Below are 121,896 nucleotides of genomic sequence, written 5' to 3'. Positions count from 1 at the left end.
AGCCTAACAATCAGTGGGCTTCTATTCTGTACCATTCAACAGCATCATCCGGCACATTCATTTGCCACGGATCTTCCCACTCCGCTTCCCCAGAGGACCGCACTGCTGGCATTGGGCAGGCAGAGCGCATTGAGTGACAATCAGCGGTGCGGCGGTGGGCTTGCCCGGTCTACCCTATATGGCTGTGGATGAGCTCTATGCTAATATCGGCAAGAGAGGCACAGCATCGCGTTTCTGCCCACAGTCAGTGGTGGCTTTCAGAGTCTAAGCAGGCTCCTTCACAGCCATGGCTGAGGGCGGAGAAGGGGAAGATGAGATTCAGTTCCTAAGAACTGTAAGTAATGACAATTTTTGTTTTCGTAAGGAAAGCGTGATTCTTTCGTTTGCTGTAGTAGCCTAATGGATGTGGTATAAACACCAGCGTCTGCCGGGACACATCGAGTAGGCTACTTGAATTAGGATAGCCATGCAAAGTTGGGAATTGTAACTTCAGGGTAGGCTAATAACAAATTCGGATTTCGGCAGTATTTTTGGTTAGTTTTTCTCGAATGCTCTCCATGGAAACTTGTCGCAAGTGTAGGGTGCAGTGCACGCTATGTGCATCATGATTGAGCGAGCGGCGCACCTGTCCACCGGGCTCGAGCTATGGAATTTTAAAGAAAGTCCTATCTGCAGGTGCTGGAACAAATTGCATAGCAACAACAATCCGACTAAACAAAACAAAATGTAGGAGAATAGTGCTGTTTTACTGTATTTCGGTTTAGGCTACGCTAAAAGAAAGAAAAAAAAATAGGCTACTAGTTCAGGAATTACAATATGAATCCTACATTCCATATTTATTTTTCCAGTCAGAATATCTCTTTCTTCTAGATACTTATCAATCAAGGGTATTTTTTTTCATATGCCGATTCACAAGGAGAGGCGTTTTTAAGTTAAGTTGTTCACACGCTTTGCAAGACACATTTTAGCTGTTTGACGCAGATGTTGAAATCTGCACAGCACTTACCTTTGTAACGGATATGTATGGGTTGATGTCGGTCTAATGTGAGTATCCATAACAGTAGTTTGAACATACACGTATTGGCTGGAGTAGGCTAGGCCTACTTGACAAAGGTGACCTTTGTGTATTACCAAACAAGTCATAACTCAATTGACTGTATACTGTAGTAACTTGAAAATAAGTTATTATAGGAAAGCTTTGATTGGCACGTTGCATGTTATTATGTTTGACTAGTTTTAGGTTAGGGGTTATATAAAGCATTTGTTGTGGAAAAAATAAATACCATGAAGAACAACACTATGTGTTGGGGTTGTAGATCAATCTGGAACACTAAGACTAGAAAATATAAAGTTGGCTGGTTGTCAGTGACATGCCACAGTATTTAACGAGTCCTAGTATTTAACATGGCAGAGATATGCTGACCCACACTTTTCAGATTCCACTGTCACAATGGCATCCTGATTATCTGATGAGAACAGCAATAATGGTACTGCAGGCTTCCCAAGACAAACCCAACGTGGTCATCAAACCTCATCATAGACGACAAAAAATAACTTTGGGAGAGTTGATTGAAATACATTAGGGAGCTCATGTTACTAGCAGTTCGTTGCTTTGCTTATTTGCACTTTGTGAACTTTCGAGAGAGAATTACCGTACAACATGCTCGTTGGTTTATTTTCCTGTGTTCACAGGGTTTTTTGTCAACAAATGTTGCCCCTGTATGGTTAAGAATGATGGGTGTGAATATTAGATATTTTTGTTGTACACTATCAAAAAATGCAGTATTTCTATTTTGCTATTTAAAAGAAGTGCGGAACTGTTTAGGGGGGGGGGGGGCAGGCAAGGGAGTCTCACGGTGCTGTTAAAGTGTAAATGTGGGAAACCTGGCAGAGAGCAATGGTAGTTTCTCTCACAGGAAATGAGAAAATGGAATTCGGCGGGGTTAAAATATGGCGCTGCGTCAAGGTGAACCATACCCCTGCTGACAGTTTAGTCACTTTAACACTCAGGTGGCTGGAGCTTCAGATGAGGTCATGGTTCCTCAAGGAGGTCTGATCCAATCAGGTGTTCAGTGATAGGCTGTCCTTGATCATGTTGTTATTTGCAGATGGGACAGTGATGACTCTCGTGCTTTTTTTGGGGAATTCCAGTTCTTGTTATTATGTTGAATGTTGGACTTGCCCAGCCACTGATTTGGATTCTCAACAGACCAGTGGCAGAATTGAGGTGAAAATGGAAAATTAGTGGGAAGAAAGTGTATTTGTGTCACACGTTATTTGCCTTGTTGTTTTAGAGGTTTTATCACAACCCCATGTACTTTGAAGGACGCCTTCACTTAGTCAGCCACTATCACATTATAAAACATCAAGTTTAATTTGTGTAGTTTTACATAATGTCTTTTGAATAATTGTTTGTCGTACCTGCAAGTGCCATTGGCTTATATACAGCATATTCAGCTTTCCACAAGCCAACAGTAACCACATGATAAGTTTGATAACACTCAAAGCCCTGCTAAAAGCTAGCAAGTGTGAATGTCCATCATCAGTGAGGTGGGATGAGGTAAACACCACAGAAGATACACTTTAAAAACCAGGTAGGTATCCACTCCAGGGCTACCGTTCTCCCAGTAGCTCCACAGGGCTTATTTGGAGTTTATGTTGTTCTGGAACCCTCCTGCATTCCAGAAGAGGATCCTGGGGGTTTAAATTTAGCCTCCTAAAAGCTGATGCTTCCACAGTGCAAACGCACGCTTCTCTGGCACCAGGCCGCTCAGGGGTCATTGCATCAGCCGGGGAAAGCAGAAGACCAGTGGCATTCTGGCACCCTTTTTTATAGGGATTAGCCAGCATTTTGAAATTAACAGCTCAGAGTCTGATAAGACATCAGGGTTTGATTAAGTTGTTTTAACAGATCTCAACGGAGGAGCTGGTCTTTGTGCATTTGCTTTCAGCGATAGACGAAAACGTCTGTTTCTTCATGTTGGAGATACGTTTGTAATGATTAGAGGCTGAATTGAATGATTTCAAGTACACTTTAGTACTCTTGTGACTGTAAAACCCTCATACTGCAAATATGTCTTCTTGGTACCATGGTAGATGTTGCTAGAAAATGGCAGTTGACCTATAACCGTGTTGAATTGCCGTTGGGTACATGTACCACACTTCCTCTGTAAGGATTTAGCCGATATCTGCAGCCTAAGGAGAACTCCAAAACTTGATCCAAATTGGATGAGAAGTACTTCCTCTCTATTGATTGATCCCTGTCTGATGTCAGAGCGACAGTGTGTTCCCTGGCACCAGCAGACTCCCCAAGGCCTCAGAGTCATCAGGGAGGAAGGAAAAGATGTCTGCTTGCATCTCTCACAGCTACAGGGCCTTGATGTCGGGCTTACCTCACATTCACCCGAGGCACGAACCATGGGGCCGTACTGCACACTGGTGTACAGTAATCTCCGCCAAAAGAGACTGTGCTTTTCAGTTTTTTTTTTAAATCTGAAAATGTAGATTTATGCCCGCAATCCTGGCTGCTGTTTCTGGAGGCGTAGGGGAAGCAGCTCTGTAACGTAAATGAGTTGTTTTCGCCTGACACAATGTAGTAATGGAAATAAATGTAAATACATATTTTTTTCCCCATTAAAAAGGCCGTGGGTGAAGTTATAAAGCTGTGTCTGGAAGTACTGCAGATAAATAAACATTTCAAGGACCTGTTGGTGATTTGCTTGCCAACGCTGTCATATTTGCTCTGCCTTGATTCAATATCGACAAGCTCACGAAACACTATGAATAATGAAGGTTGTGATGGGAGAACACAACTGTCCTCATTGTAGTTATGGCCAGCATGTTCCTGCCACGGCACTGTTACTTCCATTGCCTGATTAACCTGGGTCTGGAGTGATTGCTTGATTCATTGATTTCAATCATGCCAGCCACGGCATCAGAGCACAATTACTGTTCATTGGCATGAAGCTTGAGAATCAGGGACGTTCATTTGGTACAGGAGGCTCAGGAGTACACTGTTGTCGGCTTGTGGAGGTCCTCACTGAATTATCAACGGCGACACACTTCAAGAGCCAGTGTGACGTGACCCAAATAATTACTGTAATTAATCAATGAAGGCCTGAAATGGGTGCCGAGCAGCTGCGCTTGCTTTGTTTGTGCCTGAGGATCTGAAGTTCATGTCCACATCCCCATAACAACACACTGAATTTAGAATTCGCTGAATTGACATGAAATCGTAACTTCTTAGTTATTATCAGTCGTAATGTGCCTCTCTCTTGAAACATGACTCCTCATATTAATTGCATACTTCTAAGGAAGGAAGCTGTTATACTTGCAACAACACCATATTCATCTAGGGATGAATCCATTAAGGAGAAAGTTGATACGTGGTCTGAGTACTGTTTTGTTTTTATTCATTCTTGAACAGCACATAAACAACCTTTTCGATTTATAGAGTCAACTATGACAGTAGCTGAGCATGGAAGACATCTTATCTGATGTATCTGGAAGTAATTTACATTCCTGGTTGCATGCCTGTATGGTCACAGAGTCATATTTTTCTACTTTAAAAATAATTCAATTTCTTTCTTTTCAAAAGTTCTTTCTAATTGAAATAGACTCTCAGAAATTGAAATATTTCTGTGTAGAATTATTGAATATATTATAAAGAGCTAATTTGCTTCACTTCCTGGCGGCTGTTCCTGTAGTCAGGACGGTCTTCCCTGTCTCATCAGGAGATGAGAGCTCACAGTAAGATGGACGGCTTACGTTTTCCTGAGATGGCTGAACTCTACAAAAGTACTCAATCTCCTCCTTACCTCAAACCATCACATGCCAACCCCCCTCCCTCCCTCCCCTCCCTCCCTCCCTCCCTCCCTCCCTCCCCTCCCTCCCTCCCTCCCTCCCTCCCTCCCTCCCTCCCTCTCTCTCTCTCTCTCTCTCTCTCTCTCTCTCTCTCTCTCTCTCTCTCTCTCTCTCTCTCTCTCTCTCTCTCTCTCTCTCTCTCTCTCTCTCTCTCTCTCTCCATCCCTCTTCCTCCATCCCTCTCTCTCTCTCTGCCTCCTTCCCTCCCTCCCTCTCTCCCTCTCTTTCCCTTCCTCTCTCTGCCTCCACCTCCCTCCCTCCTTCCCTCTCCCTTCCTCTCTCTCTGCCTCCATCCCTCTACCTCCCTTCCTCCATCCCTCTCTACCCTTTTCCTCTCTTTTTGTTCCTTCCCTATCCTCCCACCACTTTTCTCCTTCACTCCATCCCCACCTCGTCCATCCTGCAGAGCCGGTAGATGACATACAGAATCAGGGGACCCTACAGCCAGCTGCAGCAGGACCTCAGGCGGAGGCACAGCACGCATGGCAGGTACTCCTGAGCAACATGCATGCTAACTAAGCCAGGGAAATCCAATTTGTAATCCTGACACCGTATAACGCAGGGAGGCTCTGAACCGTCGCAATGCTGGGGCAGAAGCACTCAGCTAGCCTCTTCTCTACGTGTTTCGTGGAAGAGAGGGTGGGAGGGGAGCGTCTGTCCAGGTTGTCACGGAAAGTGTGGCGACACATTGAGGAGTTCAGCCACAGTCTAGATTAGTGACAGTTCTAGCATAATGTCAAATTTATTTTTTATAGCCTACCTAATGTTCTATTCCAGGATGTCCAACCTATTTGTGGCGCGCTACGTATTTGTGCCTGGGCTGGACTGTTTTTGACTATAATTCCTCTAGTGACTGAAAAATGCATTCAATCATATTAAGAGAGTTCTCACTCATTCAAATTCGGATAAAACCAAAATTAAACCTTTATTCCATGCAACCACATAACATACAATGCACCAATGTACATCCTGTACATCTCATCTTATCCTGATACCCTCTGGAGTTCCTTAATGGGCCAGAAGTAGTTCTCCACTCTCCACACACTCCACACAAATGAACCAGTGTACCCAGCAGCAGAGCCCAATCACTACCCCATCAGATATCCTTCCACTAGGGAGCCCATTAGTTAGTGCTGGGGCCAGGGTGGTGTTGAGAGGTGGATGTGTACCTCGTGCACTCAGGCATCTCATTAAACTGTCAGTACTGTAGCAGCTAGGCTCTCTAGACAAGCTGCTCAAAGGCAGGAGGTCTGGCTCTGCAGAGGGCAGCCCGCCGCCTGCCTGATGAACACTTGTTATTTTAGGGTTCTGAGGATCAGTGGTGGTTTCTGTGACTGGTACTTCTCGGGGGGCTTCTTTGGATTTGCCTTCAAGGGCTTTTGTGCTTTCCCTTTTTCTTCTCTTTCTGTCTGTCTTTCCCTCGTACTCTCTGTCACTCCTTGTCTCTTTCTGTCTGTCTGTCAGTCTGTCTGTCTGTCTCTCTCTCTCTCTCTCTCTCTCTCTCTCCTCTCTCTCTCTCTCTCTCTCTCTCTCTCTCTCTCTCTCTCTACCTCTCTCTACCTATCTCTCTCTCCCTCTGTAAGCTCATAAATACTCAGTTCCAGCCTGGAGACATTTCCAGGGTTTTCTTGAAGTATTTTCTATCCTCCTACTCCTCACATACAGTCTTCTAAGACTGTGTAAGCAAAGGCCATAAAATCAGTTGGATTATGATCGCTTCTCAAAGTATGTTTATCTTTATCCCTTTTTATCTGATGTTCTGATCTTACCAAGACTAAAAACATGTAACTCGAACCCCACTTATCACCTTGTCTGATATCTACGTGAAACACAACTCCATAACGATGGCCTATTATGGGCTGTAGGGCTCAGACAGTGTGAACAAGGAGTCAAACTTGTTAGTATTCTTCCAAATCTGTCTATCCAGCTGCCCCTTTTTCTACCAACCCTCCTCCCCGTTCCCCCTTTCCCTCCCCTTACTGAGCATGTGCAGAGCATGCGTGTCAAAATAGCAGTGCTGAGGGATTGAACAGATTCCCCTTTTCTCAAGTTCACGTCTGTGGCGGTGCTGGGGGACTTGTGAGAGTTTATTTGGCTCATAGGAGCATCAGCAGCTCTCGAGTTACGGCCTGAGGGTCGGACACATCGGCCCGCACATACACACCTGCTCCTGTCCTTTAAGACGCCTGGCCTGCTGCTCAGACAACCGGAGGGAAAGAGAGAGAAGGAGAGAGGGACACAAGGAGGGAGAGAGAGAAGGAGGAAGAGAGAAGGAGAGAGGGACACAAAGAGGGAGAGAGAGAAGGAGGAAGAGAGCGAAGGAGAGAGGGACACAAGGAGGGAGAGAGAGAAGGAGGAAGAGAGCGAAGGAGAGAGGGACACAAGGAGGGAGAGAGAGGAGGGAAAGAGAGAAAAGGAGAGAGGGAAGGAGAGAGGGACACAAGGAGGGAGAGAGAGTAGGAAGAAGAGAGAAGGAGGGACAGAGAGAGAGGGAAGGAGGTTGAGAGAGAGCACGCGAGAGAGAGAGAGAGAGAGGGAGAGAGAGAGAGAGAGAGAGAGAGAGAGAGAGAGAGAGAGAGAGAGAGAGAGAGAGAGAGAGAGAGAGGAGAGAGAGAGAGAGAGAGAGAGGAGAGGGGGGGGGGGGGGTAGGGAACGAAGGAACATCAACACACCTGTGTTTCAACAGCATCCTGTAGGACGGCTGCAGTTGAATCGAGGTGGACCGGAATCCACAATTCAAGTACTGCCATGCTGGTACCACCATGGAAAGGGGTGGCAGAGAGCGAGGTGGGCATGGGGTAATTGGGGCGAGCGAGTAAGGGTTAGAGGGTCAGGTTGCTGCTATGCCACCCCCACCCTCACCCTCACGCACCAGCTCTAAGTCCCTATACATAGTCTGTGATGTTGCTCTTTAGCTGTCTAGCAGATGGTCCATCTGCTCTCCCAAGGATCACTTTGCGATAGATTCACCAGATTCTTTGGCGCAGGATCAAGTTGAGGCAGGAGAGAGCAACACCCCCCCCCCCCCCCCCCCCCCCCCTATTATAAGGGGCTGGTTATGGTTATAGCCACAGGATCTTGACCGCTGTAATCCAATTTTCTTTAGCTACTGTACCGGCGAGCCCTGGTAGATTCTTCACAAAGACTGCAAAGACTGTATATACACTGACATGTATATTTCCACACACACACACACACACACACACACACACACTGATACAGAATACAAAGACACACACAAGCAGGTACACACACAAACACACCAACCACCACACTTCCACCAAACACCACATTCCAGTTATATTGCCAGGAGTTGATTTGTCAAGCTACCAGAATCCAAACCTACTGGTGTAAGAAAGGAAAGAAGTCTGTGTCATGTCACAGTAAACTTCCCTGTCCAAACATGAATGACCACCACCTGTGTCATGGTCTTGACTCCTGGCCAACTGTCATGTGTTCAGCTCCATCTGTAGTAGAGAAAGTTGCAAGTCTCTGTGGGTTAATTAAGACTTTGTTGTTTCCTCACTCGTTCTGGACGCCCTGGGAATCTATTTTAGAGCAGTTTGACATTTTACTCAGACATCAATTCAAAATGCAGGCCTTTTAAGTATAGATGTGCACGCTCGTACACAGTTTGGAACCATTTTGGTGTTCAGAATACTTACGAAGTGTTGAATTACATCAAATCTGTAGAAATATGCTTTGAAAGGGGACCCTATAGAAGTAAGATGAGCTCAGAAGAGGGCTGTTTCAGCCCTGATGAACCTACCTAAGATGAGGTCTGACCAGACGTACTGAACAGCTCACATCTATCTGAACAGGTGTGATTGTGGAGCCAGTGTGAGATCCACACAGCAGTAACACACAGTAGTGTACGTACAGTACAGCAAGTCTAGTCCCACAGTCATACCGGGCTTATCCTGCATACAGTGGGAGCTACTTTTAAAACCTCACGGCTCCAGCTGTGGGCTCTTGTCTAATGGATTGATACTCCTCTGATTGTGGGAGCCGCAACCATGGCAACGGTGGGCTTGGGTAAACATAGGACTTGAGCAGGCAGGACAGGGAGGGAGGGAGGAGTGGGGCCAATCGGGGGGTGATTTAAGACTGAGACACATCAGTACTCGGACCTGGTGGGGAGGTGCCAAGGAGTCCACCAGGAGTTCCTCCAGAACAACAGTTGGATCTGTGTTTCTACTGACCCACATCCCATCACAGCTTCCTCCTTTAATAAAATATCTGTCCTGAACCACAGCCGGCCTCAACCTATGTTTGAAATGAGATTGCTTTAAGTAGTTTGTGCTTCTCTTATTGATTTTGGCAACCATGGGCACAGCTACTTAGAAACGTTTTGCATTTGTTGCCAAGACTAATGGTGGCTGCTTTTCATACTGAAATAACAGCGTGTTCTTTAAAGCAATTCATGTTAAGAAGTTGTGCCAAACGTAATAATTCTACGTAAAAATAAAACTGCTAAACACTGTAATACATTCATCAATTGCTTTTCAGAGAGGAGGTGATTCCACAGTCGAGATAATTCAAACTAATTGTCATCTATTAATTTATGATTCATTTCAGACCTGCTTTTGAGTTAAAAACAATTTTTTCTTTGCTGAATGTTTGGCTGGGTTACTGTACCTGGTCTCCTCAACAGGCTTCCGACTCCTTTTGATGATTGAGATAAACAATGTCCTGTGCTATTAGGATCTAAGTATTGAACCTGTACTGTAGGTATGATCCGCATGGTGAAAGAAAAATAATTATTTCATATTAGTCCATTTTTTAAAGAAACACTACTTTTGGATATATGAGTATGAGCCCAGTCAGTGTTGAATAATGAGCTGTTTCAATACATGTGACAGTGATCCTCAAAACCTCCTCTTCACCCTTCCCTCCCCCCTTCCCTCCCCTCCCCTCCCTCCTCTTCCTCCTCTCCCTCCTCTTCCTCCCCTCCCTCCCCTCCCTCCCCTCCCTCCTCTTCCTCCTCTCCCTCCTCTTCCTCCCCTCCCTCCCCTCCCTCCTCTTCCTCATCTCCCTCCTCTCCCTCCTCTTCCTCCCCTCCCTCCCCTCCCTCCCCTCCCTCCTCTTCCTCCTCTCCCTCCTCTCCCTCCTCTTCCTCCCCTCCCTCCTCTTCCTCCTCTTCCTCCCCTCCCTCCCCTCCCTCCTCTTCCTCCTCTTCCTCCTCTCCCTCCCCTCCCTCCCCTCCCTCCCCTCCCTCCCCTCCCTCCTCTTCCTCCTCTTCCTCCCCTCCCTCCCCTCCCTCCTCTTCCTCCTCTCCCTCCTCTCCCTCCTCTTCCTCCCCTCCCTCCCCTCCCTCCTCTTCCTCCTCTTCCTCCTCTCCCTCCCCTCCCTCCCCTCCCTCCCCTCCCTCCCCTCCCTCCTCTTCCTCCCCTCCCTCCCCTCCCTCCCCTCCCTCCTCTTCCTCCTCTTCCTCCTCTCCCTCCCCTCCCTCCTCTTCCTCCTCTCCCAGGATGACGAGGTGGTTCTCCAGTGTGTTGCCGCCATCCAGAAGGAGAACCGGAAGTTCTGTCTCGCTGCCGAGGGTCTTGGTAACCGACTGTGCTACTTGGAGCCCACTTCTGAGGCTAAGGTGAGTGAGGAGGATCCAGCCTTCACGAGAGAGCTACACGTGTTAGTGTCAGTCACGCTTACATAACACAGCAAGGCAACGGAGAATCCTAATTACATTTACTTTGTCAGATACGTTTGATGAGATAGATAGATGAGAACAGAATTCTTCTGCAGGCTTTAGCGCCATGGCAACAGCTACGGGTTCCAAAACAGCTGACCCTTTGTCCATCATGGGATGGATTGCTCAGAGGCTGGGTCAGAGAGATAAATATTAATGGGGAGGGAAAATGCATTACAATACTAATACAAGTCTAATATTTCTTTATAAGCGAGAGTGACTGCAGAATATGTACTGTTCTATTATGAGTGCAGTGCTTCTGCAGGGTTAGAACAAGGTTAAAATAACTCAATAGAGACCTTCCCATTTGGCAATTAACTTATCGGGAGTTTATCAGTGTCACAGTTTCACAGAAGTATGGACCCTGTAGCCTATGAATGAATTGGATGCATTGTTTCTCTTCGCTATTGTTTTTAAAATGAGCCAGTTAGGCTGCAAATGAGCTACTGAGAAAAACAAGGAATTGTATTGAAAGGCATGAAAATGCTTAAGACTTTAGCAGTCAGCACACAGAATTGCCGTGTGTTCTGCTCTACTTAGTTTGCTTATTCTCTTCCAGAAACACTTTTTAGTACTACCCTACCCTGTAATTGGATTCTTTCCACTATGTGCAATTAAATCTAAATCCACTGCCATTTGGTTTAATAAACTTTCACGCACAAACAAATAACATTTCCAAATGACATCAGTGCTCAGTGGCCCAGAGAGAGGAATCATACTTTCCTCAAGCCCCTCCTCCTTTCACCCATGATACAACTGTAAATCTCTTTAAGGAGAGGCAACCTAAGTGACAGTTGAGATTTATTGTATTATCAGCCATCTGTTTGTCCTCCCGGTCTCTTTGTGGCCCCCCTCCCCATCTCCTCCCTGAATCCATCTCTGGCTGAACGATGGGCTTTCCATCCAAATAACCTGAATGAATTACAGAACAAACTATAGGAGCTGTCCACAGTCTGTCATCAGGGAGCTGCATGCCTTCACTGACCAGGCGGTGTAGAGTATTAAGAAAAGAGATAAGTCTTTGTTGATCCTCTTGTGGGGGGACGGTTCTAGAACCCAGAGTGCTGGGTAAGGAGTCAGCAGTTGGACTGTGTTTGTTGTTGTCGTCATGCGGGCGCTGTGTTGAGGGCCTCTGCAGTGTGACCAGGCAGTCTGCAGCTGAGCCCAGGTGTTGACACCTCGTTTCCCTGCTTGAGGATAAATCTTGGCTCCGGGCCTCATAAAGTAAAAAATTCATGTCTCTGAAGTGGGAAAGAGAGACATGTGGTTCTGTCATGAACAGGGAACTGAGGAACAGCTTAGTCAAGCCTAGTTAGGGATGGTTGAGCGTTACATGTAATATCTGTTTAGATCTAGCAGTAGAATCAGTGTTATGTAGTGTAAAACGGCTAAATATTCTACAGGGCATTTGAACAGTTTAGCTGTCGTTCAATAATTGGTAGCTGAGAATTCAGAATTCATGTAGTGACGGTTGTAGGAAGGACTTCTTGAAAAGGTTATCTGATTTCTGTGGCATAGTGGTGCCATGTGATGTTACTACTAGGATTATGGATATGGTTAAGGTAATTCAACTGAAATATCCCAGTCAGTGTCTGGTTTGGTCTCATGTCCGGAGCTGAGAAAGTACCTCATTAGATGTGCTCTAGCTCAGGGGCTTGTCTTTCCCCGTCTCACTGCTGTTCTCCCTCACTCTCTATGCCGTGTCTTTATTTACATTTAGTCATTTAGCAGACATTCCCCCCGAGGCAAGCAGGGTGAAGTGCCTTGCCCAAAGACACAACGTAATTGGACACTGCCGGGAATCGAACCGGAGACCTTCAGATTACTAGCCCGATTCCCTAACCGCTCAGACACCCTTATTTCCAGTCCTTTATGATAATGAAACAAAAGCAGTGTCCCAACAAGATAAAGCAGTGTAATCCATGCTACCTCTGATCGCACACACATACACACACACACACACACTCATACGTACAGTATACACAATATGTACACGCACACATACACTCACTACCATGTTTTGCGCCGAGTTACAAAGTACATTATCACCTCCAGCACTCTCTCATCCTCACATTTCACACCTCACTGCTGGGGTCAAGGGTCAACTGGGTGTGTTACACCGCTCGACCCTAAATCATCCCCCGTCCCCCTTGCTGCACGTTAGACCAGGACGCGCTATACTGTTAAACGGTACAAGGGGCCGCGCATGGGGGGACACGGCATGCCAGGACATGCAGGCCTGTCCCAGGCCCAGTACGTGGGAGACACGGGAGACGACACAAAGACCGCCAGGAGAGAGCTGTGTGCACTCTCTGACCTCCCCCACGGGCACACTGTTACCAGGGGCCTCTGGAGACTGAGTTTAGGCCACCAACAGAGAGTGTGAGTGAGTGAGTGAGTGAGTGAGTGAGTGTGTGTGTCGGTCGTTATCCATGAGAAAGAGATCGAGAAGAGCCACAAGGGACACAGGAGATGGATAGCTGGATCCAAGGATGCATCATGTTATACAGTGTTCCTATTTTAAACACTGCTGAACAATGTACATGTATGGAACCACATAATAGGTACCCTTCTTTCCTCGGGGTGGGGAAGGTGGGGGTTTCTACTGTGTCTGTCGTTGTTCAGTAAACTGAACATCTTTGAATAAAAAAGACCAGAGGGAGAGACATGGACAGTTAGAGGAGGGCTGGAGCTCTGTCACGGGGAGGGCAGCGAGGAAGGATTAACCAAACCCACCCCGGGTTTCCACCTCTCAGAGGCCAGGCACTCAGAGTTAGCTTCTCCCTGCTCCTCCAGCTGCTCTTCAATTAGGGAGACTGAAGAAAACTGCAGAGTCAGCAGTAGGATTCACCACCGTTCTTCTAAGGGCTTTTTAAACTCGTCGATTTCTCCCTTTCGGTGATTGGCGGGGTTTTGGATGCAAAAGGCATTGGTTTTATGTCTGAGATTTGTATCTGTGGGTGTGTGTTTGTGTGTAGGAATGGGAAGGTCTTTGCATATTTTAATGATTTGAATCACTGCTGTATGAGTCTCTGTCTGCCTCCCTCCCTCCCGCTCACTCTCTCCCCTCTCCCCCTCCCTCTATCCTTCCCCCTCACCTCCCTCCCTCTCACCCTCCTTTCTATCCTTCCCCCTCACCTCCCTCCCTCCCTCTCCCCCTCCCTCTATCCTTCCCCCTCACCTCCCTCCCTCTCCCCCTCCCTCTATCCTTCCCCCTCACCTCCCTCCCTCCCTCTCCCCCTCCCTCTATCCTTCCCCCTCACCTCCCTCCCTCTCCCCCTCTCTCCTGCAGAATGTGCCTCCAGACCTATGCATCTGTAACTTTGTGCTGGAGCAGTCCCTGTCCGTCCGGGCCCTGCAGGAGATGCTGGCCCACACTGGACCGGACAGCGAAGGGGTGAGTACCCCGCAGGAGCCCCTGTGTCCTGGGTCCACTCCCCTCCTGTACCCCCCTGTAGGGCACAGTACTGCTAGACCACACCTGGCTCTGCTGGGTCCTTAGAACCAGGAGAACCATTTGTAGCGGCCCTCTCTGTCAGTCCTTCTACTGACAGTATACTGATGGGGGTATTTTTTTTCAAGCTATTAACATATTTGTATTATTATTATTAGGCTTAGCTATCATCAAATGCAAGCAGACATTTTAAATTGAAGGCTGGACTTGTCAGACCAGCGGGTGAAATATTGCAGGGGTTTTCTGGTCATCTTGTCGTAATACTCTGACCACCCACACACTCCTGAGAGCTCTCTGGTAAATGAAGGCCCTCTTCATGACTGGGACAGAGAGAGAGGGGTGGTCTGGGATTGCTTTCCTGTGAGTTCATCCACAACCTCCCTCCTTTGCCCACTTGTTTTACATTTAGTAATATGCACAGAGAGAATGAGAGAGAGAGAGACATATAGTAAGAGTGCGAGAGCGAGTGAGAGAGTGAAACTTCCTCCTTCAATGCTGTTTATCAGTCCAGGTAAGTCGTCATAACTGAGTAGTTAGATACAATAAACACAGTCAGACCCTACCCCTGGTGGTGACTGATTGCTACCATCCTCTCCACCTAGCTGCATGAATCTCATCACCTGTAAGCTTTTAAACCAACAAATGCAATGTTTATTTTCAGATGAGCACACCTGAATTGCTTGTTTATAGTTGTGTGTAGATGAGGTCATCTCTGGTCCTGTGGTTCCCTGTAGCATGTGATGATTAGTATTTCCTGACCAGTATTTACATGAGACTGTTTTCAGTTGGAGATGTGTGGAGATCTGACAGAAGGTTCTGGAGGGCATCACAGGATCAGAGATGAACGGGCTGGCTAAAGCACACACACCCTCCTCAGATTCATAAATAAAACATTTATAAGAGAGGAGAGTCATTCAAGCATGGTTACCAGACTGTTTCTGTATTCAACAGAGTGGGATTGTTTTCTGGTCTTGTTTGAAAAATGTCAAACTATGTTGACTCAAATCCAGTCTGGATGCCAAACTAGCAACCCAAACCCACTCCACCCCACCTTCCCCGACCCCCCAGAACAAAATGTTCTTTATTCTTTTATTCATCTGTTTATTTCTTTTTCCATCTGTATCTGTGTTTAATGTTGCTAGAGTCCTGACCATGAGCAATGGGTAGGTTAACATGTTCTCCTCGTCTGCATGATGTCTCTACTGACCCGCAACAAAACATCTCACTTTCGACACGTCGCTTCAAAGTGTTGTCTATTTTGGGATTGCCATTGGAATCACATACCTATGCTAAGGTGTAGCTGTGTACATTTTATATAATTTTTTTAATTTTAACTTACATCACTACAGTTTATAGTTTAGAAACCATCATTTCTGGCACACGCCTCCTGTATTAGAAATGCATGTAAAATGCAGTTTGTTTTGGTAGTTTTATTTTAATTACTGACATTTAGGAGAAAAGCCCTTTCCAGTAATTCCACGCCGGTCTGCTTGTGAAGAGCAAACGGGGCTTCCGAGATAGGTCCAGGCAGGATTGATGAAGTTGTCACGGATACAGTGAACTCTGCTCCTGAACTCCTGATTTATGGCGATCTTGAAATAGACATCCATGGGTTCCATCACCCGTTTCTCATGATTTGAACGCTTTTGCCTGGCCTCCCTCTCTCCACACAAGACTCTACGTTGTGCAATCACTGTCACGTCCGCATCAAACTGTTTTCTCCCCTATTTACTGTTGACCAAGCTCCTTGTAGCACACAGTTAGTTAATTGACAATACGTTATTCAGGGAGTGTGCAGAATACTTGTTTGTGCTAATCTTCTACTTTCAGAAAGTAAAACTGTACCTCCCTTCGATCTTTCATCAATGTGAATAAACATTGTACTGTATGCACACCTTGTTGACTGAAAGTGTTGTTGTTGTTTGAGTTTGTGGTGCTTTTTCTCCTCTCCGGGCTTGACTTCTAACTTAGCACGTTTTTCACGTGTGTTTTGTCCGAGGAACCGGCCTTGATTCTGGAATGTTCACCATTCTGTAGAACAAAGCTCACAGAACTGGAGAGGCTGATCCCACTAACAGGATTATCCTCCCCTTTCTGTCATCCTGAAGGAAGATTGGATTCTTGGTTACGTTTTTTTGTCTTTTTCCACTTACCTTTTCCCATCTATTTCCTTGTTTTGAGTTTGTCCATACATCACTATTTTTGGCAGGTGTTACTGAGCATGCAGAAAGCAAATGGGTCACGCTCTCCCTCTTAATGCAGATGATACTGAGGGCAGGTTAGATCTTAAATACACACAGGAGGCCTTACCTCTTACCTTACCTCAGCCAATGCTTAACAAATGAGTCTGGCACAAACATCCCCGTCTTCTTTGTGGCCTTGAAAAATGATTACGTAACAATTCTTCTGTGCTCTGGCCGATCTCTATGAGATTAGGGCCAGATATGAAGTGAACATTAGAAGTGAATTACTTAGTCACAGATTGGCCTACGCTACGCATCTCTGGCAGAGAGAATGTAGGTGGCACTATCTGGCAAGAAAAACAATTCACTCACACACACACACACACACACTGAGATACAGCATGATTAGAGTGGAAGGGGCGTTGCCGTCTAACCAAAGGTCACAGTTCTTGGCGATGATGTGTCAGCATGACAGCAGGCCTGAAATACCGACAGGCCAGCCGCTGAACACTCTCTCCCTCTCTCTCTCTTCCAGTCCCTCCCTCTCTCCCTCCCCCCTCTCTTACTCTCCCTCTCTCTCTACCTCCCCCTCTTACTCTCTCTTTTACCCCCCCCCCCCGTCCCTCTCTATTTTGTTCCCTCTTCTGACCCCTACTCAGCAACAGCTGGGCTGCAAAGAAATCTTTTCATTCCATTTTTTCTTCTCATCAAACTTCTCTTTTTTGTCCAGTGTTATTATTCTCCCCTGGATAGGCAGTCCATGTTTAGAAGAGGTGGAGAGACGTTCCCTCCCGCTTTATATAAGCTTAACAACCCAAATACTGAACCCTGAGGACATGCACGGTTACAGACATAGATTCTTATCCAGAATCATGTATCGCCGTAATTCCCCTGTATCTAGTAATAAATCGCATAGATTCAAGGTTTCCAGCATCCTGTCATGTTATACTATCTCTTCTTTTCATGCATCCAGAAGTTGATGAGAAGGGTAAGTTGACTTGGTGTTTTTAATAATTATTTTTGGAGACTGCAAGCGTGCATTGAGAACATCTTGATATCAAATATATAGGAGTCTCTTTTGATCATTCTTTTCGCTCCCCCCCCTCCCACATTGGTGGTTTTAATTTTTTTTCCCTCACGCTCAACCGCCACACTTGGTGGGTTCCCTTTTCAGGGAACTCTTAGTTTGTTCACTCTTCTGTTTGTCTGTGGCCTTCTGGGTGTGATACAACAACACAAGGAGGTAGTAGGTTGGGAAGGAGGCTGTGTTAAACTATGGAGATGCACCCATAACTCCTTAATCTCCTTGTGTTTTCTGTGCGGGTCCACAGGCTGCTCAGGGGGGTGGGCATCGCACCCTCCTCTACGGTCACGCCATCCTCCTGCGACACTCCTTCAGTGGAATGGTAGGATAAGAGATCGTTCTCAGCCCGCCTTGCTTGTTCAGTTCAGTTCTGTTTGGTCCCACTGTGGGACATTTGGTTTGCAGCAGAGCACAGATAAACAATGACAGTACACACATAACATTACAACTGTGCAACAAACAGCTGGCATGTTGTTTCTATATTTTTACATCTGTTCTGTTAGCATTTAGCAGTTCAATTGGGATATCTGTATGTATTATTATTCAAAAATATTCGACATAAATTCATACCTTGTCCTGTTATCAGTGTAATATCTTAAGAACTGTCTCAGGTGTTTCTGAACAGTATTGTACGGTTATAATGTGTATCCTCTCCTTGATGTTCTCTCACTCTGTCTGCCTAACAGTACCTGACCTGTTTGAAGACATCCAGATCCCTGACAGACAAGCTGTCTTTTGACGTAGGACTACAGGAGAACTCAATAGGTACCTGTAACACTACTTACAACAGGACCTTGGCCTACATTTAGCAGTATTGACTAGCACGCGGTCTTAATGACCCTCCTTTGACCTTGAATTGTTTGACTCGAGGAGTTCTGAGTCTTTATTGTGGAAACCCGGTACGAGGGCTCGCCTGTATTTGACATTTGAACCACCAAAAACACCAGAGCCATTTATCAAGCGGATGCAAAACTTCCAGCCACACTCCAACGCATCCAGATTGACTTCCACAGACGTTGCTATTTTTATGCCTGGTCCTACCTAGAATAGAGGCACTTCATCACACGGACAGATATCAAGACCCTTCTCAATATGAAGACCATACAAAATGGCACCTCCCAGTCTACGCGATGACCTCCTTTCAAACAACTGCTGGCGTTTTGTCTAAATGCTAATGTTGTTATTATTATCAAAACGCAGAATGTTTCCGATATGAACATGCCAATCTTACAACAAAGAATCAACCCGCTATCTGTGGTGGTTGGGACAATTAGGGCAATTGCTTTTCCAAACCAAACATTTACAGAAGTGTGTGTGTGTGCAGGAAGTTCCTGGAGATGTGTCTGTGGATGTCTGTACAGTAACCCCGATGTGTGTGCAGGAGAGGCCTGCTGGTGGACCATCCACCCTGCCTCCAAGCAGAGGTCTGAGGGAGAGAAAGTTCGTATTGGAGATGACCTCATCCTGGTCAGTGTGTCTACTGAGAGATACCTGGTAAGCACTAGTACTGTACCATGTTACTGAAGACCTTGGGGTGGGTATAGGCCAGCGGTTCGAGAATCTGAGTGCAGATCAATAGATTGCAGGGTCAAATACCGCCTGTACGCTGCTTTGGATGAAAATGTCAGCAAAATGAATGATGAGGGTAGAGGGAGAAGGAGAGGACAGAATGGGTTGTGTATTTGTGGCGGTTGAATGCCCTGCTAATCACTTTGCACTGTGTGTAGCACATCCAGAGTCATCATCAAATCACAGTCATCTTCAGATCACAGTCCTCATCACTCGGGTTCACGCTGCACTTCTCATTTTCCCTCTAAACGGTTTCTAGTCTCTGAATACGGCCCATGTCAAGGTCATCTTTGAGTGACAAGGCAGTTAAGTTGAGCTAGTACTCACTGTAATGAGCTGTAGGAGATCCCTTCTTCAACTATTTTCCCATCCTTCGTATAGAGGGCACTTCACTGGCTGATGAGCTAACAGTTAATGTGCTGTCCGCTATGCAGAAGGATGTTGTCATCTTAAATTATCTTGAGAAAGAGAGGGAGAGGGGGAGGGAGATATGCAGAGCATAAAATTGAATGAAAGTGGCGAGTTCACACAAGCCTTGAGGGAAGAAAATACGCAATTAAAGCAAAGCTGGACCTGACTAAGAATCCTCTTCCTCCAGAGGGACATTTTTACCCCATGACAGACAATCCTTCCCTAAAACAATCACAAAGAGTTCCCATTATCGTCCTTGATGTTCTTTTGACAGAGACATTTTTTGAAGATTTTAGAGATAAAATTGTGCCAATATCCCTATTGTTCTAATGTTGTGGATGTTGCTGGTCAAAGCAGTAACCTGGTAGTAACCTTAGTAACCTGGACAGGGCAGACGATGGGGTGCTATATGAGCTCTGTTAAATGGTCCACTCTGCTGTGTCCGATTGTGGACAGCATCCAGCCCTTTCTGTAGGGAGGAATTAAAGTATTAGCTTGAAGGCTGTCTGAATAGAGTTCACCAAATGTTGATTAAAAACTGTAGCCAGCAGACTTCAGTGTGGAAGCTGGTAGCCTGGTGATAGTTATTAAATGCCTGCTTGAATCTTTCAACTCCCTCCATCCCCACCCCATTTTTCTCTTTCTCTCTTCCTTTCTCTGTTCCTGTCTCTCTCTCCCTTTCTATTTATTTATTTCTCTCTCTGTCTCAGTCTTTCTCCTTGTTTCTCTCTCTCTGTCTGTCTGGGACTTTCTCGCGTTCCGACACGTGCATACTAACAGAGCTTGACCTCTGCTCCCGCAGCACCTGTCCATCTCCAGCGGCGGCATCAACGTGGACGCTTCCTTCATGCAGACGCTGTGGAACGTCCAGCCCACCTGCTCCGGCAGCAACGTGGCGGTCGGCTTTCTGATCGGGGGTCACGTGATGCGCCTTTGCCACGGCCACGACGAGAGCCTCACCATCCCCGGAGCTGACCGTAGCGACGAGGAGCAGAGGTGAGCTGACCGTAGCAACGAGGAACAGAGGTGGGCGGAGCTTGTGGAAGGAGCTGTCATCCGTCTCCACTAGAAGGGTGTGACCAGTCCAGGTTCTGCTTCTAAGCAGGGAGTCATGTGGCTGAGTGGTTAGGGAATCGGGCTAGTAATCTGAAGGTTGCCAGTTCGATTCCCGGCCATGCAAAATGACGTTGTGTCCTTGGGCAAGGCACTTCACCCTACTTGCCTCGGGGGAATGTCCCTGTACTTACTGTAAGTCACTCTGGATAAGAGCGTCTGCTAAATGACTAAATGTAAATGTAATTGTTAGACAGCCAGCTGATTAGAGAGAGGGTGAACACACACCTTGATGAGTAAATGACTAGTTCAGACACACAGTGATAGTAGCAAAGTCTCTCTCTGAGGTATGAAAGAGGGTTGGGCTGTAGGGATGCTTCGTCAGTCTATACGTCAACACCACCCTGTCTCTTAGGTCTCATTACTGTTCAAAGGGCCTTTCATCAAATGTCATTTAATACCATTAGTTTCATCTAGAGGGGAAATGGGCTTGAGTCTGGGTCCTGACTTGAATATTAACTCAACAGTGTGCTTTTTGCTGTGTCATTTCATATTGACATATTGTTCACAGTAGTCAGAGTCTTGGCATGGTTGTTTAGGCCTCTGTGTACTCCTGTGTACCCAGGATAGTGAACTACGAGGCGGAGACAGGCGCTTCAAAAGCCCGCTCTCTCTGGAGACTGGAGCCCCTCAGGATCAGGTAGGAGCCTCTGTCAACCACCCCCCCAACACACACACACAGTAGATTAACCTTCCACAGGGCTCTGCTATGTCTTGTTTCTCACTGGTCTCTTACCCCCTCAGCACACCACACACCCTTTTGTGACCCTAGAGGGCAAAAGTACACACATCCTTCACTCAAGTAGAAGTACAGATACTCATGTTTAATAAGAAGTAAAAGTGTACCTGTTGGACCTCACATCATATTAATACGTTAATACAAAAATGACACATCAACCTTTTCCCCCCCCCAAAAAGCATTTTTTTTTTTCAAAACTTTTATTAAAAACTTTTTTTCCAAAATTGTTTTTCAACCTTTTTGGGGAACGTTTTGGTTGAAAATATAGTTTTTTAATATTTTTACACACACAGTGAAAGGAGAGGAGACCAGAAAAGCCTGAAACTGAGTACAGCTGAAACACGCCCACAATATTTCCACAGCCTTCTCTTACCCCTCAGACCATCCTTCCTTGCAGATTAAATGTCACAGATACGGACACATCGCTCCCTGGGAGATAGAGAGATAGTTAGTGAATTTTGTATGACAGTCTTTGACGTCGCTGTGGGGTTATATATAACCTTCTCATCTCCAGCCCAGAGCTGTCACAACCAATCAGGTAGCAGGTCCTCCAAGGCAGGCGGCCAAGTCTGTATTCACATGCTCTCTAAAAGTTTCTCTGCTTGATATCTCTTCTTGATTTATTTTGTCTCTCTTCCTGATCTCTCTACCTGGTCTCTCTCTCTCTTGGTCTCTCTTCCTGGTTTCTCTTGTCTCTTTTCCTGGTCTTTCTGCCTGGTCTCTCTCACCTGACTCCAATATGATAGTAACAATTGCAGTTCGTAGCAGAAAGACCTGTATCGACGTCATGTTATAATCATGCCAAGAAGAATATTGCGCTCACTTGTTATTTGTGTCCTCTGCTGTGATTGGCCAGCTGGAGTGGTAGCCACATGCGCTGGGGCCAGTCTTTCCGCCTGCGTCACCTGTCCACCGGATACTACCTGGCCCTGACGGAGGACGGAAGCCTGGTTCTGCAGGACCGGGAGAAGTCCGACACCAAGGCCACGGCTTTCTGTTTCCGACCCTCCAAGGTTCGTAGTGCCGGGCTGGAGATCTTGACTCTGTGGCGGTCACTCACACACTGCAAGGGTAACATAGTGAGCCGTCCAGCCTGGTCAGAGCACAGGACATCCCCATGACCAGTCATGGAGTCCCCAGTGCTCCTCTGAGATTGAACCCTCCGTGGTTCTGAAGTGGTTAACCCGGTTTAGTGGTTTTTAATCTGCAGGTCACTGGGTCAGAATGTGTGTGACCTGTTAACTCCAGTCTCCCTGCAGTAGTTACTCCGTATGATTAAAAAACTCCCCTGATTCGCATAACCTATAATGGATGAGCTCTGCTCCGAGCCTTATATACTGACCTTCTCCGCAAGCCTGATAACCGGGTAATATTACTGTTAGCCTTTAAATATTTCCTCGGGTCTAATTGCAACCGTGTTACAGCTGTTTTTAATTAGCGCTGACTGAACTTCTATCATGAGTCGTGTCAGTAAAGCTAGGCCCACTGTGCTTCACTGGCCTGTACGGCTCATTCTTGCATCTGCATATTCACTCCTCTACTCCTCCATTTACACATTTTGTCTCTTCCTTTTTCTTTCTTATATGCTCTGTCTGTCATTGTTTCTTTCCCTGCCTCTCTCTCTATTCTTCTGTCTGTCTCTCCTCCTCTTCCGCAAATCCACCCATGACACATTCATCTACCGCCAACCATTGAGGTCCAGGCAGAGTCGTGTTCTACAGCGGCTCTAATCTCCTCCTCGCTACCTGCTGTCTGCAGTAACGAGCCCCCTGTCTGTCTCTGTACAGACCTAACAGCAGTCGGGCCAATGATGAGGCGTTGACAGGGCCCAGCTACAGTTTTTTTTTGTTTTTTTATGAAAACCTTTATTGCCCCGAGGGGAATTTGTTCTGCACCAAGAGCTTGAAAACAGAGATACATTCAACACTGCAGACAGGACAGTACAGTGGACATAACATAATTATTAAAAAGCACAGCGAGACAATAAATGCAAGAATAAAATAATACAAAATAAAACTGAAGGCATCACAGAAATAACTTAGGAAATAACTTAAGAATATCAGCAGGTCCAGTACAATGTAAAGTGCATAGTGCCAGAAAGGATAAAAAAGGGTTAAAACATTGGGTCTGTACAGACGCCTAGCTGTCTCTGTGACATCACAGTGAGATCTTCATCCTGTTTGTCCGTCTGTGTCCTGCAGGAGAAGGTGGAGGCGGGGCCTAAGCGGGACATCGAGGGCATGGGCGTGTCGGAGATCAAGTATGGAGACTCCATGTGTTTCGTCATGCACGTGGCTTCTGGGCTGTGGCTGTCCTACCAGGCGCCTGATGCTAAATCCTCCCGGCTAGGACCCCTCAAACGAAGGGTGAGTCTTCAAGTGTTTTATTGATAGGACAGACGGAGACACAGGAAGCAGGAGGGGTGGGGGGTGCATGCAGGAAATGACCTAATATGGATTCAAAGGCCCAAGCCCCTACGTTTCCTTTAATGGAACACACACTTACCCTGTGGGCTACCAGGGTGCCCCATATCCAACCCAGAAAGCTGTTAGCTGGCTGTCCAGAGAGAGTTGGCTACAGCCATCCCCTCCTCTCCTCTTCTCTCTTATAGTCCTCCACCAGCAGGGACACGCGAGGCACTCATTCAGACGTGATAATGAGAGAGGGATGGCGACAGTTAGTTTTTAGGAGAGGAGGAGGGATTAGGACGGGATCCCCTCTCTCCCTCTCAATCTGTCTGTGGTGTGAGGCACGCTGCTCGTCTCCGGGCACGCCTCCAGCAACAACAAGCGCCACCTCTGCAGTGAAGCCAAGCGAGCACCTTGTCAGCATGCCAGCGTACTCCCACGGGGAAACGATCAAACTACCTTTTAATCCCTGGGGGCCAGCTCCGATTAAGCCATCGTGTCATGGCGGCTCAGTTTTCCCTGAGCAGGCATGTCCTGCCCCCTCCCTCACACCTCCGCTAGGAAGATACCCTGCTGCTCATCATCTAGTACAGTGTTCGAGGAAACATCTTAACACCTTAATGTGAACAGAAATATTCCTAATCCGATGTGAGCTAACATTCTTGTGTTTGGTTTGTGCGTGTGTTTGAGCGTGTGCGCGTGTTGTGTGTGCGTGTTATTGTGTTGGTGTTGTGTGCGCGTGTTATTGTGTTGGTGTTGTGTGTGTGTGTTATTGTGTTGGTGTTGTGTGTGCGCGTGTTGTGTGCGTGTGTTATTGTGTTGGTGTTGTGTGTGTGTTGTGTATGCATGTTGTGTGTCCAGGCCTGCCTGCACTCTGAAGGGCACATGGATGATGGACTCAGCCTGCAGCGCTGTCAGCACGAGGAGTCTCGAGCGGCACGCATCATCCGCAACACCACATTCCTCTTCAGGGATTTCATCAGGTACACCAGAATCACCTGCCCACGCTACACCTGCACACCTCGAGGCCACCACTGAGCGCAACGGGGGTCCACTTCAGGAATAGTCTCACACAACAGGAGAGTTTATTATATTGACTTCAACACGTAAACTTTCGTAATATGAATGAATAACGGCTTGCTAATGGTCAGAGCTTCTCAAGTATGTGTGCCAGTGTAGCACTGATCACATCCAACCTCACAGACAGGCGGAGCCTGAAGGACCCGTTTCAGATCACACAGATTAGGACGGACACGTGAACGTTCCACTTTTCGCTGACTTCCTCTGCTCTTCCTCTCTCTTACAACGGACGTCTTCTGGTTTCCTTCGCCAGGGGTCTGGACAGCCTGGGGGGAGACACGGAGGTGGCTCTGCCGTTTGAGGAGGTGGTGCAGACGCTGAACGACCTGATCGAGTACTTCCAGCAGCCCCACTCTGAGCTGGAGCACGAGGAGAAGCAGATGCAGCTGCGCTCGCTCATCAAGCGCCAGGACCTGTTCAAAGAGGAGGTGAGGTGCCGGAGGGACAGACGGGCACAGCGCTCTGTAGTCACGGGAACAGGGATGTGAGGCGCTTTGTAGAGCAGGACACTTACCTCCGGCGAAGCTCTGTTACTTAAATGAGAGATCGAATAAACGTCTTCTCCCCTGTTGGAACGGTTGCTACTCATTTGTTACAGCAGCGAGCCTGCCAGAGGCTCCTACTGGAAACCATGAATTCATGTTTACTGGCTAATTTTCCTCCACATTCTCTGGCAGGTTGATAGTACAAAATGACTGAATTAATGGAAAAAGTGAGTGTATAGTGTTTATTTTTTATTTTTATGAATATGTTGGTTGTGTGTGTTCCAGGGCATGCTGGCCCTCCTTTTGAAGTGCATCGACCGTCTCAACCTGTACAACAGCGCCGCCGAATTCGGCGAGGTGGCTGGGGAGGAGGGTGGAGCAGTGTGGAAGGAGATTCTCAACCTGCTCTACAAACTACTGGGTAACATCCTTCAAAATGTCATCATTTCATTCATTCATTGATTGATTCATTAATATAGTCTCTCACTGAAATGAAGGCACACACAAACAGCATCTGCCTTTCTCCACAGGGGAGTGGGTGTGAGGGGGGTGGTGTGTGTGTGTGTGTGGGGGGGGGGCGGGGGCTGGAGGTTACCACAGGAACAGGAAGTGACCTCCTGTATGGGTTATGTCTGCGGCCCTTCCTATTCTAAGGAGGTATAAACAGCCAGATTCACGTTCAAACCCATAGAAACGTCACTAGCAGGGAACCAGATGCTTCATCACAAGCAGTGACATTGGCCTGTCTTTTGTGGTCCCTCCAGACTCTCAGCTGGGAAAGACACGACCTCTCAGTGTTTGTCTGTTTAACTTCTCTGGTACTTTGATTTGTTGGCCGGCCCATCATTTTAAGAACTTTGCCTTAGCTGACCTTGACTTCCAACATATTCATCATGGCTCATCACACACACACCCCAGACTCCTGCCCTTCTAACCCAACACAGTAGGTCACCCTGCAGAATGCCAAGGCAGTCTGGCGAGAGAACAGAATGAGTCTGGCAGGTAATTTTCCCTCTGACCTCAAGTCGGTTGGGTAGCAAACCCACTAGCCTGTTAACCACTCTCATTCTCATCCTCCGAGGGATTTCTCTATCCCAGGTCTCCCCTCTCAGGACCCTCCTCTCTCGCCCGGGCAGTTTCACATTCAGACCGCTGAACACTCATGTCTTAGTTTCAAAGAGCACATGCACTCTGTAAGTGTGGCTGTTGATGGATGGATCTCCTGAGAGGTTTGTATTCGCTGAGAGATTAGACGGCATCAGTATTCCTCTGGGCCTGAAGCACTGGTAAACGACTTCAAAAGGGATTAATCAGTCTTGTGGCCCCTGACACTAATGGTGAAGAGTGATTGGCTGAGGTGATGAGAGGGCAACACAATGTCACACCAGTCAGTGACAGACATGACACAGTCTCAGAGAACACACTCCCATCTATCTCTCTGCCTGATACCTCAGCCTTTCATAATGACATGGTGATTTACACTTTCACCCAAAGCGACAAAGTGACCCTTTGATTTGCAGTCAAATGCAGTTGATTGGAATAAAAAATGTAAAAAAGGAAATGAAAAACACCTTCTTCCTGTCTGTTCATTCCCCCTCCAGCTTCTCTGATCTGTGGAAACAGGAACAATTGTACCCAGTTCTCTCGTAATCTGGACTGGCTGGTCAGCAAGCTAGAGAGGCTGGAATCCTCCTCAGGTAAACCCTGCAACTCATATACATCAGTGAACACCAACATATACCAATATACAGCAATATATACCAATCACCAGTATACCAATTCCATTAACTTGATGTGGCGTCATAATGTCTCCAGGTATTTTGGAGGTGCTCCACTGCATCCTGATTGAAAGCCCTGAAGCCCTGAACATCATCCAGAAGGCACACATCAAGTCCATCATCTCCCTGCTGTACAAACACGGACGCAACCACAAGGTAGAGAGGAATCTGATGTTACTGTCACCCTTACTCGATACAAACACAAACTCCATGCAGACCATTCTAAACCCACTCTCCATTCTAAACAACGCATTCTAAACATTCCAAACCCCGTCAGTGACATGACTACTGCAGTACCCAGAAGTGTGTGTCTGAGCCTAGTCTCCCCTCTGGAACATGGAAGCTATTCACACACAGGCCTGGCAGGGGGGTTGCCATTGTTTGCATGACACCAATGCCTAAATCCTCCACCACTGCAACACCAAGGTCAAACTGGCAAGTATTTCCCCCTAGTTAGCTTCATAAACAATTCAACACCAAACAATGAATGTAAATCTGTTGGAGTCTTGCCTGTCAGCACCCTCCAGCAACAACAACAGGCCGCAGGCTGCTCTGAGAACGTGAAGGGTTTGAGGCATCCTGTACGTGTTTTACATGCACTGTTAACGTGTCAGACTCAGACAATATTTGCTTCTGGGGGCTGGTGGGTCATGCAGGGCCACTGTCGTAAACAGCAGGTGTTGAGCCACGCGCGGGGAGGAATCCTTGGGCCTTGTAAACTGTAGGCCCCGCATGCTGCTGTGTAGCTCCCTGTGCGTGTCTCTTCCTGCTGCTGCTAATGATAATCTCTAGCCTCTCGCTCCTCTCTCTCTCTGATTCTCTCTCGCTCCTCTCTCTTTCTCTCTCTGATTCTCTCTTTCTCCCTCCCTCCATCCCCCTCTTTCTCATTTTAATAATAATAATAATACAAATATGAATTATCACTCTCTTGTTTCTCTCTCTTTATCTCTCACACATTCTCTTTGTGTCTGGGGGGTATTTATAACAGAAAATAATAGTGTTTTTAACGTGAGAATGTCTCAATATAGAGCATCAAATGTCTCTCTCCGTCTCCAACAGATCTTGGACGTCCTGTGCTCTCTGTGTGTCTGTAACGGGGTGGCAGTGAGAGCCAATCAGAACCTCATCTGTGACCACCTGCTTCCTAAAAGGGACCTGCTCCTCCAAACACGATTGATCAATGACGTCCAGAGGTAACAGTTTTGCTTGTGCCTTGCGCTTTGATATTTGTAATCATAGGGTTAGATCATAACATCTTAAATGTTACGCCAATTCTTAATTGGGTGTGCTTTGCCTTCGGCAAGGGCACAACCTTTGTTCTCTCACATATATATTATTATTTTTATTATTCTTTTTGCCCCCCTAAAACTCAGTCAATATTTGGCCTACATAGACAACCTAGGTGTCAAAAGTTTCGTCTTGGTACCGATTGAGTTGCTTGTATTGGGATTTACGTTCCGTTGCATGGTTTAGGCTTAGGTTAAGTTTTTGTGGCGAAAAGTGAAGCTAACGGTGGCTAATTTGCTAGCCACAGTCACTGACGTTACTAACGTCACTACGTCACTAACGTCACGAAAACTCGCGTGACTACCTCTAGCAGAACATTAGTTTAGCAGCTCGTTAACTTCTGGGAGATAGCTAAGCTAACTACTTTACTGCAAGGCAGCTGCAGAAACGCCACAAGCAAAGAGGCCAGGGTGATAACTATTTACTCATTTTACTTTGTGATATGACACACAATTGTGATGTGTAATGTACAATATAAGCCGATATTATTAAGGAAGTACATCTACTTTCGGAAACAGTAGTTTACTATTTCACTGAAGTATTAGCATCATGACATTAGCCTCTGTTGCCCGGGCAACACATAACAGTGGTCTATGATGCATCTGTTTTCAATCGTTAAAATAAACATTCCTCACAAATACGTTTTCGTTGTAGGATTTATTATGACATTAGATTACAAGTAAACGATTTGTGGGTGAAATTATCATTACCCGTCGTTTCAAACCAGTGTAGCTCACTGCAACACTGTAGCCTACGCGAGACACTACAAAAACATCTACACAGCTGTTTAGAAAGTCAAACGGCAACAGAACGGCAACAGAACATGTTCGGCACTCCCCTTACTTAAATCAAACTACTAACCTGAACTTCATTGCCACAGCCTAAACGTTCTCCATCTGTTCATGAAAATAATTAATTTCAGCCTAAACCGTACAACGGAACGTTAAATCCAATTCAACCAACCCAATCGCTACCAAGACGAACACAGCAGTAGTCTAGTACTGTACTGTAGTAGTACAATTTACCGGGGCAGCTTCTCCACACAGGGCTATATCGCACTTGGCGTTGTTACTGACAATGATCGCTACCAGTGAGCTTTTTATGAATGAGCGATTTTCCACTAAATAAATGTCAAGCTTATTTACGTTTTGGGGGGCATATTTTCAGTTAGCAGATGGTACTGTTTGAATCGCGATTCCATCTTCTACTGCCGGGTAACGTCGTAGAATAATCTTCAAAGGGGGTTCTTTATTAATGAATGAATGCAATGAGTAGGCTAAATGCCTGAAAATATCATGAGAAGGGAAAACTTAAAAGGACGTTTAAGTCATAGAGATTAGGTCAATTTTTACACCGCTCTGCCAAATTTATTCGTTTTGATTCAGCTATGAGGCTGCCTCTTGCAGGGGAAATAGAAGACATCTATTTCATTCTACACTTCACTCGTATTTTGAGTTGTAAATGAGCAGCAACAAATATATGCTTTTAAATCTATGTAATCTTAATAAATAATAAGTATGCATTTTTATATAAAATATACAGAAATATCAGTTGTAAAAATGACATTCAAAAACGGACCCCTGTGCAACCGATGCAAGCAAGCACACCCTACAATTTCCCCAGAAATTGTACCCTCTCTAGTGTTACGTTCGTTTACGCCCTTTTGATGTTGTTATTGGGGGGGGGGGGCGAAAAAAAAATATGATTGCTTTCATGCATGTATTATGTAACAACCTACATTAGAAAAAAGTGTCTTGTGTTCAGTCTACCTCCAGATTTCACCTGCACATCTGTTCCCTGTCCGCAGTATGAGGCCTAACATCTTCCTTGGGGTGGCGGAGGGCTCGGCCCAGTATAAGAAGTGGTACTACGAGATGATTATCGACCAGGTGGACCACTTTGTGACCAACGAGCCGACCCACCTGCGTGTGGGATGGGCCAGCACCAAGGGCTATGCCCCCTACCCTGGAGGCGGCGAGGGCTGGGGAGGGAACGGGGTCGGGGATGACCTCTACTCCTACAGCTTTGATGGACTCCACCTCTGGTCAGGTACGGTAGGGTTTGCGGTTCAGTCAGATCACCTCACCTGTCTTGTTGAATTTGTCGTGTAAGTGCGTTTGTTTCTGGTTTCTGGGGAGGTTTTGAAAAGATCTGAAGGGCTTTGCCTGGAAACATTTGGGGATGATTGCACACTGAAAGAGAATAGATCATTATAAATACATCACAAATGACTTCCCCAGCAGCCTCACCCTATCAGCCTCCGTTCCCTCACAGCCTTTTCTGTCCTTGTCAGCCCCCCCCCCCCATGCTCCCCCCTCCCTTCCTCACAGTCACATTGCCCTACATTTCTAGACATCCCTTGTGACTTTGAGCAGCCTGCAAAAGCTGTCTATTCTGTCTGCCCTTTCCTCCTTCCTCTCTCCTCTGTTTACCCTCTCTCCTCTCCTCTTTCTCTCCTCGTTTCACCCTCTCTCCTCTCCCCTCCTCTCTCTCTCCTCGTTTCACCCTCTCTACTCTCCTGTCCCCTCCTCTCTCTCTCCTCGTTTCACCCTCTACTCTACTCTCCTCTCCTCTTTCTCTCCTCGTTTCACCCTCTCTCCTCTCCCCTCCTCTCTCTCTCCTCGTTTCACCCTCTACTCTACTCTCCCCTCCTCTCTCTCTCCTCGTTTCTCTCTCCTCTCCTACTCCCCTCCTCCCTCTCCCCTCTGTTCACCCTCTCTCCTCTCCCCTCCTCTCTCTCTCCTCGTTTCACCCTCTTTCCTCTCCTCTCCCCTCCTCCCTTGCCATCTCTCCCCTCCACCCTCTCCCCTTCTCCTCTCTTCCTCTTCTCTCCCCTCCCCCCCTTCCCCTCTCCCCCTTCTCCCCCCTTCCTCCCTCTCCTCCCGTCTCCTCTCCTCCTCCTCTCCTCTCCTCCTTCCCTCTCCTCCTCCCAGGTCGTATCTACAGGGCTGTGGCCTCCATTAACCAGCACCTGCTGAACTCAGACGATGTAGTGAGCTGCTGTCTGGACCTGGGCGCCCCCAGCATGTCCTTCAGGATCAACGGTCAGCCCGTCCAGGGCATGTTTGAGGACTTCAACACGGACGGCTTCTTCTTCCCCGTGGTCAGCTTCTCTGCGGGGGTCAAGTGAGTGACTGTTGTTGATGGTGTAGTGGCCATTACAGCGGTGTTGGATATTATGGAAATTAATTGAGCTGAAATTAGATTTATGTGGGCTCGCTTTTCACTGCTAATATATTCATGGAAAAGCATTTTTAATGTTTTACAAAATAGGATACAGACTATTTGACATGTACGGTAAGTAGTTTTAGATTTTCAGTGTAATGATGTTTCAAAGATTAATAAAGGGACTCTGAGAGTGTCATCAAGTGGGCGTACTGCATTTATAGGAGTCACAAAAAGTCTGTAATCACTAAAAGTACTTTGTACCTGATTCTCTTACTTCCTGGTTCCTCCCAGGGTCCGTTTCCTGTTGGGTGGTCGTCATGGAGATTTCAAGTTCCTGCCTCCTGCGGGCTACTCCCCATGCTACGAGGCTCTGCTGCCCAAGGAGAAGATGCGTGTGGAGCCTGTGAAGGAGTACAAGAGGGACCATGAGGGGGTGCGAGACCTGCTGGGCACCACCATGCTCCTATCCCAGGCCTCCTACATCCCCACGCCTGTGGACACCACGCAGGTGAGGACAGCTGGAGACCCCCCCCCTCTCTCTCTCTCCCTCCCCCCCCTCCCTCACACAATTGGCCGGTTGTCTAAAACGAGAAAACCCAAAAGCTGATTTCCCACCGTTGTTGTGGAGACGGTGTCTGTCCCGACTGATTCTCCTGGCACGTGTTCCTGTGCTGCCTGTCCAGAACCACCTGTCCTGTCTCTCTCCCTGCAGACTGTGCTCCCTCCTCACCTGGACCATGTCCGGGACAAGCTGGCTGAGAACATCCATGAGCTGTGGGGGATGAACAAGATCGAGCTGGGCTGGGCCTATGGCAAGGTGGGCTCAGTTGCTTTACCCAGTAAAGTACACAGTGCTTACGTACCGTACATCATAGAGGTGTTAGTGTACGTTTTTTTTTTGTACTTTATGTTAGGGAGAGATGGTATTTCTGCCTCTTTCTCTGCCCCTCTCTCCACCCCACTCTCTCTCCTTCCCTCCCCCCCCTCTCTCTGGCTCCTCTCTCTCTCCTTCTCTGCCCTTACTCTCTCTCTCTCTCTCTCTCTCTCTCTCTCTCTCTCTCTCTCTTTCTATTGCTCCCCCTCCCCCTCTCTCTCTCCCCCTCTCTCCTTCTCTCCATCGCTCACCACTGCGGCCCAGACCAGGCAGTTAGGATGCAGAGCACACACAGCTCTCTGTACTGTAGCTGTTATCACACAATCATTTTCCAGAGAGCCCGTCGAAACACAAACGTAACGAGCAGCTCGCCTTCCAAGAGCATGACAGACAAATTAATTACGGGTGTGAGAAGCCATATTACTCAGGGGGCTCAGAGCTTATCATTTATTAAGGACAATATTTAGGGCCCTAAGCTGTTGAGCCATTTAATTTTCTTATAACGAGACCTCATTAGCTCAAAGTGACATTGTGCTAACCTGGGATGAGATTTAGTTGGTGCAGGTGCCAGCTGCTTGGCAGGGATGTGCTTACATTTATCATCCCTAAGTTCTTGCTCTATGTGTCTTCTGTGTCTCCATTGTAACCTGTAGGTCTACTACTCTGCTTTGTTAAAAACAAACAACCCCTTCGTTGTTTGTTTTTAACAACCCCTTATCTGCGTTTAGACATTCATACACTTAGCTACCGGCTATGCCAGTAGGACTTAGCACACCCAGTATAACTTGGCTTTGGTTTTTACCCCTTAGACAATTTATTCTGGGAAAGATTATCAGCAAAATTTCTATGGTTCTACATGGTTTGAATAATATTTACATTTAGCAGACACTCTTATCCAGAGCGACTTACAGTAAGTACAGGGACATTCTCCCCAAGGCAAGTAGGGTGAAGTGCCTTGCCCAAGGACACAACGTTCTTTGGCACGGCCAGGAATCGAACCGGCAACCTTATGATTATTAGCCCGACTCCCTAACCGCTCAGCCATCTGACCCCCTCATATACATTTCATTAATGCAGAAAATATTTTTTTCAGCCAATACCTGTCTCATCCTAAGCTTAATCACTTAATTTCCCGCCCTGTTTGTGATGGATGTGTTTTGTGAAGGGGCCGTACGTTTTAAGACAGTGATCTATTTCCTGGTGACAGTCGCTGCATTCTAACACGCCACTCCTCCCAAGTAAGAAAAAGTGACAAAGAAAAAAGATGAAAAAATATTCTCTAATCTAATTTAAACATATTAAATAAGAACTTACTTCATTTTCATTATATTTACCTATCACTACACAATTGGAAGTGTACTTACAGTTTTTCTCGATTGGTTACACACATTTTCTGAATGCATACCTCATACTCTCAGAACTCTACACACAAATCAAAAAAACACACACACAATGGGCAAAACCCCTCACTTCTCCTGCAAAATTAAACTTTACATTCAAAACAATGTTATTTAATCTCAAAATGGTATTTTGTTTTCAAATGACAAACACAAACCATCATATGAATAGACATTTATAAGAACCATTTGAACACTGATGTGCTCAATGTAAAACACTATGATGAATGGAAATCACTTCTTCTTCATTCATCATAGTGAGTTAGGCCTTTTTTTTGTTCAGTGTTTCACTTACTACAGACAGTACATACATAAGTGTGTTGTAAAATATTTGAGAATATTGTTTTTATACTCAGAACACAGAAATACACGGTAACAAATATATTTTACGTATTTTTCCCAGAAAAACAATGTACACAGTGTACATCCCAACCAACACAAAGTTGCACATACAGTGCTCTACATACAAAACAACAGAATCATTTACTGTATAGTGTACACAGTTACATTATTATTATTTTTCTTTGTATTTGCCGTAATGTTATGCCGTTATTTTCTAGGACCATGTTCATGATTTCAGTTTCCTGTTCAGGAGACAGAAGATGTTCCCGACCACCTTGTGTTGGTAATCTTTCAGTTCTGCCAAACAAATAGTAAAATACTGTAAATACTGTGTAGGAATACAAAGTAGGAATACATTTCCCAAATACTTGAAACATACTTTATTTTTACAGTCCTACAGAACAGTCCACAGGCAATACTGTACTACTGTACTCATTGAGTACTGTATTGATATGCAGTAGGCCTACTGCAATTTTGTAGTGAGAGTAGATTTCTTACCTATTCTCATTTCGGAAAGTCCGGATGATGGATGCTACAGTGTACCTGCTCAAATTTGGCTGTACTCTTTGCCCAGCCTCCTTCATTGTTAGACCATGGTTGACTACATGGTCAACCAAAGCGGCTCGGATCTCATCAGAGATTATGGTCCTTGGCCTTCCTCATCCTCGTCCTCCCCGTCCTCCTCCTCTTACTCTCACTCCTCTGACTCTGTTTCCAATGTTGGCATCCATTTCTCAAAAACAGAAGAGGTCACTTGTTGCCCTTTTATGCTAAAGCTCTGATTGCTAATTGTAAAACTGTGTGACAGGTGTTTGTCCATGCGATGAGTCAGAGTGCGTATTTGAATGGCAGTGTGTTCCTTGTGAAAACAAAAGATTTTCTTCATGAAAATTGTGCCAAATGCAGAGAATTGTGTGTAGTGTTTTGAAAAAAGTGTGTTTAGAACTGCAATTTGAGTGTAAAGCAGGAATTGTGCTTGTAGTTTAGCAGAATTGGTTCATGGGGTTGGTGCATGAGTTACATGTTGTGGTCATTGTGTCTCAAGTACCAGTATTTGTGTGTAAACAATTGAGAAAAACTGTAAAATGTGCGGATTTTGTTTATTCACGCACTTACTGACAACATTAATGTAAGCACCTTTTGTATACTCTGGGAAATTAGACTTTAAGGACAATATTTTGCTCTTGGGCTACTCTGACTGCAGGTTCGGGATGACAACAAGAGGCAGCACCCGTGCCTGGTGGACTTCACCAAACTGCCAGAGACCGAGCGCAACTACAACCTGCAGATGTCCAGCGAAACTCTGAAGTGAGCCGGAGGTTACCTCCTCACCAGGCACCCTCATTACTCATTCATTACAAGCAGCAGGATCCCTGTCTGGAGATTACACAAGTCCAGTTCGGGCTGAGACTAAAGCAGCATTTCTAATGAGTTCGATTTCTCGAGAGAATCCCACCGAATATTGATTTACGCCGTGGTGAGCCTGTGAGGCCGTGTCAGACTGCATGTTTCTCTTCCACCTTAGGGCTTCTCACTTTCAAAGCCAATTTCATCCACCCGTCTAAATTAATACTTAAAATCTCTCTATTACTGTAGAGGCTAGACAGCAGGAAGATACACGATGGACACTGGCTGCTGTGTTTTGTGTAATTGTATTGATTTACTGTGATGTGAAGAAGGCTCAGTTCAGAAAGCAGCACTCACATCACATGAACAGTAAAATGACTGGCAGTTTGGTGGAACATGTAGGATTCATGTCATAGTTGAGGCCTGGGCACTGATCCATGACTTAATTTCCCATTCTCCCTCTCCCCCTCTCCTCCTCCCTCCCTTCTCTTTATCTGTCGCTCTCTCTCTCTGTCTCTCTCTCTGTCTCTCTCTCTGTCTCTCTCTCTCTCTCTCTCTCTCTGTCTGTCTCTCTCTCTCTCTCTCTCTCTCTCTCTCTCTCTCTCTCTCTCTCTGTCTCTCTCTCTGTCTCTCTCTGTCTTCCTCTCTCCCCCCTCCTCTCTCAGAACCCTGTTGGCAATAGGGTGCCATGTCGCCCAGGTGAACGTCAACGCAGAGGAGGATTTAAAGAAAATCAAACTTCCCAAAGAGTGAGTCTCTTCAGAGTACCTCCATCACTTTAGCCATACATACAGTACCTGAGACATTTCTCTTTTGGGGCTTTTCCGCTGTATGGGTCCGATTCAAATCGCCTTTTTTTTCTTCTTCCATTGTGCAAATTTGGTTGTCTACCTCGTAGCCTATTGCGTCGAAGAAAAATAACGTCAGTTTCTTGCGGCGTCGCATCATCTGCAATAAAAAGCGAACCTGTCGAGTTGAGCCGGTAACATGCAGTGTGGAAAAGCACAATTAGTAGTCTGCGTGACACTAGCTAGCTGTTCTAACTACGGCGGTCGCTGTCCTGTTTGTTGCAGCTACGTCATGTCAAACGGTTACAAGCCAACGCCTTTGGAGCTTTCTGAGGTGAAGCTGACAGCCGGCCAGGAGGTTCTGGTAGACAAGCTAGCCGAGAACGCCCACAACGTGTGGGCCAAGGACAGAATCAAACAAGGATGGACCTACGGTATCCAGCAGGTAACCAGTCACCTTCTAACACACCCCTGAATGTACAGTTAAAAAAAACAATTCTATAAGAGTGGATGCAACTGCTGTGTTTACAAGAACAATCCCTCTAAATGAAATGGTGGTTATTGAGGTGTGTGAACTGGCCGGTGCTGTGTGGTCTTGTGTCTGCAGGACGTGAAGAGCAGGCGTAACCCTCGCCTGGTGCCCTACGCTCTGCTGGACGAGAGGACAAAGAAGTCCAACAGAGACAGTCTGAGGGAGGCCATCAGAACCATGGTGGGGTACGGGTACGACATCGACCCCCCGGACCAGGAGGGTGAGACACACACAAACTGTACAATACACACAGACAACCACACACTCATACTATATATCCACACAAGGATACTGGTGGGGTACGGGTCAAGTCACCAACCAACATTCACACACACACGCAGTTCATATGTTGATGTTGTGCCCCCCCCAGCCTGTCACACGCTGGACCAGTACAGCGTGGAGACGGTCCGCTTCTTCCGCGTGGAGCAGACGTACGCCGTGAAGACGGGGAAGTGGTACTTTGAGTTTGAGGCCCTGACGGGAGGAGACATGCGTGTGGGCTGGGCCCGGCCCGGCTGCAGACCCGACGTGGAGCTGGGCATCGACGACCAGGCATACGTCTTTGACGGATACAGGGTAAACAAGCTCCCGTGTCTTCTTGGGTTTGAATGCCCTGTGAACTGCTGTGAGTCACAATCTCTTCTGTTGTAACTGTGTTGATGGTTCGGGGTTGTAGTAATGTTGGTGGTTCCCTCAGGGTCGTCGCATGCACGCAGGGAGTGGGTTCTTCGGCACAAGCTGGAACCAAGGCGACGTGGTGGGCTGCATGATCAACATGGAGGACAAGTCCATGATCTTCACCCTCAACGGAGAGCTGCTCATCACCAACACAGGCTCCGAGCTCTGCTTCACCGACTTCGAGACAGAGGACGGTATGTTGAAGGGGTGGGGGAATCTTTTGGTACCTCACGATTCGACTTGAATCGATTTTTGGGGTCACGATTTAAAAATCGATCAACGATTTTTCTGAGATTTTTTTAAATACATTTTTTTTTCTTCTAAAAAATACATTAAAAAAACATCATAAAAAAGGGAATTGATCGGAATCCCTAGTATGTTGGCTTTGGTCAGTTATACACCAGGCTTCTCCCCTAGTATGTTGGCTTTGGTCAGTTATACACCAGGCTTCTCCCCTAGTATGTTGGCTTTGGTCAGTTATACACCAGGCTTGTCCCCCGCCAGACGTCCTGGGGCAGAGGTTACTCCGTGACGGTGTATATGCAGAGCTGCCTAACAGAGATAGTCACAGATACATGAAGTGTTAGCTGAGCCTAGGCCCCGATTGTCAGATCTGGGTCATTGCTTCCATACCTGGTGATGTTTGACCTCTACGATCTCTAACCTGCAACCCCCCCGCCCCCTTAGGGTTTATCCCAGTGTGCAGTATGGCCATGGCCCAGATCGGCCGCATGAACCTGGGGAAGGACGCCAGCACCCTCAAGTACTACACTATGTGGGGACTGCAGGAGGGATTCGAACCGTTCGCTGTCAACATGAAGCGCAATGTCACCATGTGGTTCAGCAAGCGCCTGCCCACCTTCGTCAACATCCCCGTGGACCACAACCATATCGAGGTGAGGCCAGCTCTGCAGCTAGCTAGGTCAACCTTCTCCAGGCCTGGAAAGTATTTGGGTTGCCTAATGAACATATTTGAAGGTAAAGTTATGATAAACCTAGATAAACAAAGTCTTACATATAAGGTCAGTCAAATTTGTGACTCTCGATTGGAGAGAAAAAAAAAAAATACAAAAAAAAAACACAATTCAAATGTGAATCGATTTTTCCTCCCACCCCTACTGGTTTTATTCCCCGTCTGCTTGTGTCCCTCCAGGTGACGAGGATTGACGGGACGGTGGACAGCCCACCGTGTCTCAAGGTGACCCACAAGACGTTTGGGACCCAGAACAGCAACAATGACATGATTTACTGCAGGCTGAGCATGCCCGTGGACTTCCGTCCCATCAATGTGCCACTCGACGAGTCCCAGAAACTCAGGTGTGAATCTCTGCAGTGTCAGTTAAAGTTAGTGTTAGTGTGTTGGTGTTCCATATGGAGTGCTTTGAGCCACACATAATGAAATATGTGTAGATATTGTTTTGGGGTAAAGTTATCCTCTTACATTGGCTGAATTTCCTAAATGTCTACACAGTCAACCTCCAAAAGAAGATGAACCGGTTAACTATGGAAGCATCACAAAGGTAAGAGAAATATTTCAACAAATGCCCTGTAATATGTCTGTGTTCATCAAATTGATGCACCTCTGTAAATATGTTCTGTCTGGTTGTATGGTTATATGTTTGGATATGTTTATAGTATCCTGTGTGTGTGTGTGTAGATATTTACGGTATCGTTACAGGACTTGTGTGGAATGTTGTTTATTACAGTACTACCACTCGGTGAGAGTGTTTGCCGGCCAGGATCCTGCGTCAGTGTGGGTCGGCTGGGTTACCCCTGACTACCATTACCATAGCAAACACTTCAACCTCAACAAGACCCGCACAGTCACCGTTACCCTGGGAGACGAGAGGGGGAGGGTCCACGAGAGGCGAGTTCCCCTGTTTTGTCCTGATGGATAGCTATTGGCAGCTTTACAACAAACACAACACTGTCATCAAACAGGACATACATTTAAGAGCAGCAGTGAATCATGATCTCAATGGGAAATAGTGTTAGACTATTTGATACGTTCGTATTATCTGAATCATCCTTATACTGTTTATTTGTTGCTTTAGACAACAGCATCTGCTAACTAAATGAAATATGTAAACAATGTAAAAAATAAATATGTATACAGGGTTTGACAAAAAGATTTTGGGCCACTTGTCCTTCAGGCAAGTTAGACATATTTTTTACTTGTCCAACACCTGAATGTACTTGTCCAAAACAAAAACATTTGCTAATGTATAAAAAAGACAACTATAGACAGATAGCAAATTGATAAATGTTATTTTACAACTGATTGGGCTTGTTTCGTACAAACTTGACTTGAAGTCACTGTGACATTGACATCTTGACAGGCAGACATACATGTGTCATGTCTAAAAGGGCTTGTTCCTCTCCTCTCCAGCGTCCAGAGGAGTAACTGCTACATGGTGTGTGGCGGCGACCTCACCGGCACCTCCGGACGCTCCAGCCAGGACCTGGAGATTGGCTGTCTGATTGAGCTATCAACCGGTTTAGTTTCATTTACAGCCAATGGCGTGGAGCTAGAGACGGTCTACCAGGTACACTTTAACTTGACACATCACCAGACCATCCTACATCCTGTTCCCCCTGCTAACTCTCTTCAGAAGCCATACAAAGTTGGAACTCGCAATGCAGGATCTGGTTTGGAGAATCCAGTGTTGCTAATCGAGATGCAGGCAGACGGGATAAATCAATATGGTCTCCCGAGCTTAGATCAGCCCTCGACTCATCTCAGACATCTTCCACAGCTGGGGGTGGAACTGGTGCGAGTTATCACTAAGAAGGGGGCCCAGACACCTCTCTCTCTCTGTCTCTCTCTCTCTCTCTGTATCTCTCTCTCTTTCTCTCTCTTTCTCTCTGTCTCTCTCTTTCTCTCTGTCTCTCTCTGCCTCTGCCTCTGAAGTGGATTGGCCTCTTAAAGGATAGTCCCTCTGAGGAAATAGGAGGGCTCTTACCCTGATGAAAAGGTTTTTACTCCTCCCTGCGTCAGAACCCTGGCCCTGCCTCCCCCTGCCTCCCCCTGCCCCCCTGCCTCCCCCTGCCCCCCTGCCTCCCTCTGCCTCCCCCTGCTTGGCATTGATGCACAAGCTGAGAGGCATCAGAGAGGCATTTAAAACCCCTCACAATCCATTCTGTCTGACTGCAGACCGGACCTCGTAGCACCCTGACTGCTGTCATTTCCTCAGAGCCACATGGACAGGGAGATGTGCTGGCTGTCTCGGTGCCTGAGCTGCATAGAGTGTGACGATTGATTGGTCGATTTTGAAGACACTGCGTGTCTGGCCTGCTGCCCCTCTCTAGCAGCTCTGTCACTGCAAACTCTTTTTATTGACCAGGTAATGTTTGTAGAGTCGGCGGCAGGGCTGGCGTTGTTGACATTGTGTGTTTCTGTGTCCAGGTGGAGCCAAATAGCAAGCTCTTCCCAGCAGTGTTTGTCCGACCCACCAGTGCCAACCTCTTCCAGTTTGAGTTCGTCAAGATCAAGGTTCGTTGTTTAACCACTCCTCATCTATTTGCAGTGCTGATACAACAAAAACAAGTTATGTATCATCCTACCAAAGGGTGACTGTCCCAATCGGCGCAGCTTAACCGAGCGAGTTCACGATGACCTCATCTGAGCTGTGCCCCGTGCCTCTGTCTGTGTCTGTGTCCAGGACGCCATGCCCCTGTCGTCGGCCATCTTTAAGAGCGAGCTGAGGAACCCGGTGCCCCAGTGCCCCCCTCGGCTGGACATCCAGACCATCGTGGCGGTGCTGTGGAGCCGCATGCCCAACACCTTCCTCACAGTGGACACGGCCCGGGTCAGCGAGCGACACGGCTGGGTAGTCCAGTGTCTGGAGCCCCTGCAGATGCTGGCCGTCCACATCCCGGAGGAGAACAGGTGTGTGTGCGTGTGTGCGTGCGCAGGGGTACTGTCCACATCCCAGAGGAGAACAGACTCCCAACTTGTCCATTCTATATCTCTCTCTCTTCCCCTCTCTCTCTCTCTCTCTCTCTCTCTCTCTCTCTCTCTCTCTCTCTTCCCCTCTCTCTCTCTCTCTCTCTCTCTCTCTCTCTCTCTCTCTCTCTCTCTCTCTCTCTCTCTCTCTCTCTCTCTCTCTCTCAGTTCAGTTCAGTTCAAAGGGCTTTATTGGCATGAAAACAACAATTGTTCATATTGCCAAAGCAACGGTAGAATTACAGAAATATTAATCAATGTAAATCATGGCCTTATATATACTTATATTTCACACACTCACATACAGAGACACACACGGCAGTTTAACATATACAGTGTATCTACACCACACAGGTGTACAACTTGTATCCATGTTATTATTATTCAAGTTGGTATATTATTAATGTTGCCAAATAATCGGTATAAATAAGTAAATAGATACACACACACATGTATATATACATATATATATGTATACGCATACACACATGTATACACACCCACACGTATATATACACACGCATATACCTATACATATACATACATACGCACATACAGGTTATATAATGATAATAATAATAGTAAAAATCTAATACTAAATTTGAAATTCTGAAAAATTACAGTAACATTTAAACAAAATATTAAAACAAAAATTAAAACATGTTATGTTTGCCATATTATAAATTGTCCTCATTGCGGCTTTCTCTAAGGCCATGACAGGCTGATACATACTTTGCTGCTAAAATACAGCAGTTAGGTTTTTCTCCCAATAAATAAACCAGTCTCTCTCTATTTGTTACATTTTTTGTTACATCATGACGATGATGATGATGATGATGAGACAGTACAACAGTAACCGATCCCATCTCTCTCTCTCTCTCTCTCTCTCTCTCTTAGATGTCTGGATATTATGGAGCTGTCTGAACTGGAGGACCTGAGGACCTTCCACCACCACACCCTGAAGCTGTACTGTGCCCTCTGCGCCCTGGGCAACACCCGCGTGGCACACGCCCTCTGCAGCCACCTGGACCAATCACAGCTCCTCTACACCATCGACAACCAATACCTGTCTGGCATGCTGCGAGAAGGCTTCTATGACGTGCTCATCAGGTGAGTGTTACATGACACACCGGAGATGTGATGACGATGATGATGACGATGATGATGATGAGACAGTACAACAGTAACCGATCCCATCTCTCCTCGTCTGCAGCATCCACCTGGAGACAGCCAAGGACTCGCGCCTCATGATGAACAACGAGTTCATCATCCCCGTCACGGACGAGACCCGCTCCATCAAGCTCTTCCCGGACGAGTCCAAGCGTCACTCCCTCCCCGGCGTGGGCCTCAGCACCTCCCTCAAACCCCAGCTGAACTTCACCCCGCCCTGCTTCATCACCATCAAGCGCCAGCAGCTCCTGCACAGCCCCCAGATCCCGCTGGGCGCGCTGAAGGAGAAGGCCATCAGCATGCTGACGGAGGCCGTGCAGGGCGGGGGCCCCCATATCAGAGACCCTGTAGGGGGCAGCGTGGAGTACCAGTTCGTCCCCATCCTGAAGCTCATCGGGACCCTGCTGATCATGGGGGTCCTGACCAGCGAGGAGGTGGGCCGCATCCTCCTGCTGATAGACCCCATGGTGTTCGGGGAGCCGGCGGAGGAGGAGGCGGCGGCGGAGGAGGGGGCCGCGGGCGGGGAGAAGGAGGAGGTGAGCAGTAACGAGGAGAAGGCCGTGGAGGCGGGGGAGGAGGAGGTGAAGGAGGCCAAGCCGCCCATGAACGGACTGCTGGGGAAGACGCTGCCAGAGTCGGTGAAACGACAGGTGGGGAGAGAGAGAGAGAAACACACATTCATTCACACGCTCACACATGAATAGTACACACACACACACACACACGTGTATACACACACACACACACGTGTATACACACACACAGAACCACCTCACACATGTGACCTCTGCTTGTGCAGATGTGCGACCTGCTGCACTACTTCTGCGACTGTGAGCTGAAGCAGCGGATCGAGGCCATCGTCTCCTTCTCCGACCACTTCGTCTCCAAGCTGCAGTTCAACCAGAAGTTCCGCTACAACGAGCTGATGCTGGCCCTCAACATGTCGGCCGCCGTCACCGCCAAGAAGACCAAGGAGTTCCGCTCGCCTCCTCAGGAACAGGTGAGGTGCACGCTGGGACACGGGTCTCGTCTGTGGGGCTCGTCTCGATTGCCCTCTCCGGGGGCAGAACCTGAGCTCCTCTGACTCACGCACACCACCACCACCTCTCATACACACCGCTTGTAAAATAGAAGTGAAAAGTCCAGGTCAGTTTCTTCACATAAATACAAATATACTAATAATAAAATAAAAAACTAGCAATTCGTGGGTGGGCGTTGTTCATACTGAGGAGTCCTAGTATTAAAACACCCCATTGTCACGGTAAGGTGGTGTACTGTATGCACCCTAAAGAAGCACGATCCTGTGTAACTTTCAAAATAAGCGATGCAACAACTGCAGTCCCTGGAATAAACAAGATCCAAAGCTCCTGACTAGTGTGATCTCCCAAAATACCAGGGTTCTGGGAGAGTGTGAGGCCCTCTGGTGCACTCCTAAATCACATGGTCAGACAGATGCCTGTGGCGTCTTTTCACCCCTCTGACCAAAATATCCCTCTGAGCAGGTTCTCTTTCTCACAGCATATGTTGGACTAATCTCTTGCAAACACCCTCCCCCCCCTCCCCCTGGTTGCCCCCAGGGTCAACCCTGTCCTCTCTGATTCACCCTCAGTCCTTACTGGGTGCTGGTTGGTCCGCAGTAACGCTGCTGACCTTAGGAAACCTTCACATATATGGAAGTATACATGAGTATTTACACTGGATGCTTTGTTCGTACAGCAGCTTGATGCAGGGCAGAGGGCTTGATGCAGGGCATCGACAGAGAACAGGAAGTGCAGCATCCTCTTCCTCTTCTCAGAGATCAGCGCTGCCCTGCGCTGCCCTGCGCTGCCTGGCTCTGGTGTACTCCCACAACATTTCTCCCCAAACCCCTGCATTTCATCAGTCTTCCTCAAGAAGCGCACTCAGAATCGGGCTGCAGTGGGCTGCTTATTTGCCCAGCCGGAACACGTGTACACTCATGGAACAGTCCACTTTCACGCTCAGCCCAGTTTCATGCTCAGTCTGCATCAGTGTTCATCCACACCGTGTTTGGTAAAGCCTCCAGCCTGTTGGCGGTGAGCTATCTCCTCCTAAAACAGCATCCATTTCCCTCCCAAGGGAGGGAAATGGAAGTATCCAGAACACCCTCATCTTCAGTGATCAAACACGCGCTATCTGAGCGGCACACGGGTGAACCCTCCAGCACCACAGACATCTAAAGTGGATCTGCTGGTGGGGGCAACGCAGAATAATGATGCTGCCAAGCCCGAAGGCCTCAGCTGTCGTTTTTGATTCTCTCATGTACTCTCTCTCACTCTCTGTCTCTCCATCACACACACTTACTCTCACTCTTTCTCTCTGTGTCTCTGTCTAATTTAAGATCTCTCTCCTTCCCATCCATCTCCTTACCCTCCCTCCCTCCTCCCCGTCCATCTAACCACCTCCCTCTCTCCCTCAGATTAACATCCTGTTGAACTTCAGTGCTGGGGAGGACTGCCCCTGTCCTGAGGACATCCAAGAAGAACTCTCCTCCTTCCACAACGAGCTGCGTCTGCACTGCGGTACACACACACACACCACACACACACCACACACATGCTACACGCACACACACTCCCTGCCTCCACCCATACCTACTCCCACAGCACATGTCTGCTTGGCCTCTGAAAAATAACATTGTTGTGTGTGTACTTGTATGTATGTATGTATGTATGTGTGTGTGTGTGTGTGTGTGTGTGTGTGTGTGTCTGTGTGTGTGCAGGCATCCCGATGGAGGAGGAAGAGGAGGAGCAGGACACGTCTATCAAGGGCCGCCTGCTGGCGCTGCTCTACAAGATCAAAGGCCAGCCTCAGAAGGCAGAGGAGGATCACCCAGAGGAGGAAGCCCCTCCCAGTACGACTCACGCTCGCGCCACTGGCTGATAACCCAGCCAATCACAATCATGCATTTATCAAGGAGACAAAGATAAAGGGGGAGTGGCAGTCGAACCTGTGACAGCTTAGCTACAGGTGTTACACAATACTGCTCTAGCTACAGGTGTTACACAATACTGCTCTAGCTACAGGTATTGTCCTCCTCAGTGAATGGATACTCGTTAACTCACAGATGGGGCAGAGAGCTAGAGACGTCTCACATCACCCAGCCAATGCTGTGGTGGATGTCGAAGCAGATCTTGACCCGTACGTTAAAGTTCCCCAATAAAAACACTCCAGGAACCCCAGGATGTTATCTAACGTGCGCAGACCTTGTTTCCTCGTCTTACAAGTTTAGTATTCAGTATTGACTTGCTAGCGGACCAAAACCAAGTGACGAGCCCACAGGGGAGAGCATTAATGTACCCACATCTGCTGATGGTGAATGAACAGATTGGCCAGTTTTCCCTGAGGTCGCTGTTTGTTCTCCAACTTCAGTGTTTGAAAGGCAATTAAAAGTTACATGTACTCTGTACCCCACACTGGGACGATCTATCGGTCCGCTCTTAAACGGAAATTAAAAGCGTCTGATACCTACTCAGGAAGAGTCGCTAATGGGAAACACTTCACATTCTGATCAGGCACCTGCTCCGCTGCCTAATGAGGACCTTTACGGGAAGTTGGAGATGAGAATGAAGGAGTCCTGCCCCACTAGGTAGTCTGTCTGTTAGACCAGAGAGAGGCCTGGCTGATGTGTCTGTAGAGAGTTCCGCAACAGGCAGCTATTATTTACTGCAGAGGAGGAGGAGGAGAAGGAGGAAAAACAACTGAACGCAGCCATGATGGAGTCTGTCCACTGCTCGTAAATCTACAAAGCGCAAGCTCACACACACACACACACACACACTACAGTACACGCACATAAATACAAACGTGCATTCAAGCTAAACTCTTGTATGTATGCATATACCCACATGCATACACACACACACACACACACAGTAATGAGAATGTATTATAGTTTGAATTTGACATATTTAATAGAGCTACCCTTTAAATATGCTACACTTAAGAGGGATGGATTGTAATACGTAATAGCACTAGTATAACTGTAATCTAATGCCACATAATGTCTCCTAGTCCATCTTAGTCTCTGTAAATGTATTGTGTGTGTGTTTGTGCGTGTCTGTGCTGTTTGTAGTGTGTTTAGGAGCTCAAGGGAGCTCAATGGCTTGTGTTGTATATGTCAACTTTGACATGTGAGATCAAATTAAATCACACTATAAGCTACGACTACATAAGCAATAAACGGGTCACAGTGTGTGAGAGAGTGTGTGTGTGTGAAGGTGTGTGTGCGTGTGTGAGAGAGAGAACGTGTGTGTATTGATTTTTCCTGAGGACGTACTGTAATATAAAAACCACAAACTGCTTAGTCAGCTGACCGCAAACACAATACCATCACTCTCCTGGCCCTGGAGGCAAAACACCATCTCTTTTCCCTTGTCACTCGTGTCCCGGTAAATTCACTTACCATGTTAAGATATTGTCTTGTTCATTCCAGGGGATAGAGGCAACAGGTGTAGTTATACCTCTTGTCAGACAAAAGGTGTAACTTGTCAGATTTGCTTCCCAAAAAACATGTCTGTTGAAGGGTTCTGCTCCATTCCGTTGTGCTTGCGGCCGTCGCTATCACGGACAGATGGTTTATCGATCGTGTTTGTGGTCGTTCATCACTAGCCGACTGCAGGTCTACTGGCGTGCACGCAGAACTGTGCAATACAACCAAACAGAAAAGAATAGAAGAGAATACAGTAGAACACCTGGAATGAAAGCAGCCCAACCCTCTTGCATGACTTTTCACCAGTCTTAAGCCCCTCGCTACAACAAGCAACACCACTAACCTCGCTAGTCTCACAGTTGAATCCATGCGGACGAGTCAACGCAAAACCCTGAACCTTGTGTGTGTGTGTGTGTGTGTGTGTGTGTGCAGCCAACCTGAAGGAGCTGATCTCCCAGACCATGGCCAGCTGGGCGCAGGAGTGCATGATCCAGGACCCGCAGCTGGTCAGGAAGATGTTCAGCCTGCTACGGCGCCAGTACGACGGCATCGGGGAGCTGCTCCGAGCGCTCAGGAAGAGCTACACCATCTCTGCGGCGTCCATCCAGGACGCCATCAACCTGCTGGCGTCCCTGGGCCAGATCCGCTCTCTGCTGTCCGTGCGCATGGGCAAGGTGGAGGAGAAGCTGATGATCGACGGGCTGGGGTGAGAGAGAATGTTTTGGTTTTGGCGTGTAGCGTTCAGTTCAGCCGGAGCATATTTTTTTCCAAGAAGTGACAAGTTTATTTAGCTTTTGTAACAATCACAGTTACATTGGAATTCTGTTCATCTATGTTCTTATATTATGTTCAAGCAGCACCCTAACCTGATGTTAATCTTGGTTGTTCGTAGGGACATCATGAACAACAAGGTGTTTTACCAGCACCCTAATCTGATGCGCGTGCTGGGCATGCATGAGACCGTCATGGAGGTGATGGTCAATGTCCTGGGAGGAGACAAGTCTCAGGTATGTAGACACTTATGCACACAGGGGGATTTGAACCCGCAATCTCTTAGTCTGTGAAATTCTATACCACTGAGTTAGACCCAGGTATGAGTCTTGGAAGGCTGGCGTTTCCAGTATCTAATGAATCCTTTATTTATAGGACATCTGGGGGGGAAAAGTGGGCAGCAGAAAAAAATGCTTATTAGCCTTTATTATTGTGCCATATGGCCCTGTTTATGAGGGGGCGCGGTGAGTGATTAGGGAAAGAGGTGTGTGTGTGAGGTGGGAGGTGGTAAGGGAGAACTGGGGGGTGGGGGGGGGGGGCAAGGGCTCCCATGCCAGGCCTTTTTGGGCTATCCTCTGAGAGGAGGGTGTGATTTAGCGCCAGTCTCCGTGCCAACCATGAACAAGACCCATGACGGGGGCAACCCCAGCCAGACTGACGGACAGACCGCAGGCCTTCCAGCCTGTAGCAATCTCACCACGTAGTCAGTTACACAAATTCCTGCCCTGTTGGCTGCTATCCGATCTGTCCGGTTCTCCTTACAGGGCCTGGTAGAAGCTCTGTCAGCATGGCCTGTATGTGTGTAAGAGTCAGGTTTTCTGTCCTTACCGAGTGACTAGTAATATTTACAGTCACAGGTTCTTACCTCAGAATATCTCATGATGTTGCTCAACTTAAGATGCCATTTTAGCTTAACATCCTAATAGTTTCACCGGTGGGCCATCCGCTGTGCGGTCCCTCAGCGCTGCTTTGAACCTGCCGCTCAAACGCAGTGAACAAACGCAGGTGAAACCTGACTGTGGTCTCTCCTCCGCCCTCCGCAGGAAATCACGTTCCCCAAGATGGTGGCCAGCTGCTGTCGCTTCCTGTGCTACTTCTGTCGGATCAGCCGTCAGAACCAGAAGGCCATGTTCGACCACCTCAGCTACCTGCTGGAGAACAGTAGCGTCGGCCTGGGTGGGTCACAGAGATGTGATGGAGGCGTCACGGGTCACTGCTCACCAGGGTCTTGGCTAAGTCGGGTCAGATCCAGGATAGTTGTGTTTCAGTTGCAGGTCATCAACCACCCATGTTAGGGATTTATTGTTTCCAGAACAATAGAGAGAGAGAGAGACAGAGAGAGAGACAGAGAGAGAGAGACAGAGAGAGACACAGAGAGAGAGACAGAGAGAGAGACACAGAGAGAGACACAGAGAGAGACACAGAGAGAGAGACACAGAGAGACACAGAGACAGAGAGAGAGGGAACTGTGAAAGGAGGGAAGTTAAAGCTGAAGGAGAGGAGGGTGGACAGACTGGAGGATGACACACACAACCCCTTTCTGTGGTGGGAGGGGATGAAGGAGAGACCAAGAGAGGGAGATTCTGATTTTCTTTTAGAATTCAGGGCATGGAACGATGAGTCACTGGGATTAGGACTGTGAGGCACAGCAGAGTGAACAAGGAGATTTCCCACACACAGCACACCTCGCTCACCCACAGCACATCTCGCTCACCCACAGCACACCTCGCTCACCCACACCACACCTCGCTCACCCACACCACACCTCGCTCACCCACTCACCCACACCACACCTCGCTCACCCACACCACACCTCGCTCACCCACACCACACCTCGCTCACCCACTCACCCACACCACACCTCGCTCACCCACACCACACCTCGCTCACCCACAGCACACCTCGCTCACCCACAGCACACCTCGCTCACCCACACCACACCTCGCTCACCCACAGCACACCTCGCTCACCCACACCACACCTCGCTCACCCACAGCACACCTCGCTCACCCACACCACACCTCGCTCACCCACACCCACAGCACACCTCGCTCACCCACACCACACCTTGCTCACCCACACCCACAGCACACCTCGCTCACCCACACCACACCTCGCTCACCCACACCCACAGCACACCTCGCTCACCCACACCCACAGCACACCTCGCTCACCCACACCCACAGCACACCTCGCTCACCCACACCCACAGCACACCTCGCTCACCCACACCACACCTCGCTCACCCACACCACACCTCGCTCACCCACAGCACACCTCGCTCACCCACACCACACCTCGCTCACCCACAGCACACCTCGCTCACCCACACCCACAGCACACCTCGCTCACCCACACCCACAGCACACCTCGCTCACCCACAACATACCTCCCACCCAGGACCCACAGACAGGGGACCCACATATAATGAAACTATGCCCTACCAATGCCAGACCTATATCCTCTCCTGATCAGCCCCGATGTTGCGCTGCTGCAGATTTAACATAGTCAAACTATGCCGTGTCAGCGTGCAGACGTTGGCCCGACTTTTTCATTAGGTTAATGCTCGCCTCCTGCATACTTTTACCCATCGACTCCCATGTCTGATAGAGAGGGACTGGATCGTTGATCCTGGATCTGGAAGTGAATCAGGATTGATCTCCGGGTCCGTGGATGTTGGCAGGATGGTTTAGGAGGGTGTAATTCCTGGAGAGAGACTGCCATCTGCTGGGAGCAGGGGAAAACTGGGTAAAGTAATTGTGACTAAATGTTAATCTGATGATTGTGTGTGTGTGTGTGTGGTGTGGTGTGTGTGTGTGTGTGTGTGTGTGTGTGTGTGTGTGTGTGTGTGTGTGTGTGTGTGTGTGTGTGTGGTGTGTGTGTGTGTGGGCTTGCAGCTTCTCCCGCCATGAGAGGCTCCACTCCTCTGGACGTGGCTGCGTCCTCAGTGATGGACAACAACGGCCTGGCCCTGGAACTGGAGGAGCCCGACCTGGAGAAGGTAGGAAGGTCACACCCCGCTTCAGCACCACGCCACCTGGTGGACACTCCAGGAACAAGCTAGCTAGAGGGTGCTCTCAAGCCATGGCAAGGCTGGGGGAGGATTTATAACAGTAGTGTGTATGTGCGTATCGTACGTGTGTATGTTGTGTGTGTGTGTGTGTGTGTGTAGGTGGTGATGTACCTGGCAGGCTGTGGGCTGCAGAGCTGTGCCATGCTGGTTGCTAAGGGCTACCCTGACATCGGCTGGAACCCTATAGAAGGAGAGCGTTATCTGTCCTTCCTGCGGTTCGCTGTCTTCTCCAACGGTAGGCCTGGGTGCAGGGGGTTCTGAAGAGCCAGTACGACAAGGTTACATTCACATTTGGTTCATTTAGCAGGGTTTGAGTTAGGGCAGGTTGTTGATTTATGATGTGTGCGTCTAGGGGAGAGTGTTGAGGAGAACTCTAACGTGGTGGTGAAGCTGCTGATTCGTCGGCCAGAGTGTTTTGGCCCCGCCCTTAGAGGAGAGGGAGGTAACGGCCTGTTGGCTGCCATGCAGGAAGCCATCACCATCTCTGAGGACCCAGCCCTGGACCTTCCCAGCGCTGACTCAGGACTCACCTCTGGGTAATCCCCCCCCCTCATATACATATGTATATGATACATATACATATAATAAATGACAGTGAGACACCAAGGAAGCCAGTCAGCCATGTCTTTCTAACTGTACCTTCATCCCTGTCTTCTCCCCAGGCCGGGTGAGGAGGAGGAGGAGGTGGCTCACATGGGCAATGCCATCATGTCCTTCTACTCTGCTCTGATTGACCTGCTGGGACGCTGCGCCCCAGAGATGCATGTGAGTCCACATCTCTCTTTCCTCTCTCTCCCTCTCTCGTCCCCTCTCTCTCTCCTTCCCTCTTCCTCTCTCTCTCTCTCTCTCTCTCTCTCTTCCTCTCTCTCTCTCTCTCTCTCTTCCTCTCTCTGTCTCTCTCCTTCCCTCTCTCTCTCTCTCTCTCTCTCTCTCTCTCTCTCTCTCTCTCTCTCTCTCTCTCTCTTCCTCTCTCTGTCTCTCTCCTTCCCTCTGTCTCTCTCTCTCTCTCTCTCTCTCTCTCTCTCTCTCTTCCTCTCTCTGTCTCTCTCCTTCCCTCTGTCTCTCTCTCTCTCTCTCTCTCTCTCTCTCTGTCTCTCTCTCTCTCTCTGTCTCTTACTGTCTCGTTCTCACTCACTCCGTGTCTCTCCCCCTCCCAGCTCATCAACAAGGGGAAAGGGGAGGCCCTGCGTATCCGGGCCATCCTGCGCTCCCTGGTGCCCACCTCCGACCTGGTGGGGATCATCAGCATTCCCCTCAAGATGCCCGTGGTCAACAAAGGTGTGGACTGCCTCTGCTGGCCGGCAGGCAGGCTGGAGAACCAGCCCTCAGTAGACCCACATACGACTGCTTATCCACCCAGTGTGAAACAGTGTAGAGAGGGCTGGGTAAATTATATTGATAGATTCTTCTGCAAGTCATCCTTGGGCAGAGATGCTTGATGTGTTTAAGCTTAAAGGAGCTAAATCACGGTGGTTGTGCAGTTTGCTCACAGCTTGTGACCTCGTAAAGTAGATTTCTGCTCATTATTATTTCTGTTACCATAGAAGAAGAAAAAACACTTCAGCCTTGGATAAGGTCTTTCCTGTTTTATTTTCTGCCTAATGTAGAAATGTTTGTTTAGATATAAACTCAACTAGACATATTGTCAGTGGAGTGACTCCCAAAATGATCAAATATGAACTTTTCAGGATCCATTCCAAATCCAATTAAGCTTTCTGGTTTGATTTTCCTCTTGACATACTTTAATGAGAAAACTCACATTACTTTACATGAGAGAACTTAATAGACTTTTTAGAACACACACTCCCCCTGTAATCTATTGCTTAAAATTAATCCTTTAAGAAATCAGACTTCTGAACGTTATAACATTTTCCTGGTTTGAGATGGTCCTTCAAGATGGTCCTTTTTCATGCTCTGTTTCTTTCTGTCCACATTCCTCACTCTGTGGACTTTGAGAAAGTGCTGGTGATGGTTATGCAAAACTTTATAACTTTAAAAAAGGTTATTCCTTTTAAGAAGGAATTAAATCGAATTTCCAGTGAGTTAGTATCTTCTTCTCCTCCTCCTGTCAGATGGTACAGTGACAGAGCCAGACATGTCGGCCAGCTTCTGCCCGGACCACAAGGCCCCCATGGTGCTGTTCCTGGACCGTGTGTACGGCATCGAGGACCAGGGCTTCCTGCTGCACCTGCTGGAGGTGGGCTTCCTTCCCGACCTCAGGGCGTCTGCCTCGCTGGACACGGTGAGTGACCGGGAGAGACTCCTCAGCTCCAGACAGCACGACGCCACGCTGTCCTAACGCTTTCACAACGCTGTCACAACGCTGTCATAACGCTGTCATAACGCTGTCATAACGCTGTCATAACGGTGCTTCAGACACTGCCCTGCACATGACGTCAAATTACGTTTGACATTTTCTGAATTGTCTTATTCATTTGATCATTTTCTTATTTAGTTTATGTATTTTTTCACATCATTATTGGGTTCTTCGATCAAAGAGCTCCTAAACTCCTCCCAACACATACATGTCCCCGTACACGTCCAGCGCATGACCCACGTTCCCTCAGCCGCCCTGACGCCGCCCCGCTGTTCTTCCCTCCGTCCACCAGGAGGTGCTGAGCACCACGGAGACCGCCCTGGCCATGAACCGCTACATCGGCACGGCCATGCTTCCCCTGCTGACCAGGTGTGCGTCCCTGTTCGCCGGCACGGAGCACTTTGCGGCGCTGGTGGACTCCACCCTGCACACCATCTACCGGCTGTCCAAGGGCCGCTCACTCACCAAGGCCCAGCGAGACTCCATCGAGGAGTGTCTGCTGGCCATCTGCTCGTAAGTCCTGACGCTCCGGGCTCTGCCCTCTGATTGGACCGAGCAGGTGACCTGTCGTCATGCGTCATGTGCGGGAGGACGACCTTGGATCTACCGCTCACTCTCTCGTGCCCTTGGCATGCAATACATTTTTCCAGGAACTGTGTGTGTACTCACAGTACCTGTGTGTGTGTGTGTGTATTAACAATACCAGTGACTGTGTGTACTAACAGTACCAGTAAGTGTGTGTGTACTTACTGTACCAGTGTGTGTACTTACTGTACCAGTGTGTGTGCTTACTGTACCAGTGTGTGTACTAACAGTACCAGTGTGTGTGCTAACTGTACCAGTGTGTGTACTAACAGTACCAGTGTGTGTGCTAACTGTACCAGTGTGTGTGCTTACTGTACCAGTGTGTGTACTAACAGTACCAGTGTGTGTGCTAACTGTACCAGTGTGTGTACTTACTGTACCAGTGTGTGTACTGACAGTACCAGTGTGTGTACTGACAGTACCAGTGTGTGTACTGACAGTACCAGTGTGTGTACTAACAGTAGCAGCTCTGCTCCCCAGACACCTGAGGCCCTCCATGATGCAGCAGCTGTTGAGACGTCTGGTGTTTGACGTGCCCTTACTTACCGAGTACTGCCAGATGCCCATCAGGGTGAGACACCAAACACGCTGCGTCTTCCTCCTTAAGATGATTCTGTCACTGTCATCAGACGGTGGTAGTTATGGGTGACAGGAAAAGGCAGGAGAGAGACAGAAGGAAAGGTGTGCAGAAATGGGCCCAGGTCAGATTCAAACCTGGGCCGCTGCGGTGAGGGTTGGGAAAGGCAGCACATCCTAACTGGTGTTGTTGCTGTGTGTGCAGCTGCTGACCAACCACTACGAGCAGAGCTGGAAGTACTACTGCCTGCCCTCGGGGCTGGGCAGCTACGGCATGGCCTCAGAGGAGGAGCTGCTGCTCACCAAGAAGCTCTTCTGGGGAATCTTCGACTCTCTCTCTCAGAAGGTACTGCCTTGAGTTAGATCAGTCTGAGTTGAGTTGAATTTAATAGAGGTGAGTGGCTTGATTGAGTTGAGTTTAAGTTTAATTTGGAGTCTAGTTTGGTCCTTGTGTGTGTACAGTATGTATGGTCTCCTCCCTGGTCGGTCTTGGGTCAGTTTGTTTGTCAGCGTTCCTGAGATTTTTTGAAAGAAAACTCATGTGGTTATTTTGATGATTTGAGGGTCGACCTGCTCTACCTCATCCCTGTCAGTATCTGTTAGTTCCTCTCTGTCCCAGAGTGCTCTCCTACAGGGAGAGGCTCTTGCAGCGGTTGTAATGAGAGAAACGTGAAGGCATGGTAAAAGGCCTGGGAACATCATCACTGAGGCGAAACTGAGAGATGAATCTTTTATCAGTCTGTGACAGATCATCGCTTTCTGCAGAGTGTTTCTTCTTTCTCTCTCTCACTGCTGTTGCTCTTTCTCTCTCACGCCCTCACACGCTAACTCTCTATTTCTCTCACTCACTCATTCACTCACTCTCTTACTTTCTCTCTCTCTCTCTCTCTCTCTCTCTCTCTCTCTCTCTCTCGCTCTCTCTCAATCTCTCTCTCTCTCTCTCTCTCTCTCTCTCTCTCTCTCTCTCTCTCTCTCTCTCTCTCTCTCTCTCTCTCTCTCTCTCTCTCTCTCCTGTCTCTGTCTCTCTCTCTGTCTCTCTTTCTGTGTGTCCCTATCTGTCTCTCTCTCTCTGTCTTTCTGTGTTTCTCTCTCTGTCTGTCTGTCTGTCTGTCTCTCTCTCTCTCTCTCTCTCTCTCTCTCTCTCTCTCTCTCTCTCTCTCTCTCTCTCTCTGGGTGAAAAGAGGACATATATACAGTATATTTAAAAATGAAAAAGAAAAGAGATGAAAAGACTAAAGGCAGGAGAACGATTCCTAAGTACAGAGAGAGAGCGATCTCTCAGGCTACCTGAGTTCTCCCTCCCCTCCCTCCCCTCTCCTGAGTGCGTCTGTCCCCCTCTGTGTCCGTCCGTCCTCTGCAGAAGTACGACTCTGAGCTCTTTAAGATGGCCATGTCGTGCCTGAGTGCCATCAGTGGTGCCCTGCCCCCAGACTACGTGGACGCCAGCCCAGGAGCCACCCTGGTCAATCAGGCATCGTTAGACGCTCAGGGCAACTTCGTCCCCAAGACCGTCAACACTGCCAAGTGAGTGGCCAGGCCTGTTTAGTCTGGCCAGGAATGCTGGGGCGGGAATCATGACCAGATTAGGAATGTGTAGGCCTCTGCCTTGGGGTGTAAGAGCAGTCTGCAGGTCTCTGCTCCACCGTTTATTACCGTCATTTCTGTTGAAGGAAGTAGGGACAAACATCACGTGTTAAATAGCATTCAGGGGTTGAGTCTCTGATGTCATAACAGTATAATAATAATAATCATCCTGTTTGTGTCCAGCATCTCTCTCCCAGAGAAGCTAGAGTACATCGCCAACAAATACGCAGAGCATTCTCACGACAAGTGGTCTTCGGAGAAGGTTGGTGTTTCATGTCCTTAATGTGACGTCTCGAAATCTTATCATGTCAAACGTGGAACCCACTGTACACAGCAGCCTGTTCCTGGGACGAACTGGATGAACTGTGTGTGTTGTGTTGTCAGCTGACGGCAGGATGGAAGCTGGGGGAGGCTCTGGACGAGGAGGCCAAAACGCATCCTCTGCTGAAGCCTTACAAAGCTCTGAATGAGAAGGTACTCCACTCCACAGCTGCAGAAGCAGGGGTGCCTGCTGTCCAGTTCCATGGCACTGCACATGTCCAGTACCACGGCACTAAACAGGACAGGAATGACAAGAGCTTCAGCTGGCTCATTATCGTTGACAGCTGTCATCAATCAATGTTTGTCTGTGTCTGTGTGTGCTTGTTTGTCTGTGTGTGCTTGTTTGTGTGCTTGTCTGTGTGTGCTTGTTTGTCTGTGTGTGTGTGTGTGTGTGCTTGTCTGTGTGTGCTTGTTTGTCTGTGTGTGCGTTTGTGTGCTTGTCTGTTTGTGTGCAGGAGAGAGAGGTGTACCGCTGGCCAGTGAAGGAGTCTCTGAAGAGCATGCTGGCTCTGGGCTGGAGCCTGGAGAGCAGCAGGGAGGTGGAGAAGAAGACCTCAGAAACAGCTGCAGTAAGGACACACTCTGGCTTCACTCTGCATTCACTGCTTATCATATCGACTGGGCTGGAGATGCTCTAACCACTGAGCTCCCCCCATGGTCTCTGACTACAACAAAGTATTGTCACCTCCCTCTGCAGGATGGTGAATTCATCCCGGCACCTGTGGACCTGCACAACGTGACTCTGACCAGGGACGTACAGGTGAGTGGTCACATGACCTCCATTTCCTGGTTGCTTCCTGCCTCTTCTCTCTGATTGGATGAACACACCTGCAGTAGAGCCCAGCTACAGGTTCCGTGTGTAGCGAAGTCGTGTAGCGAGGTCGTGTAGCGAGGTCGTGTCGAGAGAATCCCTACCTACTGTGTATCTGCTGTGGCTCCAGGGGATGGTGGAGGTGGTGGCGGAGAACTACCACAACATCTGGGCCAAGAAGAAGAAAGCTGAGCTCAGCAGTAAAGGTACTCTGTCATCACACTGGCTCTTTATTTGGCTCCTGGTTGCACCAATTCTGCCTTCCTACCTAAGTTTGTTATTACAGATCTGATCATGCAGACCAAATCCTCTCATGGATTGATGGATGGATGGATGGTTACACACATAGATAGATACATACATACATAGACTCATTCTGTATTTCTTCTTCCCCTGGGTAAATGGTTCCTGTTGTCCGTCTCTCCCCTCTCAGGAGGAGGGACCCACCCCCTGCTGGTGCCCTACGACACCCTGACCTCCAAGGAGAAGTCCAGGGACCGGGAGAAGGCCCAGGAGCTCTTCAAGTTCCTGCAGATTAACGGCTACGCCATCAGCAGGTCAGGAGGTTTACGCAGGCTCCTCCCAGCTCCTTCTTCTGTTTGAGCGGCAGTATAACTCTATACTCAAACATAGCAAGCTTCAGATAGTAATATCAAGAGATGTGGCTGATTGAAGAAGGGTTTAGTTGAACTCGTTGGATGAGGGGCAGAGTTGCAGCCCTTCAAAGCAGCTAACCCTGGCAAAGCAGTCACCAAGCGTCTGTGGTCTTCCCTGGTTTTTCCAGGGGCCTGAAGGAGATGGAGGAGGACTCGTCTTTGATGGAGAAGAGGTTTGGCTACAAGTTCCTGAAGAGGCTGCTGAAGTACGTGGACTCAGCCCAGGAGTTCATCGCCCACCTGGGTCAGTAGAGCGCCGGCTCACATTCCCTCAGAAATAAGACAGTCATTTGAACTGAACTTAAGTGAACTGAAAGAGTAGTGCTCTCATGGTTTTTGTGTGATTGAACGCGATGGTGAGTTCTTGAGTTTCCCCTGTTGACTCTAACTCTCTCTGGATCCGGGGGTCGTCGCAGAGGCCATGGCAACTAGCGGGAAGACAGACAAGTCTCCTCACGACCAGGAGATCAAGTTCTTCGCCAAAGTGCTTCTCCCGCTGATCGACCAGTACCTGAAGAACCACTTCCTCTACTTCCTGTCCACACCCAGCAAGAACCTGAGCAGCAGTGGCTATGCCTCTAACAAGGAGAAGGAGATGATCACCAGGTACCATGAAGACCCTCTCAGTCTGGAGTGATCAAACTCCTAAGATAGATAGAATCTATCTTATATACTCCTAGAAGATAAGAACGTAGACACGCAGGTCAAATATGTAGTTTATTCACAAGCTCGGTTCCTCAGATGGTCGCTGTGAGTATTGTAAACATAGGCTGCATAAATGACCCCATGGACAGGAACTCTATACGCTTGTTGATGTTAGACATGTTTCCACATTACCAGACTATGAACTTGGTATCACAGTCCTAACATCACTCTGTAGGTTCCTGCTCATTAGCCGCAATCCTCAACCATCTTGGTGTAAAGGTTTTCCATGTCACAAAAAAGGACACGGGTCAATTCAACACTGGATAATGCACGTTCATTCTTAAAGTTCATCTCTGCCAACGCTGTCTTTGGTTTCCTGCTTGGTCTCTGCCTTACATTCTCTGTACCTGTCTCTATTCATCTCCTCCCTGCCCTCCTGTCTTCTAGCTTGTTCTGCAAGCTAGCAGCTCTTGTCAGACACAGGATTTCCCTCTTTGGTAAGCCAGGCCACCTGGGCCTTCTCCCTGTGTGCTGGTGTGTGTGTGTGTGTGTGTGTGTGTGTGTGTGTGTGTGTGTGTGTGTGTGTGTGTGAAGAAGCTCCTGTAATCTCTGGATGATGTGTTCTTCCTAAAGGGAGTGATTCTGCCATCACGGTCAGCTGTCTACACATCCTAGCTCAGTCACTGGACGCAAGGTGAAGGACCTAAACGAGATAGTTGAACCATTTTTGTTCAAAGTTTGTCAGTTTGATACTGTAGAGCAATAAAAAAAACAGTATTAGGTGAAGGATATTTTCTACTCGTCGTTGACCCAACTAATAGCCTCTGTGCTTCCATCCTCGCTGTAGAACGGTGATGAAGTCCGGCTCGGAGCTGGTGAAGGCGGGCTTGCGCACGTTCTTCGAGAATGCGGCGGAGGACCTGGAGAAGACGGTGGAGATGCTGAAGCTGGGGAAGTTCGCCCACTCGAGGGCCCAGATCAAGGCCATGACTCAGGGCCTGAACTATGCCACAGTGGCACTGCTGCCCATCCTCACCGCCCTGTTTGAACACGTCACGCTGCACCACTTTGAGGACGACCTGCTCCGTGAGTCCTCTTGCTCACGACCTTGCTCACGACCTTGCTCACGACCTTGCTCACGACCTTGCTCACGACCTGCTCACGACCTTGCTCACGACCTGCTCACAACCTTGCTCACGACCTGCTCACAACCTTGCTCACGACCTGCTCACGACCTTGCTCACGACCTGCTCACGACCTTGCTCACGACCTGCTCACAACCTTGCTCACGACCTTGCTCACGACCTGCTCACGACCTTGCTCACGACCTTGCTCACGACCTGCTCACGACCTTGCTCACAACCTTGCTCACAACCTTGCTCACGACCGTGAACCTAACGATTCAGTACACAGAACAGTAGTAATAATAACAATGAGAAAGTGTATTCATTTATCTGACACTTCAATGTAAAGTGACATACAGGTGTGGGAATTTAAACCTGTTACCTCTTAATCAGGAGTCAAACGCTCTAACCACTGAGCTGTCTCCTGGTAACTCTGTCAGGTCACTGAATGGATTCCCACCTAGCTGTAGTTACTGACAGAGGGGTGTTTCAGAGCTGTATTTACTGACGTGTGTTTCAGAGCTGTAGTTACTGACGTGTGTTTCAGAGCTGTAGTTACTGACAGAGGGGTGTTTCAGAGCTGTAGTTACTGACGTGTGTTTCAGAGCTGTAGTTACTGACAGAGGGGTGTTTCAGAGCTGTAGTTACTGACAGAGGGGTGTTTCAGAGCTGTAGTTACTGACAGAGGGGTGTTTCAGAGCTGTTTATACTGACAGAGGGGTGTTTCAGAGCTGTAGTTACTGATAGACGTGTGTTTCAGTGAATGATGTCCAGCTGTACTGCTATCGCATCCTGACCAGCCTGTACTTCCTGGGCACGGGGAAGAACGTCTACGTGGAGAGGTGAGCGGTGGAGATGTCACTTCCTGGTGACAAGCTCACACTGAGAACCTAACTGAGATCCTCATATGAGAGCTAGCACTGTAGCACCACTGATTCTCTATCTCTCTCACTCTCTCTGTGTGTCTGTATATATGTGTGTGTGGTGTATGTACATGTGTGTGTTTGTATGTGCATACATGTGTGCATGGTGTTTGTGTGTGTGTTCTGCGCAGGCATCTGCCTGCCCTGGGCGAGTGTTTGTCCGTCCTAGTGGGAGCCATGCCCGTGGCCTTCCTGGAGGCGGAGCTTAACGCCCACAACCCCCTGTCTGTGTTCAACACCAAGACCCCCCGAGAGAGGGCCAGTGAGTCCACACACAGTCCTACTCTACATTACAACACAACCACACCATCTACACTACTACACAACACATCAAAACACACAACCACCATAAACTTAGCCGTCCACAGAAACCTCGTCTATAAGAAAGTCTAAGCGTAGCGATTTTAGTTTCATATATAATTAACTCATTTCTTAGTGATAGCTCATATCCATCACTGGTGTGGTCAGTGGTGAGTGATACCTTGTTGCTCTGCACCCAGTTCTGAGCATGCCCGACACGGTGGAGGAGATGTGTCCAGACCTGCCTGACCTGGAGCGCTTGCTGAAGGACATCCACGACATCTCAGAGTCCGGTGCTCGCTACACAGAGATGCCTCAGGTCGGCAGGGCGGGGGCAGGAAGTCAGTTCACCCAGGAGAGCTAGTGCTGCCCTGATGAACGCCCATCCATCCCTATGGAGGGAATGCAGGAAGTTGAGACTTTTCGGTGCAGGCACCTTTCTCAAAGCGAGTGTGTTGGTAGTGGAAAACACACAGGAACCATGCAGATCTGGTTTAGCCGAATCACATTTGTTAGCTGATGTAGAAATGATCATAGTATTGTTGATCTTCTTCTCTGGAATTTCCTTTAGGATCTTGAATGTCGTTTAGGATCTTGAATGTTATTTGTGATTACCTGAGCCAGCTGAACTGAAAAGGCTCTTCCTGCAGGTGATTGAGGTGATCCTCCCCATGGTGTGTAACTACCTGTCCAACTGGTGGGAGAAAGGTCCGGAGAACTCTGACCCTGACGCCCTGACCTGCACCAGGGTGACCTCGGACCACCTCAGCATCATCCTGGGGAACATCCTGAAGATCCTCAACAACAACCTAGGGATGGATGATGCCTCCTGGATGAAGAGGCTTGCAGGTCAGGCTGGTCGGACCTCCGCTGGACAGAGCTCTCTGCTTTTTCCGGAAAAGTCCTTTGTGGAATGTTTGCACTGTGTGCTATTTGTTGTGTGTCGCTTTGGGTAAAATGCCCAAGTCTGCGAAATGAATACAAATGGAAATAGAAAGTAATCATGACACTTTGTTATCACTGCAGTTTACTCTCAGCCAATCATCAGCAAGGCTGCTGCGGACCTCCTGAGCAGTCACTTCCTGCCGACGCTGGAAAAGCTGAAGAAGAAGACGGTGAAGGTAAGAGGAAACGGCCTCGTCTCACGTTACGTCCAATAGACCCGTGCCAGGGTGGTGTGATGACATCATCACCGTGCGTCCAGGTGGTGTCAGAGGAGGAGTTGCTGAAGGCCGAGGGGAGGTGCGACACGCAGGAAGCAGAGCTCCTTGTCCTGGATGAGTTTGCCGTGCTCTGCAGAGACCTCTACGCCTTCTACCCAATGCTCATCCGCTACATAGACAACAACAGGTAGGCTAGCAACTTCCTTACTGCCAGACACTGAAGCATAAGTCCCATCTGCAAGTGACTTATCTTAGCTCATAAACAAGATTCATGTGATGACTAATAGGCAGGATAGGTACATTCATTCATTTTAAAGAACTAAACACCAGTGTGCCTGCTGCTCCTTCAGGTCCAGATGGTTGAAGAAGCCAGACGCAGACTCCACTGAGCTCTTCAGGATGGTGGCCGAGATCTTCAACCTCTGGTGCAAATCCCACGTGAGTCTGTCCTAATTGCCTCAAGTCCCACATCGTTGTTTGGGTTTGAAGGACTTGTCTGAGGGAGGCACTGGCTCTGTGTGCTGTCTGTCCTCTAACCTTACAGAACTTCAAAAGAGAGGAGCAGAACTTTGTGGTTCAAAATGAAATCAACAACCTGGCCTTCTTGACGGGAGTCAGCAAAACCAAGATGACTAAGGTTTTTATTGCTTTTTATATATTGGATGATTGCTTAAAAAATATAGACAAGTCTGCCCAGAGATTGCCTCAACAATGAACTATAAATGAGATGCATTATTAATATTATTATTAAAGGTATAGCCAAGCAGGAGAGGAGGTCTGTCACCTTTAGCTTCCACGTCTGTGTCTTCAGCTGACTCATTCCCAGCTGCGAGACACAGGAAGTGAGTCACAGTGGCCTGAGGCTCTCGCCCTCTGGAGAAAAGCCTTTATCACTCCTGCAGGCCAGAAGGCCTGAGATGATGAAGTGAAGTCTTCTGAGTGGAGAGGAGGAGAGACTCTGTCAGCAGGAAAGACTCACCAACATTAGGTCTTCTTCAGGCTTCTTCAGACTTTGTCAGCACATTTGCTGTGCCCTGCAATTAGTTTGATTATGTTTTCATCTGCTGAGCAAATGTGCTATGCTAGTAGAAGGGCTATACATCAATGTGATTGGTCCACGGCATTTTAATTTAACTCTCTACACGTTGTTTTACAACGGCAATGTTTCACGTTGACATTTTGCAGTAGTAAATGTGAGTTGGGAATTCATAATACACAATTTGGATCCAAAAGCAACTACTTTGACTGTCACAGTAAAATTTGGTGTTTGATTCATTCTGACAGGGCCATCGTTCTTTTGAACTCACTGGATATTCAGACACAAGTGCTTGGCAGCAAAACCCCCCCCCCAAAAAAACTAAATTTTCTCTGATGCTTCTAATGCTATGGGATTAAAGATTGTGCGGTCTCAGTTTAGCCTGTCAAAAGATTGTGCGGTCTCAGTTTAGCCTGTCAAGAGTACAACTATATAGCAGGGGTGTAACGGTTCACAGAAGTCACGGTTTGGTACGTATCGTGGTTTTGGGGTCACGGTTCGATATGCGTTCAGTACAACAGGAAAAGGCAACAGTGTTCTGTTCACATTACTTCAGTTCCACATCCTAAACGTTCTATGTGTAACGTACTGACCGTATAGCTCCCAGTGTTGCTGATGATCTCCTCTGCTCTCTGCAGTCGGACGGAGACCAGGAAAGGAAACACAAGCAGAGACGAGGAGAGCTCTACTCCGTTCAGACCTCCCTGATCGTGGCGGCGCTGAAGAAGATGCTGCCCATCGGCCTCAACATGTGCACCCCCGGAGACCAGGAGCTCATCTCCCTGGCCAAGACACGTTATAGCCTGGTGAGCTATAACCCCCCCCCCCCTCTGTGTTCACAACCAGAGGAATCATAGGAAGGGAATTGTATTAATAATGATAATAATAAGGTAGATGCCTTTATTCAAAGCGATGTACTGTAGAAAGGGGGGGATTTGAACCTATGACCTCTCGATCTGCGGTCAGATCACGTCTCAGGCGTTTTTCACAATCGAATTTTTTCCCGAACAGAAAGACAGTGATGATGAGGTGAAGGATTACTTGCGCCTGAACTTCCATCTTCAAGACAAGGTAGGCTGGATAAGAGGACCGGGTGCCTAGCTTTTTTGCGTTAGACCAACGTGTTTTTAAACATGACTGTTTTATGTGTGTGTGTGTGTCCAGTCTGAAGACCCAGCAGTGCAGTGGCAGATGAACCTGTACAGGGACGTGGTGGTGAAGACCGAGGAGCAGACTGATCCAGAGTTCACTGTGGACAGAGTCCAGAGCATCACCGCTGCAGTCTACAACCTGGAGCAGGTGACCACACACACACAGAGACACACATGCACACCTATACACACACACACACACAGAGACACACATGCACACCTATACACACACACACACACAGAGACACACATGCACACCTATACACACACACACACACAGAGACACACATGCACACCTATACACACACACACACACACACAGAGACACACATGCACACCTATACACACACACACACACAGAGACACACATGCACACCTATACACACACACACACACATCGAGACACACATGCACACCTATACACACACACACACACACATCGAGACACACATGCACACCTATACACACACACACACACACATCGAGACACACATGCACACCTATATACACACACACACACACAGAGACACACATGCACACCTATACACACACACACACACACAGAGACACACATGCACACCTATACACACACACACACACACAGAGACACACATGCACACCTATACACACACACACACACACATCGAGACACACATGCACACCTATACACACACACACACACCTTAATGTGCTGCTTCTTCTTCAGGTGGAGCTGCCTCTGAGGAACAAGAAGTTGGTGCCGCAGAAATTACTGTCCAAGCAGCGCAAGCGTGCTGTGGTGGCCTGCTTCCGCATGGCTCCTCTCTACAACCTGCCCAGGTACGGCAGCTCCGACCCCTCTCACACACAACCACAGCAAACTCCCACCACCAGGTACGGCAGCTCCGACCCCTCTCACACACAACCACAGCAAACTCCCACCACCAGGTACGGCAGCTCCGACCCCTCTCACACACAACCACAGCAAACTCCCACCACCAGGTACGGCAGCTCCGACCCCTCTCACACACAACCACAGCAAACTCCCACCACCAGGTACGGCAGCTCCGACCCCTCTCACACACAACCACAGCAAACTCCCACCACCAGGTACGGCAGCTCCGACCCCTCTCACACACAACCACAGCAAACTCCCACCACCAGGTACGGCAGCTCCGACCCCTCTCACACACAACCACAGCAAACTCCCACCACCAGGTACGGCAGCTCCGACCCCTCTCACACACAACCACAGCAAACTCCCACCACCAGGTACGGCAGCTCCGACCCCTCTCACACACAACCACAGCAAACTCCCACCACCAGGTACGGCAGCTCCGACCCCTCTCACACACAACCACAGCAAACTCCCACCACCAGGTACGGCAGCTCCGACCCCTCTCACACACAACCACAGCAAACTCCCACCACCAGGTACGGCAGCTCCGACCCCTCTCACACACAACCACAGCAAACTCCCACCACCAGGAGAAAAGACAATGGTTTTGATTCTCAGTCAGGGTATGAAGTATAAGTATTTGGATTACTCTCCGGATCTGGGTCAAAATCAGACATACTTCCACCGATGCTGTCAGTCTAGGTTGATATAGAAGATCACATGCCATCTATTTATGGAGCTAGGTATCAGGTCCAGGTATCAGCTGTTTCTGTCTCTCAGATCTCTGTTCCTCCCAGCCCTCTACTCTAACCTCCTCTTACTTCCTGTTGTTTTCTGCATAATGCGATACCCTCCCTCAGATACAAAAATAACAATTACTTCCTGAGTGGCTATCGGTACGTTTGGCTGGAGAAGGCATTCCAAGGCTCTAGTTTTGACCACCTGTTTTCCATGCTAACGGTAATGTAAGACATCGGGGCGAATGCGTCATCTCCCCTCTCCCCCATCCTCCCAGCCCTATGGTGACTCACTCAGTCTCCAGTCTGCACTGTTGATTCTGATTGGTCAACCTCAACAAAACAACCAATGGTCTCTTTTGAATTATTAAGCCGTAACGTATCATGGGCAGCTGCTATGCGGTGTTATAGGGTGTGATTGTCAACATCATGACTGTGTTACGGGAACTGATTATTTAATGTACTTGTAAATGTTTCTGTAGTGTATAACTGTCCTTCCTGCTATTTAGATTTTGAGTATTCAGCCAAGTCATCAAGCAGGTTGGCCGATTCTGTTCCTTCATGAAGCTGTCAGAGGTGACCAGTCAGAAGAGCCAGTGGGTTCCACATCGACCAATCACAACCCTGCCTGGAATGCACTTCCTGTTACTTTTCCCTTCTCATCCCCTGCCCCTCCGACTTACCAAAAGCCACCCTAATATCACTCTCATTCCTCCTCTTTCCTCCCTCCCTCCCTCCCTCCCTCCCTCCCTCCCTCCCTCCCTCCCTCTCCTCCCCTTTTCCATTCCACCACTCTCCCCCCTCCTCCCCCAGGCATCGCTCTATTAACCTCTTCATGACTGGCTATCAGAGGCTTTGGATAGAGACAGAGGAGTACTTCTTTGAGGAGAAGCTAGTGCAGGACATGGCAGTAAGTACCGGGCTCGTGTCTCTGCCAGCCTTGGCCTCAGCCTTGCCCTGTATGCCCTGTGTTGGCGCCGCTCTGCCAGTCCTCTCCGGCGAATGCTTCTTGAGCCCCGTGCCTGTCGAGCCCTTGGAGCACGTCAGTGAGGGCCCCCCAGCCCGGGCCCCCCTGTGCCCCCATGCTAGCTGTGCCAGAGCCTCCAGACAGAGGCCCCTCAGGGGCCGGGGTCTGCATGCCAGACACAGGAGACTCAATGTCAGCCCCGCCGCCCCCCACGCCTCTAGAAACACAGGCTCTCTCCCGAGCGGGGTAAGAGGGGGCCCAGCCCTCGGTCTCTAGCTGTTTTGATGTCAGAGCTGGACCCCCATTAGGTGTCGTACCGTCTCTGTAAGTCTGTGACGTGACCGTGACAGTGACGTCGGTGGCATGCTGGCTTCGTGTGGAGATCATGATTCAGCTGTTTTTAGCGGTGTGCCACAGTCGACAAATCCACCATTTTCAAACAGCATCCACTGTACGCTCGTAATTATACAATTAATATACGTAGAATGATATGTCATCTATCATGATTTAATATACATTCAGTTTCTCAGAAGGATCATCAGGGAAGTTATTGGTAGAAGGGTAGATTAACCATATCTGAAAACAGAATATAAAAGTACTGCTTTTTACTGTACCTGCGTTTGCTGGTTTTGTTTTGGCGATTGGCTAGTTTTGATTCATCTGGAGTAACGATGCGTCACCACTAACTGGGGTCATATATCCTGTCAGCTGTCCACACACTGCATCCCATCAGCTGCATCCCAATAGCAACGTGCATGGACAACTGATATGGAACACATCCCCTCCTACATTCAACAAACCCCCGCTGCCCTATCCATCGAGGGTGACGCTCATCTGCATGCATGCTGGTAGTCATGTTAATGTTAATGGTCAATGCTTGGTTTCGGTGTAGTTGTTTTCTTTCTAAAGCAGACTTAAAACATGTCGGTGATTGCTTGAAGTCGTGGCCTTAGTATCAATGTGGTAGTTTCCATGCGAGTGACTGACCTGATGAGCTAGATCAGCCTTTCTCAATCCTGGTCCTCGTAAACCACCTGCCCTGCATGTTTTAGACGTTTCCCCTGCTCCAACACACCTGATTCGAATGAAGGGTCGTTATCAGGCTTCTGCAGAGCTTGCTAACGGCCCATGCGTTTGAAGCAGGCGCGCTGGAGGGGGGAAACGTCTAAAACACGGACCAGGATTGAGAAAGAGGAGATTCCGAGCTAACTACTGACCCCTGTGGGTTCCTGTAGAAGACCCAGATGAAGATCGTGGAGGAGGAGGAAGAGGAGGAGGCAGAGGTTCAGCCCGACCCCCTTCATCAGCTCATCCTTCATTTTAGTCACAACGCTCTCACAGAGAGGAGGTGAGGAGACAGCTGGCACAACGAGCAAACGTTTCTGCACATTATCTGTGTATAAAACCACAGGGTTTCTCCACACCTCCTCCGGTGTTGGTCGTTAGTGAACTTGCGACCTTTCTGTGTTACCTTGACTATCGTGTTCTTTCTTTTCCCCAGTTACCTGGAAGAAGATCCTTTGTATATTGCGTACGCGGACATGATGGCAAAGGTGCTTCCTGTAGCTAAGATCAGTAGAATAGGGTTCAGAGATTACATCGACACGTTACAATGACAGTAAATACTGTTTATGCTAGATACATTGTAGAGTCTCGATGGATTTATTGTCATATCCCTGTTCTCTTCAGAGTTGTGCAGAGGACGAGGAAGAGGAGGAAGAAGAAGGTAAAGAGAAGACGTTTGAGGTGAGTGTTAGTCCCTGTGTGACCTCCATACTGCCGTGGCTGTACCCTGACCTCACAGGGCTGGTCATATCATCACAGTCTTGCATGCTGACAGATCCTATTCTCCTCCTATTCACACCGTCGTATCAGTGACTGATGGCACTGACATTTCAGAGAAACTTTGGTTGTTATTTCAACACAGTGTTTGACTTTGATCTGACTTTTAATGTGATGTGTGCGTGTGTGTGTGCGCCTACAGGAAAAGGAGATGGAGAAGCAGAAGATCCTGTACCAGCAGGCCAGGCTGCACGCTCGTGGCGCTGCTGAGATGGTGCTGCAGATGATCAGCGCCAGTAAAGGTGAGGAGGAGGAGGATGGTGGAGAATGATGGGGATGATGAAGATTATTATGAGGAGGATGTTGATGTGGAGAATGATGGGATGAGGATGATGAAAAGAAGGAGGTGGAAGATGATGCTGATGGGGAGGATAATGATGATAATGACTTTTTACTACAGACACAAAGCCAGCACAGGATACAGTGTGTTTTGACAAAGTTCATGTATTGTTTCCAGGGAGACTGGGTCCCATGGTGACCTGTACCCTCAAGCTTGGGATTTCCATCCTCAATGGAGGCAACGTGCTGGTCCAGAAGGTCAGACACACACACACACACGCACACACACACATATCCTCATACACACTAATATACACAAACACTAATATTTCACCACATTAACTCAAGATCTTGAACAAAAATCTGCCTAACACTATTGACACAAAAAGGAGCCTTGTTAAACATTATTTCTTTTCTTATTGAAGAAAATGTTGAGCTACCTGAAAGACAAAAGAGATGCTGGATTTTTCAAGAGCTTATCGGGACTCATGCAGTCATGCAGGTATTGACAGACAACTTAACTGTTGAATTTCCTTCAAGATCATTATGCTGTGTTCACACCGAACGCAAAGCGACATTTTTGTGCGGCGTACATTTGCTTAACAGACGTATTCGAAGAAATGGAGGGCATACGTGTTGTAGCTGTTTGTGGTCATCCTCTGCTAACGACACTACTTCGTATTCGTTTATAGTCGTCATTTCGGAAATGGTTGACTAAGAAGAAAAAAGAAAACGCTGGCTCCTAGCGATTCGCGCGAATAAACACAAATGAACGTGTAGCAAAAATTCGCTTCATTTGCGCAAATAATTTGCTTTGCGTTTGGTGTGAACAGAGCATTAAAGGGAATTTAACTGACTCAGTCAGTTTTTCCATATCTGATCTGATGTCTGTGCCTTGCTGATGATAGCCGTGTTTGTTTCCTAGTGTCCTGGACTTGAACGCATTTGAGAGGCAAAACAAAGCAGATTGTCTTGGGATGGTGACAGAAGAAGGATCGAGTAAGTGAACAGACACATCAGGATTGAGTAGATGCTACCTGTTCAGCCAAACCATGACTCTCTCTGTGTCTGTCTTTCTATCTTTCCTCCAAATCTCCATGTTGGTTCGAGACAAGCTGTTGGTGACATGTTGGTGTCACACAATCTTCTGAATGGCCCTGATCTTAAAATAACAATGAAATTGCATTCAACCCGAAATGCGATTTTGATGATGCACGCTCTTATTGGTTGTGCTACAGTCTGAGAGTCAGTAGTCCATGAGACGTCACTACCAGATGAATGTCTGGTGACCAGTCACCGAGTGTGAGTAAGAGTTAATGACCCTGTGCTACAAACTATCTTCTAGGAAGCTTGTCTCTGATCAGATGAAGCACATATGGGGTGTAAATATATAGCCTGCTAAAGATGATAGCAGGCTTCCAAGAATTAAATGTCCCATTTGAATTTCATTCACTGTGAATTAATAGAATCAGATAGTAATTTTAGAGTTATGGTAGTTTTTTTTTTTTTTGTCTACTCAGTGGAATAGCAGGACAGACAGCTGTAATGGAGTGACTGTAGCACAAGCACTAAAATCTTCAAGGGATATTTGAAACTCTAATTTGAGAGAAAGAGCCAAAACATGGACCTTCCTTCAAATATCAATGTCTAGTTACAGGCATCAGAGAACTCAAGTCTGGTCTGTCTCTAATAACACCACAAACGCACAACACAACCCTACACAAACACACTCATACACAAACACACAGTACACTCATGCAAACAACACACTCTTACACAAATACACCCATACACTGAAAAAACAAGCTCATACATAAACACACTCACAAGAAACATCCACCCCACTTCACATACTCTCCCTAACTACAGTTCTACCTGTATACCTCTAAATTCCAGTAAATATATATATATTTTTGAAAGGTTCTGTAAAAAGGTTCCATACCGTAGGTATCTTAAGTCCCATGTGCCTAGAAGCCCCCTCCTTCTTAAACTTTCTTTTAACTGCATGTTCATTGTCTCATCACTCCTACAGTAACTGATGTCTACACATTTCTATCTTCCTCTTTTTCCCTATTGATACTCAATGTCTTCTCTTCTGCTTATGTCTGCTTTTTTTTGTTTGTCTCCTCCCATTTAAAAAAAACCCAAAAAAACATTGATGACAGACAACTCTGAGAAGGGTAAATACTGTAGCTTATTTAGATTGTGCTCATTCCGCCATGCGCCATCCTGTATGTCACCTCCATGCGTAAGCCATCCCTGCCTCATTTGACCCCCCACCCCCAGCCCCCCACCCCCCCACCCCTTCCTCTCTGGGGAGTGCTTCACCTCATGGCTCTATCTGTAGGGAGACTTGCATGCTAGTCTAAGGCTTTCTAGACGCTGTGCTTGTGTGTTTGTAGGTACTATTTTTTCTTTCCGGTAACATTACTAACTGAAATCGTACTACCGTGGTGGGCAAAAGCGCTCCTCTTCTGACGTTTAACCAGAGTTTGGTGGATTCGCTTTGACCTGCTTTGGAATGATTTGGGCTTATTTCACACAACACTTTGTATAGTGAAGTCAAGTCACTTTCAACAGCAGTATTTCCTTCAGTGCTGGTGGAAGGTTTGATGGAATATCCTGTAAAAAAAAAAAAAAAAAAAAAAAAAAACTTATATCTATATATCTATATATAGATACATCTATATATATAAAAGACTGGTGAATGTGAAAGTTACCTGGCTAACCCCAGCTTACTGAAATGTCCTGGTGTCTCACAGTATTCATTAGATCACTTTTGAAGCATTTTCAGTCAGGTCAGTGCTTGAAGTCCCTGGGCTTCCAAAGTGTTGTGAGCAGCAGACCTCCCCCCAGCTCAGCAGCCAGTCTCTGTGCTAGCAAGCCTGTCCAGAGTGCCGGGTGCCAAGGGGGAGTTTCATATGTTGATTACATGTTGATGACATGTTAATGATGACATATTAAATGACCCTGTATGCTGTGACCTGGTCTCAAAGTGGCCCTCACGCTCATCTCCTCTACCCCAAGGTTCCAAAGTGCTACAGAACGATGAGTTCACTAAGGATCTTTTTAGGTTTTTGCAACTTCTCTGTGAGGGTCACAATGGAGGTAAGATCATGACATCGTCAAATGGAACCACAATTCTAGTTTTTTTTAATATACATTGTATAGTAATTTATAGTATTGTTAAAATATATAGCTTTCCTATAGCAAAATAGGAATTAGCTATTAAGTAGCTGACTCGTATCAAGTCAAAATACAGCACTCCGTGTGTGATGTGTTCTTGCTAGATTTCCAGGACTTCCTGAGGACTCAGACAGGAAATACTACCACGGTCAACATCATCATCAGCACTGTGGACTACCTCCTGCGCCTTCAGGTGAAACAAACACACACACACGCCATCATCACTGTCTGAGCATGAAATTTAAATACTAATATGCGATCTGTTTCACAGGAATCAATCAGTGATTTCTACTGGTATTACTCTGGGAAAGACGTGATTGACGAGCCAGGACAGATTAACTTCTCCAAAGCCCTGGCTGTGGCCAAGCAGATCTTCAACTCCCTCACTGAGTACATCCAGGTAAGGCTCAGGCCCTCTGTTTGTTGTTACAATGCAGGCTAACCCAGCTGCAGACAGAATGACAGCACAGGTTATGGGTGAGCTGCCATACTACCAATTTCCCCAGGGGATTAAGTGCTCTAACAATTTCTGCAGCTAATGCTTCTAAAGAAATAAATTCCTCTCATCGACTTGTTCACTGCTCCTTCCCCCTCCCCATACTAACCCTCCTTCCTCCCCCCATATCCATCATCCACTCCCCACCTCTTTCTCTCTCTCTCCAGGGTCCGTGTATTGGGAACCAGCAGAGCCTGGCCCACAGCAGACTGTGGGATGCAGTGGTTGGCTTCCTGCATGTGTTTGCCAACATGCAGATGAAGCTGTCCCAGGTGAAACACTGTCACTCTTCATCTTCCTCTCATGGAGAGGGCCACATCAGACCAAACCTTCTTTAGAGCGCAGATCAATACAGAGATAGAAATGACAATGAAATGATGAATTGAGTCGTCATGATTTAATGTGTAGCTGTATGGGAGTCAGGTGGCTGAGCGGTGAGGGAATCGGGCTAGTAATCTGAAGGTTGCTAGTTCGATTCCCGGTCATGCCAACTGACGTTGTGTCCTTGGGCAAGGCACTTCACCCTACTTGCCTCGGGGGGAATGTCCCTGTACTTACTGTAAGTCGCTCTGGATAAGAGCGTCTGCTAAATGACTAAATGTAAATGTAGCTGTATACTGAGATAAGGCTGGTGATTGGTGGTGTTTGTGCAGGACTCGAGCCAGATTGAGCTGTTGAAGGAGCTGATGGATCTTCAGCAGGACATGATCGTCATGATGCTGTCCCTGTTGGAGGGTAAGAGTTCAGCACTCACACGCAGACACCATGACACGTGGTAAACAGGCCATTTTATGAAGGGATGTAAGACTAAACATCAAAACGCTTGCTAGAAATGTTACAGAGGTGATGAAGTAAAAAAGTGTGTAATGTACATTAGTTAAAACTTTGATGTATTTTCTTCTTAGGCAACGTGGTGAACGGCACCATAGGAAAGCAGATGGTGGACACGCTGGTGGAATCCTCCAGCAACGTGGAGATGATCCTCAAGTTCTTCGACATGTTCCTCAAGCTGAAGGACATGACCACCTCCGACAACTTCAAGGAGTACGACCCGGACCACAAGGGATTCATCTCCAAGAAGGAGTTCCAGAAGTCGATGGAGTCCCAGAAGCAGTACAACCAGTCGGAGATCGAGTTCCTCCTCTCCTGCACTGAGGCGGACGAGAACGACATGTTCAACTACGAGGAGTTTGTGAAGCGCTTCCACGAGCCGGCCAAGGACATCGGCTTCAACGTGGCCGTCCTGCTGACCAACCTGTCGGAGCACATGCCCCACGACTCCCGCCTGGCCACCTTCCTGGACCTGGCGGAGAGCGTGCTCCACTACTTTGAGCCCTACCTGGGCCGTATCGAGATCATGGGCAGCGGCAAGCGCATCGAGAGGGTCTACTTTGTGATCAGCGAGTCCAGCAGGACCCAGTGGGAGAAGCCCCAGGTGAAGGAGTCCAAGAGGCAGTTCATCTTCGACGTGGTGAACATGGGCGGGGAGAGCGAGAAGATGGAGATGTTCGTCAACTTCTGCGAGGACACCATCTTTGAGATGCAGCTGGCCTCTCAGATCTCGGAGCCGGACGTATTGGAGCGCCCTGAAGACGAGGAGGAGGAGGCTCACAGCCTCCTGGAGGAACTGGGGGAGGACGAGGAGAATGCCACGGAGTCGGCCTCGGCCTTCACCCTGGCCTGCCACTCCGTCAAGAAGAAGATCGGCAACTTCCGCAAGGCCTTGACCTTCAAGAACGTGAAGAAGCAGCTGAAGAGGTGTAAGAAACTGAGCATCAAGGAGATGATCCAAGGCTTCTTCTCCTTCTTCTGGATGCTCTTCACCGGCTTCTTCAAGGGCATCTACAGCGTGGTCTTCGGCTTCTTCCACCTCATCTGGTCCTCCATGTTCGGCGGGGGTCTCGTCGAAGGCGCCAAGAACATGAAAGTGACCGACATCTTGGGCAACATGCCCGACCCCACCCAGTTTGGCATCCACGGCGACGTGCTGGAAGGGGAGAAGGCGGAGGCGGAGTTGGCGGGCAGTACGGACATGGCCATGGCGGTGCCGTCAGACAAGGCTGAGGTGGACATGGTCATGGATTTGTTGAACCCATCCAAAAAGGAAGGAGGGAAGCACGCGGCGGAGCTGGGCTTGGGAGACGTGGCCGAGCTGAAAGTGGAGACCGCCGCAGTGAAGCAGGTCAGCAAAACACGTGTTGGAGTATTTCATGTCCCTCTTTAAAACATGGATTTCTCATTTCTGTTGGTAAATGGACCTTTTGGTTTTGTGTTCACTGCAGAAGGCTGCAGAGCCTCCAGAGTCTGAACCAGAGAAAGGAGAGTGAGTCCCAAATCCCATTGGCCTTTTAGAACTGAGATAGAAGATTGGTAATAGATACAAAATGATAATAACCTGTATTGTTTCAGCGCTGAGAAGAAGGAGAAAGAGGACAAGCCAAAGGAAGTAGAGTCAAAGGAGCCTGTTGTTGAAGAGAAGCCCGCCCCCAAAGTCCGATCCAGCCAAACAAAGGAGACTGCTTTCATGAGCAGCATCGTGGCTGTTCTGGAGATCTACAAGACCAAGATGCTGGTAAGCAACAACCACACACTGCTGTGAACACACGTTGGGTGACTTTAACTCAGTGGTAGAGCCTTTCACTGAAGATCAAGAGGTCCCAGGTTCAGTCCCCCCCCCCGTAAGGCTAAATACATACTGATCAAATTGCCTGGAATGAAAGTAATGAAACTGACTAGTCCGAGTTGCTCTCCAGATGAACGCGTTCCACTAAATCATTACTGACTTGATGTTTAATTCATGCACCTACGTAAATTAGACCTGAAAGGAGTTTCTTGGTAACTGTCTGATTTAATGTTCTGTGTGTGTGTAGAACTACCTGGCTCGCAACTTCTACAACATGCGTTTCCTGGCTCTTTTTATGGCTTTCGCCATCAACTTCATCCTTCTGTTCTACAAGGTAAAAGAGCGAAAAGATTAGCGACAGCTGATGAAGAGTGTGTTGTTTGACTGCTATTAGTCTCAGATCAGACCAAGTATCATTGGCATTATACAGCCTGAGACATTTTGACGGATACATATTTTCATTCTCATCCAGCACACTTAAATGAAATAACAATGAACTCAAAAACATGAACACTATAGCAATGAGTTGGAAAAAACGACAACGAAAGGCTTCACTGTGCCTCTAGGTGACCGGGGACGAGGCTGAAATTGACGATGATCCCTGGACGATCACTGAAGAGGAGGAGGACGATGGCGGTTTGGACATGGACGGGTTTGTCCTCCAGGAGAGTAGTGGCTACATGGCTCCCTCTCTCACCTTCCTGTCCATATTCCACACACTCATCTCTGCTCTGTGTGTGCTGGGCTACTACTACCTGAAGGTGAACACACTACACATCAGTCCAGCAAATGTTATTCATATGGCCCCTTTTACAAGCAGTGTCACAGAGGGCTTCACACACGCCCATAGGATTGCGTCTAAACCAGTCTAAACCAGTCTAAAACTCTCAAGGAAGAACTCCCAGAGAAACCCTTAGAGAAGAAATATGCAGGGAAACCTTGGGAGGAGCAATTCAGTGAGGGATCCTCTCCACCATCGCACTACACTGAAACATCACACCTTCCACAGACAGTCACAGCCTCCCTAGTCTACTATCCAATAGCCAACGAACATTTGACACATTTTCTCGATTGGGTTCACACTTGAGCGCATTCATCCATCCCTCCCTGGATCCCAGGTGCCCCTGGTGGTGTTTAAAAGAGAGAAAGAGATCGCCAGGAAGCTGGAGTTCGATGGGCTCTACATCACCGAGCAACCGTCTGATGAAGACATCAAGGGCCAGTGGGACCGCATGGTCATCAACACCCCGTAAGCCCTCCAAACACACAACCCAGACTGCCTCCTGCCTCAACACCCCGTAAGCCCTCCAAACACACAACCCAGACTGCCTCCTGCCTCAACACCCCGTAAGCCCTCCAAACACACAACCCAGACTGCCTCCTGCCTCAACACCCCGTAAGCCCTCCAAACACACAACCCAGACTGCCTCCTGCCTCAACACCCCGTAAGCCCTCCAAACACACAACCCAGACTGCCTCCTGCCTCAACACCCCGTAAGCCCTCCAAACACACAACCCAGACTGCCTCCTGCCTCAACACCCCGTAAGCCCTCCAAACACACAACCCAGACTGCCTCCTGCCTCAACACCCCGTAAGCCCTCCAAACACACAACCCAGACTGCCTCCTGCCTCAACACCCCGTAAGCCCTCCAAACACACAACCCAGACTGCCTCCTGCCTCTGCCTCCTGCCAGGAGAGCACTGACTCACACTGGAATAACTTATCATGAACCAACCTAGAGCCCTCAAATGCATCTATACTACTTGTAGATCACTATTCATGCATTTTTCTGAGGTCACCTATTGTACACTTTTTATTCTGCAGATCTTTCCCCAACAACTACTGGGACAAGTTTGTGAAACGTAAGGTAGGTGGATCGATCTCGTGAGAACCTCTGCACTGCGCCAAACATCAGGCAGAGAGCTGTGCCAACAGGAATCGACATAACCACCCAACCATATCCTCCTCCTCTGCGTAGGTGATTAACAAGTATGGTGATCTGTACGGAGCGGAGAGGATCGCAGAGCTGCTGGGACTGGATAAGAGCGCTCTGGACTTCGACCCCACGGAGGAGACGGTGGCGAGGGAGGCTTCGCTCGTGTCCTGGTGAGTCACTGTCCTCCACGGGGGCTCCAGAGCAGTCTGTTAGCCTCTGACAGCACCTTGGTGGCCATCTTTGACAGCTAACCCACTAACCAATAGAGATCCGATGTGTCTGCGAATCATGTTGCTGAAGCACGTAAGGAAGCGCACTGAACGCAGAATGAGTGAACGTGATTTAAAAGAAAACACATTCTCTTAAAATCATATTGGCATTCTTGAGGAAAGCTTCCCACGGGCCATAGGTTTGACATGTCTGCACTAGAGAGACAGGATGTGTCATCCCCAGATGGTCAGCGTGATCTCTCCCTCTGTTCTGCCACATTCAGGTTGAGCTCCATCGATACCAAGTACCACATCTGGAAGATGGGAGTAGTGCTGACCGACAATGTAAGTGTGACTCCACGCTGCCTCGGCCCTGAGCTTCAATAATATGACATCAAGACGTCACCTCACACTGTTCTCCACCTGTCCCTTCAGTCCTTCCTCTATCTGATCTGGTACACCGTCATGTCCATCTTGGGCCACTTCAACAACTTCTTCTTTGCCGTTCATCTCCTGGACATCGCCATGGGCGTCAAGACCCTCCGCACCATTCTGTCCTCGGTCACCCACAACGGGAAACAGGCATGTTCCCAGCTCCTGCCTGCAGAGGGCGATGTGGTTATTACTATCCACACAAGTTGTGTTGGTACACCATGCAGAGTAACGTTCTGGTGTGTCTCTGCAGCTGATGCTGACGGTGGGCCTGCTGGCCGTGGTGGTCTACCTCTACACTGTGGTGGCCTTCAACTTCTTCCGCAAGTTCTACAACAAGAGCGAGGACGAGGATGATCCGGATATGAAGTGTAACGACATGATGACTGTATGTCCCAAAAACTCCTTTTACTGTGTTTCAACATATCCTTTTTAAAAACACCTTACAGTTGTGAAGTATAAAATAAGTATTTAAAAAATCTATACAATAACTATTTAAAAAAAAAACACATCTATACAATAACTATTAAAAAAAACAAATACAAAAACATGTATTCTCTGTATTGTTACATTTGTATTGTAATAAGTCTTAGTGTATAAGTATGGAGAGACACTCCGTCTTGTGTGGGATTTTTTAATTTCATTTGTATTATAATTTTGCCATCGAAAAAGAATAATAATGAAACCGACCCAAACATTCCTCTGTCCTCCGCAGTGCTATCTCTTCCACATGTACGTTGGCGTGAGAGCGGGTGGAGGCATCGGGGATGAAATCATAGACCCTGCAGGGGACCCCTACGAACTGTGGCGCATCATTTTCGACATCACTTTCTTCTTCTTCGTCATTGTCATCTTGTTGGCGATCATCCAGGGTGGGTGACCTCTGACCTGCCACTCTGACTGGAGAGGGGACTATGAACTGTACAGGAGCTGGATGGAAATCTCTAGTTTTATTCATATTTTTCAAGCGGTTTTAGTGTTTATTACATATTTCTTCAACCTATAGTTAGGTAGTTGGTTTCTTGGATTTGATTGTATAGTTATTTCCGTGTCATGTCAGAGGACTGTGAGTGTGCACTTCAAGGCAGCTTGTGTTTCCCTGGTGTTACGTAGAGGATGTGTGTTCAATACTACTGACATCTCCTGATGATGTTGTTCCCCAGGTTTGATCATTGACGCATTCGGAGAGTTGAGAGACCAGCAGGAGCAGGTGAAGGAGGACATGGAGGTAATTACATGTTTCCTACTTTGTATGTTATACAATACATGTAAAAACTGTTATACAGAATACATTTAAAAGTTTGAAATACTGACATTGGTTCTCTTTTTAGACCAAGTGCTTCATCTGTGGCATTGGGAATGACTACTTTGACAGAATACCCCACGGCTTTGAGACCCACACCTTACAAGAGCACAACCTGGCCAACTACCTGTGAGTCCAGTCAGCCTGGTCCCAGAACACCCAGGATGTGATAAAACATCCTTTCCACGCGTTCTAGAAACATTCCACGTTCCAAGGGCTGTCTTGGTGTCTCTTGTACTTAATAGTCATGTGTACGTCTCTTCCTCAGGTTCTTCCTCATGTACATCATCAACAAGGATGAGACAGAACACACCGGTCAGGTACGTAACATCTCATCTATGGACCGATGTGCAGCCCTCTGTTCCCCTGCTCGTAAAAGGTCTTTACAAATACAATTTGAGGGATATAATAACTCCAGAATTGACTGTTGGGTCAAAAGATGGTTTACTGGAGGAAGCGGATGTGAGCAAGCGTGGCGGCTTGTAACATCCCCTCCTTCGTACTGTCGTCCCTCTCAGGAGTCGTTTGTGTGGAAGATGTACCAGGAGAGATGCTGGGACTTCTTCCCTGCCGGAGACTGTTTCCGCAAGCAGTACGAGGACCAGCTTGGCTAGAGAGGACACCACTTCCCCTAGCCAACACCCTACCATCCCTACCTACCTACCATCCCTACCTACCATCCCTACCTACCATCTAAAAAAGACTGACTCCCAACTCAAACGTCCAATAGAGCCTGAATCACTAGCGGGACCTTTACCCTGCTGTTGTTGACTGTGTGTGATCTTACCATTAATATGCACCGTCAGCTGTTACTGAGAGCCGAGACACTGAACATGGATGACGGGCTGGACACGTCCATCCGCACCCAGTCCTCGTCACCGAACAGAACCCGGCGACCTGCCTAACGACACCTCGTCTGTCCGTTTTTGGATGCAAAACGGATCTTTTGATTCTATTTCACATTGCCTTTGTCACTTGCTTAACCCCAAAACCAGCTGCACTACATGTGGTGATGTTGATGTGTAAGGTTACAGCATGAGTGAATGTCTTGCTAACGTCTGAATATGCACAAAGACGATTGCCATTATATTACTGTGATTGATTACCAAAGTAGTACCAACTAGTGTGTGGTGGTGGTGGTACTGTTATGATAGTGATGATGCTGGAGTTAAGAGAAATGAATGAGACTTGATCTAATGTACCTTATTACTTGGTGTGATTCTGATGGAGAGATTAACAAAATGTCCTGACTGATCCAGACGTAACTGTTTTATCAAGTGCCCATGTGCCTTACGAGAAACTATGCAAACCCTTATTGTCCCTCCAGACACACAGTAGTGCTCTAGTTCTGGATTCGGTACAAGCTAAATTATCTAGACTTAGTTTTGTGGCTTTATTTAACAAAAACAAACAAGGAAAAAAAAATTATATATATATACAAACATTTGATGTAAAAAAAGAAAAAAAAAGAATATACAACAAAAAAAAGAATTGTAGAAGATCGTTGTGTAAATGTTGATGTGAGTTTGGTTGTGTTCCCAAGCTGCAGTGTCCTGCCTGCCTGCACCTGAAAATAGAGAGCCCACGACAATATCAAAATCTACGGTTTATTTATTGAACATTTAAAATAGTAAGATAGTAAATGCTACTTTATGGCCATTTGTATGTATGTAGTAGCTTTGATAAACTTTTTCTTTTAAATGCTACTTTATGGCCATTTGTATGTATGTAGTAGCTTTGATAAACTGTTTCTTTTAAACAAGGAGGAGGAAATTAATAAAAGTAACCGATGCAATAAACCAGCTCCATTCTCAAATGCCTGCTGTTCCGCTATTAGATAAGTGCAGTTCTTCACAAGGACAGAAACACTGTATCCAGTCATTCACCAGAAGAATCCAACATTATCTCAGTGTTCTGGACTGGAACTACAAGTCCCATCTTTGTCCCCCAGTCCGCTGGGTCCTCACACTGCCAACTCCATTATACCACACAAACCCCAAAACTTGGGGGGGACCGGACCTGTCCAGGTCCAGAGCCTTTGAGCTGACCAGATGGAAGTTGAAGGTTAGGAGATCATGCTGTCCAGCCAGTCCTCCAGATCCTCCTCTGTCACTTCCTGTTTGACAGGCTCAGGCTTAGAAGAAGCAGACGCCTCCTCTACAATAGGCTCCTCCTCCTTTTCAAGTATGGCTAAAGAAACAAAGAAACACTCAATGCCATGACCATACATAATACTGTTGTCTTCACTGTAAAGATATTGGCCCACAAGATACACAGTAACATACTGTGCATGTTTTAGATGTTTCCCTCTTCCAACCACACCTGATTCAAATGAATGGGTCGTTATCAATCTCAGTAGAAGCCTGATAACAACCTATTCCATTTTACATTTAGTCATTTAGCAGGCGCTCTTACAGTAAGTAAGTACAGGGACATTCCCCCCGAGGCAAGTAGGGTGAAGTGCCTTGCCCAAGGACACAACGTCATTTTGCACGGCCGGGAATCGATCTGGCAACCTTCAGATTACTAGCCCGATTCCCTAACCGCTAAGCCACCTGACTATTCATTTGGAAGACTGAGATAACAATAGCCACTACTTTACTTCACGTGATGTAACATGTGACCTGAACATCTGAGCACTCACGTTGGTCTTGGATGGTATTCGTCTCCTCCTCTGGTAAAGCTTCTGATGGTACGGAGACCGGGGTTTGTAAACTGAGTAGTCTGTCCAACTCTTCATCAATATCTTCTGCCTGAGGCTTGACTGTGTTGGACAAACCCTGGGGAACATTGCCGGAAGCTGGGCTTATCGCTGAGGAAAGTCCCAGGCTTGTGCCAAGGCCTTTGGGAGCGGGGGTTTGAGGCTTCACCTGCTTGGGTTCCATTCTCATATTGGGCAGCTCTACTGGTGTTGATATCTGAAACGCCATGAAAACATCACTGTCTTTAACTGCCAACAACTATTCAACATCTATTTAACTCCTGAACACAACATAATTTTTTTTTTTAAACATGTACTAGTGATTTTCCAAATTGTCCTAGCTATTGAACCAGCATTTAACTCTCCTTGGTTGATGGGAGGTTAGCAGCTGCAGACGTCAGGGAGAGTAGAAGCCCACAGCTAAGGTGCGTACCTGGACAAGATCTGCGTCCAGGTTCAGTCTCTGGTGCAGGGGCAGTTCCTGGAGAGACTGGACCAGTGCTGGGAGGTCCAAGAACATGGAAGCGATCTGAACAGGGAGGAGAGGAGATACTAGTGAGGGGGGAAGGAGATCTCCAGTCCCCCTCAGACACACCAGACACACCCCTACTCAGGGTGTACATATCTAAGTAAGATGGATTGGAATAATCCAATTTAAATGTTTTAAATTTTACTTTAGGTGCAGTCATTCTTATTTTGTCTCTTGACAATCCTGTCCATCTAAAACAGAGAATACAGGAGCTCTGAGGCTGTTTTAAGATCAAAGAGAGGCTGCCAACTTCACAGAACAATATGAATCAGGGAACATTTTTAGTCATTTAGCAGACGCTCTTATCCAGAGCGACTTACAGTAAGTACAGGGACATTCCCCCCGAAGCAAGTAGGGTGAAGTGCCTTGCCCAAGGACACAACGTCAATTGACATGGCCGGGAATCGAACTGGCAACCTTCAGATTACTAGCCCGACTCCCTCACCGCTCAGCCATCTGACTCCCACTAAAATAGCGGTTGTTGGACAGAATGTTCTGACTGGAGGGTGACAAGCACACGGAGGCCTTGACATTTGGATAACAGCAGATTTACCTGATTGACAGCCAAGGCATCTATCTCCCACTCCTTCTCCTCAGTGAAGCGGAACTGAGAGTAAGAGTCCCCTTAGAAATACAGAGAAAAATGAGACATAATCAGACATTCCTGCCCAACAGATCATAATACGATATTCAAAAACCCATTGAATATCCCTGTCTAATATGACCAATTTATATTTATTTATTTTTATTATATGATTTGAAATGTTTCAGTTCTTGAGCAAAAACCCAAAGGCAAGTTTTCAAAGGCAAGCAGAGAATAGACCAGACTGCAATCCAGCTCCTCACTCTCCGGTCCTCCACACGGATGGACAGACAGACGGACAGAGACAGATAGACGGACAAAGACAGGCAGGAACAGTCAGAGACAGACAGGAACAGTCAGAGAGACAGGCAGGAACAGTCAGAGACAGACAGGAACAGTCAAAGAAACAGACAGGAACAGTCAGAGAGAAACAGGAACAGTCAGAGAGACAGGCAGGAACAGTCAGAGAAACAGACAGGAACAGTCAGAGACAGACAGGAACAGTCAGAGTAAGAGACAGGAACAGTCAGAGAGACAGAAAGATAGACAGGCAGGAACCAACAGAGGGACAGACAGGTTATCCGTTTTCCAAGCAGGCGTCAACATGACCTCCCCTGCTCCACAGCAACACACTCCAGAAGACAGGCGCTATGAGGCGTTTATCTGCGGCCATGCCTTCCCTGTCAACCAGGAACGATTCAGCCTTTAAAAGGCTTGTGTCAAACAGACAAAGCCTGAATGGCAGTCAGATAGGAGGGGTGTGCTGGGTGGTCAGATAAGTCTGATCCTCCAGGGTTTGGCCTTTACCAGTCCTGTCTGGGCGTCGCTGCTCCTGGGCTCAGCTTGCTGTCTCTTGGGTGGGGGGTGGCAGAACAGACTGACTGACAAAGCCTATGGACATCCTGTTTTTCTTGTCTCTCCATCCCTTGTCGAGTCCCTTCCATCCCCCCACCCCTCTTCAGTCCCTTCATCCCTCTCCACCTCACCCCCTCCTCCAACCCTTCTCCACCCACACCCCAAACCCACTCCCTTCCAACCCCCTCTACTCCCACCTCCACCGTCAATCTGAACCTGAAAGGACAGCAGTAGTAGATTTGCTGACACTAGTGACACTGTGTGACAGGACATGCCATACAGGTAATTCTCTGGAACGGACAGAACCATGGCAACCGCTGCCAGGGCGATGGGAGAAGGCTCTGTCAGTGTTCCAAAGAATTCAGCTTAGAAGATTCCTTCATGTGGAGTCGTCAAAAACTGACTTTGAATTGCCTTAAACCCCCCCCCCCCTCCAAATATTCACCTAGACTGGGACTGCAGATGGGTAGCTTTACATGTACAAAATGATTTGTCATCTTGTCATCTTTGTCAGTGTGAAGCCTAGCTTTTCAAAGGGATGTCTGACGTGTGAGATGGGTGGCATTGTCATGTGCGTTTAACTGTAAATTAAGCGTTTCAATTCGCTCATGTGGCGTGGTAAAAGACATGTAACCTGACGCAAGTTCTAATGTGTGTTTAATTTGATGTCTGGGCTACATGGCTGCTCCTTTTTTCCACCCTCTTTCCATCCCTTGATCCCAATGTGGCCTTGACAGTTTGTCACCCTGTTGGGTCATTGTCATCATGGACTGGTGGTAAGGCTGCTAAAGCTATGCCCAGAGTTGATCGCTAACATGTTTGCTGTCACGCCTTGTAACCAAACCAATTAACACTACAACTTGAAGACTTGCAAACCGTGCCAATGATAAATCGCTATGTGCTAATTGCAATTAAAATGGGCAGTCGGTGATGCGAGACAATTAAGAGCAGCTACTGTATTCGTTCAGTATGAGGCTGTTTGCATCAAATTACCAGGTTTCAAACAAGTTTACACTGAAGACAGATTTTTGTGAATGTTCTTTTTTTATATATATACTTGTACTTTTTTTAATTGGTTAGGAATGTTGATATTAGTAAACTATGAATAAACAGGAACACTCATCCCTCAGTCTAACTAGAGAAGTATGTCTTGTGGGAGCGATAAGCGGTAAGTAAGTGTGCTGTCATAGAGAAGAACCAGTCAATTTGAGAGGAAACCGGTTGTGTGCTTTACTAAATGAACTATTTTTATCGGCCTGCATCCCAGTTGAGTGTACAGTGGCTACAACGTCCCCCACCCCCCACTCCAAATTAATCACAGATGTGTAGTCTCGTCGCCTCACCTAAATTGGGGTCATAAACCGCCGGATACTGCCTACGAGCGCTTCCAAGAATATTCCGACCGAGCTACGAACACGTTGGCTAATGTACACACCAAAAGGTTGTTAGAGAAATAAGATCACTTTTTTTGTGGGAGTGTTACGGAAAATGTGTGGAGGCGTATCCAAACATATGGTAGAAAACCTAAAAACAAAACAGGTAAACTGCTTCACAGTGTCGAGTTACACAGGGTGTTTTTACCAACTGTTGTCCTCTAGCACAGACCCCATTAGTCACCTTCCCCTCAGCGCTAAGGGCCTAACTCAGCATGTCCTATAGGGAGCATCGCTAAGAGAAACTCATCAGAACAGAATGAGAGTGGTCTAGCCTCAGCTGTGGTTCCCGATCTCTGAGCCCTCTGGTCGGATTGGACATCACCCGAGAGCGCCGGGACAGCTGAGGTCCCCATTAACAAGAAGCAGAGAGCAGTAGACATTAGCTAGCTGGATTAATAATCACTAGCCTAGCATTGATCTTGGAAGAAAGCAGTCAATAGTTGAAGCCTAATATGTGTGGTAGAAAAACACTATCATTATTGGGTTGTGTAGTAACTACTGTGTGGCATCAATTATAGTTTGTTCGCCACATCCTTGTGTGTGATTATGTCATAGATGTTTGTTAAAATACTATATTGAAAAACAGTGACATGAATTGAAAAAGACCACAGGGTTTCAGATGAAGTGTTTTTTTGGCGTTTGTTTTTGTCTAGAAGCAGTGAGTCACTCTTAAGACCTGCTTGACTACCTACAGTCAATTCAATAGAAACCACAAGAAAATACTATTTACCTAAAGAACCTTCATGTACCAGGCACAGTGGTTGATACAGAGTACAGCACTTAAGTGCCTTTTTCATTCAAGCATAAGGCTGAAACTGCAAGGTTAGAAATAATTGATTACATAAAAATAAATAAACTAGTGCTTCGACAATAACCATTCTTAGAAAAAAGAAGAACAGCATTGAGCATGTCTGACGTCAAAAAAGAACATAGCCTTGGTGTACTGGCAGACATGTTGAGCCAGACTCCCCGTAAAAGTGGTAATATAGGTCAAGGCAACTGCTCCTTCACAGAGGAGGTGATAAATGTGTTTGCTTGGAGAACAAAAATAAGGTCAAAACAAGGTCCCACATTCTCTCGGTCAAAGAATGGTATGACAATCTCTTCTCCTGTCTGGCCCCCCAATGGTGGAATCAACTCCCCACCTCCATCAGGGACACTGACTGTCTCCCCACCTTCAAAAAAAGGCTCAAGACACACTTGTTCTGGGAGTACAACGGCACTTAGGAATGATTGGCTGGACCTGATGTTAGTTTCCTCCAGGATCACTCTTATTGAGTGGATGTCTCTTATTGAGAGACCTGTTGCTTTTGTTGGTCTGTTGTAACTGTCTTAAAATGATTGTACTCGCCATGAAATATATTATTGTTGCTTGCTTTTTTACACAGGTACACTCTTGCACTTTTGAGGTTCTTGCTGTTTCATTGTAACTTGCCTAACTACATGCTCTTATTGTTCTTCCCTTAGGGACTTATTTGGTTTTCACAATGTATGCTTCATGTTTTGGCTACCCGCAATGTTTGGGGCCATCTCGTTGTTATGATCAGTGACCTATGCACTTTTGTAAAACTCTCTCTTGGAAGTCGCTTTGGATAAAAGCGTCTGCTAAATGCATAAATGTAAATGTAAAATGACAAGCTGAACAGATGGTTCCAGGTCCTTCTTACTTTTAACAACTTCCTCTTTCCATCCAAGACAACCTCAGCTTGTTTACGTGGTGTGAGGGAACCTTTGATGCAACCAGGCCAACTGCCACAGGTAAAAACATTCTAGATCCTGTTCTCTACAGGAGAGCTTCTATGGGATCAGGCTGCTCACCTTGTCAACCCCCCTGTAGTCAATAGCTTTCCCTTCACTGCAGACTCTCAATCCCCCATCACCCAATCTGCTCCTAGTCCTGCAGCAGACAAACGTCCAATACCAGATCCATACAGGTTTGTGAGAGGTAGGACATTTAATGCAAAAACTGATTAATTAGGCCAAACAAGATGCAAAACCAAGAAAGGGTTTTGCCTTTGATCCACAAGATATTATTGATCCGCAATCATAAATTGGGGAACATTAATATTAAGGGTTACAATGTTTACTGGAAGCACAGAAGCAGAAAGCGTTAATACAGACTCCTAAATGTGCTGGCAGGTTGTGAATGTCCATTAGCGTCAACTCTGCTGTTTACTGAGAGAGCCTCCACAACGCCTTCACTGACTGTGACACGTTTCCTCAAATTGCCAATTTGATTAATAAAACGTCACATTTGGGTAGCTCCAGCTAATGAGCAGTGTGAGTTGTGTATCTGTAGATTGCTGTTACTGGGAGTGGGTGCTACTGTGACAGGCCCCATGGGATGCTAGGAGACCCGTGTCTGGCAAAGAGCTTAATGGACCATTATCAGCAGCGCAACTACTGTTATTTATAACTAGAGCAGAGATGCTGTGTGGCTGCAGATCGGTCACCCGTGTCCTAATTATTTCCACTCCCAAGCATATATTATAAAGTAGCAGTATCTATACTAACTATCTTTTCCGATGCTTCAGCTGTGTGTGTGTGTGTTTGTGTCTCTCTGTGTGTGTGTGTGTGCTACGTAGCTTGACGGTGGTGTTGTCTCAAGGGTTGTACGTTCCACCATTCCAACACTAACAAAACAGCTACAGCAAGTGTGCGTACCATGTAGGCTTACCGCAGCCTCTGTCACACTTACAAACTGTCAAATGAAGCATGAAAAAGACGCTTTTGGATTGGTGCCATGACCACACAGCCACCGCAAATCAACGACAAGCATGTGACCAGCAGTTTTCCCCAGGCCACCAGAGGAAAGGCAAGGTAAAAAACGAATTCCGACTACTAAGAAAACATGTTTGCTCATTGTGCCTCAGATTCGGTGGCCATCTTAACAGGTCCTAACTGAAACTAAGCAACAAGACGCAATGAAGAACCCAGCTGTGGAAGGTGTCAGAACTGAACTGGGGCCGAACCCCAAGGCCCAGGTTAGGACATGAAGAGAAGCGAGAAGCAGAAGCTCCTTCCAGGTGTGGTCTTGTCAGGGCGGATTAATCACCACCAGTTAGGGTACTATCCAATGTACCAGATCCCTCCTCCAGGACATGAAATCATCAACAACAAGCTTTTTGCTACCCTGGCAGCCATCTTGCCACCAAGGGTATCTAAAGTGACAGGGCAGGAGTCTGTCTCTGTGTGGAGGGAGACGTGATTTCAGTCTGACACCAGCCTCAAGACAGCAAGTTGATGCTAAAACCAGAACAGCTAAAAGTTAAACCCATATTTATCAAATCAAGCAAAGGAAACCATTCTTCCTGTAAGGAAGCGGAAGGTCTACTATTGTGTGGAATATCAACTAGCCTACTGTAATCAAACAGCTCACATGCAGTTAAGATGACAACACCACATGCAGAATACTACTGAACGCTGCCTATACTGTAGTGCTTAAAGGCATGCGATCTCAATGCTTTAGTTCACTCTCAGAAGTGTTAAATTATAGAAGGCATCCCAGTGTGTAGTCTAGAAGTCTTTGCATTTACATTTAACAGACACTCTTATCCAGAGCGACTTACAGTAAGTACAGAGACATTCCCCCCGAGGCAAGTAGGGTGAATTGCCTTGCCCAAGGACACAACGTCATTCTGCACGGCCGGGAATCGAACCGACAACCTTCTGATTAATAGCCCGACTCCCTAACAGCTCAGCCACCTGACCCCGCATTGTCACAGAGGCCAGCGACAGAAGACAAAGTGTTAGCCTGCTTCAAAAAGGCAGTGGCCCTATAGCCCTGCCTGGTTCCCTCATTACATCCCCTCCCCCAGGGGCTCCTAATGACCCTCATATCCTCCATTACATTCTCATGATAATCAGCCAAGCCCCGTGGCTCCTGAACGGACAGGAGAACATGCCTGTCTGCGTCTCGTCTCTCCAGCATCCCACCAGAGAAACACACAGGAAGACATTCAGAGACCGTCTCACAGTGAACATGGAGTACTCTTATTAGCTCATACTGTGCCAGTGTGCCAGACTAAAGGGAGCCACAATGTTCTGAGGAGATCAGCGAGGGGTAGAGCCGGTTCAAATCCCCCCTCAGACATCTTACATAAGGCTGTCAGGATATAACAGCACTGTTCACAATGAGGGTTGACAAGTGACAAGTCACTTTCAGTAATACAGGTTTTTACACCAACAGTAGCTTAAAGCATCTTGGCAGTTTTGAAACGTTTCAAAACGACCGTTTCAAATGCCAAATGTTTCAACCAGGTTATCTCAATCAAGGTTTGAGTTGCGTTGCCGAGTCCGGTCAAAAGAACAGACGTAAGCCATCATCACTGCTTATGGCCCTTCTCACAGTCATCGTGACAGTGTTATGCAATTCTATAATAGGCTCACTGTGTCAACATGGTTTCCCAGGCAGTGTTTAGCCTGAGAGGATGTTGCTAGGTATGGGGTCTGATATGGCATCAAACACCTAGGATCCTCTGCTCTAGAAAGAGGCCCACAGGCCTGCTCAAACAGGTCACCTGTGTATGTACAGCAGGTAATCAAGGACCAAGTGTATAGTTCTCACAGTATTTCAGTGGTTAGTACCAGGGAACAGTCTGTACTCGCATTCGACAAAGTGTAGCAATAACATCAGCTCAACTACAAAATTACATAAATCTGATGATAGCAGATTTATTTAGCAGACGCTCTGGATAAGAGCGTCTGCTAAATGACTAAATGATAGGTTAGTGCAACGTGGTAAAAAATAGGTTCAGTCTGGTTAACAGTGCTAAAACAGGATCTCAAATACAACACGCAGAAAAGGTCAGTTTTGCAGGTAATATAAGCAAAGACAAGCTAAAGCTTATGGTGTTCTAGGTCTAGTAATAAATGATTAGTCCAGGTGGAGTTTAAAGAGGTGCATCTTCACACAAGCCTGAGGCGATAAGGGTCAAAGCAGAAGGTTTGGCTGTCAGAAGAAGCTTACTAGTAAATAGAAGCTACCTTCCTAGACACAGGAACTAACATGGCACTTCAAACAATGTGTCCATCTTAGGTCAAATCGATGTGGATCTTGTCAATAACGGTAGGCCTGTCTTCTTTCATGTCAGATTGATCCATCCAGCCACCCTCACACTAGAAAATCACCATATTGTTGACAACCTGGCCTCAACAGGTTGATGTGAGCAACAACCAAATTAACTTTGGGGGATTAATGAACTCCTTATTCGTTATCACCAGTCAGGCTGTCGGAACATCACGCCCTACTCCAGTACCTCCTGCAACCAATCATCATAAACAAATAAGTGCAATACAAACACAGTCACATGCACACTTGTTCTAAAACACACATGCATGGAGATGTAGGCCTACACACTGTAAACGTGCGTCCACCAACACTATCATAAGCAACTGCACGCACACACTCCTCCTCCACCTCTACTCCCACCTTGTTCCCCCCCCACGACGCTCTGTGTGTCCAGCCATTGCGCCCTGTGGGAGTTTCTATCCAGTCACATCTCCATCTGTCAGTGACGGCTGCAGCACTGGCAGCTACTACAGCAGTCAGTCAGCCACGGGAGAATCAGCCAGCCAGTCTCTGAAGAAGTCAACCACAGGAGAACCACTCTGGCCCTGCAGAGCTTTCCAGCCACAGAAGCAACCGCAAAGTCACTGTCGTAGCCAGACACACGTCCAGCCAGGCACTCCAGCAACTACCCCAGCATAGCGGCTCATCAGCTGTTCCTGCCTGTTCTCCTTGTCCTTCTCAGCCAACCAGACACTGCTCAAACTTCAGTAGAGAGCGAGGGAGGGAGAGAGGGGAGGGTGAGGGAAGGTGAGAGGGAGGGAATGAGGGAGAGGAGGGAGAGAGGGAGAGTGGGAGGGAAAGAGAGAGGGTGAGAGGGAGGGAATGAGGGAGAGGAGGGAGAGAGGGAGAGTGGGAGGGAAAGAGAGAGGGTGAGAGGGAGGGGCGAACGAGAGAAAAGCAGGGGGGTGATCCACAGTGACACACTTCTCAGTCCCCTACACACACAGGCTAGGGAGAGGACCTCACAGCTCTCCTTCTGCAGGATGCCAGTGACTCATGACTCTCCATAGTTGGGGTGTGCGATCCAGTTCCGGACACAAGACATCTGGCAGGAGGACCGGCTCTGGTCTTCTCAGCAGGAGGTCACAGCTCTGAATGGGGACCTCTTCATCTGGAAACTTGGGAGGAGTTTAAGAGAGACCAGCCAGAGCCTCTCTGCTCTCCTGACTCTGGACCGCAATACAGGTGGACAAGCAGCCTCATCGACTGACTCCTGTAATACGTGTGTGTGATGAAGGACGCTGAGGAGGCATACCTGTACCTGACTGGAGAGGGTTAGGGGACAGGGAGAGGAGAGAAAGAGAGAGAGAGGGACAGGGGGAAAGAGACAGCGCACGAGAGAGAGAAAGAGAGAAGCATTCAAAAGAGCAGAGAAGGAGGGTGGAGAGAAGGAGTCCATCTGGACTGTGGGAGTAGAGACTACGGGCTTCTGGAGCCTGGGACAGCCCCTCTGATCCTGGGGAGCACACGGGCTGGGAGACGCTGGAGCCGTGAGTATGTGTTTAATCTGATGTCATGAGTTATCAAATCCATCTACTGTCCAGGGATCACATCTCTATCATAACTGCACTGTCTTCCATAAACTTGTTAAATGATCAGAGATAGAGAGAAAATGACGTCTGACCTTCCTGATGGTCTTACCCAGGGGTTAGGAAGCACTGACAGGATTACAAGTGGCTTTACACATTGTGGAGAAACTAGCACAACGCATTCAATTATTTGTGTTTATTTTGCCATATCGAAGTGTAATGTGTAGCACTTTTGTGGATTTAGGATCTGTATCCAAACCCTTTTTATTCCGGGGGAGGGCTGAAGAGCGACCGATAAAGGTTGACAATATCCGGCTGGTGTTCAGCAATGTTCACCTGTGGAGGTCTACAGTTGGCGGAATAGGCTACTTGCGATAGCGGACCTTTCTATTTCCCTAATGAATTAACAATCTATTTGGCTAGTTGTCGACCCTGAGGGTTGTTCACTACTCAAGAATTAACAATGCCGTGGAAACTACCATCGCGAGCCACCGAAATTGTCGTTCGTCTTAGTTAATAATGTCCTAGCGATTGTCAATCTTAGTTATCCAATTCATCGAAAGCTTAATGTAATTTCCTTTTAACTCATTCTGATTGAGCGCTGATAGATGGCCATTAGCGCTGCAGCTAAGCCCTGACCGCGGGGGTGTCTATTGATCCTGTGTTAAACACGTAGATAGATGGGGAGGCAGTAGGCTAAACAGGCCGGAACAAGAGGAGACTGGTGTGTGTGTTACCCCTGGCAACACCACAATCAAACCCCAACAAATAATGGAGCCTTTGACACCACCATACCTCCATTCCCTGCCTTAATTAGACGCAGAGACGAGCTGTGGCTCAATGGAGATTCACTCAAATCAACAACACCTTAAACATGTTAAGACTACTTTGACGAACAGTTGGTGATAATCGGGACATTACCTAGGATTATTGTGACATTACCTAGGTTTGTCGGAAGGGGGAAATCGGACCAAAATCAGCCTGATTATCTTGTGGTGTGTACCCAGCATTAGCAGACAGGACAGTGGGCCCAGAGGAATGGGGCTGAAGACCACTGATAGACCACTTCTAAAGTAGCTACAATCTCCCAATAACTGAAGCTGTGAAATGGGCTGCCTTCTGTTATGCGTGCACAAGCACACCTCTAGATCCTTTGCTGTACTTCATAGGCATGTTTGAACATTGCTTTGTATAAAAAGGTCTGCTAAATCAATATGTAGCTCTTAAAAACAGTCAAACGAGGGGTGCACCAGAGGGTGTCTAAAGGAAACATTTTTAAACATGTACTTGAAGCGTTCAACGGCACCAATCTAAAGATAATCATTTATGTAGGTTGTGATTGCAGCAGACGTGACATTGGTAGGTTGTCCTGTAGTATGCCCTGCCCCTTGCCCACAGGCTGGCCAGCCCTTTGATGTTGATTACAGAGAGAAAACCACAAGAAGCCCATTCATTTCCTCAAGGGTAGTCAGAGCCTCTCCAACACTTCCTCATAGCCCAGTCAGGAGACTACTCAAGAGACAGCCGCTCACTTAGCTAGGCTACAACACGTTGAGAGCAGACAGTCAGGTAAGCAGAGATCCGCCCAGAAATGCAGCCTCGTCTGGCACTTTTGTTTAACCTCAGTAAAACACAATTAGCATACTAAAAAAGGGAGGCTTGGATAGAAAGGCAGCAAAACAAGTTTGGGTATCTGACTCCCTAGTCAGTAAAGCAACACGATCTGACCCTGTACTCTCGACAAAACAAACACAAGAGCTACTTAAACACTTGAACCTCTTGGTGACACCTGAACAACCAGAGAGCTGGTACAAGCAGTGGTCTAGAAGGGAAGGGGAGAGGGGCTGGGAGAGGATGGAATGGGGGGGGGGGGGGGGCGGGTTGGCACAGTAGGCAATTCCTGATTTCATAGATACCATAATTGCCCAGAAAAATACCTCCAACAGAGCACATCTCCTCCCACGTTCAATTAAGTGGCCAGTGAAGGGCAGAAGGCTCTCGCTTCCCAGCATGACTAAGCTGACAACGTGGGCAAAAACAGAGAGACGAGAGAAGAGAGTCAAACAAATCACAACAACACCTCTGATACCTGCCTGGCTCTGGGAGAGAGGCTGTTTTGTATGGACGGGCTAGACCAAGTCCTGTTATAAAACCACTGAGCTGGGGCTTAATGTCGTGGGGGTCAGATGGCTGAGCGGTTAGGGAGTTGGGCTATTAATCAGAAGGTTGTCGGTTCGATTCCCGGCCGTGCAAAATGGCGTTGTGTCCTTGGGCAAGGCACTTCACCCTACTTGCCTCGGGGGAACGTCCCTGTACTTACTGCAAGTCGCTCTGGACAAGAGCGTCTGCTAAATGACTAAATGTAATGTAAATGTCCCAGGATAGCCTTAGCATCAGCAGTGGCACCAGGCATCTGGTAATATTATCATCTGTCTGGGATGAGTTTCCACACCATCTGACCAATGAATTTCCATGACTTGACACTTCTTTCTATGTCCATGTTTAGTTTTTTTTTCTCAGCATGCACATTTAAAAAATGAGCTCAAAACGGGTGTTGCTCTAGAGTGCATGTGGGTAGGTGTATGTAAAGCATTACATAGTCTATTGTTTGACAAATTCCCATGACTACAGGAGTTATACCTTTAGGATTTCATTTATTTCAATACATTTAGTCCTGGATATCAGGATTTTACTTTACATTCCCTGACTTATCCAGGTTCTCCATGTCGTAATCACTGCATTCTGGAGGCCTCAACAGTTATAGGTTTGTCTTAGTCATCAGCAAAGGTGCTACAGGCTATTCGGTGAAGCACTATTTCAGCCTGACAGTCAGTATTGCATGTCATCAGCTGGTGATTATCAAGCAATTAAATAGTCTGCATGTCATGTCACCTATAACACTTGTAATATCAAGTCAAAATAATTCCACTAATTAGATACAGTCAACATGCATAAAAAAAGTTAGTTATCTAGTCTCAATGACAGTAAGAATGCAGGATTAGTACTTCAGGCTGTCTGTCTGAACCACCAGACAGACAGCCTGCTCTGTCAGTTTAGAATTTAGTTTTTTTTTGTATAAATAAGAAAAAGTGCCTTTAATTTCTCATTCTAACCAATGGGCTGTGGCACTCATGTACTCAGAAATAGATGACACAAATAAAGCTCATGAATATCAATAGTCCTGTTGAGGAACCAGTTTATGAAAATTAGGCCTGAATCCAGTTTAGCCCACTCTAGGGATACTGTAGCAGGGTGAATTTGTGCTAGGAAAACATCTCTCATGACTATTCAAAACTAAAGACATAGATTGGAGAATTAGAGGGAATTACTAAGGGAAGTTTTAAATTAGCTAATTTATTTGTGTAGTGGGCTGTCTAGACTAAAAGTTTGGGAGCAGGATTTAGGAGGAGGCTCATTCAGTAAACGTGCCAGCAGATCTTCACCCACAAGAAAAACGATTTCATATTCTATATTCTACTTTGTGCTTCATTGATAGATTGAGATTTGTCTGAATGTACCTGCAGATTCCAGGAGGATGTGAAAGTCTGTGCCTCTCTGTGTGGGCGTGTCATCTACATTTAGCGCCTCCTTTTCTGACTCCTCGTATCGATCCCAGTTAGATTCCAACTTTCTCCGAGAGAACACCTCTATTTCCTCCTCTTCCAAATTCTTACTATCGTCATGCTGCTCCAAATCCTACAGGGGAACAGTAACACAGGTCAACATACACATAACCAGCCTCTGTGTGCCAATACAGACGGACTTAAAGAGCCAAGTAGTAGAGTTCCCTTCACGCTAACTGCACATGAGTATTGCAGCACGCGAAAGTACCGTTGGCTAGCTAGCACCTATATTGACAACTCACCCTGTGGGTAGCCGAGGCAGCCAGTGGACCTCCGCGGCCGCGATAATGACCTCTTTTGCCTCGTCCACGGTATCCACCTCTTCCTCGTCCCCTGTGTTCACCTGAACTTCCAGCTTCATTTCCACCACCACCTCCGCCCCCTCTTCTCCAACTCCCTCCACGGCCCCTGCTCGGCTTTCCCTCCATGACTCATATGTCTTGTCGGCCGTTTTGGAATGTAACACCGAGAAGTACTGGTGTTACACTTATCAGTGTCCCCTGGAAAACAAAGTGTAGCGCTAGATCTCCTTCACTGTGCCCGTTTCATATGGTGTTTGCGTTCAACAATAAATCACTTATATATAAAATTATTAAATAAATATAAAACAATGTATTGTAATAATGTAGATATTGAATTACTAATCTATGTTTCTTTTTCTTTTTAGGGATCCATGATCAGTCATAATGGGGCCACAAATATACCTATTAAAACATTACTCACTGTAATGGACTAAAACTGTAGCAATATGGATATCAAGGGCCTTCAGAACTCCACATTTGAAGGCAACACTTCGTACTCCCAGCCCATCACACACAGTCTTTGGGAGGTCATCACCATAGCAACAGTTTCAGCCATTGTGAGTCTCATAACTGTGGTGGGAAATGTGCTTGTGATGTTGTCGTTTAAGGTGAACAGCCAGCTAAAGACTGTGAACAACTACTACTTACTGAGCCTGGCCTTTGCTGACCTCATCATCGGGGTGTTTTCTATGAACTTGTATACATCCTACATACTGATGGGTTATTGGGCCCTGGGGAACCTAGCATGTGATCTTTGGTTAGCATTGGATTATGTGGCCAGCAATGCATCCGTCATGAATCTGTTGGTCATCAGCTTTGACAGGTACTTCTCTATCACAAGGCCCCTGACATACAGGGCCAAAAGGACCCCGAAACGTGCCGCCATCATGATTGGTCTGGCATGGCTGGTGTCATTCATTCTATGGGCACCGCCCATCCTGTGCTGGCAGTACCTAATTGGTAAAAGGACAGTTCCGGCGAACCAGTGCCAGATCCAGTTTTTCTCAGAGCCGGTGATCACATTCGGCACAGCCATCGCCGCTTTCTACATCCCTGTGTCGGTGATGACTATTCTTTACTGTCGGATCTACAAAGAGACAGAGAGGCGCACCAGGGATCTGGCAGAACTCCAGGGCCTCACGTCCTCCGAGAACCCCGAAGGTACCAAGCCTCCGAAAACAACCATCCGCTCCTGCTTCAGCTTCACCAGCGAGCGCAGAGACAGGAACCAAGCCTCCTGGTCTTCCTCCAACCAGAGCAATGCCACCAAGACCACCACGCGCTCCGACAATGCCTGGGTCAAAGTGGACCAGATCACCTCCTTCAACAGCTACTCCTCGTCGGGGGAGGAGGAGGAGGAAGAGGAGGAGCAGCCAGTTTCCACGGCAACGTCTCAGGGGTCGTTCAAAGGGCCGGGTCGAGGGCAAGGGCCGGCAGAGGAGGGGCCGGTAGCAGGTTACAGCGAGAAAGGGTATTTCACCAGCCCTGAAAAGAAGGGAAGCACCAAGAAGGGAATCTCTTACAAGTTTAAACCCAAAGCACAAGGGAGCAGCCTGGCAAAAGAATTAAAGAGAGACACCAAAACTCCACCGCTGTGTGCCTCAGAACCTGATCAGCCAGTCCGCAAATCCTTCTCAACCACCCCCAAACCCATGGACCCGACCCTGAAGAGCCAAATAACTAAGAGGAAGAGGATGGTGCTGATCAAGGAGAAGAAGGCTGCACAGACTCTCAGTGCCATTCTCCTCACCTTCATCCTGACGTGGACGCCCTACAACATCATGGTGCTGATCTCCACCTTCTGTTCCGACTGCATCCCCATCTCCCTGTGGCACTTGGGCTACTGGCTGTGCTACGTCAACAGCACCATCAACCCCATGTGCTACGCGCTCTGCAACAAGACCTTCCAGAAGACTTTCCGCATGCTGCTACTGTGCCAGTGGAGGAGGAAGAGAGGGGAGGACAAACTCTACTGGTGTGGACAAAACCCAGTCATCAGCAACAGCAAAATAACATGACGGGTTATCCATATAACATGTAAGATCTTTGGGATAAGACAGTTGTTCAGCAGATCTCCTTTCAAAGTGACTCCCAGGTTTTCAGATTTGATCAATTGAGACTCAACAGAGGACAGTATTTGGATAATGTGGGTATGACGTCAATGATGTTGTTTGCTAGTGCTACGTGCCAGCCAAGGGGTCAATGTCAACATGCACTTGTAAATGGAAATTACAAATGAATTGTGAATGCATCCATTAAGTGCTTTCATGAATTTTTTGTAGATTGCACCTACAATCTCAATTTACGAACCTCACAGAAAGGTCTCACAACAACTGTTTTGTGTAGAAAACAAACATTTAGGTACTGTACAGTATATACCATTCAGAGTGTGCTGTTTGTTGTTCAGTGTTGATTATGTATTTTTATACTAGACATAGCTGAACAGTCGATTTCAGGCCATTGTAATTATAGACATTTTGTGAATGTTGTACTGATATTTCAGATTTAAAGATAACATTTAGACTTGCTATATAATTTATAAGAGACAGAATCAAATTGTATTTAAGGGCTACCCAATGATGTTTACAGTGGTGGTTTTAATTACACTGGGTAAGTGACAATCCTGTATACAACCCACCTTCTATCAGGGAATAAACGGGATAACCATCAATATGATTAGGCTACAGCTGTTTAGTGAAGAGAAAATACAATCTGTACAGTTTTTGAAACTAATTGTAATTGATTTAATTGATTGGGACTGGTCTATTTATATCACAATGGTGATTGGTTGACATGTGACTCTGTACTACCCGTCTCTGACTTGAGTTTCTAAGGTGAAGCTTACAAGCTTGTCAAAATGCTGGTATTGCCACATGCCGGTATTAACCACTTTTGTCCTGGTGCCTTTGTTTTGCTCAGAGGACAGACTGCATTGTCCATTCATTTGTGTTGGTGACCTTGATCTTGCGTATAGTAATGTGCATGTTAATCTATATTTATGAGCCTACCTGTTAAATATAAACATCAAAACATCAATATTATGCTGGTTTTAAAGATTGGTTTGTTGGGACTTCAGGTTGAGGTGACTTAATTTACCATTGGTGCTCGTGGTCTTTCCTGATGCAACTGCCCTGTGTTACAAAACATTTTCTGCCGTGTAAAATTGCTTCCTTAATAGAGTTATTCATCATCAGTGTCCTTTGCTACTTTAAATGTGATTTATCATTGACCTGGCTCTTAATGAGACAATTTATCATAGAAACACTTCATATTGAACAAAACACTTAGCGCCTTATTAAATGTGAGTTACCCGGTGGGCAGAACACCCAGGTCATTGTACAGTAGCGTACAGTTCACTGCTAGCTCACATTTCAGAAAACAAACAATTATGATAAATAATAAGATGGGGTAGAAACAAAATGAAAACTATTTAGCATGCTTATATTTATGAGTCACGTGCAGTCTTTTCAGAACCACAGACATTTCTCAATGATAAATGCCTTTAATCGCCAATAAAATGTATCAAATTCACTGAAATATGCTGCCCTCAAGCGGTTGCTCAATGGCGATACAAGATGTCCAATTTCAAGCATTTCATTGGTTGAATCGACGTTAGCAACTGGAAGGCGTCCTCTCTCTTGCCCTAGTAACAGTACCAGAAACATGGCTGAAGAAAAGAAAGAAGTTCATCGGACTAAACGTATTTTCGTCAACAATATCGATACTTATTCATCAAAGTATATTGCCAAGGTAAAATAAAAATGTTCTTGATGTTTGTCGCTTGTTAGCACTAGATATTTGTTCTAACTATTAATTAGCTGAACACTTGCTATAGTTTTTGTCAACCTGCATAGCTGGACAGTCCCTGGAAGAGGTCGACGCAGCTGTAGATGACGAAGACAAACCCATTCAGGAGCCTTCACTTAGAGATGGAACATTTCAAGTCGTCGGAACCGTTGGAACCAAAGAGGGAAACGAGGACACTTTTGCCCTGGAACAGTATTCAGTGAGTTAAGCTGTACTTATTTTATGACCGTACAGGTAGTTGCTAGCCTAACTGCACGCTCACCAGCAAATATCATTTCTACTTTACAAAACAAGAACAGACTGAAAATGTATATTCTGTTATCTGCAGTCATCAAGTCGGGAAGAGCTGTTGTTGCGCCTTTTGGAATGTGATGTTGTGGTTTACAACATCTCAGAAAATGCAACGCCAGAGTTAATTGATGAGGCGACATGGGCTTTGACTGGTAAAGGACGAACCTGTTTGCCCTTATCAACTCAACAACTCACTAGCACATTTGACATGTTGTAAATGCAGCATCTCACTCATGCATATCGTTTACTTGTGTAAACAAACAGCAATTCATGCACAGATGGACGGATGGACTTCTCAGAAGATGTTTATCCTGGTGTCATCTGTGATGACATGGGCGTTGAGCACTTCGGTTAGTCTCCTCTCAAGTTAGGACAATCATTACAATGTAGGACAATCGGTTGTGTTGCCAGGGCAACACAACTGACTTGCCTGTCAAAATTATATTTTTCTTTTCCATAGGATGACCCAGAATTACCTTTCACAGAGGATGACTACCGTAAGAAGAAGCCTCACCCGAACTTCAAGGAGCACACCAATCTGGAGAAACTGTTGCTCAAACTGGGAAAAGTGGTAATAAACAGCAATGATAGAAACAGAACCCAGACCCAACAAAAGAAGTGGTGATTGTTCATATCACTGTTTTTCTTCTTGCGTTTAGAAAAAGTCGAAGTTGACCTGTTATGTGGTAGCTGCAGGTCTTCAGTACGGCATGGGAGAAAACATGTTTCACTTCTTCTTCAAGGTAAATCTTAGTTATCCGCCTGATAGATTTGGCGCTATCAAGACAGTTCTGTGGTCACAAGTTCACCTCTTGCTTTTGTTTTGCTCCTGTCCTTAAGGCGTCATGGCAAGGACAGTTTGAAAAAGTTCCCATTTTTGGTCGAGGCACAAATGTTATCCCAACTGTCCATATCAACGATCTTGCCGGGTTTGTAGTGTCCTGTATTAGCAGATGGCTTCTTCTCAGTGTTACAATACAAAACCTTATATTGAAATGGTTTATTTCTAAAGGGTGATCCAGAATGTTATTGACCACAAGCCAAAGATGCACTATTTCCTTGCTGTAGATGACTCCAACAACACATATGAAGATATTGTGAAGGTATAGTTTTGACTCCTCTGTTGTGCTTGGCGTCTGTTTCCATGTCAGTTAACACATGTGGACTTTTCCCTGCATTAGGCTATAAGTCATGCACTGGGACCTGGCAAAATCAACACAGTCCCCAAAGAAGAAGCTTACATCACCAAGGCTTTGACTGTAAGTGTGTTTGTCAATTTTCCGAAAGAAAAATAATATCACTTAGCACTTGCTAACTGCGCATCAAATGTTTTTAATAAGGTGTTTCCTGCTTACTTTACAGTCGTCAGTTCTGGATTACTTCAGTGTTAACCTACGGATCGAACCAGCCTTAATTAAAGAGAGTTTCAACCTCCGCTGGGTGTCAGAGGCAGGAATAGTTGAAAACATTAGTGCTGTCGTGGAAGAATACAAAAAACTGAGACATCTGCTTGTGAGTGGATTACAATATAGTAAAGTGTGCCATAGTTTTAAATTGTGGCGAGGATATGTTTTCCACATGTATACCTATATATGACAATTTACAACACAGTTATTTGAATTGCATTATTTAATAGTATTATTTGGTTTCTTTCATTATAATTCTTAACTTTTTTCCCTATAGCCAGTGACAATCTGCCTTATGGGGCCACCAGCAGTGGGAAAAAGTACAGTCGCAGAGAAACTGTGCAAGCATTACAAACTGCACCACATTAAGATCAAAGACACCATCGATGAGAAACTAGCTTTTCTGGTCAGTCCTTACTGAGAACTCTCCTCCCCATATCATCCCATCTCTTTTGTGTTGGTTTTCAAAGGAAAGCACGCCCTCTTCTGGCCAATGTAAATAACTGTTGTGCCATGCAATTTGATCACATTGAAATTCCTTATTGAGGGATAGCATAACAACAGTAATGTCCTGTTAAGATGTGTTGATGCTGATTTCGTATGTTGGTTAAATCCAGGAAGATGGACTGAATGTGGGACTGGAGAGTGAGGCTGAAGACTCTGTCAGCTCTACTCAGGACCTGCTTAATGCCTTGAAGGACAACATGACTCAAAATGATGGTGTGATATCTGACACAGAGAACGACCTTTGATTCGAGTTTTCCTTCCATGAATGTTATTGTGTGTACTTGTCTCCACTTTTTTAGACTGTAGGATTTCTGATTATTTATTTTGGTTATATAATATTCATGTGTTATCCAAAGCAACACATTTGATCAGGGATTTGATCCTGTGACCTCTTGGTCTGCAGTCATATACTTTGAGCTATCCCTATGATTAATTGTCTATGGTTTTACCATCTGCTAGGCCGTCTGGAGGATTTATATGTGAACCGCATTCTGCGGGACAAGCTGAACTCAAAGCAATGCCGAAACCAAGGGTATGTTCTTGATGGCTACCCGAAAACCTATATCCAAGCCAAGGATTTGTTCTATGGTAAGAACCAAATCGGAAAACACGATGAGTTTTCAAATCTGACGCCCTCTGGCTTTGCCTGATAAGATGTATTATATTTTATTTTTTCTCAGAACAAGAAATGGAATCAATGTACAGTCCCACCAGTAAAATTCCCATGTACAACAAAAAGATAATTCCAGGTCAGTCAACATCTACTGGAAAACACTGAGATGTCACAAGATGCTGTTTTGTAAAAGCAGTAACAATGCATACACGGAGCAAAGCTTGGATCAGGGAAGAAACTCTGGGCTTAGTTTGCTGGTGCAGGTGGACTGTTTTCACAAGAGTGAGTTTCACCAACTCACATCAGTTACAAGTGTGTTGTTTCAGTTATAAACCTCTGTGTGTTTTTCAGAGTTTGTTTTCTCCTTGGAGGCATCAGACAACTTTCTGACAGAGAGAGTGCAGAACCTTCCAGAAGGTTTGGTGGAGAAGATGCATTACAGACGGGATGAGTTCTTGCGGCGTCTGGAGAAGTATAGAGAGATGAACGTGGAGGACGAAACTGTGCTGAACTACTTTGATGAGCTGGAGATTCACCCAGAGCATATAGGTAACGACTGGTTTAGAGTGGAGTTCAGTGAGAAAATGTTTCTTGATGCGCTGAAACCTGGGCAAACAAATGTTTTTGTACATTTAGCTGTTTGACAAGTAAAAAATCTGTCTCACTTGGCCCTCGTGTCAACCCCTGTAACAATGTCAAATAAGTGATAACTTGGTATCTTCAACCGTATAAAGACCAGGGAGAAAGTCCCAGATGCATATACACTGAATGATGTCGTGTTTCAGAGGTCAAAGATTCACAAGACGTTGAGTACACAGCAGTTGTTGAAAAGATCATGAAGGTGGTGGGGTCACCCAGGAACTACGGGCCCACCCCGGAGGAGAAGGAGGCGCAGGACAGGAGGATGGCAAAGGAGAGACAGCACACAACGGCTCTGGAGGCAGCAGAGAACAAGCGCAGAAAGGCGGCCATAGCTGCTAAAATGACTGCTCAGCTGGACGAGTGGGTAAGGTTGTGGGATAGGTTGTTGGGATTCAGTTCAAGGTGGGTAACGACTGTAAATGTTTCGGTCATATGATAGTCCACCCATTCGGGGGCGTAGGTTTCATTATACATGGGTGAGACCCATGTCCACCCCACTATTTGACAAATCCTCAGTAAAAACAAAACAAAACACACACATTTGAAAAAAATAACTATGCCTCTACCCTCATTCACCAATGCTTACCCAAATGAACAGTCGTGTGTGTGCCGGGTTTCACAGTGTGTTGCGTGTTGTGCATATGTCTGTAGAACCGGCATGTGGCTGAGGTGAAAAGGCAGGAATACGAGCTGCAGGAGGCCCGATCCATCCCACTGAGGAACTACCTGATGCAGTATGTGATGCCGACTCTCACCAAGGGCATGGTAGAGTGCAGCAAAGCTAAACCCGATGATCCGGTTGACTTTTTGGTAATGTGTAGTTGTTTTTTATACATATTTTTTTAACTTGTTATTGAACGCTCGAAATGTTTTGCGTTAGAGGTGTTGATTTTTCAAGATATTTTGTTTACTGAGATATTTTTTTCAGGCTGAATATCTTCTTCGGGACACTTCACAAGATTAAAGCATAATAGGTTGTCAACTTTACTAAATACTTGGTCTGGTTTTGAGTATTTCAACAAAGGTATTATTATTCTGTGTTAACATTGATGTACAATTGAGTGTTCTCATAATAATAAAATATAGTCATAATTATATACTGTTCATTATTCACTTTTATTATGTTATTTTCAATAATATAATTATCTTGTTGGTTAAAAACCTTGACCTATTCTTTGAGTAGCCAATGACGTTTCGTACCGCCCTTCCCTTTTTGGGGGCGATAGACAATGACGTCATGACGTTTTCACCGTGACAACTCAGCTACACACACATGCGCCATGTTTAGCTAGAGAAAACAAAAGGTGCAAATTCCATTGCTGAATGTTCATAATAACAAATTGTATACGCGCAAAGAAAAAGAAAAAAACGAGTATGAGAAAGGAAATTTGGAGTGGCTGACAGTACTTTCTGGAGGTTGCTACAATGCCCTTGTGAGTATTTTAGTCGCCGCACCAACAATTTGTTCGTGGGTGAAGGGGACAGAAGTGGGCCTACCTTGCAAACAGCCAGCTAACCTTAGCAGCTAGCGATTATTTGGAGAGGAAGCGAAATTGTGAATAATTCACCTTTATTTAATCTAGCTAAGCGATTGGAACGAAGTGTTTGCCATTTAACTAAACGGGCTCGGAAGATAGTGTTATTGTTGACTGTCAAATTACTAAATATCAAGGTTAGCTGACAATTTTCTGTCTGACTAGCTAGCTGAAGTTCGCTAACTAACTAACTGGCTAGCTAACTGGCTATTAGGAAAAAGCTACCACCTCTAAATAGCTAATTAGAATGTATGTACTATGTAAATTTCTTGCAAGTAAGGAAAATGGGGTGGCACTATCTAATTCGTAAATGGAATTCAGTCGATCATGATTTAGCCCACACAAGACAGTTGGATGTATTGTTAAAGTAGTTACCTAGCCTGTTCTGTGCAGTGCTACACAAAACATGTTGCCCCTCAGTTTGTTGAGCCACTTGTTTACAGCTGTACACTCTTGGGATGTAAGAAGTACATTTTCCTCTCCCAGTGAGTTGTAGTTTATAAAAGGACCACAGGCTTTTATAATTAACTTTGATGACCATGTTTTTTCAGCTGTGGCCTCTTGTGCTACTGTTGCGGGCCCGTTTGTCGTTACTCATGGCTCAATCGCTGGTACTGTATTAAAGTGCCATACAGTAAAATTGGTAAACTTCTGGGAAGTTTTGAAATATCAATTAAGACGTCCACCTTTTGGTATAAGTACGGAAATAAATAAATACGTGACAAAAAGTGACAACCGTAAATCAAAGAGATGATTGCGTGTACATATAAAACACGAATTCTTTCGTTACAGTCCGACTGCTAACCAGGCACTAGCGGCACAGCAAACCCTTAAGCACTATGGGATCACTTCTCCGATCAGTTTGACTCTGCCCAAGGAGGCTGACCTGGTACAGACACAGAAGCTGACCGAGACCCTGAATCCCTATGGTGTGTTTGAGGAGGAACTGGAGCTACAGCGGAGGTAGGAATATATTTGTTCCTATACACATTTACATATCCTGTAACCACTTTCCTTTATACTACCGTATTTCTATACACTTCCCTATGCGCTACGTCCTGTATTGTCCTCCATGTATGGTGTATGAGGTCGGTCAGATGTAAAGTGCATGCATGCATTTTGTGATGTGAGTGTGGGTCCATCCATGTATGTAGTTCTGGATGATGGTTCAAATGTGTTCTTATTGTGCTTGGTTGGTTACCCGCTCCCTCAGGATCCTTGTGCTGGGGAAGCTCAACACTCTAGTGAAAGAGTGGATCAGGGACATCAGTGAATTAAAGGTGAGATAGTATAGTAGTATTTCACATCCACATTTCCCAAGTCTAAACGACCTCAACAAAGGGCAACGTTATGGAAAGCTTGGTGCTGAAATGTGTGTATTCTTCCCCAGAACTTGCCTGCATCGTTGATTGAAACAGTTGGAGGAAAGATCTTCACGTTTGGCTCCTACAGGTTGGGAGTTCATACTAAAGGTATGTATAGTTTATTATAGATGTTGTCAGTATATGGACTGTATAAAAAGTATTTTGAGAGAGAGGATTTTGTGCTTGTTGACAAGGAAATAATGTCAGTGTTTTTCCTGTTGCCAGGTGCTGACATTGACGCTCTGTGTGTGTCTCCTCGTCATGTGGAGAGAACTGACTTCTTCACCTCCTTCTATGAGAAGCTCAAAGAGCAAGAAGAAGTCAAAGATTTAAGGGTGAGTTGTACTCCTGCGTGTTGCTGCAAGTGTAGTAGGCTAGGGCATCCATTCCTGAGTTTTGCACTTCTGCTAATGAAAAATTTCTCTGCTCTGTTCAAGGCTGTGGAAGAGGCGTTTGTTCCAGTTATAAAATTATCTTTTGATGGCATTGAGGTATTGCATTTTTTCTTTCTTTTGAAAATACATTGATTAAGGCCAGAAGGACAAATCCCAAGTCTCTCCTATGCTTCCACGTGCTAATCAAAATGATTTCTAATAATGTTTGTAGGTGGTTCTTTTCCTCTAAATACAGTTAGGTCCATAAATATTTGGACATTGACACAATTTTCATCATTTTGGCTCTGTATACCACCACAATGGATTTGAAATGAAACAATCAAGATGTGCTTTAAGTGCAGACTTTCAGCTTTAATTTCAGGGTATTTACATCCAAATCAGGTGAACGGTGTAGGAATTACAATACATTTTATATGTGCCCCCCCCCTTTTTAAGGGACCAAAAGTAATTGGACAATTGGCTGCTCAGCTGTTCCATGGCCAGGTGTATGTTATTCCCTCATAAAGGGAGTTTGTTATTTCATTGACAAGGAGCAGATAAAAGGTCTAGAGTTCATTTCAAGTATGGTATTTGTGTTTGGAATCTGTTGCTGTCAACTCTCAATATGAAGTCCAAAGAGCTGTCACCATCAGTGAAGCAAGCCATCGTTAGGCTGAAAAATCAAAACAAACCTATCAGAGAGATAGCAAAAACATTAGGTGTGGCCAAATCAACTGTTTGGTACATTCTTAAAAAGAAAGAACACACTGGTGAGCTCAGCAACACCAAAAGACCCGGAAGACCACGGAAAACAACTGTGGTGGATGACAGAAGAATTCTTTCCCTGGTGAAGAAAAACCCCTTCACAACAGTTGGCCAGATCAAGAACACTCTCCAGGAGGTAGGTGTATCTGTGTCAAAGTCAAAAATTAAGAGAAGACTTCACCAGAGTAAATACAGAGGGTTCACCACAAGATGTAAACCATTGGTGAGTCTCAAAAACAGGAAGACCAGATTAGAGTTTGCCAAAAAACATCTAAAAGAGCCTGTACAGTTCTGGAACAACATCCTATGGACAGATGAGACCAAGATCAACTTGTACCTGAATGATGGGAAGAGAAGAGTATGGAGAAGGGAAGGAACTGCTCATGATCCAAAGCATACCACCTCATCAGTGAAGCATGGTGGAGGTAGTGTTATGGCGTGGGCATGTATGGCTGCCAATGGAACTGGTTCCCTTGTATTTATCGATGATGTGACTGCTGACAAAAGCAGTAGGATGAATTCTGAAGTGTTTCTGGCAATATTATCTGCTCAGATTCAGCCAAATGCTTCAGAACTCATAGGACGGCGCTTCACAGTGCAGATGGACAATGACCCGAAGCATACTGCGAAAGCAACCAAAGAGTTTTTTAAGGCAAAGAAGTGGAATGTTCTGCAATGGCCAAGTCAATCACCTGACCTAAATCCAATTGAGCATGCATTTCACTTGCTAAAGACAAAACTGAAGGGAAAATGCCCCAAGAACAAGCAGGAACTGAAGACAGTTGCAGTAGAGGCCTGGCAGAGCATCACCAGGGACGAAACCCAGCGTCTGGTGATGTCTATGGGTTCCAGACTTCAGGCTGTCATTGACTGCAAAGGATTTGCAACCAAGTATTAAAAGTGACAATTAGATTTATGATTGTTAGTTTGTCCAATTATTTTTGGTCCCTTAAAAAGGGGGGGGCCACATATAAAATGTGTTGTAATTCCTACCCCGTTCACCTGATTTGGATGTAAATACCCTGAAATTAAAGCTGAAAGTCTGCACTTAAAGCACATCTTGATTGTTTCATTTAAAATCCATTGTGGTGGTATACAGAGCCAAAATGATGAAAATTGTGTAAATGTCCAAATATTTATGGACCTAACTGTACATGACAGTTACACTGATGATTTTTTTGTGTTTGTAGATTGACATCCTGTTTGCCCGGTTAGCTTTGCAAACCATCCCGGAGCATTTGGATCTCCGAGATGATGGACTCCTGAAAAACCTGGACATTCGCTGTATCAGGAGTCTCAATGGTAGACTACAGCTTCCTCATCTTACCTATCAGTATCAGAATCAGAAAGGGTTTTATTAGCACAGACAAGGCCTTCTTGCTTTCACATGAATGCTTTCGTTTGGCCCGTACATACCCACGGTCTAACTGTCTGTAGTCCCCCCCACTACACTACACTACACATTACACCTAGTTGAGACCAACTGCTATGCTGTTGGTTTTCTGAGAGTGTTATAGCGTGGTGGTTTTGTGTCTCCTTGTTTTTTAGGTTGCAGAGTTACAGATGAGATCCTCCATCTTGTGCCCAACATCGAGAACTTCAGACTGACACTGAGAACGATCAAGCTATGGGCCAAACGTGAGTTAGATCTGGTTATACCTTTCCTTTTTATCTACCAGGTAAGTTCTCTTAGGTGAATATATCCAGAATGATGGTACTAGGTGTCAAGTTCCACCCACACTCGGGTGTACTGTGAGTATCATTTTGAAATTGGGCATTTATTGTGTGTCTCTACTCCCCCTCCTGTGTGGGTCTGTCAGTCTGTGTGTGGGTGGGTTTATGCCCTGCTAAAGACGATTGTGGTTTTGGAGGGATTATTTCACGCTCATCTTGTTTTTTCACACTATCAGCATAATTATATGTAAACAAGGCCGAATATGCCCTGCTGCGGACCTCAGTGCCTGAACGGGATTAGCCAGGGCAAAAGAAACTGTTTGACGTTGCATTTTCACCAGGCTAGAGAGTGGCCAGTGTTTCTATGTGACTTTGTTTGGCTTGCATTGAATGCCTAGCAACCTCTGTCCAATCAGATTTGTCTCAGGGGGAAAGAAAAGCATCTGGTTTGGTTGTGTTGGTGTTGCATTTGTATTATTGTTGTGATGAGATCCAGTAAGAACGAACTGGTAATGGAGGAATCATTTCGATGCTTGCTTAAAGGATTGATTACAGATGTGAATTAGTACCGTGCCTGGATTATTGGTTCATCACAGCCTAGTGCATGGTGGTGGAATTAATGGTGTCGGTAGGTTACAGTGTGACCTTCCTTCTAGTGTACAGTATGAGACAATATGAAATCCATCCCATCTGTTATGCATATGACTAGTCTGAAGACGGCAGGGCCACCACAAAACAGACATTTTGATAGGCTTTAATGAAGTGATTTGAATTATTAACATAATTGAATATCATTGCCCACTTATCTCAATTTTAGCAAGATTTATTTTTCTTCTTGCAATACACATTTAGAAGACACAGTTTCATTTGTGTTCCTCAGGACACAACATCTACTCTAACATCCTGGGCTTCCTGGGCGGGGTGTCGTGGGCCATGCTGGTGGCCAGGACCTGCCAGCTCTACCCCAACGCTGTGGCCTCCACCCTGGTGCACAAGTTCTTCCTGGTCTTCTCCAAATGGTGGGTTGGTCTAACATTAGACCAAGAACACAGCTTTTCTTTTTGAAATACGATAAGGCAGTGGTTGAATGGTGTTGTTTATTTTTTTTTGTCCCAGTGATTTATTCATGTATGGATTTCTATGTTGCAGGGAGTGGCCCAACCCTGTCCTGCTGAAGCAACCGGAGGACTGCAACCTGAACCTGCCAGTGTGGGACCCCAGGGTAGGCCCAGGGCTTCCATCCTGGGGATGGGTTGACCTATTAGCAGGCCCAAACGTAATACACGGGCATAGAATTCCGATGAAAACCCACAGATTTTCAAATAGAACGCATTTGTCTGAGGCAAAATGTAAATAAACTTCTCAACTCATATTACGTCTCTATTATTAAAACGTTAGCAAAAAATGCTAAGAATTGAAAAGGAAACACTTATCAACCAAAATGACAGCAAGAGACATGGCCAGGGAGTTTCCAGGCCATCTTTATGAGGATGGATCAATACTGTTTTGCAACGTCTGTCAACATTCAATCGACCATATTCTGCGGCAAACTGTTGTGGAATATATTCGGTCGCTCCGACATAAGGAACAGGAAGGCTAGCGGAATGCCGCAGTTTTCTGCACATTTTCAGTCTGAATAACCGCAGAAAATGTGAAAAAAAATCTGTGTATTACGCTTGGGCCTGCCTATTAGCAATCATGTTTACCATGCACAATGTAATTTCCGGGGACGTGGGCAATGTTTCTCCTTGGCTGACTGACGTTGTCGTTTGTTTTTGTTGCAGGTGACTCCAAGTGACCGGTACCACCTCATGCCCATCATCACCCCGGCCTACCCCCAGCAGAACTCCACCTACAACGTGTCAGCTTCCACTCGCGCCGTCATGGTGGACGAGTTCAAGCAGGGTCTGTTCCTCTAGCCTCCCAGGGCTGTCTCTCTGGCTCCTCCTCTCTCCACTCTCCTGCTGGTGGCCTAGCACCCCCCTCCCCTCATTGGTCGGTTCTAGGAACTGATTCGCACAGTGCTCGACCAGGTTGATTCTGTTACGCGCTGTTTGTACATTGTTTTGGATAAAAGCGCCAATGCGAAACAAATACAAAGTAAATGTATTGTGATTCAACCTGAGTTTGGGGGATGTTCTCTTGTGACACTGCCCTCATGCCAGTCAGCAGGACAGTGGATGTGGGAGAGGAGGAGTATTGCAGCCTTGGTTTGAATACACTGTAGGGTGGTTTTCACTGTCACACAAGCTTTACTTCGTTAGTTAACAAAGTGTTCTTTCCTTCTCTCCAGGCCTTGCCATCACAGACGAAATATTGCAGAATAAAGCAGAGTGGTCCAAACTATTTGAAGCACCAAACTTCTTTCAGAGATACAAGTATGTATTAAGCTGCTTATCCTGTCGGACACACATGGTGAGACTCGACTATTTCAATAAAGATTCCTACTTCCAAAACACCCAGAAACACGTCACACACCTTTTCTTAGTATTTATAAAGTTATCTTTCTCCACGTTATGTAATCCTCTTCAATTTGAAGTTTTAAATAAGTACCTCAATATTTCAGATAAGACTAAAGCATTTTTTTTTGCCTTAGAATCGGTTCACAAAGAATCATTACTGCTATGCAATGTTAAGTTTATAGTGCCTGAAAGCCTTTTAACATTGAAAGTACATATAGACTGACTTCCTCGAATGTAAGAACAAATTAGACATTTGATGTTTGTATTTTTCTTGCTAAAGGTAGGTACATCAGTTGTATGATTTTTCTATTAAATATTTAATTCTTCTGGTTTCCACTGTGCCTTATTATATTGTATCCAATTCCAAATAAACTGTTTTAGTTCACAATTTGCACTATGTATTTCTTGTTAGTCCTTTTCAGACTTCGTTATGTATTTGACAGCTGATTAATTAATATTTGTTTGGTGTAGTGTACCATCATCTAAAGGTAACATCAATCAGGCACAAAGAATAATGAATGTATTAAGAATTAGATCGCAATTTAATGTCCCAGATCTTTTTCTTAAATTGCTTAATTTAGAAATGACTTTTTCCTTCATCCACCCAACTTGAGAAATGTTACCTAATAACTAACCAGAATGCATTTGGCCTCACTAAATTTGCTAGAAATCACCAGTAGTTAATTAGTCTTATCGCAGATTGATTTTTAGGTAATTAGTTTATCAATGGTTTGTTGATATTGGCTGTTTGTTGATATTGGCTGAGAGCCGAAATACAGAACAGGAGCACAAAGTGAAGTTTCAGTTTTGGCCCACCCTCTAAGGATCTGAGGTGAAGTTTGAGAGAAGATGTTGCCTTGCTGCCTTAAGCATAACCTGGCTGGCCTCTTCACAATCCCTTCATTCAAGTAGTCGCCTCTTCTGACTGGATGACTGGCAGAGGAGGACAGATTGTACTTGCACTGGATTGTCAGCGTAACCTTGGTGACACACCGTATGTGTTTTTTTTGTTGTTGTTTTTTACACCCTATTGAGCGTACGCCTCTACAAGTGCTTGGTTGTGGATATTTGACCTGGGCTCTCATTTTTTATTTTATTTTTACGTTTATGATTCAGATAACATATCATATTTTAGAATATGATGGCAGATTTTGTTTTGTTTTTGTTTTCTTGTAATGTCTTGTTTTAATAAATCAATCATGTGTTCTGGGCTCAGACCTTTCATTTTCAAAGTGGCCTGAAAATCTAATTTGATCCTTTTCCATGGACATGCCATCCTCTATCCACTCATGGACTCATTAGAGCAGACTAGATTTGAGAGCTTTTTATTACTATTACACTAGAATGAAGAGTTGTATTGCATGGTCTAAGAATGACAAACTATTTCCTGAAGATTTGTATGGTATGTCCATTATCTACTAACTACACAGATTTTCAGAAAGTTTAATCATTTTGAGGTTCCAACATTGTTGTGATGTTTAAAAGCTTCATTAGACCCCCTATGTTGGTTACTTTAGTAAGACTGGGCAAGTACCTCACCTTTTATACGTAATATCCAGTTTATCCATGTCTCAACCTACAGTAATGTTTGTAATTTGTTCTGTGGTTGAATAGTCTTTTCCTCCAATGTAGATCACTGCTTATTGTTATGTTGATTAGTTGTCTATAGATGCTTTTATCAGATGTTTATTTCTGGATACTCAATATGCCATAGTGAATGCAACTTTCGCTTGCTTTTAAATATGACTAGGATAGTTTAGGAGCTAGGTTGGGCCAGGTTTGGTATGGCTTCTAATCCTGTCAGAAACCCCCAAGGTCTCTCAGGTGTGTTGGTTGTCTGGTTTACCCTCTTGATTTTAGGGTGTAATGGCATTGTTCTGTCTCTTATGTCCAAAGGCATTATATTGTGTTGCTAGCAAGCGCACCCACAGAGAAGCAGCACCTTGAGTGGTAAGTCCTGGGAACAGAGACATTACCGCTGTCTGGTTTGAATGAAGTTGGAGGTTGGCTTTCATTTGAACTTATGTGTGATTGAGACTTGTTTTTATTAAGTGTTAGGAATGAGGCTCTTAAAGCAAGGAGGGTGTTGGGACTGGCCGGCGGTGATCCTCTGTTGAGTGTCTTTGGTTTTGTCCTCAGGGTGGGTCTGGTGGAGTCAAAGATCCGGATCTTGGTGGGCAATCTGGAGAAGAACGAGTTCATCACTCTGGCCCATGTCAACCCACAGTCCTTCCCTGGACCCAAGGAAGGAGCAGACAAGTAAGTTGCCCAAACTGACTCCTAAGGTGCAGCTTGGTTACACTGTTTGTAATCCATATACTATCTGCATGCATTATGTTTTATGTCACTTTGGATAAAAGCACCTTCTAAATGAATAAAATGTAAATGGGTGCAAATGCTTAACCAACAGGTTGTCTTGCTTAAGGAGCAGTGAAACGATAAAATAAAGTTGTTGTTTTTTTAATCTATGTACAAACCTTTTTCTTTTACTAGGGAGGAGTTCAGCACCATGTGGGTCATCGGGATCGTCTTTAAGAAAATGGAGGGATCAGAGAACCTGAATGTGGACCTAACATTCGACATCCAGTCCTTCACTGACACGGGTCCGTCCCCTCAGTCCTGTTTATGCCTGAGTTAAACACAACTGACTCAACGCACCACATGGATTCAAGTATTTAGAATCTGATGAAACAGCGCTTTATATTTTTGGGGGGGCATTTCGTTGTTTGTGTTGCAGTGTACAGACAGGCGATTAGCAGCAAGATGTTTGAGCAGGACATGAAGATTTCAGCCATGCACGTGAAAAGGAGACAGCTCCACCAGCTGCTGCCTAACCTGACCATCCAGAAACGTAGAAAGGTCAGTTCGCCTCCGTTTTCTCCTCAATGTTTTACCCGTACAAAGATTGTTCTCATTGTTTGGTGAGGCTTAGAGCTCTCCTCCCTAATTTCTGTCCTCTAAGTCAAGCCTAAGTCGGACCATTCTGAGTTGTTATTGTACGTCGTAACCTCTTCCACCTGGTACCCTGTGTCTTGCCCCCAGCATTCGACAGAGGGGCTCCGTCAGATGAATGACAACAGTCTGGACCTATCGCTGGACAGCGACAACAGCATGTCAGTTCCCTCCCCCACCTCGGTCACTCCGACCAAGGGAGCCCCACTGGGCCCTCCTCCCTACCCAGGGTGAGTCTCCAGCCAGCCTCCCCAGACAGGAGATCCTGGGTGGTCTGCATTAACACACCGTATGGCGTCCCTTCCGTCTCCTTTTACATGGACATCTGATTCTGGGTTTTTACAAAAGACAATACTATTGTGTTGTTGTTTTTTTTTACCATGGCCTGAAGCGTTTATGTCTAAAACAAGGCATTTGGGATGCTTGTGAACCGAGAATGCAAGCTTGGGGAATGATTTGTCCATGTTCAAGTTTCAGGCTTCTTTGCCATTTGTATCAACTACAGGTACATTGTCGTGCAATACATAACTGCTCTTAATCTGATTTTGTCACCTTTAAACCCACCAGTGTTCCAGTCTCAGAGCTCACCAGAGAGGCAGAGGGGACCAGGCCCACCATGACCCGCCAGCGCTCCCTGTCCTCCTCCCTCCCACCCAGCCAGACGCCCCCTCCCACCATGGGCCCCCCAGCCACCAAAAGACCAGGCTCCCCCCTACTGGAGGACACCCCTGCCAAGAAACTCAAAGTGGACGAGGTACAAACATCATTCCAGCTTAGTCTCAAGTGAATCACTCCCTCAGACCAAGTCATACAGTGAAACATCTAAATGCCACGTCCCTTTCAGTTGGGACACGGGTCTCCTTTACAGTTGGGACTCCTTAGTTCTCTGGTTGAATCTGGATCTCACTGTACCTTTTATTCTTCTCTTTAGGAACCAGCCACTGAGATGGAGACCTCCGGAGAGACTGCAGATGTCACGCCCAGCCAGACCCCCTCTCCTCCCCTGGGCCTCCCGGCCGTGATGGGTTCAGGCTCTCCTCAGCCGGAGGATCCTGCAGCAGATAAACTCAGCGTAGACGAGGTATGTCCAGGTGGATAGGAACTCGGGACATCTCCTTTCACTTCAAGTGTTGTTGTTGTTTTAAAAAAATAAAAAGCATCTAGAACATGCAGGGCAGAGGGTCCCTAGGACCAGGGTTGAGACACACTGGGTAGACCATCTTAGGTAATGTGGTTGTGTCTGGGATTTTCTCCTGACAGGGTCTGATCTCAGAGCCTAAACCAGAAGGGGAGAGTGTGGACATCTCTGCTGTCGACCCCGAGGTGAACCGCATGCTCGTTAGGATCAGGTGATAACTGCAAAGTTTTGTGGATAGCTAGAGTCATCTTAGTTATCTCTCGTGGGTGCTTGTTTTGACAGATAACCGAGGAAATGTCTCAAGGCGAAGTTAATATGGAGGCTCAAATGAAGGTATCTGCTTTTTGATTACTTGAGCGAAATCAACCACACCTCAACAGCAAAACATGTGTTCTTTAACCTCACAAAATCTCAATGTCTGTGTAGTTAATATCAATATAATCTCCCTTTGCCCTCCCAGAAAATGGCCGCGGCAGATCTCTCAGACGTCCCCCTGCTCCCCTCCAACCCCATCCCAGTGGTGAAGAACTCCATCAAGCTTCGCCTGAGCAGGTAGAAGCCGACCACCAGACCCAGACCCCCCCCACCCCCCCAGTCCCTGCTCCCGGCCCTCTACCAGTGCACCTCCAGTGGTACGTGTCCCCACAGCCAGGAGATGCCTACTCTGCGGTACAGAGAGACAGACAGACAGACAGACAGACATGGAGCCACAGGAACAGATGTCCTGCTGCTCACTGGTGAGGTTTATCCAACCCGCTGCAGGACACAGTTTCACCCTCTAGGGGGCGATAACGCCCTTCTGCTGGATTCTCTCATGTCGCCACCTCCCATGAGCCCTCTGGAGAAGTGGACGGCAGTCACAAACTCTCTACCTGGGGAAACCTTCCAGGAAGAACAGGGCATCTTCAGCCAACGCTTTGCTTTTCCCAGGTAAACGATGATGCACAAATCTGATGTCACACTCCCATGACACGCGCACGCCTGTGCTTTCTTGTTTTTTTTTTTTTTTTTTTTCTGGGCGCACACATATGCTGTTTCAATTCCTCTCCCTCGCTCTGCCTCTCTTTCTGTCTCTCTCATCGTGTTTGTTTAGAGAAAAGACAACGATGACAAATGTCTATTTGATAATGTGGTGCTTTCTTTGTCAAAAGTGATTGATGGTGTCGCAAGTTGTATCTGTGTTACCTTTTAGGAGGGGGGGGGGGAAGGTAAATAAGTTGCTCCAGGTGTTTGTTACAGTTAAGTGGTGAGTTTCCTGAAACCTGATGTTACCTTCAAATCACTGTTTGTCAGTTGGCCACTATGTGGGCTCACATTATTCTTCCTCATACAAAGGTTTTGTTCATTTCATCCCAGATCATGGACCAGTTGAGAGATAAGTCACAATCACCAAGTACTCAATATTAACAGTACTGTGGCCTTCAGGGTGTGGGGGGGCAAGATTGTTCAGGGTTTGGGGGGCACCAAACACACACGCACACATTCACTGTTCAGAAGTACGAATGGAAGTAGCTCAGGGGTTGAGTATAGAACTGACCAAAAATCCTCTGTCTGTTGGGACAGAGTGGTCTCTGTCTGTGGGGACAGAGTGGTCTCCGTCTGTGGGGACAGAGTGGTCTCTGGACTAGTCGAAGGGAGGACACTTCAAGTCACCAAGACAGCCCTCCACCTTCTCTCTAACGCTCTGATTAATGGTCACTAGGCAGAGGAATGCCATCATGGGAGGATCGATAGTTTGAGTTACTTTATTCATTTCAAATACATGCACTGTACAGTAACTGGTAGTGTCTGTCTTGTGCAACTACAGAAAATTAATACAAATTATACATTTTTGTGTGGACTATAAGGATGGAGTTTTAGCCTTGATGGACGTTTAATTGTAGCATAAAGACAATGCTATGTGAGTCAAAAGAGACAATTACATCACAATTCTCCTTATTTGGCAATTTATTTTAGTTTTTGCTTTGGTAACATTATCATAATTGGAAGAAATAATAAAAATAGTAAGTGGGTTGAAATCTTAGGGTAGGTTAGCAGTACAAAGTCATTTTTTGTTCGACCGATTTCAAAGTTAGAGTTGAACTGAATTTTCACTTTCAATATTTTACGTTGATGTATTAACAACTTGCTTTGCCTCAATTGTTTGTGTAAATCGTGTGGAGTATGTTAACGATGAAGCAGAATAAAAGACCACTGTCATCCTTCGGTGCGTATATCTCCATGTAAAAAAAATCATTTCAACAATGACAAAACGTTTTTCATTTCAACTTTTCATTTCATTTTTTTCTTAGGCTTATTTGTAAGAACAAGGTATTGTACTTTTTCTTAAATAAAGGTCTACGTTGCAAAGAAAACTTTTGTTTTGTTTTTATAAATTGTATGTTCATTGTTATAAAAAGAGATTTCACCTTTCTAAACTATGCCAGAGAGTTAATAGATGTTGGGCTTGTTCAGGAGTTGAGAAAGGAAACTGCTATTTATCAGATTATGAATTCTTATCAAAGCCTTGTGTTCTCTGCCATATGCCAGTTATGAGGATCGGTTGTCAGTGGAGACACCTAGAGATTTCAACCCAGAGCGGCGGCTTATGATGTGGCCTAGTTAAAGGTTGTTTTGGTTGTTTTGCTATCTGCTCCCCAATCCGGTGAAAATTTCCCAAGACGTGGCTTGTATGTTGTTGCTAAGGAACAGCCACAGTAGGTGGTCGTCTTATGAATATCATTATGGATCCTCACTCAGGGAAGACAAGTCACCTTTTTGCCTTCCAGACCATGTTTATCACTCTTTTTCCCTTAAATATGGTAAGAGGGTGTTTACATTCATATCTACTCTGACTTTGACTTGAGGTCCTTTATGTTTGCGGCAAACGGCAGCTTTGCAGACCAAGCTTCCACTCTGTAATCCTCTTTGATAGAGAGGAAGTGGGATCGGTACGTGATATGCAATACAGAGCTCGGGAATTGAACTTGTCTGACTTTGTTGGATTCTATCCCTGGTATCATCTGCACAGTTTTGTACACGTGTTCAAGGTAGATTACAAAAAAAAACCCAAGTTCAATCATAATCCACCCTGTCCTTTTCAACAGCTGCGCCACCCCCGTCATTTATCTTCCTCAACATTAGGCCCTCATCCAGAGGTTTAACTATGGGGGACCCATTCTGGGCCATGGGCCTCTCCCAGTGCTGTGGCCCCTGTTATCCCAGCAGAGGGCTCTCTGTATGGGGCAGAGGCCCAGGGCATGGCCCCCTGTCGTCCTGCTGGGGCTCCATCTGCTGTGGAGCTGTTAGACCCCAGATTGATGGTGAGGCGGTGGGATTGTGACGCTCGTCCCTGTGAGTGACAGGGGGTCTTGTAACACCCACCCCCCCCCCCCCCCCCTGCACCCCTACTGCCTCGACCTACAGTCATAATGGGCATCGTGCCAAAGCTAAGGGGAGCAATGGTCCCGTGCAGGCTGGGAATTGTAGTTTAAGGCTTCTTTTTTTTTAAACTTTTCGGGTTGAGTGGCTTTGTGACAGGCTGTGCAATGTCCCTCACTCACAGTAGCCCTAAAAGGTCTCATGCTTAAGTGTCGTCATGTGGGATTAGGTGAGGTTCACGCTCCAACCAGCAGCCTCGGGTGCTGTCAACACTGACAGGAAGTGCCTGACAGGAAGTGCCTTTGTTTCTCCCCTGATGTGAGGGCTGCTAAACTGTCGGGTCTAACAGCTGAAGTTTCCCCAGTTAACCCAATGCTAACCCTCCACCATGATGCCTGTCAACAACCTCAACACACGTCTGTGGGTCCTAGTTAAAAAGAAATCACCCTCCAATTTCTTCTCTATAGAATGTCTGGGAAAAAAAACTGGTGATAAAAGCAGGAGCCTTCACATGTGAGAGCAGAGACAATGCTGGTGTACCTTCAAAGAGAAAATGCTGTAATGTGAGAGTGGGCCAGGAAATGAAAGCCCTGTCAACATGCCCAGGGAGATCAGAGCGGCTGAGGGGATGTGGTGAGATGCACACTGTTCTTGAGATGACTTGATCTGACCAGTGCTGTTACTTAGACAAGCTAGGCATCATGACCGACAGGTTAGTGGAAATGCTTCGTTGCGAAGAGGAAACAAAGATACTTTGGGCAGAGGTTTTCTATATTTGACTACTTTCATGTTACAAGTCATTGGTGGTCATTTGGGGGGAGGGAAGAGTGCTAGCTGAAACTGTTTTTGACTTCATATATCTTGCAGGCTATGATGTAAACGGTTCACCGCAGGAGTCAGCCTCACTGATCTGCATTGGCTTCCTCTCCTTGTCATTTCCTTTGACTGCGCTGAGACGTAAACACAACTTGTTCCCTATCAGAATCTCCTCAGACTCATCGCTCCCGCTTCAATCATCTCTACCCCACAAAAAGGAGAGGAGATGAGGAGATGTGGAGGAAACCACTTCAGACTATTGAAACGTCCCTGAGATAAAAGAGGCATAAAGGGGCTTAATTGGGGCCCGTTTCTGACACCAGGAGCGTGGCATGGAGGAGCACCTGTGCCAGAAGCTGCTGCCCAGGAAGGCAGGTTGCCAAGGCCACAACCCCGGCCTGTCTGCCTGGCACACAGGCCAGAACCCTGCTGCTGAGGAATTAGAAAGTCATTAAGGAACATAAATAGCAGGATGGTTGGTTCTGAAACCGTATTACTGTAAGACGGGTGGGGGGCCTCGGCAGAATATTATGACGAGAGTAAAAACAAACAAAAAACCTAGAGTTCATAAGTACGTTCAAGAATGTGCACAAAGTTGAAATGCACAAATTGATATTGTTGATTTTGTACAGTAACCTGTCAAACCCCGTGGGCAAGGCTGTTTTTTGTCTTTTCTTCTTCTTATGCCACCATCATACCACCCCCAAACACCTCGTTTTACCTCCCCCATCCCCAGAACCACATCCTCCTCCACCCCCAGTCGTATGCCACCTCACGCCCGCTGGTCACACTCTCCCTTCACGGATGCTCATGGCGCCTAATTAAGGCCTTCATATGCAAATGAGCGTGGCAGTCTCCACAGCTGGCACTCCGGCAGATCCGCCTCTGGAGGTTCGTCATGAGGGCAGCGAGACTCTGGATGTCTTCTGACGAGGCTCTGTCTGGGGGTGGAGGGCTGGGGATGGTGGATGGAGGTTGAAGGCTGCAGTGGAGGATAGAGGGTGGAGGTGGATACTGGAGCTGGGGGATGGAGCTTGAGCAGTAGACTAGAGGCTGGGGCTGAAGGATAGAGGCTGGGGGTTAGAGGCTGAAAGCTGGAAGCATCTAGGCACATCAAGCATGATCAGTTTACAGCCTGATCTGTGTCAGAGTCATCCTCTTCTTCCACTCTGCCCAACATGGCCTCTCGCCCGCGTGGGTCAAGGCCTCGCCCTAAAGAGATTCCACTGATGCCATGGATATAACTCACACTTAAGTTTGTGAAGCCTGTGTGCTTCTTGAGTTACCCAGGGTTTGCTGTGAGTCATTGACACACCACTGACTCTGATTGCACAGTCAATTACCCAGCTATCTTTCATGGGGCAGGAGGGGAACACAGGGAACAAGTTCATCCATGCAGGGAGCAGAACCTCAGCAGAGGTGAAACTAACACGCAGCCGGGAGAGACAAGAGGATATTGGGTTCGATTTTTTTCCCTCCATGTGGATAATAAAGGTTAATAACAGTCCTTTCCTGTGTCATATTTGACATGACCAGTCATCGCAGTAATTACAATCATTACACTCCAAAGGATGTCTAGTTATCCCTCTTAAACACAGGCCTCACAAAGAAAATCAATTATTCAATCAGAGCTCTCCTATTCAGCCCTGCCTGAGTTCACTTAATTTTGGGCCTGGGTGAATCTGCCGCAAATAAGCCCCGCGACCGGAGAAGAAAAGACGGAACAGGCCCCTAATTTGTACCCTTTCAAACGGTCAATCACTTTTCAAAGGAATGCAAGCTTATGCTGACAATCAGTCGACGTGAATGCGCACGGATTTCATCTGCTGCTTTACATAAGTTATCTGGTGATAAGGAAGGGGTAGGGGAAGAGCGTGCCCTCTCTCTCTCTCCCCCCACCCCCCCCTCTCTCTCTTCCTCCCCTCTCACCTCATCGCTCACACTTCGTGCGTTGTGTCTCACCCGTGCCCACTTCGATTGGCAGGATGTAATTTAAAAGCATGGGCACAAAGAGCGAATGCCAAGCAGCCCATAATGGAGGCTGGATGTGCTCTGATTTGAATGGGCCGTGGTGCTCAGGGCCCTGGGCCTGTAATTAAGATCGGAGGGACAAAGGAGAGGAGACAGTCTCACAATGCCTGGAAGACCTGGAGATGGCTAGGGGAGAGCAAATATCAGCCCCTGGTACCCAAAATGGAATGGGAGATTTGTATGGACACTTGAGTGGTAGAATAAAGAAGGTATAAAGGGTTTTAGTTGGAAGACTTGGAGGCTACTTGAAGCCCATCGGAGGAAATACTTCATTGATGGTTTCCAAGGCTTCAAGAGATAAGTTGACATATCAGAGGGTGATCTGATGATTGTGTGTCTGTGTTATGATGGTGGTGATGATAAAGAACAGGATGGTGATTCAGGGATTCCTCGTGCTTTGGTCTGGTTCTCTGGGTAAAATAGTGCAGAGTCTAGAATCTCTCTCAGAGATCCACCACAGAACAAGCTCTCTCTTTGATTCAGAGTTATGGCATGTGACATTTAGCAAATAGCAACTTGACTTCAGAGAGAATTAATATTCAAGCAAGTAGTGACTCCATCAGTGCTCCTGTAGGGCCGTCTGATCCATCTGAATGATAAAAAGAATGAGAGGAAAAGATGGAAGTCTTGCTGTCCTCCTCTTCCACACTCCCTCGCTCTGGAGTATTGGTGCTCCCAGAGACACACTCTAACTCCTAGTGCTCTGGGTGGCGGTGTGTTCAGACCTTATTCCGTTTAATTAGATTTGTTAAAACAATTTTTGGAGTGCT

At 46.6% G+C, this 121,896-nt stretch overlaps 5 protein-coding genes across 8 annotated transcripts; 4 read left to right on the top strand and 1 right to left on the bottom strand.

Moving 5' to 3' along the window:
• The first annotated feature begins 235 nt into the window (after window positions 1-235).
• On the top strand, window positions 236-79,700 carry ryr3 (ryanodine receptor 3). Of its 3 annotated transcripts, XM_062468582.1 has the most exons (105): window positions 236-334; window positions 10,334-10,453; window positions 13,845-13,949; window positions 15,149-15,169; window positions 17,163-17,177; window positions 17,521-17,595; window positions 17,960-18,038; window positions 18,655-18,767; window positions 20,056-20,249; window positions 20,932-21,006; window positions 21,962-22,118; window positions 23,307-23,471; window positions 24,375-24,496; window positions 24,847-25,021; window positions 25,364-25,499; window positions 26,680-26,775; window positions 26,894-27,012; window positions 27,916-28,049; window positions 29,951-30,192; window positions 31,077-31,269; window positions 31,603-31,819; window positions 32,024-32,128; window positions 35,129-35,232; window positions 35,937-36,020; window positions 36,345-36,504; window positions 36,667-36,811; window positions 36,962-37,167; window positions 37,289-37,463; window positions 37,957-38,165; window positions 38,423-38,586; window positions 38,741-38,789; window positions 38,976-39,136; window positions 39,659-39,815; window positions 40,676-40,762; window positions 40,932-41,158; window positions 42,113-42,325; window positions 42,429-43,035; window positions 43,185-43,385; window positions 44,823-44,925; window positions 45,126-45,257; window positions 47,268-47,541; window positions 47,728-47,842; window positions 48,650-48,782; window positions 50,504-50,607; window positions 50,779-50,914; window positions 51,032-51,215; window positions 51,342-51,444; window positions 51,837-51,957; window positions 52,752-52,921; window positions 53,289-53,509; window positions 54,062-54,152; window positions 54,363-54,503; window positions 55,518-55,681; window positions 55,925-56,003; window positions 56,126-56,215; window positions 56,518-56,631; window positions 56,760-56,822; window positions 57,004-57,079; window positions 57,307-57,430; window positions 57,658-57,773; window positions 57,946-58,135; window positions 58,622-58,671; window positions 58,808-58,868; window positions 59,022-59,260; window positions 60,059-60,140; window positions 60,353-60,483; window positions 60,722-60,840; window positions 61,172-61,370; window positions 61,548-61,642; window positions 61,726-61,871; window positions 62,035-62,122; window positions 62,229-62,321; window positions 63,359-63,526; window positions 63,732-63,791; window positions 63,885-64,019; window positions 64,578-64,690; window positions 66,299-66,395; window positions 67,688-67,800; window positions 67,954-68,005; window positions 68,142-68,198; window positions 68,437-68,536; window positions 68,752-68,831; window positions 68,999-69,075; window positions 69,499-69,572; window positions 71,601-71,681; window positions 71,864-71,952; window positions 72,031-72,159; window positions 72,423-72,527; window positions 72,909-72,990; window positions 73,161-74,437; window positions 74,538-74,578; window positions 74,665-74,827; window positions 75,126-75,212; window positions 75,445-75,639; window positions 75,997-76,127; window positions 76,705-76,747; window positions 76,859-76,986; window positions 77,310-77,370; window positions 77,461-77,607; window positions 77,711-77,845; window positions 78,173-78,329; window positions 78,621-78,685; window positions 78,789-78,889; window positions 79,029-79,080; window positions 79,279-79,700. In XM_062468582.1, exons 1-105 carry the CDS (start codon window positions 287-289, stop codon window positions 79,372-79,374), a joined length of 14,493 nt encoding a protein of 4,830 aa, XP_062324566.1. In that variant the 5' UTR covers window positions 236-286; the 3' UTR covers window positions 79,375-79,700. The 3 variants fall into 3 exon arrangements, with proteins under 3 accessions (XP_062324566.1, XP_062324563.1, XP_062324565.1); XM_062468579.1 differs by lacking the exons at window positions 15,149-15,169; window positions 17,163-17,177 and adding an exon at window positions 70,739-70,753; XM_062468581.1 differs by lacking the exons at window positions 15,149-15,169; window positions 17,163-17,177.
• A 464-nt stretch (window positions 79,701-80,164) lies between these two features.
• On the bottom strand, window positions 80,165-95,543 carry aven (apoptosis, caspase activation inhibitor). The gene is made up of 6 exons (XM_062468586.1): window positions 95,330-95,543; window positions 94,983-95,160; window positions 82,544-82,614; window positions 81,895-81,990; window positions 81,405-81,678; window positions 80,165-80,950 (listed from the first exon to the last, which is right to left on the bottom strand). Exons 1-6 carry the CDS (start codon window positions 95,513-95,515, stop codon window positions 80,826-80,828), a joined length of 930 nt encoding a protein of 309 aa, XP_062324570.1. The 5' UTR covers window positions 95,516-95,543; the 3' UTR covers window positions 80,165-80,825.
• Window positions 90,871-98,427, top strand: LOC134025517 (muscarinic acetylcholine receptor M5-like). Of its 2 annotated transcripts, none has more exons than XM_062468585.1 (2): window positions 90,871-91,425; window positions 95,755-98,427. In XM_062468585.1, the coding sequence occupies exon 2, from the start codon at window positions 95,836-95,838 to the stop codon at window positions 97,405-97,407; it is 1,572 nt and encodes a 523-aa protein (XP_062324569.1). In that variant the 5' UTR covers window positions 90,871-91,425; window positions 95,755-95,835; the 3' UTR covers window positions 97,408-98,427. The 2 variants fall into 2 exon arrangements, with proteins under 2 accessions (XP_062324569.1, XP_062324568.1); XM_062468584.1 differs by having other exon boundaries at window positions 90,871-91,429.
• Window positions 98,428-98,568: 141 nt separating this feature from the next.
• On the top strand, window positions 98,569-103,744 carry LOC134025516 (adenylate kinase 7-like). Its single transcript, XM_062468583.1, has 18 exons — window positions 98,569-99,139; window positions 99,225-99,395; window positions 99,525-99,639; window positions 99,752-99,837; window positions 99,948-100,058; window positions 100,147-100,230; window positions 100,328-100,416; window positions 100,500-100,590; window positions 100,669-100,746; window positions 100,850-100,999; window positions 101,171-101,299; window positions 101,511-101,613; window positions 101,860-101,988; window positions 102,081-102,149; window positions 102,365-102,562; window positions 102,799-103,019; window positions 103,307-103,465; window positions 103,584-103,744. The coding sequence occupies exons 1-18, from the start codon at window positions 99,053-99,055 to the stop codon at window positions 103,617-103,619; spliced, it is 2,106 nt and encodes a 701-aa protein (XP_062324567.1). The 5' UTR covers window positions 98,569-99,052; the 3' UTR covers window positions 103,620-103,744.
• A 165-nt stretch (window positions 103,745-103,909) lies between these two features.
• On the top strand, window positions 103,910-117,267 carry papola (poly(A) polymerase alpha). Its single transcript, XM_062467070.1, has 22 exons — window positions 103,910-104,088; window positions 104,983-105,153; window positions 105,404-105,470; window positions 105,581-105,662; window positions 105,780-105,889; window positions 105,992-106,045; window positions 107,884-107,995; window positions 108,242-108,331; window positions 109,248-109,386; window positions 109,517-109,589; window positions 110,152-110,272; window positions 110,661-110,745; window positions 112,726-112,779; window positions 112,969-113,088; window positions 113,323-113,432; window positions 113,567-113,688; window positions 113,872-114,011; window positions 114,349-114,535; window positions 114,713-114,862; window positions 115,042-115,104; window positions 115,202-115,252; window positions 115,380-117,267. The coding sequence occupies exons 1-22, from the start codon at window positions 104,081-104,083 to the stop codon at window positions 115,473-115,475; spliced, it is 2,205 nt and encodes a 734-aa protein (XP_062323054.1). The 5' UTR covers window positions 103,910-104,080; the 3' UTR covers window positions 115,476-117,267.
• Window positions 117,268-121,896: the final 4,629 nt, after the last annotated feature.

This window comes from Osmerus eperlanus, chromosome 8 (genome assembly GCF_963692335.1).
Source record: "Osmerus eperlanus chromosome 8, fOsmEpe2.1, whole genome shotgun sequence".
Taxonomy (NCBI): Eukaryota; Metazoa; Chordata; class Actinopteri; order Osmeriformes; family Osmeridae; genus Osmerus; species Osmerus eperlanus.
The sequence above is the reverse complement of the archived record's forward strand: the minus strand, read 5'-3'. Positions and strand labels throughout refer to the sequence as shown.

What these genes read in the sequence shown, in the direction of transcription:
- ryr3 (XM_062468582.1), top strand. Translation starts at nt 287, where the DNA reads ATGGCTGAGGGCGGAGAAGGGGAAGATGAGATTCAGTTCCTAAGAACT. An exon ending in AACGGCTACGCCATCAGCAG is followed by an intron (nt 57,431 to 57,657) that starts GTCAGGAGGTTT and finishes TGGTTTTTCCAG; the next exon opens with GGGCCTGAAGGAGATGGAGG. An exon ending in CACAACCTGGCCAACTACCT is followed by an intron (nt 78,890 to 79,028) that starts GTGAGTCCAGTC and finishes TCTCTTCCTCAG; the next exon opens with GTTCTTCCTCATGTACATCA.
- aven (XM_062468586.1), bottom strand. Translation starts at nt 95,515, where the DNA reads ATGGAGGGAAAGCCGAGCAGGGGCCGTGGAGGGAGTTGGAGAAGAGGG. An exon ending in CTGCCTCGGCTACCCACAGG is followed by an intron (nt 95,161 to 95,329) that starts GTGAGTTGTCAA and finishes GTTCCCCTGTAG; the next exon opens with GATTTGGAGCAGCATGACGA. An exon ending in TGGACGCAGATCTTGTCCAG is followed by an intron (nt 81,679 to 81,894) that starts GTACGCACCTTA and finishes ATGGCGTTTCAG; the next exon opens with ATATCAACACCAGTAGAGCT.
- LOC134025516 (XM_062468583.1), top strand. Translation starts at nt 99,053, where the DNA reads ATGGCTGAAGAAAAGAAAGAAGTTCATCGGACTAAACGTATTTTCGTC. An exon ending in CATATGAAGATATTGTGAAG is followed by an intron (nt 100,591 to 100,668) that starts GTATAGTTTTGA and finishes TCCCTGCATTAG; the next exon opens with GCTATAAGTCATGCACTGGG. An exon ending in ATGAGAAACTAGCTTTTCTG is followed by an intron (nt 101,300 to 101,510) that starts GTCAGTCCTTAC and finishes GGTTAAATCCAG; the next exon opens with GAAGATGGACTGAATGTGGG.
- papola (XM_062467070.1), top strand. An exon ending in TTCCTGGTCTTCTCCAAATG is followed by an intron (nt 109,387 to 109,516) that starts GTGGGTTGGTCT and finishes TCTATGTTGCAG; the next exon opens with GGAGTGGCCCAACCCTGTCC. An exon ending in TGCCAGTGTGGGACCCCAGG is followed by an intron (nt 109,590 to 110,151) that starts GTAGGCCCAGGG and finishes TTTTTGTTGCAG; the next exon opens with GTGACTCCAAGTGACCGGTA.
- LOC134025517 (XM_062468585.1), top strand. Translation starts at nt 95,836, where the DNA reads ATGGATATCAAGGGCCTTCAGAACTCCACATTTGAAGGCAACACTTCG.